Raw genomic sequence first — 130468 nt, forward strand, 5'->3', positions numbered from 1 at the left:
AGAGCAGAGTGGCTGGAAGAGAGGAACAGGAACAGTCTCCTCGAGCAAGCCCTTGTGTCTCAGGGAGCAGGATCGGCTCGCTCCTAACGCACCTGGTGACTTCCAGAGCGGGGGATGGAAATGCAGCCCTGGTCCGAAAGAAACCCTGCCCGGGAAGGCGGGCTGGGATTGTGAGCTGGCTGCGGGAGCTCGCTGTTAAAGGCGATCTTTTGGGTGTTTGGGTGCGCCTTTGTCTCTGTGCGAAGCACCCGGCCGTAGCGCCCTTTGTGCTGCTGTCTCCTGATTTCCTTAAACTTTTCTTAAACGGTCCCTTTTCTTCAACTTTCCTTCAAATTATAGTGAAGCTCGTTTTGGCAGCTGCGCGTGCGCAGATCCTTCCGCGTGTGCAGATGGCCGGGGCGCGCGGATCAGTGCGCATGCGCGGGCGGGGACGCATCACCGATGATCCCTCCGCGGGCAGGACCGCATCACAAATAGTCCCTCCTGGCGGATCACTCCGCATGGGGGCGCATCACCGCTGATCCCTCTGTTCTGAACGGTATTGTGATGTTGGCTTTTTGCATGTTCCATCAGTGTTAGGAATGGATTGTGATGTTGGTTTTTTCATGGTCCTTAATGTGAGAAAAGCTTTGCCTGGGTTCTGTAATGTAACGCTGTAGAATGTCTGCAGTTTGGGTGCTCACTTTGGGAAGGATGGGGGAGGGTCTTCACATTCCTGGAAAATCTTATCAGAAGAAAAGAACCCGAAAGCAGACGGAATGGAGCCAAGGAAAAAGATAAGACTGATAAGATGATACTCAGCAGCTCCAAAGAATTAATGAATGATGCATGATGGTGATGAATAAAAATAAGCGATGTACTTTTAAAGCCGATCTTTTGGCTGTACAGGTGCGCCTTTGGCTCTCTGCCGAAGCAGTGAGGGCACTGGGGCCTTACTGGGAGCACTGGGAGTGCTGGGGCCATATTGGGAGCACTGGGAGGGCACTGAGGCCATACTGGGAGTGCTGGGGCCATACTGGCAGCACTGGGAGGACACTGAGACCATACTGGGATCACTGGGGCCATACTGGGAGGGCACTGGGGCCATACTGGGAGCACTGGGAGGCCGCTGGGGCCATACTGGGAGCACTGGGGCCATACTGGGAACACTGGGAGGGCACTGAGGCCATACTGGGTGCACTGGGGCCTTACTGGGAGTGCTTGGTGGGCACTGAGGCCATACTGGGAGCACTGGGAGGGCACCAGGGCCATACTGGGAGCACTGGGAGGGCCCTGGGGCCATACTGGGAGCTCTGGGAGGGCACTGGGGCCCATACTGGGAGCTCTGGGAGGGCACTGGGGCCCATACTGGGAGCACCGGGAGGGCACTGGGAGCCCTGGGGAGCACCGGAGCCATACTGGGAGCACTGGGAGGGCACTGGAGCCATACTGGGAGCACTGGGAGAGCACTGGGGCCATACTGGGAGCACTGGGGCCTTACTGGGAGGGCACTGGGGCCATACTGGGAGCACTGGGAGGGCACTGGAGCCATACTGGGAGCACTGGGAGAGCACTGGGGCCATACTGGGAGCACTGGGGCCTTACTGGGAGGGCACTGGGGCCATACTGGGAGCACTGGGAGGGCACTGAGGCCATACTGGGTGTGCTGGGAGGGTACCGGGGCCATACTGGGAGCACTGAGGACATACTGGGAACACTGGGAGGGCACTGGAGCCCATACTGGGAGCACTGGGAGGGCACTGGAGCCTTACTGGGAGGACTGGGAGGGCACTGGAGCCTTACTGGGAGCACTGAGGCCATACTGGGAGCACAGGGAGGGCACTGGGGCCATACTGGGAGCACTGGGGCCTTACTGGGAGCACTGGGAGGGCACTGGGGCCATACTAGGAGCACTGGGAGGGCACGGGGGCCATACTGGGAGCACCGTGGGTCCCTCAGTTCAGCTCTTTTAGTGACACGGGGCAGCGGCCACTCCTGCTGCAGTGCCTTTACAATATTTCTTAGACCACTCTCAATATTTTATTCCGCTCACGCTTCCCAGCCTTTCCCGTGCTGCTCTTTTTAACCAGCAGCGCTGCCCCGACGCTCCCGCGGCGCAGCTCTCTTAGTGACACAGGGCAGGGGCCGAGAGCCCTCTAGGTGCGGCTCCTCTATAGCACTTTACCGTTTTCTATTTTATTTCATTGGCACCTCGCGCGTTGCGCCGGGCGGCTCATTCGGGGACATGCGCCGGCTCCCACAGCGCCCCGCCCGCCGCCGCTCCCCGGGGGCCTCCCCGCTGCTCTCGGGAGATCGCACACCGCAGGCGGCCCAAGCCCCGTCTCGCCGACGGCACTCACCACCCGCCGCCCGCCGCCGCGTTCTCCCGCTCCCTACCGGCACGAAGCGGCGCTGCCGATGACGGAGCCGATGCGCGGCTGCCACGCCGCTCTCCCCGCGCCTCAGGGCCGGCGCCTTCGGCCGCACAGGGCGGCGTCCCCGCATCCGGGCCAGCCCGCGGAGCTCCTGCCGCCGCCGCCGCCGCCCCCCGACTGAGGGGCCGCGACGCCGGCGCCCCCTTTTATACTCCGCACCCCCTTTTCCCGCCACTGCCGCGGTGGGCTCCCCCCGCCTCAAAACCGCCCAGAAGCGCCCGAGGCGGGATATCCCCCGCGCCGGAATCCCTCCTGTCCTGGAAAAGGTAAGGTAAAGAAAAAAAAAAATGAGCTCCGAACTTTCCACAAATGTCCCAAAAAATGAAGCAGCTGTGAGGGGCTTCGAGCTGTGCCTGGTCCCTCAGGTAACGGCGCTTTCCATTGGCTGCCGGAGTGGCCAGGGCTCCTATTGGCTGCCGGACGCTGCGACGCTTCCGATTGGCTGCTGCGCGATCCGCAGCCCCCGGGCAGCTGCTGCTGGGGGGCTCGCCAGGCGGGCTGCCGCCGGAGCAGGACACACGGCAACGCCAGCCGGCGTCCAGCGGTGCTCGGTGTCTGTCGGCGTCTGCAGTTCAGACAGACATATTGAATCCAAATTGCCGGCGATTCCCACCACATGCTATTTCTCCTCTGTTTTCCTGGATGGATTTGACAGCGCTTTCTTTCCCCCCCACAGAGTTGGAAAGCAAAATGCTCAGCTGCCCCTTGGCCATCTCCGCTTCCTTCCACAGCTCCAGCCTTGTCCCTCTTTCTCTCCCCTTTACTTTGCACCAGGTTCTCCCTCCTCCTTTCCCAGGCAGGTCGCAGCAGAGACATTTCACCCACCGGCACCACCTGCTTCCTCTCACTCCGTCCCAGTTTGCCCACTTTGAACTACTGTAGCCGCCTGCCCGCGGAGCCGGACCCGCCGCGCGCCTGGGTAATGGTGGCGTGAATTATCGCAGGGATTATTGGGGTGGGCTGGGCCTGGCCAGGTGCCTGGTGGCAGCAAAACCGCTCTGTCCCTCTCCTCCTCACCCTGGGCAGGGAACAGAACACATCAGGAAAGACTTGAGGATCGGGAAAAGGGCCTAGACAGATCACTCACGGGTCACTGGAGCAAGAGACACGACTGGGGGGAATAAATTGAATTTCTTGTCAAACAAATCAGAGCAAGAGAATGAGAGGTAAAGCTGCAGGGGTTCAAGCCTAGGAACGAGGACTTTTTCCTCGGCAGCTCGCAGCTGCACGAGGGGGATAAAGGATCCCCCGGGGCCCCCGAGCAGCGGCTCTGCCCCTCCTCAATGGGGATGTGTCCAGACCCGCCGGTCCATCCCGGGCTTTGTGGGGCAAGAGCGGAGCAGGCGCTGAGCTGCTCCATGGAGCTTCCAGCCCCTGTTTGATCTGTCGGGGCGTGACACAGTCACTGCTGGGCGTCCGTCGGCGCTCGGTGTCTGTCGGAGTTTGCAATCCCGACAGATAAATTGAGTCCAAACCGGCAGCGCCAGCTCATCTTTACTGTTCTTTTTCAATTTCTTAATGAATTAAGGGAAAACTCTCTTTAGTCACCATTTCAAAGCCTTGAATCAAGGGGAAAACGGAGGTTCCCTCTCAATTCAGACCCGTAACTGATGCATAAGGAGGGTCTCCCCTAAATTTAAACCCAAATAAAAAGTGAATCAAGGGGGAGTTTTGCTCAATTTTGCCTCCTAAAATGAGGGGAAATGCAGCTTCCTCTTCAATTTCCCTCAAGAAACACCATTTTGGGGGCTTTTGGACACATTTTTCCTCTATGAAGGTCCCTTCAAATGAGGGTCCCCCCTCGATGGAACTCTTATAATGGCACATAAAGAGGTTCTTCTCAAGGGAAGCCCTTTAAAACCAGGGACGGTGGTGTTTTGCCCTCAATTTTAACCTTAAGATGATGAAAACGGGGCGGTTTCCCTCAATTCAAATCCATCAAACAGCACCATAAAGGCTTTCTTCTTCCATTTAGATACGAAAATAATGGAAAACGGTGATTCCCTGCCAAGTGAGATACAAAATCATGAAAACGTTGTGTGTTCCTTCAATTGAGACCCTCCAAATAGTAGATGAAGTGGGATCCTCCTAAGTTCAACCATTTAAATCCTTTTTCTTCTCGTACTCCCCCCCCCACTTTTTTTTTTGGGGGGGGGGGGGGGGGCGGGGCACTAGGAGCACTTCCTCCTCCTCACTGGTCGCACTTGGGGCTGCTGCACGTTGGAGAGTGGTGGGAAGTTTCCTCCCAGTTCCCTCCCAGTGTTCCCAGTATCTCTTCCAGTGCTCCCACTGGCAGAACACTGGGGGACACTGCATGGTCTGATGATGGGGGGGGTGCATTGTCGAGGATCACAGAGGGGCCCGGGGGGTCCCGGGCGTCCTTGGGGGGGTTCCAGGTTCAGCAGTAGGATTTTTCTGACTATGAGTGAGCTGTGTGGCCTTTGGAGGTGTCCCTTCCTCTCCTGCTCACAACAGAGCAGCTCAGAGGTGATTTGGCTCCTGAGCGTTTCAATTTAGGCCCCCAAAGAGAGGAGGAGCTGCTGCCCACATTACACCTTACAGCTCTGCCAAGGGGCATCTAACCCCATGTGTGCTCAGGAGGTGGGGATGCAAACCCCAAATCCCATCTCCACCTCCCTCTGCAGTCCTTTAAGGGGTTCCTCTAGTCTGGAAAACCAGTCCCATAACTACAGTAAACCCAGAGTCTCCTGAGTGAGAAACCACGTACTTGTAATTCCTCTGCAATAGCCTCATCCCACCTCCAGCAGCCCCTGGGAAGCTGCAGGCAAGAACACCTAACCTGGTAAGCAACTCCATTTCTTGGCAGATTTCCAGGGCAATGCAAAAACATTTCAAAGTATTTTTTCAAAACATCTGCTTATTGTCCTTTAATGCAAAATAGTGATTCCATACCAGTCCTAAGAAGAACAGGCCCAGAGAAGACCTTGCTCTCTACAACTCCCTGACAGGAGGGTGTAGCCAGGTGAGGATTGGCTGCTTCTCCCAGGCAACCAGGAACAGGACAAGAGGAAATGGCCTCAAGCCGCACCAGGGTTGGACATCAAGAGGACTTTCTTCCTGGAAAGGGTGGTCAGGCCTTGGCAGGGGCTGCCCAGGGAGGTTTGGAGTCCCCGTTCCTGGAGGTGTCCGAGGAACACCTGGACATGGCACTCAGTGCTCTGGGCTGGGTGACAAGGTAGGGATTGGGCACACGTTGGACTCGATGACCTTAGAGGGCTTTTCCAACCTCAGTGGTTCTATGATTCTCATTATTCCAAATTCATTTGCAAAAGCTCTCACACCTCTAGTCACACCTTAGCAGGTGTGTAGGCCCAAGCTCATACATTTGAGATATTTACTGCCTCCAGTGGGATCTACACTGCAATTTCAGGGAGAGGCAAGACTTCAGCCCTTACGAGAGAAAACTTTGCAAAAGCATTCCCTGGAGAGACATCCTGAAGGAAGGTGCCTCCCCCTCTTCTGACCATAGAGGGAGCTGAGTCTCCAGTGTTAATTCTAAAACTTTCAAGCTCCAAGTCTGACTCCCAGAAATTTTATTGGCCCCACTTCCCAGCACAATACTCAGACCTCACACGTCGAGGAAAAAAGCAGTGCAGATTAAATAATTAATGCTTCTGGGTACTGTTCTCCCTCTAAACTACACACAATCCCAAAGGAACAAAACCCTTAAAGAAGATTGATTGCTCTTGCTAGCAGGAGAAATCTGACAGGGATATACTTCATCATTCTGCCAAGGCTTTGTCAAACACCTCAGCTCCTGCACTTCAGGGAATAAGAAGTGGCTTATAAGAAGTGACTTTTATGTCAGTGAGCATGTTATTATGGATTAATCTCGCACTGGAAAACAGTCTTCATACTCTACTGCACCACCCAAAGAGTTTGGAGGCTGCTGCCTAGTGAGCTCCTGAGTTGTATCTTCCTTGTCAATCTTATCAGCCCCTTGTTTGATTGTAAAATCGTAAACAAAATGCAGCAAGCGTTGGCCCAACGGCTCAGGACTTGCATATCTCTTCCAAAGAGAGGGAGAAAAAAGAGTGTTTCTCCCAAGTCACAGAGTTTAAAAGTTCATGTTATCTACATAAATTTTTAAAAGAAAAAGAGGAACAGTAAAATATCAGTTACTGTGCCAGTGGTGCTCCACTCTATTTCTGTTCTCTTCTTCCACTTGTAGCATCTCTAAGAATACTTTAAAACCAGCCAACCAACCAAAACAACAACAAAAAGCCAACGTTGAATTGAAGCTGAACAAGAAGCAATGTGGCTGCTGGCTTGTGAGCACTCCACTGCCTGAGTTCCAGTAAGGGAGTTTATCCTCTCCACAGTTTTGAGCCAGATCCCAAAGTACTGAGCATCAGCTTTTAGCTTTTTAAAGAATTTAACTGTAAGAAAAGCTGCTGGGGAGGGCCATGCTCCAGGCACATCCATGGGATTTCACCTGTGCAGCTCCCTAAGCTGAACTTGTGTCTTTTCCTCTACCTTGCTGGGCTTGGCTCATGCATTTCTTGAGGGGAAGGCCCTGCACTGATCAAAGCATGTACTGACCTCAGATAAACAGCTTCTGTCAGTGTGGATCTATCCTAAATGGACCATTTCCCAAAGTAATTCAAGTGCCTGAATTTCACTTACTCAAAACTGCTTTTAAAGAAACCGGGTTTAACACACTCCGTTTCTAAGCAACTACTGGGCAGCGCTCCTTCACTCCCTGTCAGTGTTATTCTCTGACCCTTGGAGAAAGGCTTTAAAGCAACAAAGGGCTTGTTAAGCACCAATAATTTACTCAGTCAAGAATTCAAATCAATAGCAAGGGCAGAGCCTGACTTCAAAACCTATTTTAAACCAGAATTTAAAAGCAGTTGCATTGCCAATTGACAGGATTAGAAAGGTTTCCTTAGCAGTTGTGATTACAAAGTAATGAACTGTGCATGGAGCAGGTGGGGGGCAGGGGGGAAGACAGGAGAAACCTTCATTTGCACTGTGGGTTTTTAACCATCATGGTCACATCTCAAGGACCTGCAGAAACCAGTCTAATCTCAAAAAAGGAAAAGCTTCCTGGATATTTTTCATTTCAGCAAGAGCCTAAGGAAGCCCTCAGCAGCAGGAGATTGGAATAACTGCAATCCCTTGAGCAAAGGGAGCAGGGTGTGCTCCTCAAAGCCAGACCTTCATCCACAGCACCCAGAAGGTAGCAAAACAAGGATACAACAAAGCCTTAAGTGGGGAATGGGTTATCAAGGGTTTTATAAGGAAAGAACGAGGTCTGAAAAACAGGACCTGGAGGGTGAGAGAGGAAAGAAATAGCAAGATAGCTGAGGCCTCTTGGGAAAAAAAAAAAAAAGGGGAAAAGGTCGGGATTAAATTCTAACTCAGCTGGAGCTGATCTTAAATGTAATAAGGGGAAATGGCAGCAAGAGGAGATTTCTTTATAGCAGCAAAGTACTGGGATAAATTCACTATAGAAACTGAGGAATCTTTAGCAGCAGCAGCTCTCTGCAAAGAGGTCAGGCATCCATTCCTCATGGCAAAGCAGGGCACAGGGAATTGGGCCAGATAACCTCCCCAGATTGATCCCAGCCCTAATTTCAAAAAATTGCACAAAAATGTAATTGTGCATTAACACAGCAAAGTCTTCTTTCCAGCTTATCAGGCTTTGAGATGCCTTAGATTGAGATGCAAACCCAGCTCCTACCACTGTGCTGTGCTCGGACTCTCCCCCCATTTCCCCGACCCAATCTCCTGAGCAACCAACAGCTCGCAAGGAGCTGGCACCCCTGGAATTTCACACTCAGCATCTCTTCCAAGCTCAACAGGTGAACAAACAGGTACTCCAACACCTCCTTCCTTTGTACTTCGGGCAGCACAGACCCACTGGAAGAAACTGGACTCCAAGGGCAGATGTAAATATGGGACTCCCGCTTGCCACTGTCTCCACCCGTTCTCCAGCTCAGCCCTGGGCTGGGAAACAAAAGACAACAAACATTTAAAAAACATCCTTGAGGTGTCTTGAGGATGCCCAGGCCTGGAAGAAAGGCCTTCCCATCACCCTCTTGGCCTTTTCCCACTCTGAGGAACTGTGGAAATGCACATCCACACCCAAGCTGGACAGCCTGGGATGTTTTCTGCACACCAAACGCCACAGTCCCGAGCACCAGGAGCCTGAAGATGCCCTGGATTGCAATTCACAGCCTCAGTGAACCCTGCACAGGACAGCCAAGTCGTCTGTGTGCAGAAGAAATAAAAGTTGCTATTTTTAGTAGTTAAAATACTCGTGTGAGTTATTGGCTGCTTACACCCGTGGGCTTCATAGGGCCTCCCATACTTATGGATTTATCAGAAGAAGCAGTTTCAAGTTCCTTCTTTTTCGAGCCCAACTCCAAATGGGAAACTTCTCACGAGTGCTCCTGAGAGAGTCAAGTGGAACTTCAGGAGCTCAGGAAAGCGACTCCCTCCCCTGAGTCCTGTCTCACCTGCCCGAGCACCCGGTGCTTTTATACCACCTCTCTCCCTGCTTTCCACGTTCATTTAAATGTAAGAAACCTGCACGTTCTCGCTCCAGCACCAGCCGCGTCTTCCCTGCGCCCGCACACTGCCGCCCCTGCTCAGGCGCTGCTCCCCTCGGTTGCGCTGCCCCTTGCCACGGGGCCGAGGTGGGACAAACTCCAGGTTTTGTTTCCCAGGAAAGGCTCTGCAGGGAGGTCCCGCCGTGCCGCCCGCAAGCCCCGGCCCCGGCCCCGCAGCTCCTCCCCGGCTCCGCGCCCGCGCCGGGACCGCCTTCACCCCGCGCAGCCCCCGCCGCCCGCTCCCGCCCGGCTCTGCTCCGGGGCCGCCCCCCCTCGGGTCTTTTCCCGGCACACGCTGCGTCGCCGTTCTCCGCTCACTTTCCACCCCGCTGCAGCCACAGCAACAGCCGCCCTCCTCCATTGTCACCACAACCCTCGCCCACCGCTGCCGCAGCCGGGAACCGAACCCGGCGCTTCCAAGCCGCTCCCGGGCAGCGCCCGACGGTACCCACAGAGCAACAGCACCGGGCGGGTAAAGCCAGTGCGCATGCGCAGCGCTGCCCGGCTCCGCCCCGCCCTTCAACACCACATGACGTAACCAGGCACAGCACTGCTCCTGCGCTTCCCTTCCCACAACACCGCGCATGCTCAGCATTGTTTCCATTTCTCCCTTAATGACCACACAACGAAGGGCTTCCCCCGCTGATCAGTGCGCATGCGCAGCCCTCTTAGCGGCAGTACTGCTTTTCGGCCAGCAGGTGGCACCGGCGATGCGCCCAAGTCAGTGCGCATGCGTGCCTTTCTTGGCCGCAGTACCACCTTGAGCCAGCAGGCGGCACCAGCGAGTCACCCAGCAGTGCCCGCGCGCCTCCCTGCGGAGCCAACGCGCTCGGAAGCGCGAGTATTTCCCGCATTCAGGGAGCAAACGCCATACCAGGATAAAGCATAAACAAGTTTCAAGACTTCTTCCAAGTTTCTCTCCAACCATTCGTACATGGAAGTCCATGATTATCCCGGTTCCTGCTGGAAAAATGAAATTATTCCTCGCGTTTGGAGTGGTCCCAGTCCAGTCCGAGCACTTGAGAAATAAATATCTGCTCCCTGCGTGCCAGGAAGAGCTTTTCTAGGTGAAAGAACTGAAAAAGACTTGCATTGTGCATTTTTTCCTGGAAAAGGAAAGATACCTGACTCCTGATTCCTAAGACTCACTGGTGGTAACCAGTCTTTTCTTATAGACAGTGGGATATAAGAATTTAGATTCTGGACTGCCATCTCCAGTGCCTGATTCATGCATACACACATTTCAGCACTCTCTTCTCCATACGCAATTCTGGGTTGCTTTGCAAACTGCCTCTGCCATGTGGTTTTCTCCATGAGAAATTAAGGAATTTCTCCTGTCAGTTTGGGTATTATGTTATCACAAATGAAAGAAAGTAAAGAAGAAATAATCCCGGTAACAGCCTTTGGGACCTGCTGGGCTGAATTTGGAAGGGGACATTCGTTACCTGCAGTGCAAATACATGACCACCTCCAAACCAAAGCAAAGATGTCAAGTGGGGTCTGAAAGCACCAGTTTGAAAAACTTCGTTGTCATTCTTCTTTTCAGTGATTTTGCAATCAACCCCTGAAGCTGACAAACCCCAACTGTCCCCAGTGCTCCATCCAGCCACTCTGGAACAAAACCATATTCCCAGCCAAATCGACAATCGACAGGTGGCAGAGGTCTCCTGTTCAGAAACGCCTGGCCCGATCTGGACCTGCAATGACATATTACACATAGTAGAAGAAACTCCATTTGATTTTTTTTTTTTTTTCTTAATTATTTAAGCAGAACCTGGGGACAAGCGCTATAGAAGTGGCATTCACCTGATTGCTATCACAGTGGAGATGGTGACTCTGTAATTTCTACACGACCTCTCAGCATCCAAGCTCTAGTTCTAGGCTGACAAGGAGAGGAGCCAGATCTCTCCAATGGAAAGGATTTCTCACTGAGTACGAAAATGGCTGAAGGTGGAATCTAGTGAAAAAAGGAATTCAGGTAAGAAAGATCTAAAGAGAAACAGTTCTCACCTTTGTCAGGTCCCATGAAAACCTGTAAATGTTTGCCTGTCTGTGTGTGCATTCACAAGTGAAGGGAAACCCAAACACTAGAGATCATTATCAGGAACAGAAAGAAACCAACGTACCCGTCTTTGTGAAGGCACATAAGATTAGTGCACGAGATACAAAGAAACAAAGTATTTATTGTCAAAAGCTTTTCTACGAATCACTCGGCATCATACAATGGATATGGTGGCTGCAGAGTAGAGGAAGTGGCTCTCTCCCTTCACCCCGTTCTTTATACACGTATTTGCTCACTCTCACAAACCCACTGTTGTAATTTTTAAATGGAGTTCCTCTCTTCAGTGAGTTTGGAAAAGATGTTCACAATACAGGATCTGGCAGAACAGATACATCCTATTAAACAACAGAGCAGTTACAGAAAGGAGACTGCTTTCTTTAGTAAAAAAGAGCCTTCTTTCCCTCCTTATCTCTTTGCATTGCCATAAAAGGGTTCTCCACACAAAACCAGACCAACAATCCCCAAACACCCGATTAGCATTTTGGCAAAATAAGGAGCCCTAAGATATGTACCAATCTTGATTTATAAACTAATATTTTCACTCGGCTTCCACAGGATAAGTTCTAAACAATGTGGTGTAAAAAACTTGCCAGTCAAGAGGATGTCTGCACTACGACTACAAACCCTGCTGTGTCGAACAACCGAATCCCTGCTGGTAACAGTGAAAATGCTTTGACAGTGCATCTCAAAGTTACTGGCAAAACTTTTGGTTCTGTCCTTGCCCCCCACTTCCCAAGCTACGCAGCGACTGAGACCGTCTCTCCCACGTGCTCTCTCTCTGTCCACATGCGCACAGAATGCACAGACTCACATGGGCTGTGCTATTTCCAAGAGTACTTTGCACATTGTCTTGTGCTGTGTCTTACTGGCGCTTCAGTGGCACTCTGCTCCATTTTTTAATTTCCTTTCCTACTGTTGTATTCTTCTCTTTATTCCATAACCGAACATTTGTTTCCCCTTCAATCTCTAAGAAACATTTGATCTGATTCCTGTCTCAGGGCCAACAACCCAGAAGACTAAAAAAACTGTTTCTAACCTGCCATGTCAACGCTTCCGCTCCAAGATACATTTCCCTCCTACTGGTACTCCAAAATTCTTTTGAACCCTTTCCTAGTTGGATGCTATATTTTCTAACAATCTATATTATCATCTATACATTAATTACTTCTATGCACAGAATGTTTTTTTGCAGTATGCATAGATTTGTATCGTACTGTAGCAACTGAAGATGCTGAAACATCTTCTTGTCATCTTTTACACACCCAAAAAGACAACCATCCTGAACTCAAATTTCTCATTCACAGTCTGCCATAATTACCTGCCCGTTCAGTGCCACTTCCCTTAATTTTCAATGGTCAAGCAACACTTGGTCTAGTTGCTTCCAGTATTTCTCCATTATTTCTCTTCAAAAAAAATTTCTCTTTGTTTTGCAAACAAGAAAGCTCTTAGCTGCACTTGTGGAACAGAGGACAGTATTTTTCTCTGTCTTCACTAAAAGGCCCGAACAGCTCCTGAACAGCTCCAGGAAAAAGGCATCAAAATCTCAAACTCCAGTTTAACCAAAGATACCTGACTCCTGACTCCTGATTCCTAAGACTCACTGGTGGTAACCAGTCTTTTCTTATAGACAGTGGGATATAAGAATTTAGATTCTGGACTGCCATCTCCAGTGCCTGATTCATGCACACACACATTTCAGTGCAACACTGCTGCTTAACAGAGCTTCAGCTTTCAGTGATGCAGTTGTGAACACTGGCACCAACACCACATTAGTTTTGTTAATTTGCTCTGAAAGAGACTTGGAACCAGATCCATCCAATTAATTCTACAGAGGCTCTAAAACCAGGCTGGACTCCAGTATGTTGCCAGCTGTGGCAAATGACTGATATTTCTTGCAAATATTTGCCACTTCAGCGGGAAGGCTCTCAAACCCCAGAATTCCCTGGCAGACATTCTGCAGGCATGTATCTCAGTCCAGTGGCCTTCTCATATCCTTGCATATCTTCCTCTGCATTTCTTATTCCTACAGACTGAACAAAGCCCCTGAATGTAGCTGCTCTGTTTGCTGCATACAGACAAGAGTTTCATACATCGAGCAGCATGCACACAACGGACACAGCAGCATAACAAATATGGAAGCACAGTAGCAGATGACCCCCACCGTTTTCTCTTCATAATGCTTGCTTGTAGCCCAATTAGTGGAGTCCTAAATTAAGTAACATTTCAAGTCAATCACTGTGGCAGCCTCACAGCCCCTCAGTATAACCAGTTTAAGACTGCAGGATTTCACATTTTACTGTGAAAAGAGGTTTTAACACAAAAGGGGAAAATTCCAAATCAAGCCATTCCCAGTAAAAGGCCTCAGGCAATGACATACTGCCATACTTTTTCTCACACCAACAGGTTTTGTGTGAGAGTACTGCCATCACGTAAATGCAATCAAAAGCATATTTTCCAAGACATCTCTGAACACAACGGATGGAGTAAAAGCTATGGCACTATTAATGTGAAAACAAAGATATTAAACAAAGGTGTAAAGAGAAGACTATCTCTTCTGTGACTGAACAGAAGAAACTTTTAAGTTAAACTAAGAGAGAAATTGGCAAAGACAGCAGAAAACACAGTACTAGAGAAAAAAATGCATTTATTCAGAAGAGCTGCCTTCCTTCCATACCACATGTGAATTTGATTCTTTTTCCAAGGAAGTGAAAGAAAGGAGGTGAAAAGGAGTAACCTGGAAGAGCATTTTTAGTGCCATATGAAACAGACAAGAGTTATACTTTGGCAGCTGCTTTTTGGACTAGAAGTCATGTTGGGCCTTTAATTACAACTCATCTGTGCACTACAAAAAATGTGGAGGGGAAGGATTTAAGGAAGATGTCCCTGCTTCCAAGTAATTGTTCTATAAATTCCCATAGTCTGAATCTGTCGTACTTTTACAAAGAAGATGATTTCCAAGGGATATGTTCTCTGTGCTATTTAAGGCTGATAGTGCTTTATAACTCAAGAGCATCCAAAATAACCAGCACGTACCATGTATGGGAGAGCTAAATAATTAATAGTAAGAGGCAGTTCACCTATGATCAAAATGTGAGACCAATCCAGGGCCTCTGCTAACATCTTGAAGTAAAGAAAAAACTACCGTGTTACATGAAGTTAAGCTTCTTGAATTCTGCACCAAGAGTTAGGAAGTTCTTTTCAGTGATGAACCCTACAGGCACACAGAGAAACATTTAAGTGATCTGGTATTTTACATACATACTTATTGTTAATATCTGCTGTGTTAAAGGCAGGCATCAGCAAAGCACCATTACATTATTTCCATTTTCTTAGAATGCCTCATTTGTTGCTAATACCACTGATATTAGGGATGCATAAGAAGCTCTTATCCCAGGGATGAGTCTCTTTCTCTCAGTCTTTCTCTCAGTCTTTCTTCCAGACGGGCTCTGCATTCCGGGATGAAAATCCTCCTAGTTAGTTCTTTCAGATGGGGAGATAGCTTCTTGCATTGGTCCGGCTGGAATAAAAACTCTATTCAGGAATATAAAGCATTCCACAGCTATAAGAAAGACAATCCTGTCTAATTCCAGATAAGTTACTGTTTGAGACTCTTAGGTACCATAGGATAAGAACTGCATTTATTTCTCTAAATCTGTGGTCTCCTAGAACACCTATCTCGACCTCCCCCATCAGTGCCACCCATGATTCTAAGCATAGCCCATTAGGATTTGCTGTGTAATGTCTAACTTTCCACTAAAATTTAATGACGTGCGTTGATGAGTGAACCTTTAGTCTTCTTTCACACTGACACTTGTATGGTGCTGTCTCTGGCTTGGAATGGTTTGAGACACCCATCTTGGGCAAGATTTTCAAGGGTCACTCTAAAGCTGGTGTTCTAACTGGTGTGTTGACGGTATGTTCTCATCCAGTCAGGAAGCAGGTCCATGTGTAACAGTGAGCTAAGTAACACTGAAAAGTCCACTGGTTTGGTGGTCATGATGCCAATGGAATCTTGTGAGCAGTACTTATGTGTTACGCACTCCCAAAGATTGTTCCAATTCCTGTCGGCGCTGCTGGATCTGAAAGAAAAAGACACACTGTACAGTTTAGCAGATTAAATTGCTCAGTGGCAGGAGATGCATTTTTAAGTCAGCAGTGTGGATATTTCTTTCATACCTTGCAGTAGAAATATCTGCTCACAGCTTCTTGAGACCATGGCTCGTGATAAAATTCGGCTCTGCGTTCTTCCTCCGGGTTTCCAACCACATCAGTCATCACCTGTGACAAAAATAAACCCATTTTTCACCATAGCTCTTCTACCACACAGAGAAACTTGCAGAGTTACCCAGAGTGAAAATTTATCTACATTACACATAAAAATGGTCAGAACTGTTCTCAAAGCCCAAAGCAAATGGACAATGTGTGCTTTCTGCCAAAACAGGATCACAGAATGATCAAATGGTTTGTGTTGGCAGGGACCTTTAAGCTCATCTCGTTCCACCCCCTGCTAAGGGCAGGGACACCTTCCACTAGATCAGGTGCTCCAAGCCCTGTCCAATCTGCCTCCAGGGATAGAGCAGCAAGGGGGTTGGAACCATTCTATAAAAAAATAGAATTCTGATGACTATGTCTCCAGCATCACAGAATCAAAGGTAAATACTGGTATATTTTGCAAAGCAGTGTTGTGGAATCACACCTTTGATGCTAGCAGGGCAGAACGTTATAGAAAAGGCTCTTCTGGGACTAGTTGGGAAAACTCTGAACAACTATTCCATGTATATAGCTAGAGAAGCTCCGCGACAGCTTTGTTTTAAGTTCCTCAAGTCAAAGTCTGCTTTATGTAAACATTCTTTCAGATGCCTGTCCCCTTTGAATACAATGTAAATTATAATAACCATAACCTTAACAGTAGATTTTTGGAAGACTATTCACTTAACAATAGGCATTTACATAAGAAAGACACAATGATTTTATTAAAATAATTTAATGGATTCGTTAATACAACTGATTTTGAGGCATCTCAGTTAAAGACAGAAAATGTGAAACTTTATGAGGAACAAATGATTAATTTTTGCTGGCAAACAACTGAACTTCTTTGCATTCCATTTCTTGCATATCTCAAAGATAAGCTCAAGGACAGCTGATAGATTAAATTATGAACCAACAAAACACACAAATTGTGTTCTCGTACTATAGGATGCTCCTGCTGAGTTTTACACAGCTTTCAATTTACAGAATACATCAACAAAGCCCTGCATTTTGAGCTTACTGTCTGGCCACAAGCTGACCTACCACTCCCATGAAGCACCGCTGTTCTACTGGAACCAGAATACGACCTAAACTGTCTTTCCTGCGTACTGTCTACTCAGGGATTGCTGTAGTCCACTCATTGTCTGTCTTCCACCAATTATCCATCCTAGATGTTTGGCTATACACTCTGTGTACATTTAGATAAAATTCTTCCATTCTGGTTCCACTATTCATTCTTTTTCAAACCTTAGCTCACCTTAAGATCCCTACTTTGGGACCGGAGAAGGTCTTGGATGTATCCTTTAGGATCCTTGGAGAAACTCAGCATAAAATCACGTTGTATTTTTAGCTGATTTATGGACTCAATTGTCTCATGAATCTGACAGAAAAAAACCAAAGCAGATATTCTTTAATTTCTCCCATGCTCCAGTGACCATCAGGTCAGCTGTTACTATCTTTGCATTCCTGGTCATGTACAAAGGTGACAATTCTACACCACAGACTTGTGCAGGCTCCTAGGGGTTTTTCAATTCAAAAAGCAGCAACTTAACTGCAATCCTGCCACTACATTTTGGTTTCACTTGCACTTCTGCAATACAAGTATGTACAGGATTCTCCTTCACTTCCTGCACTGAACTCCTGCATGGCATGCAGAGCTAAGCCATGTCACTGTACAATGTAATAATTTCCTGTGCAGAATCATTCTGCCTGCCAAGACTGGGATCTTTGAGGACAGGTGCTACATAAGTATGCAGTTAAACAGTGCCCAGTGAAAGAAATCAATTATTCCCGTTTACCATTACCATCATCATATCTTCAATATCCTACTGTAATCCTTAAAAACTCTAGCACTTTCCTGATTAAGTCCATGTCAAATGAACAGCCACGACTTCTAGACTTTTTCTTAAGAGAAAGCCTGTAAAATTCACTTTTGGCTGCAAAAAGAAGAGCATGAACAATGAGAAATCATGGGTAGGTTTATAGAAAATGAATCGTATCTTCAGAAATATTACGGAAGAAATGAGTATTAACTAGTGGGGAAAAATGAAGACTGAAGAGAAGTCAAGGTCCCATAACGGATAATATCATCAAGTATGATCAGGAGGAGAACAGTTCATGAATCATTTACACATAGACAAACACAAAAGCAAACTTCTGCTATCCTGTTCCTCTAACATTCTAGTTTGAAATAGTAAACCTATCTTGTTTTGTTTCATGTATTCATCTCTCTTGCCAAAACAGCTAAGGTCACCAAGCACGTGGGAGAAAATAATCCTCCTCTGATCTGGCTATGCCATCAAGGCCACTAGTGTAAGTACTATGTGGTATGTTAAGAGAGCTGCTGTCCATTTTAAATCATTCCTTTTTTGGGAAAATACTGTAGTTGTGTGGAGTGAACTCCATTGGCATGCGCTGAATTCCCAGGAGGGGACTCCATGGCAGCACAGCAATGCAATGCACAGAGGGTAACAGGAGCAGCCCGTGCTCATTCACGCAGCAGTGACTTCAGTAACTTCACTGATCACAGCTTGCACTGTGCTGTAGCAAATATTCAAAAAAGAGGTGACACAGACACGGTTGAAAAGGTGAGTGGAACTGGAAACAGAATAACCCTACACATGCTGCTTGCAAGCTTGGCTGGCTGGGAACCGACTGACTGAGCAGCTGCCCTGCTGAAAAGGACCTTCCTCAAGAGCCATGACAGAAAAGATGCTGCAACAGTTACCAGAATCCATTGCATTGCTGGTGCCCAGATCCCCTTCAAAATTGCATGAAGACCAGAGTTTAACATATTTGTTTCTATCAGAAGTAAACAAAGAGAACCTGGGCCTTGATCTGAGGAGGCAGTTTCATTTATCCCTTACCGATCCAAACCAGCCATTGACACATGCCAGAACTGGCTAACAGCCCATAGGACACAAACCCCTAAAACAGCCTGCAAAGCCCACCACTGCCTTAAGACAGGTATTATTATTTGAAGTGCACACAATCCTCTTCCACTAACACTTAAAACTGCCAAACTGCTCCAAGTGATTTTTCCGCCATGCATGTTCCATATTTCCACCTAACGCAGAGAGCCATTCTGCAGTTATGAATACAAAACCCACACCTGAGTATGAGATTCTCCTAGCTTTGGCTTTGCAATTTAGCAAAATATCATGACCTCTCAATGAAAAGTTACAGTCGTACAGTTCAGGTGGTTCTCAAGTGTCAGGGGACTTGGTACGCTACCTGTGAAACTCTATCACCTCAACAACCGTGTCAGGCCCTGGATCAAATCCTAAGTGGGAATGCCATTCAGCCCTATGTATTCCCACTGCATTTGGCTGATTCATCCCTTGAAAGTGCAAGTCCCCGTCTCACAACATTACTGTCTTTGACACATAACACCAAATCCACATGAAGCTACACAATGAGCACACTACTCTTGGGCTAATACCTTGTTATCCAATGCTGTAATCTCCTGTTGGTTAGCTGTTGAGAGAAGAAAACTACTCATCTGGCCCTTTAATGGGTCTTCAACTTCTACATCTATGTCATAACAAGCCGTCTTCTTCTGATCGTTGGGGTCAACACTATGGAGAGTATAACACAAGATCATGAGAACGGCCATAAATGAATCAGAATAAATATCCATCCAGCCCAGAATACACTCTTCAATAAAGCCTGTTGCAGATGCTGTGAGAAAAGTTTAAGAACAGGGTATCTTTATACATTTGCATATTCTCTCATCTTTTATCGGTTGGATTTCACAGACTTTTGAGCTGGAGCTTTTGCCCGGACCATCAAATTTAATTTCTGACATCCTCCTGAAACCTGTTACGCTAAATACCAGTATCATCCTTTGGCTTGTCCTGACCTAAATTTACATTTAATTTGCCAACAGTTAGACTTAACATTTACTTTATTGTTAGACCAAGTTTCTTAACTAGAAAACAGTCTTCAGTGCAGTAGCTGGTAAATCAGACTTGTCACTGTCACTTGCAATATAAAAATGCTGGCTTCTCAACACTACCTGTGAAATGTGTGGGTTGTGTGCATCTGCAATAGGTAGTAAAAAAATTTGCTCAGGATCAAATTGAGCTTGACAGAGCTGGGGGAGCGGAAGAACTTCCAAGGATGGATTTGCATTAGGAGTGTTGTAAGCAGGTGGAGGGAGGTGATCCTTCTCTATTCTCAAGACTGGTGAGGACACACCTGGAGTACCGTGTTCAGTGCTGGGCTTCCCAGTGCAAGACATATATGGAACTACTGGAGAGAATTTTGCAAAGGTCCATGAAGATGATTAAGGCATTGGAGCACCTCACAGCTGAGGAAAGGCTGAGAGGTCTGGGACTATTCAGCCTAGAAAACAGAAGGCTGGTGGGGAGGGAACTTATCAAAACTTGAAGGGAGGGTTTAAGGAAGATAGAGCCAGGATCTTTTCAGTGGTACTCAGTGACAGGATAAGAGGCAGTTGGTGCAAACTGAAACACAGGAGGCTCCATCTGAACACCAGGAAACACGTTTTTATTCTAAGGGTGACCAAGCAATAGCACAAGTTGCAGTAAGACCCTCAAAGCCCATCTGCCTTTCGCCCAGCCCAGAGTCTCCCATGTTGGAGACGCTCAAAAGCCATCTGGACATGGCTGTGGCCAGCCTGCTACAGGTGGCTCTGCTTGAGCAGGGAAGAGCATTTGACCAGATGATCTCCAGAGGTCCCTTCCAACCTCAAACATTCTGAGAATCTGTGATGCTGTGGCCACCTGCAAGAAGATCAGCAGCAGAAGGAATGCTAAGGAAAACCCAGGTCTGGGTCTGGTTCTGCTGCTCTTGTCAAAAGCCACAGAGAAAGCTCCATGTTGTCTTTGGCTCCACTGCTCCTGGTTAAGGCCTGTCCTCAGGCCTCCCAGGGTCCTGAGCCCAAGTCAGTCAGGGCAGCAGGGCTGTTCAGAGGGACCCTGACAGGCCGCAGAAACAGGACGGTACTTCAGCATGGTAGAGCCCAGCATGGGAGAAGTTCTGCTCCTGGGACAGAATGATGCCGTGCAGGGGCACAGGTGGGCATCGGCAGGGTAGAAGACAGGTTGGCAGGAGAGGACTTGGGGGTCCTGCTGGACAGACAACAAGTGCAGAAGGAGTCTGTGAGGTAAGGCAGCCATAGCAAAGGTCAGCTGCAAAAGGGGCCGTATTAGCACAGGTGTTGCCATCAAGCCTGGGAAAGAGGCTCTTCCTTGCTATGCCACGCTGGTGAAACTGGATCTGGACTGGTGGGCACAGGACCACAAAGATGTGACACTCTGGAGCGAGGCCCGCAGAGGCTCAGTAGGATGGTGGGGGCTGGAGCACAGACCTGCCGAGAGAAGCTGCAAGAGCTTCTCCAGCCTGGAGGAGAAAAGGGAAAAGGGGATCGCCTGGGTGAGTGCGACTGCCATATGGACTGGTGAAGCACAGACAGGGCCAGCCTCCCCTTGGAGGTGCCTGAGATTAGGGTGAGAGGCAACAGAAATTCACTGCAGCATGGCCAATTCACTCCCTATAAGGAATTGGTTTGTTTAAAAATCATGATGGTAAGTCAAAAAGGGGGAATCCAGAGACAACCTGTTCGTACTAGAAGAATATTGGAGAGCTATGCCTTGCAGTCTGCTTGTGTCCTTTAACAGTGTGGAAGATGTCTCGCTTCTCTGCGGAAACGGAAATCCCACAGAGGTTTTTCTTTTTACCTCTGATTTCAGGTGTGCCAGCTGCAATTAGAAGTGCAACTCAAGAAAATCTTCAGTTCTAGCTTGAGCTCAGGTAAGAAGATTTCTACCAGTTTCTACTTCTACCAGTTTTAAATTTGATGCATTCAGTATCATGGGGATCAGAAACCATTACAAAATGCAATATTTTTAATTGCATTCTGTATGTTTGAGTCTACCTAGTATTTAAAACATTTGTCAAGATCAGAGACTTTTTATTCATCTGTACTTTATATCCACTTCAACCCCATTGTATATTTTCTTCCTTTTTCTTCAAAAAGGAAGGTTGTTGTTGCCCAGAGAGTGATTCTACAATACTGTTAAAATTTCTAGAATAAGTTTAGAATACTTCACATTTTTGTCTCTGTGCATAGCCTCTAAAACTAGAATGAATAATTGTGATCTACTTGATCTTCCTGTAAAAGGCAGGCCTGAGGATTTATCTCAATTAAGAGCACATATATTTACAGTCACTAGTGATGAAAAATTTCCTGTAGTAGTGTGCTGGTTTTGGCTGAGATAGAGTAGTAGCTGGTATGGGTCTGTGTTGTGAATTTGTGCTGGAAACAGTTGGTCACACAGAGATGTTTTTGTTATTGCTTATCGCTGCTTACAGCGTGTCAAGACCTTTTCAGCTCCTTGCACCACCCACCAGTGAGGAGGCTGGAGGTGCACAAGGAGCTGGAAGGTGACACAGCTGTGACAGCTGACCCCAACTGACCAAACAGATATTCCAAACCATGTGGAGCCATACTGAGCAGTAAACTGGGCAGGTGTTCACTGCTCAAGGTCTCGCTGAGCATCAATCAGCTGGTGGTGAGCAATAGTTTTCATCTGTATCACTTGTATTGCATTTTGTTCATCACAATCATCATCATCATCATTTGTTATACTATCTTTATCTCAACTCATGAATTCTCTCCCTTTTACCTTTTCAACCTTCCCCCCTGCCCTGCTCAAGAGAGAACAAGCGGATGGGGAGTCTGAGCTGAAGACTGGATTAAACCAGGACAGGCAGTTGGCATATTGTTTCAATGGCTGGCTACATTCACTCTGAAAAACTGAATGCAGGGGGACAGGGCAGAGCATTTGTGAGACCCTATTTTAAGCTTGGTTGAACCAGGCCCCTAAGTATCCTGGATAGACTTTGAACCTGATTTGACTTTGGATGGGGGAGCTCTCAATGACCACCAGCAACCCCTTCTACTGTAAATTATCCTGTGACCTTATGAGTCTAAAAATTACTTACTTTGTTTAAGTTCAGTGATAGACTTCCAGATTTATTTTAGTTTAGCCTGACACTGTAAAGACTTCACTGCAAAAGTACTGCCTATTCTCAGGAAATTAGTTCTTCTTTTTTCCACACCGTTATATCAGTGCCATTTAAGGTTGTCAGGTGCTGTGTAGTGCATAGAGTGTATCAGAGAATGCTACTAGATACAAAGTCCTGGTCTTTAGCTGGTACCTGACAAAAAACACTTCCTCCAGAACCTTTTTGCCATCTCTCTGCCCCTGGAAACATCATCATCAGTTCCTTGTCATTTTTCTCTAAGCAATGACTGTCTATCTCCGAGGACCTCAGCTTTTTTGTGGTCCATCAGACAGGTCACTGAGTTGCATCCAATGACAGTACGTACGCAGCTCTCAATCTGCACGGCCGCCAAGCTGCCTTGTCATTACTCTGTTTGATATATTCAAATTAATCAAAAAGCAAATTTTATTTTCACAGCCTATGTAGTATTTAAACTTCTTATCACATATGTTACAAATTTAAAATAAAGAGCCCAATTTCAAGCAAATTCAGAAACATTTGCTGTCAATATTCTCCAGGAGATCAAATCACTGTGCTTAAGTAACAATAACATTTAAACACCCAGAATCAGAGTTTTGACCCAGACCACAAAGAAACTTGGAAAAGATTGAAACATCTGAACAGCAAAGTTGCAATCCCCAGAAATCTCTTTATCCCCCTCCTCCATGTACACAGTTGTCACTTAAATACGGCACATGCTGGAAGAGCCCTAGAGAGCTGAAAGTCGTATTTCATCTGCTATGCCACAAAGACATCTGTTTTGACAAGGATATGAGAGCTCAGTATCTTGGTCACAATGACCTCTTCTGAATCCAGGCATTCTTTGTTGGAAATCTCTGGAGATCTCTTGACTCCTTGGCATTTTCAGGATAAGACTAACAGTCAAAGAGCTGATCCAATCCCAACAAAGCATGCATGGACTGGCCCTGCATTTGAAATCCTAATGTTGTACATTTTACATAATGTATCAGTGATTAGAATGATTGCCCATGGTACAATATCTCATTTCAATTTCTTTTTTATCTCTTTTTGTGGGTTCAAACTGTCACTGCTCTCTCCTCAGGGAAAAGGCCTGGCCAACTCTCTCAATCATATTCTAGTAAATATAAAAGCTGTTTTTCAGACTCCTAGAAAACTGGTTCCATGCTAGTGTAAATAATTCAGAATTATACAAACTAGAATGATACATAGAATGAACACACAACAAAGTCCCAGGTATTCACCTGGAAATTGTAAAAACTGGATTATGGTCCCTACAGCTAGCTGCAGCTGTTTCTGTACTTCACCTAGTGAGTGTTTTGCACATGGCAGTGCTGAGCTGACCAGCCAGCTTACCTGATGATGTGGTTTATCACTATCGGGTCTGGTGGCAGCAGTAGGTTAGTGAGCCTCTGAGGAATTTCAGAAAACTTTAGCCGTGGACAGTCAAAGATCTGGAACACAATAAACAACAAATGCTGTTTGTCCAAAGCCTATCTTGCAGTATCTGCAGCTCACAAGGAACTGAGGCAATTAAGGAAGGTGATTTTGAAAACTGAAATTCAGGTTTGCACAGATTAAATTTTTGGTCACTTCTGTCCCTGTAAATTGCTGTGGTACTTTCATCTGGGCTTGCAGACATATCCATCAAGTCATGACAATTTCAGATGTCTCACTTCTGGTTTAGATGCTGCAGGGCATGTGAAGATTGTGCTCTTTAATGAGACACGAAGATCAGCTGTATCAATGATGGGAGAGAAGCAAATACTCCCTGTCTTACTGAAGGTTTACAAAAGCACATTGTAAAGAGAATTGTATTTTTTTACCAGAGAAAACATAAAAACAGTTTGCCTTTTTGTTTCTTGTGATATTTTGTGCTAAAGAAAAATACAAGAAAACATTTCTGGATTTTAAAACCGCTTGCAATTTGTGGGGTTTTTAGGATTAAGGAAAAATAAAGCCAAGGGGATATTATTTATTTTTAACCAAAGCCTGAACAGCCTCTTGGAAGGGAACCACCCCTTTCCCAACAATGGTTCATGGTTACCCCTTCTCTTTACTATGGTCCAGAAGCTAAACAGAATCATAGACTCATAGAATATCCTAGCTTGGAAGGGACCCACAAGGGTCATTGAATTCAGCTCCTGCCTCTGCATAGGACAACCCTGAAAATCACACAATGAATTTCTACTGAATTCAGAAAAAAAGAATTTTTTTCTTCTGGAAAGCATTAAAAGATGTAGAGTTTGGAAATTTTCTGTAATTGTAGTGCATTGCCATGAATCTAGAAACACTCTTTATACCTGGAGTTTTCGGAAATATAATTACAGCCTTTGTTTCCTACTGTGATTTTTAATGCTCTGAACTGGCAAACAGACTTTTCTCTAAAGATACTCCATTTAAACTGACCTTAAAAAAAACCCAAACAAACCCGAACTTTCTATATATATTGACATTTGCCTTCAAATGTGCCCTTATGTGGAGGAAGTTTTTGTAAAAATGTTCAGGCCTATGCCAATGAAAATGCCTCTTAGGGAAACTACTTTCACCTGATAGAAGAGATACGCTACTCATAGTATGTATCTGTAAACAGAAACAAGCTTTGCAGCTCCAGAGACAAAGGATGCAGGCAGGCTTGAAAAGAAAGGACTATCAGGTTGTAGAATAGACATACAAAGTCAGATGCTCTGGTTCCTCAGATAGGGTATCTTTTGAAATTCACAGTTTTCTCAAGTGAGTGAATTTGGCAGCAGAAATACCCAGGAGCCAGCTCTGGGTATTTGCAAGGTTCTATTGCTTTTGAAATACCTTTGAAACTTTTTTCTTGTTTTTGCTTGTAACACAGTGGATTTCAAATCTCCCTGCTGATGTAAACTGTTTTTAAACAGAAAAGGATCTGTCTTCATCAATTCTAAAATCTGTCGGATTTATAGGACTTGCCTGTATCCAGGAATTCAGCCAGCTAGTCTCTGAAGAACAAGGAAGTAACAAAACCTAATGAGTCTGCAGCTTCCTCCTTACTTGAGTTCTGAATTCTGACACTTGATAGAGATGACTGTGGAATTCCCACCCAAAATCTCTCCACACCAAGCTCCATCTAATCTGCTGTCACCACTGGCTCAACACTCATGTCAAACTCCTAACATGGATGCAAGCCCAAGCGACAAGAGCTTTAAGAAGGGAAAAGGGATCAAGAACACACATTAGCGAGAGGAGGATGGGAGGCTGGAAACTAAGGGTAGGTGGAATTTTCCTAGAGCTTCTCATATTCCTGCCTAACTGGAATTAGTGGTCTACACTTGTAACCCCTGGCTCTGAAAGCCTCTCTGGCTACAGTGATGCTGGTGGGTCAGGCAACTCATTCAGTGATAATTTTCTCGTGTGTACTGTCTTGCGCCCTTAGATATAACCACAGTGCAGCAGTGCAGGATGCAGAAAAGCTGACATACCAAATGAGAAGACCAGTATCTCAAGGGGAATGCCAGAGACACTGGTGCCTATGTACTGCTCCCCTAAGTGATATGTACACTTCTGGCTAGGACAACGCTTTTTTCCCCCAGGAGTTATGAGGCTAAAACTATATAATCTACAGAAATATTATCAGACTGGAAGGCATTACTAACCCCATTCCTTTGCCCTCCATCTCTCAACCTTAAGAGTATTAGAGTAAAAACCAAAAAACCTCATCATTAAATATTTCGTTTATTGTAAGTGGATTCAGATTCCTAAGTAGTAGCGTCAGTTTTGAAAGTAAGATCAGCTGATTAGGACAGTTTTGACAGAGACCTAAGGAAAACAGAAATACTCAAAACAATCCCATTTATGATTTAAATCTGTGCAAGCACTGCATTCTTATGAAACTATTCCAGGTTAGCCAGCTCTTGCGGGGTGTGAGGTTCAGTCTTCTAGAAAAGCAATCAGCTACTTCCCAACTCTCTCACTTGACTCATCTTCTGAGGATGAGAAGACAATTATCAGGTATCATAGCATTCCTGCAGAGTTCTAAGACAAAGGAGACCTAAGACCGAATAAATCTCTAATGAGGTGCATGAGGAAAAGATGGCTTCAACAAGTTCTTATTCTAGCAAAGTTCTTAAACTGAAAATGAAAATACATAAAATTGAGAAGGCCCTCCTGCTTACTGAAAGACATGTACATCCGTACAGGGTCATACAAAGGCTCTGCTGCAAATCTACCATAGTATCCTGCTCTTGGTAGTGGCCAAAAGTGGATACTAAAGGAAAAATATAAGAACAGGAGAAACATATACTGGTTTTTCCCCAAAAACACTCTCCCAACCTCCAAATTTGCATTTAAAACAGCCCAAGATTTTTCATCCTTTGGTTTGTCACTTTTGGAATCTATATACACTTGTAGCATTTGCAAGGTTGTATTGCAAAGAGTTCTGAAATTTAAATATGCTTGAGTCCTTTTGTTTGTTTTCAATTTGCTACCTGCTAGTTTTAGTTGATGGACTGTAACTATTGACCAAAATATAAAAAATTACTCCTTTTTCACCTTTTCATTCTGCTCATGATTTTTCAAATATTTTTCACCTCCCCTTTCCCATTTCATCTTTGGGCTGGCAGAAACAAAACTCAGTCTAAACTGGCTACAGATAAATAAAGAATGGAAATCAAATAATCTAATCAAGAGAACAGCATTGCCATTTTGTCAAAAATTCTTATGTGGTTTTAATATGGAATTTTCACTATATGTGAAAGAGACTGTATGCTGTAATTCTCAAAAAACCAAAACCCAAACAAACGAGTGACTATATAATCCTGATCACTTTGGTTCTATATTCCTAAAAATACCCATGAATCTCACAGTTGTTTTGCTGCATTTGGTATTTTCAAATGTGCAAAGTTGTCTTTAAGTTTACTTCAAGCATTGGCTACTTTGAACTGTTGTAGGGCAAATTAGTAACAGAAAATAAAAACTTGAAAACTAGGACACAAGTTTCATTGCAACATTTACTTTCATTGCTCACTAAAATATTACTCATTGTAATTGCCAGTACTTTCCTTACACAGAAGTATGTCACAAACCCTACTTTCAATTACTTTCAAAATAAGTCATGTGAGCCTGAAGCCAGAGAAAAAAAAAGCCAAGTAAGACAGTGATAGCTCAGTTAACACTACCTTTCAAAAAAAAACCCCCATAATCATATTTACAGAAAGGGTGGAAGTGCTTTTAAGTGGCCTTCTCAGTTAATTCTAGAGGTCATTGTGAAAGACAAAAAGTCTCAACATGCTACTTTCAAAATACCATGCAGATCATTTCATTATCTGAAGAAGATTTAAGAAAAAACAGCTTTTCCAATTATATCTTTCATGTCTTCTTCCTTCATGAACAGGGAAAGAGAAGGGAAGAAAACATATTTCATGTTTCTTAGTATAAAATGATACAATGGAGGAAAAAACCCCATCAAATCAATACAGAAGTCCTTCCTGGAAAGGCCACAGCTTTTGTGGGAGTGCTGAACCACCAGATGTAGGGGGTTTTGACAACACTGGCACATGGGGAGGCTGTTAATGATATTAATTGTAGTGGCTGCTGAAAGCCATTCAATACTGAGGATACTGCAAATCATTAAGGGACGATAAAAATCAGTCATTTTCATTTATCCCAAATTTGTGGCTGGATGTTACAGTTTGCTTCTAAAGAGCTACTGTGTCTAAAAAAGAGTTACCTGCTGGAAGTACTTGTCACAGTTAATGTATTCCTTATCGTGGGAGTCTTGCAGCTTGTTTGTTTTGATGTACTGCCAGAGAGCCTGGATGATGGCTGAGCGTGTCTGAGTGTGGATCCCCAGCAGACGGGCCAACCGTGGGTCCAATTTAAACTGGGGAGGCTGGAACAGAAAGCGAAGGAGGTGGCAATAAAGAGGAAAGCAGATACACAAGTATGAAGTTTCAGTTTTAATTCTCGGGGGACTCTGCTCCTCAGGAGAAGCATCCCATTCAGTGGCAGAGATTGCAAAAATACAAATTTCTGGTTTTGTGTCCCACCACAAAATACAACTCTGGAAATCTGGTACTCTGGAAGAGGGACATTGTACCCGTGCTATGCACATGGACTACTTGTAGCGCATACTTCAAATAATAAAAACTTGCACAAAGACTCAGGAAGAATTTTCCTTTACAACACTGATGCAAATGTTTACTTTTGGGAATGGGAGAAGAAAAAGAACAGCCCTTCCTCTGAACTACTGGAAATGAACCACAGAGAGCGAGAAGGAAGGCAGGATGATGCTTCCACAGTTGCTAGTAACTGCTGTCTCATATCCACACACTGTCTTGGAACTCTATTTTTTCAGGCATGTTCCCACCATTCTGGTGCACACCAAAACATTTACCCGGCCACAACCAGTCAATGTATTTTATTTCTTTTCCTGATCTCAGTGATACAATTCAACTTCCCTGTTTACCATCTCTAGTAATATAAATTCCTTGGATAATTTGGAATTTGATGCTTCTTCAAGTGTGTACTCATACTCGGGTTTAGCATTCACCAGTCTGATGGGTGGCAGGTCACCCAAAGCTAGCTTTATAACAAATCAAGACTTAAGGATAAAAGAACATCTATTCTAAAGCATAAATCTATAATAACGGTGAGCATAACAAACATCATTATATTGTCTTAACAGTAAAAATTCTCGCTGCCTATATCAGTATTTCAGTTAGCCCATATGCTCCACAAAATCAATAAAATTTTCCCTCTGTTAACATAAAATGGAGTGTCTATATCCTGAATAGATGCTATTTGCCTGGAGGGGAAAGAAGGTGGCAGAGAACAAGTTCTTAAAAGTTATACCATCAAAACGCATCTGAGCCTGAACTGTCATTGAAAAGGGGGATCTCATCTACTCACAGCAGTGCATTCTTAACAGTTTCCTTAAGACAGCAACATTTCTTCCAGAGATGGTTTCAGTCAGATTAGTGAGCTCCACAACTGCAGCGTCCATCGTTTGTGCCAAGGTAAGGCTGCCACAGCTACACAGTTCAGGTACCATTAGCAAAAGCTACTCCTTTGAATTTTTTTTAAAGAACCACATGCTTATTTTTTCTTCAGGTGCACAATAAAAATACTAATTATCATAATACCAAGACCAATATTTTGCTAGACTATATTAGAAACTCACTTGTTTTGTCCCCATTAGATTTTAAATAATCTGTCAGTTTGGTATCATTCTAACTTCAATGGACCACGTGACACTGCAAGTTCAAGTACATTGGGTTTTGATGTATGTGACAAGATGAATTTGCTCCATTGCACTAGGTCCCAGAGGCTGTATTTTCCACGCCGACAGCAGTGCACTGACCTGGTAGTCCAACATGAGAAGTAACGTGCATCGCACACTGACATCCCCAGGTCTCTTCACCTGGAAGCCGTCCGTTTCCTGGGTCGTGGGAGTTCTGTGCCACTAACAAAGAGAAAAGCAAAATTGTTGGTCTTTTTTCCACTGATGTCCATGGAGGTGCATCTCACACAGTACACCATGTTAGAATCAGACAAGTACAAGCTTTCTGAAGATCTGGCAATTTAAAAAAGAAACCTGACAACAACAAAACCAAACCACAACACCCCTCCGCCCCGCCAGTCATTTCAATTCGGCTTTAGTGCAGAACCCGCTCTGCTATTAGCACACTTTATTTGTTAGGAAAAACGTGTACAATTTTTTCATCCTTTCATACATTCTGTTCTAAGATGTGCACTACATCACTAATCCATCTACATTTTTAGAGTAGATTCCTTTACCAAACATTCTTATGAAGAACGGAATTTTGAAAACTTTGAAAATACCTTAAATGAAATAATGAATGCAAGGTCCCTTAAACAAGGGAGGCAACAGGCACCAGGTGTTTATGTGTGCCAGTAACTGGTTTGTATGCAAAGGGGGCACAACCTTCTCACCTCCACAAGATGATTGTCAGGTCCATAAAGATCTTTGTCCAGTTCAATAACCAAACTCTTAAAAAAAGATGAAAACTTCCGTTTCTGTTTGCTGAGCTGTACAAGCAGAAGAACCAGACATGTATGAGGCTGCATTTATTAGTTTGTGTCCTAGACTTTCTTCTCAGTCTCTCTGTCTTGAACATTAAATCCCATATAAGTCACAAGTGTGATCAATCTAATTGAGTTCTCCCTCTGACAAACACAGGGCAAGATGCAAAAATCTCAACAGTAGTGGAACACTGCACACTTTAGGTAAGACTTCGTTGACTCTTAAGTGTTATTGAAAAGGACTGGCTTGTAAGGTGAAGATGGCATGCATGAGAAAGGTCCAGAGAATGGCCATGAAAATTATCTCAGGACTGGAGCACCTCTCCTGTGAGGACAGGCTAAGAGAGCTGGGGTTGTTTAGCCCAGAGAAAAGCAGGTTCCAGGGAGTATGTAAAGGGGGCTTGTAAAAAAGATCGAGGGAGACTTTTTGCCAAGACCTGTAGTGACAGGGCGAGGGGCAATGGTTTTAATGAAAGACTGTAGGCTTGGACTGGTCATAAGAAAGACATTTTTCACTCAGAAGGTGGTAAAGCCCTGGCACAGATTGCCCACAGAAGCTGTGGCTGCCCTATCCCTGAAAGTGCTCCAGGTCAGGTTGGACAGGGCTTTGAGCAACCCGGGCTAGTGGAAGGCATCCCTGCCCATGGCAGTGGGATGGAATGAGATGGTCTTGAAGGTCCCTTCAAACCCAAACCATTCTACGATCCTAAGGCCTCTGTATACCTTTCTTTTTAACAGCCTGGGGTTTTTTGATGAATGCTAATTTCTTGGTCTGATTTATCAGATTACATTAAATTTTGCAGACTGGTCATGCACGAAGCAAAACTATCTCCTTTTACATTTTGCCTTTTCACTTAATTATCAGTATTAGTTGTTTACTACATAGCTCATACTGTCTACATTAAAAACTGGAAGGTCTGTGATTACCTAATCTGACTCTCCACAGAATACAGGCCACAGGATTCCAATTTATTTCTTTGTATTTCATGCAGATAATATTTTATTTTAAAATGCCGGTAATTGAAAAGCTATGTTGCTCCAATAAAGAATCTTTCTTTATTGAAATATATGCTCTAATTTCTAAACTGAATTTGTCTAACTGCAATTCCCAGATGTTGCACTTTGTCACCACTTCATCTTCCAGGAGGACTCTGATTCATGTACAGTTACCTCCAGACAGACTGAAAGCATTGCCCTCTCCATGCATGCATGTTCTCCATCTGTTTAGCCTATAAACACTTATTTGTGAAGTCTATTCAAAGACATGATTTATTAGGAAAGTCCAGCCTTCCCCAAGGACAGCTAAATCCATCACTGAGGTTTCCGAGGACTTCATAATGATAAAATGTTTCTTCCATCCTTGCTCTAACCATTCCTACATCGTGTTGTACTCCCTAAGTACAATGTTAAGTACTGCCTTCTCCTTGTTATCCCGCTCTTCACAAGATGCAATGCTTGCTGTAGGCCTGAATTATCACACCTGTGGTAACCTGAACCCTGCCACCTCTTTGAAGGGATTCATCTCAGCCCTCTTATCTCCACTTCCTCCTACCTGTCCTGTCCTTACATCTGCCTCATTTTCTGCTGCACTCTCCAACATTCCCACTAGGGCCTTATCCCTCACTTGGGTTGGGCATGGTGCCTTCCCAGCAGCAACAAGCCAACACTACCATTCAGACATGTCTTGTCTCAGCTGATGTCCCCAGTAAAACCTACCACCCCAAAGGACAATCTTTAGAGTCCTGCCAGCCCCAGTGAAACAGAGATAAGTCATACATCATCCAGGAGCTTCCCCTCCACGCGCAGCTCCCACGAAGCAATGCTGCCGTCGGAGTCATCAGCGTCTGATTTTGCAGGATTAAATGTGTTGGAGATGTAAAGTCTCAGTTTCCGCTTTTGCTGTTATACACATAGACAAGGGAAAAGTACATATCCAGTTTAAGTTCAAGATCTGAGGAAGCCACAGGAAAGGTGATAATTACACATTTGGTGGAGAATCTCCATGTTTTGTACAGTTGCACCAGTTATATTAGAATTTAAGATTCTGTTACATGTAAGAAAATACACTGAAGAGCTGAATCTGAAAATTCCTTTCAAAAACTCTTGGCTATACGAACATACTAAAATTCACTGTAAATGGAGGAAGACAGGAGGTTGCTAAGCCTGAGAAGTGATACATCCTGTAGGTCTGGATTAGATATTTGAGAAATCACTGTGAGAAAAGCACAATATGATGTCCTTTCTGGCTTCAACCTAGCTAGATTGCTAAAACTCAGCTGCAACTCTATTGCAACATAAATGTCTTTCACAGTTGCATCAGTTCAAATTTGTAAATGGCAATCACAAATCAGCTCATGCAGCAAACTACCTGTCAGGCACATCTCTGCTCATCTGCATTCTACCATCATGCAGCATCTGGTAATAATCCTCCTGCAGACACACCTGAACACACCGACACACGCCGGCTGCCTTACCCTCCTGTTCACCCCACCTGCCTTCACCCTCAGCAAACATGTTGCAGTTCCACCTTGCTGGGAGACCGGAGTGAAGGAGGCACCCTGCCTCATTCCTAACACCGAGGTAGGTGCTCAAGTCTGTCAGAGATACAATCATGCCTACACATTATCATTTTTACAGAACACCTGAAGTTTCCCAGTCAGTGTAATGGCTTCTGGCCGTGTCATTTCTCAGCGCCCCTCCTGCCATGCACCATGTGGAAAACACAGCCATTAAGTCTGATGCATGGATTCCAGAAAAGATTATTACCAAAAATTACTTTGGGACTCTAATCTCCAATACCTATGTATAACACAACGTCCAAAAGGCTACAGTTATCAAGTTAATTTAGACAAAACAACAGAAGAAAGGAGCAATCTTGTAAAGCTTTCACACACACATAGGAGAGAAGGAAGTTACATACAGCAGGTTGTAGAGCATAATCTGGCACAGAGGAATGGGGAAGGCAGAGATGTATGGCTGAAGAGGAACAGAAAAATTACTACATTTTGCCAAATCTGGAGAAGACAGTGACGGAGAGGTTTGATAGAAATTGAGTGTCAACAGTATGTTCTGGCAGGGAACAGGATTTTCCAAAGTGCCATCAGTACAGAAAATGACAGGTTTACACAGGTAAGAACAGGGAGATAGGCAGAAAAACATTCCTGCGAATCAATGTTTTCTCCATCCTTTTCCACGGCATTTCTGTTGCCAAAGTGCTCTTTCATAATATAATTATTTTAATGACCCTAAGTCTCTATTTCATGCAGCAGACTTGTGAAGGACTTCACATTTTTAAATTCACAACTCTTCAAATTACTCTGCACATTTTATGCACCATTCCCAAATTTTATACCCATCTGGATTACTTGCAGAACTGTATCCACATACACAAGCAGGCTTTTACTTAAGAGTTCCTCAAAGATACTCTCCTGATAGTTCACATTTATATCACTGATTCCATTTCCTCCTCTTTCAGTTTCCAAAGACATTATCATCGTTCTCCCATTTACCCTGGAAACTCCTTCTCTCCTCATGTCTCCCCATATCCAGCTAGGAACCGTGTCTGTTTCCTCAGAAGTCATTTCATCACTAAGATCATTTTCTGCAGCAACATCCTTATTCAAATCTGAGTGTTTTAGATGTCTCCCTTTCTCTCTAGCTGTCTTGTCCAGTCCACCTAAAACCAAGTTAACAACAATACCCAACTGAACCGTGAACTATCGAGCTCCTCTCCTCCACACTTTCACTCCTTCCCTTTGATAGCCCCTTAGCACTCATCTTTCAAGTCATGCACAAGCCAGGTACAGCTTACGTTTCAGAGCTGGTTTCCTGCTGGCTTCCCTGTATTTTCCCTGCTTTGCCAGAGTCTGAGTCTGCAAATGATTTGGTTGTTTCTCCTGCATCTCTCTCTTCAATTTAGAGTGCTTGGTCTTACACAACAAATTCTCTTTCTCAAATTTAATTATTTCCTGACTGTAACACCTATATACAAGCTGACTTCCACATCAGAAAGGAACTTAGAATAATTGTGAATAAAAATACTAAGTAATGGCTATCTCAAAAATTATAATTTCTCCTACTTTTTATGTATCTTGCTTTTACATCAGAAGCTATTTAGCCTTTGACTCCAACATGATACAGACACTACTGACAACCTGTCTGTACTGTGGCATGCTGTGCCTCCAGCCTCTGCTGGGCAGAGACATTCTATCCGACAACAAAATGTCCAACCTGCACCCTGGGGGCTGTCTTCAGATATTGGCCCAAGGTACTGCAAATTTGCAACACTATTAAGGCAATGATAATCTCTTAAATACAACCACAGAAAGATCATTGCTTCTTACTCCTCAAGAAACCAGTCAGGTAGGGCAATTGTACAGCTGCAAGAATACTTCAACACCAAATGGGCTTTAAGTCTAATAAAAATCTTTATTAAAACACAGAATAAGGGAACATAAAGAAGGAAAACTGACATTTGCTGGGTAAAATAAAATTTAAAAAAAAAAATTCTGTAAACCAAATTTTCTCTGCTCACACCTCCTTGAAAATGCTTCATTTCTTCAGGTTTGCTCTTATTCCAGCAACTCCGTGACATTCAGAGTGCAGGCATGACTTGCAGAGTCAGCCAGACCTGCCAGAGATGTTCTGGAGAGCAGTATAAGAAACTGTGAAAGAGGCATCTGTCCATGAACACTGCTTGAACAGCCCAACATGCCCTGCACAACACTGTACTGACCCAGAAACATTCAAACCTCAACTACCTTTCTGAAGCTGCTGCCATCATGTCCACATCTTGTTTGTTTCCTGCCGCGCCTCCATTTTTTATCATGTTTCCCTGCTGCTGCTCCATTTTTCCTTCTTTTTCTGCCCTTTCCAGAATTACTACCACCTCTTCCTTATACATCTAGTGTTGCCAGCACCACTGGCTCCTCGTAAGAGCTACCTGGGAATGGTTCTGGTCTCAGAATGGTTTTGGGAGCCTGATTGTCTCCTCTTCCAGGTCCAGGAACTAGACAATGTCCCTTGAACTTACCCTGCATACCCTTATCACCAATAGTGGTAATGCATACTTTGTGCAGTGGAATTTAAAGAAAATAAATTTAGAAATCCCTAGCAAAATTTCAGAACCATGGCTCTACAGCCAGAACAGTTACTTTGGACCCTCAAGCTCCTTCTCTCCTACCATAACTATTCTCCTGGCAGCTGATTTAAACTACCATTGAACCTGTGAAGCAAGACCCTTGGCAGAGACCCAAGACTATAGTCTGAATCCTACCTTAAGGGATCCATCCAGTGAGTAACAACTCCAGCATGCACAGCTATACTGCTATCATAAGGATGTCCAGTCTTGGAAGATGCCAGTTCAGAGATGAGACACAGTCAAAATTCAGCTCAAGGAAGAAAGACACCAACATGGTGCTGGGTGGGGTTTTAGAGTCACTATACGGACCATAAAGTCTCTTCAGCTGCTGACACACACCCAAAACCACTGCATTCGGTTCACTCTCAGTACCCCTGTGTTCCACAATAATGTCAAGTCCATATCCAGAAGGCTCTCAGAATGACATATTCTTCCATCTCCAGTTACGCAACTCAATCTCATCCAGGCAGGAAATGATAAAAGTTATGTGCAACTTGATTGCTTTGCAGCTTAAATAAAGCAGTGGCAAGAAGCCACTGCCTTTCAACAAATTCTGCAAATTTCTTAGCCATGCACTTTATCACACAGACCTAAAATCTGTTCTCCTCTCTGTATGGTGGATTCTCAGAGAACAGAAAAGCAAGCAACCAAAGAATTCTCAGTAGTTGGGAGTAAAAACTAAAGAGAAGACTTACATCTCTAGGGCAAAGAGAAAGCATCACACTTCATCTCTTCAGACACACCAGAACTTTACCACCCACAAAGGCAAAGCTAAGCAGGGGGAAATTCATAGAGACCTGATCAACACTGTAAATCAAATAATCTCTTGTCCAAAAATCAGCAAACGCTTGATCTCCTTGCTCTCTAAGAGTAAGATACAGATCTTTGACTCTGCTTCAGCAAAAGGAACTTTAAATAGCAATCATATTAAAATGAAAAGCCTTCCCCTAAACACACTGTGTTTCACTTACAATTTCTCCTTGAGAAATCGAAAAGGAAAAAAAATAATCGTATATAACAAATGAGTGGTCATGTCAGCAATGAACTCCTGCAAAGGTCTCAGCACAACTGCTGGGAGAGCTCACATGAAATCAAACAGGTCTGAATGGGAGGCTGACAGGAACGGTGGAGCAGCACAGCTACAGCTTGCTCTCTCTCCAAGTTCTCCAACGTCATCTTCACACAAATCAATACAGCTTTAAGTTCAAATAAATGAGTGAAATGCTGGAAATCTGCCAAATCCTTCAGAAAGCTTCCCCTGGTTTACAGTGTTACTTTGGTTTTTTTCAGTTTCCGTTAGCATTGAATCCCTAACAAGTCAAATCAGGAAGCGAGTATCTGATGATCCCATGATCTGTGTGCTATCCCCCAGACAAATCTCCATCAACTGCTGAAGTTTCCTTCAATGAACTCTCAGGCTGGACACAAAACCTCCAGGATGCTTCCAGGGAAGTTGTGTCTGGGATTTCAAACAAATGAACAAAGTTATTAGCGGATAGTCTATTCCCAATTGACACAAGAAAATCTGGCTGCCCATCTTATAAGCAGTATTGTGTTAAGAGCTCTCTAAGTATATCTTAAGGGTGAATTTCTATGAACCTCAACATAGCATAAAAACCTCAAGCAGAAAGCACAGAAAAGATTAAAATCCGTGGTTTTGCCTTTGCATATAGAGTAACTTTTTAGGAAGCATAATGAACAGTGGTAGCATGGAGACTAAAAATCAGGAGACAGAAAAAACAGTGATCACTGTCTCATCATTATAAAAGTCCCAAGTTAAATAGAGAGTGTCCATATCAGAGCTGGAATATAGAGGCATCTCACTCAGAGCAGCAGCAAGATATGTCAAAATTTGCAGAAGAAACAAAATTAGTTAGGTAACTCCTGAAAAAAAATGGACAAGAATGTAAAAATGGTCAACCCAAAGCAGAAAAATCAGTGACTTAGCAGACTATAGAAATATCATGAATAATAAAAGGAACAAGACAATATTTACTGAGTGCAAAATTGCAGTGCATGAAAAACACTTGTAGACAGTTCTATAAAAGCTTAAACAACAACAACAAAACTCAAAAAAAGGTGAAACGAGTGCTGCAGAGGAATAAAATGCAAATTAGTATGGGCAACAGTCTACAAAATCAGCTGCAGCAGCTTCTTTGGTAGTTGTATATGGTACTTTCTCAGGAGAGAATGAGGAGTTGTATAGTGACAGGCAGTAAGAAGAAGCCAAGCGCATTGAAAAATTATTTTTCTACAGTGATTGGGAGGAATGAATTTTTTACCTGAGAAAAGAGAACACTAAAGAACTTGAAAGACAAATTTAAAACATTGACTGATTAAAGAAGGAGATTAGGTGTTCACATTTTCCTTATCTCATAAAGCAAAAAAGCAGAACACATAAAATTACACCACAAGACAAGTGTTTCAGAAAAAAACCCAAATTGCTTTCTGGCAACAACCCAGTATCAATTCCTAAGTCATCTTAAAATCTGAAAGTGGGGAAAAGATCCCAATTCACAAAACTAGGGAGAGAGACACTATGATGGTATTCTGATGCTACTACTTGTTTTTAACCTAAAAATGGAGAACCTGGAAGCAGATAATTTAGTTCGGAAACTGCAACTCTGCACGTCTGGCAAACAGAATGTCCCACACTAGTTCACTTCAAAAGAGTGACAGTCCCTGGATGACCGTTTCTGGTTTGGGTGAGACCAAAGTACTGTCTGTGGTGCCAGGACCTGGAGTAGGAGCCTTTGCTTGTGACATGGGTCTCATCCCTCTTTCTGTCAGGAGACCCTGCTTCAAGCTTTGGGATGAAAATCATTTCAGTTTTAAATTATGTTTATGCCCACAGCTGTCTATCTCAGGCTTACACAGTGGAGAGAAATAGGCAATTTTTAGGGCATTATTTGTCTATACTCTTTTAAACATCCGCTTCTGTATGAGAAGACTTGTGCCCTGAACACCATTGCCTATACCAACTTAATCCCACAACTATGAAGGGAGCCGAGAGCAACTAGCTCACATATAAATAAATAAAATGGATATGTCTATACTTAGCCAAATAAATCCCACTCCCAACGTTCACCATGGACTTAGAGCTGCATAGATTTTTCAGTAATTCATTCTTCTTTAATGACATCTACTGGTCTGGAGTTGAGTGTTTGGTTTCTGTTTCTTTCAGGCCATGGAGCTTGCTGTGTCTATCAAACAGCCCTGTCTGCCTGACTACCTCCTAAAAGTTCTTTCTGGAATTCTGACCACGTGGGTCTTCCATGAAGTCAGTACAAGGACTCTTGCTAATGCTGCTCTGCAGACAAGGAATTCTGAGACTCTCATGACAGATGCAATCCAAGAATGCAGGACTGGCTGAAGAAGAGTAGAGAACACAGCAGTGCCCAACCAGCAGAAAACTACCAAGGCAGGATCTAAACTGGAAAAGCTGGCAGCTGAAGGGGGCTGCTGACAGTGGTCAAAGGACCTGACAGGTGGGGAAGGCAACTTCCCCCTTCAACAGCTGCACAACCCCCAGGCCTCCTCACTTCTTGAGCCATCCCACAGCTGTCACCGGGTTCAACAGCACAACTGTTCTCAGGAGATCCAAGTACGATCAACAAGACAAACATATTCTATGCACTATCCTCAGGAAAAAAATGCTTAAACCACTTCCCCCTAAAATTTCCCTAGAATGGTTAGTCTTCAGACACAAAAAAAACCCCAGCCTGAGCAACACTAGACCATAAATCTGTGGTTCCCTACGACTGCTTCTACAGCTGAATCACTGTGACTAACACCGTAACTGCAATTACAGCTGATAATTCTGAGAAATCCTGCATATTCCCTACATAATTTCACATACCTCAGACAAATTCATATTTCTCCCAGCATTACAGTCCCAGTTTGAGAATCACTGTTTTAAGGCAAATATTTCAAAATTACAAGAGCTTCGATGAGAGATGGAAATGCAGAGATAACTTCTATTGCTGTTACCAATTCTGCAACTATAATAAAATGAAAATACTTAACACATTAAGAAAAACCCAAGTTTATCTAGATTTAGCTCTATTTTGACAGGTCTGCTAGGACTACCTATATATGAATTTGAAAAACATCTGTTTGATCATTCTCTAGATGCTGAGTAACTGATACTTAAAATATGTTTGCTGAGCCTTAGATGGAAACAGAATTTTCTGTCTACAGTTTCCGTAGAGTGTTGTGCCTCCTACACTCTTCCCTATCCCAGACACTGAATATCTCCATTGCACAGCTTACAGCTGGGACCTTGTGTACCTGTTAAGTCCCTCATTGAAGAGTTTGCCACAGAATAAACAATTTCCTGCTGATTTATGAATTCCAGTCAGAGTCTTCAATCATTTTTAAACATGGCCAGATTCCTACCTAGTTTATAAGAATGGTGTTCTACCCATATCAAGAAGGTAAGACAAATTATTTCTTCTGAGAGTCCAATCTACTATGTACGACACTTTTTAACAATGAACTTGTGATTTAGACCATCCACAATTCAGTTTCCTATCAATCTAGGTATGTTAATGGAACGTAATAGTTTTTTGTGGGTTTTTTTTTTACTGTTGTTGTTGGAGGGTTTTTTTTGCTTCACATATATCAACTGGAAAAACATCAAGAGGTAAAAGCCTTCCACATTTTGTCAGATACCTGTACAGTGACAAACACATTGGAATATTGATCTTTGTTGGGCTGACTCCCATCACTGTAGTACAGACAAGAATGACAGCTTTACTTCACAGCAGACATACAGCTACAAAACCCTTCATTCTATGGGAGTTACTAGATGAATGAATATGAGCTACCCCATACAGTCACAAGAAATTAAATGAGACATGAAAAGAAATTCTTCACAATGAGAGTGGACAAAAACTATAACAGACTGCCTGATGAGGCTGTGAAACCTCCATCCTTACAGATTTTCAAAACTCAACAAGGCCTTGACAACCCTGTTTTTAGCAGAAGGTTGAACTGGGTAACTTCAGTTTCCTCCTATCTAAACTCTTCCATGATTCAAATTAGTAGACTCAGAAAACTTAGAAAAAGACCATTTCAGTGGGATATTAGGAAGAGTGAAGTGCTGGATTTGATCTAATAGAAAGAAACTGCAGAAAACGTCATCAACTCTCTTCTTACACAAATAATAATCATTTCTGTAAGTAGCTCTTGCCATTGTATGTTCTGTTATTCCAGAAGTTCCACTTTTGACCAAATTTGAATTGGAAATGTAATACATACCTTCAGCACACTCCTCTAATCTCTTATTTTCTCATTTTTTATCATTTTAATACAAAGTTCCCAAACCAGTGTTTATTTATCCCTAGGGTATTATTCCCCTTATTAGAGACTTTCAGAAGCTAGAGCAGGTAATAGCCAGAATTTTCTCTTTTCTCTACCACTTTTCTATGCACGCTGATTCCCAGCTGTTTGCTCTTAGGAGCTTTGTCCGACCCATTCCAAAGCATTTCTGTTAATGGGACTTTTACTGGAAAGGTATTTCCACCATTTACTACAAGAATTATTTTCCTCCCCTGACACAATCTACAAATTTTTCACAACATACCTTCATTGGCCTCTTCAGTGCTTCCTGAATATCCACGCGCTTCCGCATAATGGTCTGGTCTAGCTTGCGTTCAAAGGCCAAGAGATCCATGTAGGCCTGGGACTCAGGAACCAGCTCCCGGATCTGAGAAGGAAGCAAGGAATGTCCAAGCACTGGAAGCGTGAATCTGCCATGTTCCAGAACAGCAATACTGACACACTCCCAGCCCCTGGAGAGACGTGCCCAGAGTTCTCCCTCTGACAGCAGTTCCCAGACAGCGAGGCAGGGCTCAGTGGCATGGGACAAGCATAGACTGAAAAGCGAGAGCATGGAACGGAAGCTAATGGATTCTGGAAGATCCTGTCTGAATCCATAAGGCCTGAATCATGGCTGTTTTCTTCAAGAGAGGTTTAGCTACCGGCAGCCAGGGAGCCGCTACTCTCAGCAATCCGAAGTACAGTGAATTTGTCCAGTTCAAAACTAAAGAGTGCTGCATCTCTCTAGACTAAAAGAGTGTTCACGTTGATGTTTCAAAACCAAGCGTTACCCATTGTAAGTAAAAACTGTCATGTAGGATGCCAGCCTTTGCCAGCGTATCTTCCTGGCTGAGGTGAAATTGACCTTCACGTCAAAGTTTCAACACAACCAGGTATCAGGTGTCAACTTATTATCCTGCCAACTTTTATTGGTACTTTAATACATAGTTAACTACGTGAGTCCTATTGACAACCCCCCTTTTTATTTTCTGTTTTACAAGGAAGTTAGCAGAGGTGGGGATATGAAGTAGGTTGGAACAAAGACGTAAAGAACTGAGCTTAGAAATGGGTAAGTATACCCTTAAATGAAAATGTTGGTTCTTAATTTGGAATACCTCATGCAAGCAAACCATAAAAAAAGGTACTGTAAGTAATTAAAACAGATCTACCAGACAACCTTGTCTATTTCTACAATATTCACTGTAGCTTTCACCTATGTAACTAAAATACTTAACTGTTATAATATTTCCGTAGGAATTAAAAGTGAGTTGGTATTCCTGTTTTGCTTTAGAATCAAAATTAGTTACAGTTAAAATTACAGTTTATATCTGGTGTAAGACACAAACATACACGTGAGAGACACCAGGCATACACTTGTTCCCTGTGATCTGCAAGGACATGAGAACTATTGCACGAGGTCATGCCAAGAGCTGGCTCTCCTAGTACTCTGACAAGGTTTGAAAGTTGCTGCCTTTTAATACCCACAATAGCCCAAGGCAGAGCCTTCCAGAGCCTCACCAGGCAATGCGGGAGGAAGTACCTCCTTTTGCTCATTTGGAACCAGCCACCAGTGAGCTTCATTTGATGTCACTTCCCTGCACTGCTGGAGCAGTGGTGGGCAGGCATTCCCTAGGCACCTTTCCCACATGTTTTACAGGTTTTTTTCATCCCTTTCTTAATAATTTTCTTTTCCAGCCTGAAGACAAACAATTTCTCCCTGCCGTATTTAGACTGATTAAGATTATCAAATAAATGTCTCTTTCAACCTACTCTGTTTGTTTTGAGATGGTAGAGTAACTGCTCTACTTACAGCAAGATTGATACTTTGGAAAAGCAGAAACCACAGAGCAAAAAATTCTGTTTGGCTTTAGCTGAACCATTATATTTTTAACTGCTTATATGCTTTCTCAAAGTGTTAGTATCACCAGAATAATAAAAGAAACATGAGCACGAACAGCAAGCATTACCCTGGAAACATCAGGGAATTGACAGACAGCTTGCAGAGTAAGGGCAGCGAGGCAGTGAGTGCAAATCTTTGGACCCAACAAAACACCCCAAAGGTTTCTTCCTGTTCTGCACAGATAAAAAGATTCCTCAGTTCCTTGCTTGGAAATCAATCATGGTGTGCTGCAGTCAATTAAAAATTCTGGACCGAAAAAGTCGCTTCAGACCTTTGATGCCAAGTTCCACCAGAGTCAGTTTGTGAACCCCCAAGGCACATGGTGAAGCAGGGAGAGGCCTACAGAGTCTTTAAGATACAGCCTATACAACACAGATGATACAACCTTTCCAGCTGGTTCAATGGGTACTAGACCCAGGATCTAACAAAATTTCTAGTAAGTTTGTAGAAACAGCAGAAACCTTCAATAAATTTTCTATTCCACACCTTTACATCTTTTACCACATGAAAGCGAAAGGGCAATTCCTATTCCATTCCTATAACCAAGCTGGATGTTAAACATTATAAGATGTTAAAAAGCACAAACACTTTAAAATCAGCCAAAGACAAAACTGCATCTAATTCCTTGAACTGCAAATGGCCACAGGTTGGGAGAGCATTTGAGAGAAGAATTGTACTGGCTGTGTTTGTATTCTTCTCTAGGGATGTGTTATGGTCCCAGCAAAGATGGGATTTTGTGCTAGATCAAAGGCTCACTCAGGCCAGGTCTGGCAGCTCTTACAGTCTTTTGCTTTCACACCCTACTAATGGAATAATCTTTGGGAGGCATGATAGTGTTTATGTGATACCGATCTGCACAGCCTGCCTAATTCCTTCTTCTTGCATGGTTTGCCCTAACTGAAAAGTTCATAGCTCCATGCAAGTCTACACTCTTCTACAAAAGTTCTAACTACAAATGTGAAAAGAGTATTTCAATACTTAAATTCTCCATTCTGGCCTTTATCTAGTAGAAGAAACTCCAGAAAGCACCGAGCAGTAACAGAAGCAGCATCTCGTCAGCCAAGGTTTTGAAGCTTATATAGTAACACTTTATCTTAGAATTACTTGGATAACTGGAAGAGATTACTATTAACATTAGTAAGACACTGTCTTTCTAGAGGCTGGAGTTGTTTCTCTTTTTATTGTGAAAACTCAAATGTTTCAAACTTTTAAAAGTTAGTAAAAAGCAATTATTACTAAATTCTGCATTTTTATCCTTGATTTCCACTGTTTTTTTAATCAATGGTGACAAAAAAATGGCCAACTTGCAAGTGGGGGCAGTGAGGACAGTGTGGAAGGAATGGCCTGATGGGAGTCTCTCACAAGTTCCTTGTAGAAGCAGCAGAGTGTGGGGGCCCCACCACACCTGCCTGTAAACAGACGTGCAAGGATCGTGAGACAGAATCAGAAACCAAGGAACAGCTGCAACACTACAAATTTTGGGATACGAACAACATCCTTGGATAGCTTTTATGGCTGTCACAGTATGACAGCTTGGAAGGCAACGACAGCAGTCAGCAGGCTGGGGAAAGCAACGAGGAAGCCTTCTGCAAGAAGATCAGCAGTAGAAGGAATGCTAAGGAAAACCCAGGTCTGGGTCTGGTTCTGCTGCTCTTGTCAAAAGCCACAGAGAAAGCTCCATGTTGTCTTTGGCTCCACTGCTCCTGGTTAAGGCCTGTCCTCAGGCCTCCCAGGGTCCTGAGCCCAAGTCAGTCAGGGCAGCAGGGCTGTTCAGAGGGACCCTGACAGGCCGCAGAAACAGGACGGTACTTCAGCATGGTAGAGCCCAGCATGGGAGAAGTTCTGCTCCTGGGACAGAATGATGCCGTGCAGGGGCACAGGTGGGCATCGGCAGGGTAGAAGACAGGTTGGCAGGAGAGGACTTGGGGGCCCTGCTGGACAGACAACAAGTGCAGAAGGAGTCTGTGAGGTAAGGCAGCCATAGCAAAGGTCAGCTGCAAAAGGGGCCGTATTAGCACAGGTGTTGCCATCAAGCCTGGGAAAGAGGCTCTTCCTTGCTATGCCACGCTGGTGAAACTGGATCTGGACTGGTGGGCACAGGACCACAAAGATGTGACACTCTGGAGCGAGGCCCGCAGAGGCTCAGTAGGATGGTGGGGGCTGGAGCACAGACCTGCCGAGAGAAGCTGCAAGAGCTTCTCCAGCCTGGAGGAGAAAAGGGAAAAGGGGATCGCCTGGGTGAGTGCGACTGCCATATGGACTGGTGAAGCACAGACAGGGCCAGCCTCCCCTTGGAGGTGCCTGAGATTAGGGTGAGAGGCAACAGAAATTCACTGCAGCATGGCCAATTCACTCCCTATAAGGAATTGGTTTGTAAAAAAACCTCTGACAAAACAAACAAAACACAGGATGGTATTAAAACATTGGAACAGGCTGCCAAAAAATACTCTGGGGTGCCCATCCTTGGCTGGACATATTCAGTACCCATCTGGACAAGGTCCTGAGCAAGTTGATGTAATTTGAACCTGTTTTGTACAACAGCTGGCCTGCACAACTCTCAGAGGTCCTACTATTGTGCACCTCCAAGGTCCCAGAAAAAAACCAATAAATAAAATTGGACCTATTTCTGGCAGGAACAATTGGAGTTGCCTTCTTCACTGGAGGACAACAGAGCAGTTTCAGCCATCTTGATTTTAAAAAAAAAATCACTAATAAATGGAGATTTGGCAGCTTCTTCAGAATTAGGCTACCCTAGAATTCCCTTCTTTGAGAGAGGTAACAAAATCCAAGACCCCTTACTCCCCCCATGTTTGACAAGCTCAATTTGATCCTGAGCTTTTTTTTTTACTACCTATGGCAGATGCACACAACCCACACATTTCACAGGTATTGTTGAGAACCAGAACTTTTAAATTTTAAGTGGCAGTGACTGAAGTCTGACTTGGCAGCTACCAGACAAGTTTCCCCAAGAAGAAACTTTAGACTATAGCTTATTGACAAAAGTGTCTCTACCACTGAGGCTTCTACGGTGGTCAGAGAAAGACTGCTAAGGGCTGACACTCCTTATAAATTGTAACTGTGCCACCCCGCGACCCCTGAGAGAGAGTGGTTTGAGGAGGATTTCTGACTGACTACCACAGGGCCAGTAATATAGTCCAGTAAAATGGCAAAAGCAATCCATATTCTTGGTCCTCCTTTCTTAAGAGCTGGCAAGCCATTGCTGTTGCTAGGTCCCCTCAGAGCCTTCCTTCAGGATGAACAAGGCCAGTTGCCTCAGTCTTTCCTCATGTGCTGATCCAGTCATTCAATCAACCTGACAATCATGCACTGACCTCAGTCCAGTTGCCAATGTTTTTCTTGAATTCAGGATCCCAAAACTGGACACAGTGCTCTAGCAGTGAGCTAACAAGTACTGAGCAAAGAAGGGTAATCAAGTCCCTCAATCTCTTGGCTGTGCTCCTGGCCACAGAGCTGTGGACACTGTTAGTCATTTTTGCTGACAAGGCATACCTCCTGCTCACGCTCAGCTCACCATCCAACAGTGCCTCCAGGGCCTTTCCAGCAGTGCTGCTTCCCAGCCAGGCAGTCCTCCTCTTTCCCAAGGAAGAACATTTGACTTAGCTGCAATTCATAAAGTTCTTGTTGGTTCATTCCTCCAGCCTGTCCACAGGCATATCGACTGGTTTCCCCACCCAGTGATTGGTGTCATCTGTACATTTATAAGCAAGCATTGCACTGCCTCCTCCAGTGGCAAAGATGCTGGACTGAACAGCTGCCAGGACACATCCCTGCAGTACTCTGATGTCAGTGTCTTCATGGCCAAGTGCAACCATTAGCCACCTTCTTAGCCTCATCACCTAAGCAGATGGCTGTCAGCCCATTTAGACCAAAATGTCCCAACCTGGATACAAGACTATTAGGGATGACAGAGTGGCCTTGAAAGGACATTGGCCAGTTCCCTCAGCTCCCTCAGATGCAGCCTGTTGGGTATCATGGAGTTGTATGGGTCAACTTTCCTCAACTAATCCCTGGCCCACTCCCTGTCCACTGTCGGCTGTTCCTCTTGGATGCGTTCACTGATCACAGGGCATGAGAGGCATTGTTAGTGCAGACTGAACAAAGAAGGCTTTGAGTGCTTCAGACTTACTGTCTCTGTCATCACTGGATCACCCAGTCTACTCGCCACGGGGCACACATTTTCCTTGGTCAGCCTTTATTACTAGCGCAATAGCAGAAGCTTTTCTTGTCCTTGATGTCCCTTGAAGATCTCAAGTACAGCTGAGCTTTGACTTTGCCGATACCATTCCCTGTATGCCCAGGCAACATTTCTAAACTCCTCCTCTGTAGCCTGTCCCTGCTTCACTTCTTGTACATTGCCTTTTGATGTTGGGACCACCTCTGTGAGTTCCCTATTCTGGGCTCCTCATAAATTTGCTCGTTTTCATGCCTTTAAAACAGGCTGCTCTTAAAGGTCCTTAAAGACCTCCCAGTTTCCCTGAGCCTTCAGACTGGCTTCTCAAGGAATCACACCTACTAGTTCCCTGAATAAGCCAAACCCTGCTTGTCTAAAGTCCAAGGTTTGTACTTGACTACTCTCCTTCCTTATTCCCTGCAAGAGCTGGAATTTCTTTATTTCATGGTTGCTATATCCAAGGCTACCACTGATTATCACACCCTTAACATCTTCTTTCTTACAAGTGAATGGCAGATCCAGGTGTTCCTCACCTCTGGTTGACTCAGATGGAGAAAGAGGTGGACAACAGCCATGCAGTGACCAAACCAGAGCAGGACAGCTATTATGGCATGGGATCTGTGCAGAGAATTCCACATGGTGGTCAGTGAAGAGCAGCAGCAAAAATTGACTAAATATTTGCGTAAAAGAAAATGAAGTAGAGAGGCTGAAAAGGAGAGGACAGGTATACAAAAACCTGTCAGCACAGCTAGACAAAAGGTCCTCAGGAATTTGGGGCTGAGTGAGAAGAACAGCAGCCTATACTAAGAGACAAGTATGCCACCGAAGGAGGGGCAGTTTGCTGTTTCCAAGTTGCACTCCACTCAGCAAGTTAAACAAGGAAAAGCAGAAACGGGCACAGCTATGGAGCCAGAATGGTTTTCAGCTGAGACTCTTGCATCAGAATGGGTAGGCAAGGAAGCCAAAGAAACAGAATGGTGGATCACACTCACAGTTCCTGGGAAAAAATGTAATGACTCAACACTAAGAGAAAATAAGACTGACCAGAAGTAATGAGGAGGCAAGGCCTGGAGAAAGAAGTGCAATCTGAGGTGCAGTCACGTGTCCCTACAAACAGTTTGTGGTCTGAGGTCAAAATCGAGGCACAACTGCTAAACTTGGGTCACAAAGGCAATATCAGCTCCAGAGATTTAGGTCCCTGGCTATGAATGAAGATGCCTCTGCAGTTCTCCAAAACTGAATGAGGGTTTCGGTGACAACCAGGTGTGAACAAGGGAAAGATCCAGAAGTGAGGAAAATGGGGCAGGAAAGAACCTGCTGGACAGAACTGGAGTTAATGTTAAATACACTATAGAAAATATTAAGCCTTGCTATGTTACTCAGTATGTCAACTGAGCTTAACCAAGTCCTTGTGTTCATTAAAACTGCATTTTAGACAAAAGATATGCAGTCAATACAAGCAACTTGCATTTAAGTAAAGCATTTGACATACAGTCATAAAGGGAACCACTCCTTAAGACTGAAAAATGGGGATCGGAACAAGACCTGGCATAGCAAATAAGTATTAAGCAAGAAGTACCTCATGGACCATTCATTAATAGTTCTTGTACAAAAAGGAGAAGTATGCTAAGAAAACTTAGTAATGACAAATTTGGGTGTCACTGTAATTGCAAGGCAGAGGATAGTACAGAAAATGTGAGGAAGCTCAGAACTGTATAATGGAGATAGGATGAAATATAGCATTACAAAGCACAGGATCATGCCTCAGAGTCTAAATCCTGCTCTAATATGGGAATTCATCAGTTGCATATGACAGAAAGCAGAAATACTTGTATTAGCCAATCACAGAATGACCAGAGGCTGTATCAATGTGGAAAGGCCATGAATAAAAAACAGCACAGCCATACCAATTTGCAGTGCTCTTTCCAGTAAAGATAAAAAATGCAGGAGTGGCATTCAAGCACTGGTGATACTGGTAATCTCTCCTACTACGTATAGTTCTGGTTTATTGAGAGGTAGATTTAAGAAGGTTTGAAAGAGGTTAATTTAACCTGGAATAGATAAAACAAGTGACTAAGAGGATTTCAAGAGGGGAGCCTCTCTTACTTGGGAAGCTAAAAGCATTTCCCTTGCTGAGCCTAGCAAAACAAAAAAACCCAAGCTGCCAGATCAAAAGTATGTCTCAAGTAACTAGTCTTGAGGTGGCAGTTGTGTCATGGCTTCCACAACAGAGGGAACCAGACTGGAAGTGCCAGGATGTCCTATGCAGTTCCCTAATCCAATCTTCCTATGTGCAACAGTTTGCCTGGAGTGGCTCAGTGATCCTACCCAACAGCACTATGCTCCAGGACTATGGCACAGGCTTGACCAGAGAGCCTGGAAATCCAACAAGAGGTTACCCGTGCCAACTGCCTGAGTCATTACTATAGTGAGCAATACTGAGAACCCACTCCTACATAAGACCATTTTCAAGAGTAAAATGTATTTAATAGCCTCCTCTCTCCCCTTCAAAGTTCTCAGAAAACATAAGCAGGAGTCTGCAAAAAGTCTGTGGGTAACAGATGCTGACTGACTGGAAAACACTCCAGAGGTAGTTCCAGAAAGCTGGAAGTTTTACCCTGTGTTTCACATGCATTCCACAGCCACCAGTGCAAACCCTCCACTTGACAGGACAATGATGTGCACAGCATTTCTTCATCCCACAGATGGTGTAAGGGATTTCTGACACACTACTGCAGCCTGACAGAGTATCTTAACCCAGACAGAGGTCACATCATAGATACCAGCAGTGCGGCTGCACTAATAAAAACCCCACTGCAGAAAAGACCTCTAGCAATTGCTTTATTACTCCATCAGTTAAAGCTGTTGGCTGTCACCAACAAAGATACTGAAAAGCAAGAATATTTGATGACAGCATGGTTCTGAAAGCATCTGTAGAGATTTTTGACACACCTATAGAAGGCTCTACCTATTAAAGGATTATCATGGACTTGGTAAACAGAGTCAGTGGTCTTCTGCTGGCAAAAAAGTTTGATTACCTCTGAGACTTTTAATTTTATAAAGGCAACAGGCAAAATAAAAACCCAAAATAAAAACACTCCCACAACCAACAAAACGAAAACAACCAAACAAACCTAAAAGCACCTCGAAATGAACATACATTTGCAGCAACAGCCTTGCTATATGGGACGTATCATTGTCTGTGAAAACAGTTTGTGTGGGACAGACAAAACTGACAGTACAAGAAACTTAGCCTTCATTATAAAAACGTACAGACCACCAGTAGAGCAAGAATGAGGCTTCAACACAACAACCAGGAGCCTGCAAGTAGTTCAAAGGTCTGGGTTTAATGGTAGCTTAGTCTTTCAAGCAACATGAGATCTAATGGCTTACATATGAGAGGCTCTGCTTTCAGAAGGTGGCAGGAATGACAAGAGAAGGCATAGTATGACATCAGGAGTACCAAAGTGGGCTCACCTCTTTGGATGGCTGGTAGTAGGCACCTGTGAAATGTCACAGAACAGACTTTGGAGCCTGCCAGCAAATTTGGGCTCACACTAGCAATGGAGCTTGAAAACTTGAAAAGGATATGGAGGAAAAGGACACACCTGTCCAAGGGATTCTGAGCCTAGAAAAAGCACCAGTCAAAGCAACTGAGACTAAGATGTGACAAGGGTGTGTGTTTTGAAGCCTTTTGAGACCAAGCAGGTTCTTGGGGACTGTACTGAAGAGGGTAAAGGAAAGGAAAAGTCTGGGAATAATGAGAGAGGAGAACAGAGAGAAATCCCAATGTTTAGAAAGGAAGTAGATGATGGAAGCATTGAGGATCAAACATAGGCAAATGCCAAAAGCTAGACATATCCCCAGGGATAAGAGAATTAGTAACTCTCCAGACAATACAGACCCCTTGGACTCTGTTGTTTACATGGGTTCACTTCAGTCCTACGGTGATACAACCACAAAAATCACAACCTGGAAGCTCTACTGGGCCAGAGACCTGAGTCTGAGCCCACCCCCTCAGGTACAGCCACACTCTGGACCAGGTTTTGGCCAGCCTCAAAAATGGATCAAAAGCATTCTGGAGACCCGAGGGCCCCAGTGCCGAGCTGTCGCTTGGCAGCCCAGCACCACGGTCCCTCCAGCAAGCGGCAGTGCTGGCTCGGCTAACCCAGGCACGAGGCCGCACAGGCCGGGCTGCTCCACGTTCCCAGCCCCCAAGCCCAGCCCCAGCCTGGCTCTCCAGACTTTCACCCACTGTCTACTTACTTTTTAATTAGATTTTTAAACAAAAAGTGAAAGAATTTTCTAAAATTCCTCTAATTACACTAAGATGCTGAACTGATTGTGAAGGGAATAGGAAATGAAAGCGACTCACCCTCTGAGGGAGAATTTTGTCAGCCATCTTCCTCCTCTTGGCACTGTACATTTTTTAAAGAAAAAAACACGTTACCATGGTGACAGATCTAGGAGTAACGAGGCCACCTGCTAAATTATCCTGACATCTCCACATGCTGGTGCACAGCTGTGCATGCATCAGCAAAAGGGTCTCACCCATGCCCAGGACCTCGTACCCCTTCTCTCAGCAGCCTGGGGAGGCAGTTAGGTAAGAACAAATCAGGGCTGTCTGTTATGCATCCTGGAAAGAAGTCTGTAAGTTCTTTGATCACAGCATCTTCTGTGGTGCAGGGTGGCAATGTATGCAAGTGCATGTGCACACGCTGCTTCCAGGTACAGACAAGCGTGCAGGAGGACAGTCTCACGTGTGGCATGCACAGACACACCTATGTGTGTGCACATCTGAGTGGCTGAGCACTCAAATGGCATGTGAACTCGCTCAAACAGACAACACGCATTTATTCAATCATGCCCAAAATTAAGTGCTGAAGAACACACACATATATGTGTGTATTTCATATGATGTATGAAAACACACACATATGTACACCCTTCATTCCTTATATATATACATACACACTTGTTTTATTGTAACATATTTGCATGAGCGGTGTTCTGCTGGCAAAAAAGTTTGATTACCTCTGAGACCTTTTAATCTTATAAAGGCAACAGGCAAAATAAAAACCAAAAATAAAAACACTCCCACAACCAACAAAACCAAAACAACAAAACAAAACTAAAATTGCATGAGTGATGGACAAAGGTAAAAGGCCTTACATTTCCACTTTTCATTTTTATGAACACACACATGGGAAGATGTATGTGTGCCTGCAGAGTGTACACATACTGTGTCCATACCCATACATAGGCACATTTCTATATCTATGCTTTTAAAAACACACTTTTACTCGTGGACATAAACACAAATGCGTATGTGCCTGAGAAACTGTACTGCCAGGAAGACTGTCAAATACACTGTCTTTTGAATTCTTCAGATTCTAAGAACTGTTTGTGCCCACCAAACCTGTCACCCAGCTTTCTCTAACAGGGCCAAGATGGAATTCAGGTCCTATTCTTCATCTCTTTAATTTGTGAGGCCTTTATCTTAAGCAGGAGATGAATCACTCCATCTGTGACAGACAAATGGGAGAAAGTAAACCACCTGCTGCTATTCTGCCATGTCACAAGGACACCCTCCCCCTTACTGTCTTCATACTGCAAGTCTGTCACCAGCAGTGTCCACATAAAAGCTGTTTCCATGCTCATTGGTGTGGCATACCCTCTTCCTATGTTTGTTAATAGTAAGCCAGGATTGAAATATCAGATTCTTAGACTCTTTCCCATCCCCACATAAGCCAAGGCTGAGACACTTTGTGCCTGGAGATACATTCAGTTACACCCAACTTAATAGGTGAACAATGTTCCTTTTAAAAAGTGTAGGAATAATGGGAATGGAATGTTACGTGATATGAAACTCCAATACCTTCCACAGCTTACAAATCAAATCTGCACTGAAACACTTCACAGAATCTGGAAGTAAAGGCTGAGCAAGCACCAGCCTCCCAAAGGGAGTGGGATATGCACGTACCGGCAACAACCCCACAGGCTTGCAAATAAAAAGCAAGAAACAAACAAAGCAACATCCCCAAACAATTTGGGTCTCAACCAGTTCTTCAATAGCCTATTACAGAAATGAGATTTTTGTCTCCACCAAACCTGCCAAGAAAGGACAAGTGCAACCTTCTTGGCCTGCGCTAGAAAACATGGAACGCATTTAACCCCAGAACTGGACCCAAGGTGACAGAAAAAACAGAATGAGAAATGACAGGGAGGTGGAAATGAAAAAAGGGAAAACGTTCAACACATTTTCTGAAGGGAAGGCACGGCAGAAGAAACAGAGAAGCTCTCTGTGTACCCAGGAAGCACTGCTGTGAACTGGGCTCAAGGCAGCTGAGATCACTGCTGGGTCCCAAATCAGAAACACTGAAGTTAAGAAAAGGGATGGGGAACTTTCTTCTGTGAGTTAGGCCATCAGCTTTTAGAAAATACTGTCCTTTAATGCTCCCTGGAAACTAGTTAGTGACTAAAGTTTACCTTAATTATCCAGCAGGGGCAATTTTTCAGGTTATATCCACCCTAGTACCTGAAGGTTGGGCATTATTTTGTGCAGTTTCCTGGAGAATCTCCCGGGAGGTGCTATAGAATGTACATTTTGGTTGGTGCCAGGCAAGGCCTCCAAGACGCACATGCACTGCTTGTGCTCACATGCTGCACTCACACACATTCCTTCTGTGTTCAACCTTTTTCAATTGTTGTGTATTAATACTCTCAAGATCAGTGTCCTTTCCAGATGCATCCCAGATACAAGCATTCCCAAGTCTGACTTGCTGATCCAAGGTATATAACCTGGTCAGAGCAGGGCTCCTGAAGAACTGAGCTTAGAGAGTCATGTTTTACCTACAACTGGATTCCATGACACCACCAGAACACTGTCTGAAGCTGTATACACATCTATAATGATTTTGCAAAAGGTAGCCCATGCAGATCCGCTATGTGTGTGGGGATCACACTCAACACTCAAGATTGATGAGGTCTAATACGTTGCAAAAAGAAATTAGCTAACTTATTTAAGAGAGAATGCATTCAGCAATGTACAAGGTGGGCATATCTAAAAAAGAAAGTTCCTCATAGAAATCCCTCTAATTTTATGGAATTACTTCCAGTGCATATTTGTTTACTTCATATGCAAAAACACTTGGGACAACTGCAAGTTTTATGACCACTCTTCTGAGTGATCATAGTACAAGTATTCACATGACAATGTGAAAAGTTTTTTCCACTTGTGCCATTTACAAACTATTTTGTTAGCCAGTCAGAAATCAGAGCAACTATACAGAACAGGCAACAAATAATACAATAATCTTACTATATTAGAAGAGAACTGTTCATTAACTCTAAAGGCTAAACATACTCAACAGATTTATGGCCTGACAAACCTGTGAAATAAAAGCAGAGTAACTGCAAAACCAGACATTATTAAAGGTCGGTTTGTTCAAAACCATTCACAAACAAAAAAAAAGAGTAAAATTTACCAATGTTTTTCCTGCTTAAAAACTGACAATACATACATCTTCTATTCTGTCCCATTTGATCTTAGAGGTCTTACCCACTGCTAAACAGGTATCATCTCTGCTTCCTCAAATTGTCCTCCTGTATTTTCCTTCCAGAACACTCACCTCCTAGCTCGGTTCTGAGTGGCTTGCTGCTGCTGCTGCACCTGCTGCTGCACCTGCTGCTGTTGGACCTGCTGTGGTGCAGTGCGTTTTCTTGTTGTTTCCATCACAGTCTGGGGCATCCCAGGTCGCACGGAGGGGCTTCCGACGTATGGGGGGCCTGGAGGACCCATGGGACCCCCCTGATGGGGCATTCGAGCTCCTGATGGCATCCCAGGGCGCTGGAGGAAAAGCAAAACAGAAAGAAAAGCCAGTTTGGTTCCTGTTTCTGCAGCTGCCAAGACATTTGTACATCATGCGACACTGGCCCCAACAGATTCCCCGTTCTGACCATCCTGATAAGCACTAAGCAGCAACATAAAGCACGTAAGCTCTGTGACTGGTGTGTCTTGGATGTCATGAGGCATTCAGGGATAAAGGAGACAGGAAACAGGGAGGCAAAATACTAGGTTTGGGAAAACACTCAGTGGTCAGTGGCATATCCAGACCGGGTTACAGCTGGAAGCTCTACCTTCAGCCTGAAAAGAACACCCCATGGCAGCGACACATAGTCCAAACTGGTGCAGCTCACATGCTGCTCAGAGCTGCGAGCACACTCCCACTGCAAACGCTGCACTGCCGAGCAGGCAGCTCTGATCAGCTGGGAGACAGAAACCAGCACAGGCAAAACATCAGGATAAACACTTTGCATTAAGAGCCTTCTACTTCACCTACACCAGAGAGCAGTGTCGGTTCATAATGTAGCATGAATCCTTTAAGAAAAAGGTCATGTCTCCGATCAAGCCTTTAAACTAAAAAAAAGAATGAAATGGATGTGGGAGTTTGTCAGCAGCCCTGTAGGCATTCTAAAGCCCTGGCATTTATGTTGACTTCTGCATGCTCTTGAGAGACTCTCTGGGTCAAGCTTAATGCTGCACAAGACACACAGTAAACCCAATTCTGAATTCTAAAAGTTTATAGTCATCAAGGAAAACAACCAGTAAAATAATTACTGCCTGCAAAATGCAATTCAAAACAGAGAGACGAGCTTAGGCTCATATTGAGAATTATCAATATGTATATGTCCACATATACGCAAAAATACAGACACACACATTCTCTAGGCGTTTGAACCAGGATGAGAAAAAGAATAACCATACAACCAAAGTCCTTGGAAAGTCAAGTCCCTCTACAAAGTATTTTAAGGAAACCAAGAGTCAGTGGCATCCATTATGGATAAACAATTGGTTAAAGGATAGAAATGAGGCAAAAGTAATTGGTTCTGAAAATAAAAGGAAGGCACATGTAAAATTCTGCTGGGACTTCTCATTTTCAGCATATTTAAAACAACCTGGGGGGAAAAAAAGAAACAAAAAAAGCCAGGAAAAAAGCAAGGAAGTGAAAAAGTTTGTTGGTAATCTTAAGTTATTCACGCTTGCAAGGACGAGGGCCAGTTTCAAGAACTGCAGAAGGACTTTATGAGACAGAATGAACACTTAAAAGGAAGATGCAAATGTACTTCAATACATATTGAAGTGAATTACAAAAGGGAAAAAACAATCCGAGAATCACAGACAATGCAATGGGCTCTAAGCTTATTGCTGTCCAGCAGAACCAAGGTCTTGTTTAAACAGACACTTCCAGAAAAAAAATCGGTTCACTGGTTACTAGAGGTCAAGAATGTCATTAAAGAAAAGAAGTATGAGTGGAGGGAACATAGGATATCAGTGTGCCACTGGCCACGGTGTGTCCACAAGTGAGGGTCTGTGAGCAGCTCTGGCTCCTGCAGCTCAGTCATGGCAGAGCAGAGCTGAAACAAGGACAACGAATGGCACAGAAATTCTTAACATATGGAACTGCATCCATGGAAGTAAAAGTAAATATATTGTGACTTTTCATCTGAAACGAGGTGATCCAAGGTGATCTAAAGGGGCATCTGCCAGAGCTCTGCAAAATCAGGCATCGCCTGGGGAGGGCAGCTGGGTATTGACTGTTCACTGCCCCTGCTAGAGTAGTGAACCCTGGCCATCAGCAGAGGGGTCAGGCTCACAGACCACTGAAGGGGTGAGTTTGTCCCACCGTGGGTATCAGCCCGTGGAACCCTCTTCCAAAGGGGTGCTAACAACATCGAAGACATACTTGGCTCAATAGCTGCAGACTGAGAAAGTACTTGGGAGAAATACACTACTGGACCCCAAAATGAGATGCACACACCCCTGAGGGTATGCAAACCAGTTCACTGGGGGTGGAAAGAAAATAGTTTGTGCACAGTCAACATATATAATTCTTTTTAAAAGCTTACTTCATCTTTATCTCATAATTTCTATGATTTCTAAATATGTAATTATGCATTATAATAAATCATAATTCTAAATATAATTTGGACCTGCATCTCCAAATAAACCACACAAATCCACTGTAGCTCCCAAAGCCCCAGCTCAGTGCCCTCCCTGATCATCACAAGTCTTAGGTATTTCTCACACTTGTATCTATAAAGGAAACTGGAGAAAGGAGAGGAATGGATGACCAGCAAAGAACCAATATAACTGGTATGGACAGAGAGGCAAGGCAGGAGGTACGAGAGCGACCAGCGCAGGAATCCACGCAGGTGAATTCAGCAAGTGCCAACGTAAGAAAGCAATGGCAGGTATGGCCGTGGAGAGAGCAGCAGGCAGCAGACAGACCAAACTGCAACTTTGTGCAAAGCTCCAAATGACTTCTGCCATGAACCTAGAGCCCCAAGAACAGCTGGAAGGGAACAGTGCTCTCTGTTCCCATGTATGCGCTCCCACCCTCTGACCCAGGCAGAGTCAGCAGAAAGAAATGGCCCAGAAAATGCTTCTCTCTTGAGCCTGCATTTAAGATTTGTCATCTGTCAAGCCATGCATTGTGGCCTCCTTCCAGCAAAAGGCAGACCACTGGGCCAGCTGCTGCCTGTCAGTCAGCCGGGGACATCTGACAGTCACTCAGAAGAGCCCGGATCCTGAGCACAGCCATCTCACAGAGACTGACTGGCCACATGGATAAAACTGAAGGCCCTTTTTGGTGCTCCTCTAAAGGACACCCCAGGGCTTGAAGAACAAGGTCAGCAAGCTAAAGCTACTTGGCCTTACATCTTCGAACTTCCTTCAGCTTCCTTTGTTAAGCACTAAAATAGAGAAACATAGAGAAAGGACAAACATGAGAAATGAGAGGCAGCTCTAGCAAAAGCACATTCAATCTCATTCCCTGACCACCTCATTCCTTCGCCTCTGTTCTCATGTTTCTATCTCCAATATCACTCATAGATAAAATAATACTCACTATGCAACTGTGCAACTGCCTTCCTGCTGCAAGCCCACCAGACTCCCAAGATTCAGAAATACTTCATCTATGTGAACTTTTATAAAAGAAGAATATACAAGCACTACCTCACCTCATCTAAAAGCAGGTTTTGCTCTCAAACGCATGTGCGAGACAAGACAGTGATGGAAAATACATCGAATTTTTCACAATAGCGACATTAAAAAAAAAAGTCTTCATACTAAAGAGTATTCCAGTACCATTATGGCTTTTGAAAGAGATCTTGAAGGTGCATCTGTCTATGGACTAGGTCTCTCCCTCTCTTCCTCAGCAGGATGGAATCTGTCTTAAACAAGAAGCATCCATGGGAAATGCTGCAGTGCAAAACAGCACTGATACATCCTCCTTCTTGGGAAGTCATCTGCCTGAGACCCCCATCCCTGACTCATCTCTGTAACCACAGTCCTATCTCCTTTTTACCTCCATTGATTCCATTTACATGTATTAATCTGCACAAACACCCCACTGGACAGAGGGCAAAACCACTGTGGGCCACAGGAAATGAGGAAGACCACAGCCTGTCCCCAGTTGAAGGGACTGCTCTCACAGCTCTGAGAAGGTGAAGCAGAGAGCAGAGCAGAGGTGCCTGCAGAGCAGCAAGGCAAAGACAGCACAGTGCACAAAGGCACACGACCAATATTACATGCATGTGTACTGGACCCCAAGAGTTCTGCCAATTGCCTGTATACATGTGCACAGCTACAGCTGTTCAAACCTGAGCACATGGTCAGTGCAGCAGGATACCACCTCCCTGACACCTGCTGCCATATCCCTTCACTGCCTTCCACTGACCAGTTTCTGAAGCCATGTTTGGCTTGTCTACTTTCTTCCTTGCCTGAACTTCCTGTCACATCAGAGCTCTGCCTCTGTCCTCTTTGTCATCCTTAAGAGAACTTCTGCCTGACAGCAGTAACAAGACAACATTAGAGCAGTGCTCTTCTACATTCTTCCACTGCAGAGTCTTTTCTCAGGGGATGTACATCACAGCAGTCAAAACACAGAAGCAGAAAAAAGGTTTCCTGTCTGGACATACCAGTAAGAGGAAAATAACCTGGAGAACTGACAGGTGAAAGTAAAAGAAAGTGTCAAGAAAAGTCAAGCAAAAAATACCCACAAGAGGCCTCAGAAAGAGACTGAACAGAGAGCCAGGAGTTGCTGCATTGCAGTTGAGTGCTGAGCTGCATTTACAGCAATCCCCTGTCCTGACAGACTCCATCCACCTCAGCATCACACAGAAGGCTCTTACGGCTTGTGGGGAACAGCCACCAGCTTCTTGTTAACAGAGACACTGACAGATTTTGAGAATAACCACCACCACCAAGTATACAAACAGCATATTTCTTAACAAAAAAGGAGCCTACAAGAAAGACGGAGAGAGACTATTTACAAGTCTATTACAGACATTTGTTTACAGAGATTTACAAGGGCCTGGAGTGACAGAACAAGAGGGAAGGGCTTCACACTGACAGACACCCCACTGGACAGAGGGCAAAACCACTGTGGGCCACAGGAAATGAGGAAGACCACAGCCTGTCCCCAGTTGAAGGGACTGCTCTCACAGCTCTGAGAAGGTGAAGCAGAGAGCAGAGCAGAGGTGCCTGCAGAGCAGCAAGGCAAAGACAGCACAGTGCACAGTAGGTTTAGATCAGAAGAAAATTCTTTACTTATGAGGGTGGTTAGGCCTGGGTTGTGGCTGCCCCATCCCTGGAAGTGTTCAAAGCTAGGCTGGATGGAGCTTGGAGCAATCTGGTCTAGTGGAAGGTGTCCCTGCCCATGGCAGAACATGAACTTTAAGGTCCCTTCCAATCCAAACCATTCTATGATTTCTATAGAGCATAAACATAAGCAATAGAAGATACCTGATGCTGTCTGGAGGTAAGAATGAGTAACTAGAAGTACCTGGAACCCTTAAGAAATTTAGACTAGACTGATACTGTCTGATGGCAACAAGTTTCTGACTGCACACAGGGTTTCCCAACTGGATGTGTTGTTTCAAAATGGACTCTTAGAAGTACAACAAATAAAACTGGTACAAGGCTTCTCTCCTCCTTACAGTTATAGATGTTACTTCATGAGTTCCCCTTTTTAATGTGTATGAATCTTTTGGAGGCTTAGTAAGCTGAAACATCAGTATTGCAATTCTTGCTTCTTGCCATATTCACCGTCCTCCATTTCCCAAAAGCTCTCAGTCTGTAAATCCAAGTGTTCCAGGTACCATGCACTTTAATATCATGTTTACAACAATCCAAAAGTCTTTAATTTAGAAACCATCCCATTTACAGAACTGTGAATTGTAACACGAGATGAAATTCAGTTCTATTTCATGTGTGTCTGTTCACAGCTCAGAAAAATCTGCCACCAAGCTCAAGTGGAGCACTTGGATGCAACAACAACAAAAAAAAAAACCCCAAAATGTCTTTGTAATCTAAACAAACAAACCTTACAGACCAGCTTTGAGTTCCACCACCTTTAACAGATCTGATCATACCACTGCTGTGATCTAATGTATGAAAGGGATTTTGTATGAACAACTACCAGAATGCGCCTCTTGGCTTTTTGGAAAGGATGGCTTTGGGAGGGAGAGGAACAGCAGAGCTCTGCAGCACCATGACTAGCTTGGAGAGAGAAGAGGCTGGTCAAGAGCTCGTTGTCTCTTCCCTTACAATAATCAAACAACAGCTGGCAGGATCAGATAATTCCTTATGCAAGATAAGCTGAAAAAACTCCTGACACAAAACACTGAATGCTGGAAGTTTAGAAAGGTTCTGGAAGACATCATTAGACTAACCTCCATATAGATGCAGTCCAAAATCCATATAGATGCACTACACAGAGGGCAGCTTTGGGTCAGAAAGCTCTCAAGCTCCAAATCAGAGAGAATTCATACAAACCATTGCCAAGGTTTTTGCCTTGTTCCTGTACTTCCATGCTGCCTTCCACTGCCACATTCTACGTGGGATACTGAACTAAATGATCCAGTCTGACCATTTTCATATTCCTACAGTATTTTTGGTTTTTTTAGAAAGAGAAGAGCAGTTCAAGCACCTCACAGATCCATTTTATCCATACACCTACATTCCTCAGCAAATACAAGTTTTCTTAACCAGCAACTCAAATTTGTTTAACAAGCCCATATTGCACAAAATCACACTGATCTCTATTAAAGCCTTGGCTAGCATTAATATGATTTTATTTTATTAATTATGTATGAACTTTTTTCTATTTGACAGCCTGAAATCAGTCCATGGCTAGAAAAGGACAAAGCTTCAGTCTCTACCAGCAGCTTGCTCACATAGTTGAATGCTGTACAAGGTTTTCACTCTAACAGTCCTATGCAACTACCTCCCCAAACAAATTCCTTGCCATAAGATCCCTTGATTTCTTCCAGGCTGCCCTACTCACCCCAAACACCTCGTTTACCACAACAGGGAATATGCACACAGCAAACCAGTGCCTCCATCCCAGGCCCCATTTGCTGAGGATGCCCTCGCAGAGAGAACCACGCGTGGAGCCCTGAGGTAGGAAGTGGAACAAACTGTCCAAAACCAACAGTTCACGAGGCTCTTTTCTAGCCATTCTAGTGTTAGCAGGCTTATGCTCTGACAAGACAGTATCTATACCCATGACAAAATAAAAATTAGTAGGAAATTTTTCATTAGGAAAGCTCTACTTTTTTCAAACCTGGCCATACCCTCTTCACCTCACTATTTCTAGTAGTGATCTCTACAACCCTGTGACTGGTTGGGAGAAACAGTCACTTCTATTCACTTAAAACAGATCACCATTCAATTTTTGCAAAAATATCTTTAGTTCCTCCCATTCTAATAAAACCCCCGTAATTTTTATACTGTACTGAAATATGAGACCTTGAGGTCATGCAGTTCTTTCTCATCTCAAAGAAGCATCACCAGTAACTCCATCATCTTTGACAGCTGTTTACTTCTTTAACCAGTACCTAAGAGCCTCCAATGACATTGATTTTACAACTTACATAATCAGTCTCTATCCTTACATATTATAAATAAAACCAAAAATACCCCTATTCCCTTATTGATGAAGCCTTCAGACGTCTCCCACTCCTACTGCCCTCCGAGTTCCCAGTCATTTGGCTTGTTAGTCATACAGATTACCAAAATCAGAAAAACATTCTGGTAAGTATATGCCATGGATTTGCAATTGCTTCTGCGTTATTCCCTGCCCCACTTCCCAATCAGGCTAACAGTTCACTTGATGTCTTATTAGCTAGACACTAGGCAGCTCACAGGACATCCTAGCCTTTCTCCTGAATGGTGACATTTCATTTAAACCCAGCAATGTATCAGCAGATGAAAAACTTGTGTATGAAATTAATTACTCATCCCTTTTTCCAAATCACTGATAAATCTGTAATAGAGCCTCCATACCCACGAGACCTGTTCATCTGTTTTAACACTGACAAGTTACCTATCATATATATAAAATATTTGTTTACATGCTGGCATGCTCTGACACTCTTCTTTCACTGTTGTAAATGCCATTTAATGTAAGACAGTTTATGTATTTACCATAAAATCCTATGACCAGATTTCAGAGGTAGACAGGCACACAAAAAAAGGACTAAGGATAAGCAAAGGAGTCACATCAGTGATACACGGGTTTGTATGAATTAGCAATCTTGGAGTGTAACTAATATTAAATTGTAGAGATTAGCAGAACTATGAAGTAACACCTATAGCAGAAAATAAATATGGATAAGGACTTATATTGCCCCAGAGAGCTTCCTAAGCATAGCAAAGAGGACAAAGACCAAGATCACTACGGGAAAAAGAAGGTGATTTGAACTGACAGCCAAGTACACTGTAAATACAGCTATGACTCCAGAGTTAAGACAGGCACATAGACCTTTATACGGGTATCTGGTGGATAAAAGGCAAAAAGATTGGCTTTGGAAGGAAGATAAAGTGGGAACAGCAAAAGGACACAGAAGCAGATTAAAAAGGTCAGAACAACGGGACAAGAAAATGAACCTCTCAGCAGGTTCTTGCATGCAGATGACACAGCCAAGGTCGCCAGCACAAGGCACCAAGCGAAGGTTCCTGCCATCGAGTCACAAGAGGACAGATGTCTGGACAAGTGTTTTGACAAGACCTGCACCATGGACCTTCTCAAGACTAAACAGGCTGTTTGAGTAAGAAAAAGAAAAACCAGAAAGAAACAAAGGAAAAAGCAGGGGAGGTAGACAAAGGCAGGATCCATTTAAGGGATCCAGCCAGCAATGAGGCCTGTGGTAGGGACTAGAGGATAGAGGAAACCAAGGAAACGAATGACCTGCAGCAAGACGAGTAACTTATTCAACAAAATATAAGGCAACAGCTGGACACCTAGACAGATGTCATAAAGACTACCTGAAATGTACTACTGGACAGCAGAAAATGCATTGATAAAAAGATAATCAACATAAATGTGGTGATTAAAGCCATACTTGTCCATAAAAATGCTAGAAAAAGAGAGGAACAACAACAACAACAACAACAAAAGGACAAAGTACAGGATGAAGCCTTTGGGGGGAAAAAAAATTCCTCCCACAAAAACGATGTGCAAGACATTGATGAAACAGAACAGGAGTAAAAGCACAGTAAAAATAAATAACTGAAAGAAATTTAACCTTTTTTAAAGCCCAACTGCTAACCAGAGGTGTAACAAACTATCAAGGTCTCAAGTAGGAAGAGAATGAAGCATCCCACTTGAGAGTTTTAACCTTTAAGAGATTTCACCTTTCAGGGGGATCCTATCTGCCTTGGACAAACGAGGAAGAAGACATTGTCTAAGCTGGCAATATGGAAAAGCACAAAAGCAGGATCAGGTGCACAAGAGCAAAGGGCAAAGTGACCTTAGGAAAGGAACATATGTTTCCAGAAAGATCAAGTGAATCTAAGAGCTAACTGCCCTTAGGAAATACCGCAGAATTATCCTGTTCATTTAAGTGCCAACAAAGCAAAAAAAAAAAAAAATTCTCACAACATTCTACCTCTGTTTGCTTCTCCCAATTTTTAGGGGTGAAAAGAAAATAATTTTCAATAACCAAATTAAATAATGTTATCATAGATAGAATGAAAAAAAATTTAGCCATTTGAAGAAGAGATTGGTTCCTGAAATTAAAGCAGGATCTGACTCCAAGAAATTCCACTAAAGTTTGCTATGCAACTTGATTTTTCAAGGAATTAATTCAGATGTTGACACACTTTGGGTAGTAATAGAACACAGGAACCAGCACAAGGTAAACTCAAGGTAATGGCTGGCATGGCATGCTCTCTTACTTGGTAGGATACAGGGCCTGGAGAGATAAAATGAAGTTGTAAGTTTTTTTCATTTTTTTTAAGTAACGGAAGAGTGACAACCCCAACCCATGTTTCGATCAAAATGAACCTGAGACAAGGAAGAAACTAAAGGAAAGAACAAACCAGGCAGCAAAGCAGAACTAAGGGAGATGATAATGAAGGAAAGGAGAGGGTGATACAAGAAGTGTTCAGGCACCAAAACAACAGCCAAGAAGCGTCAGCCTCGCCAACAAGAAGCAGGAAGATGACAAACACATAGAGATATTCCAGGCTAATGCATGTATTCAAGTAAGATGCTACTGGCAACAAAACTCCCAGGGCAGAAAAGGCAGACTTTCCTGGCATCCAAATAAGTAATGGAAATGAGTTCTGCTATATTCATTCCAGTATAAATTAAAAATTTCCCAGGCTTAAGAGCCCTGCATGCTGCTTTCACATGAAGGCCAGCTAGACGTGGAATAAGCAAATTCACATAACTATTTTTGCCTTTCTTCTTGATACTAAAGGAAGAGCACTGGTGTGCAAATGCCAAGCGAAACTTTAGATAAGGCAAAATCATCCCATCTGCCACCCTCCCAACTTGCTTCTGGTTCTGCTCAGACACAGCCATCACAATCCAGACCACCTTGACAAATCCACACGTCCACAACAAAACCACTGCTACCACCTGCACACCCGCTCTCTGCGACCCCTGAACAGCCGCCAATCTCACCCAGCCTGCTCCTGTACACTGGCACCACATCACCTCTTCACAGCTCTCACCAACACAGAATGCCACCTCAAAGTCCCTAGCCATGCCAGTCCCACCACATCCAGGATCTAAAGGACACGCAAGAGACTTCACATCTGGAGTGAGCCTGAACCATGGAAACAGCTCAGTAGTCTGGCACAAGCCCCACAGGTTTCTATGATCTCTGTACAAGAGCCCCTAGCTGATGTCTTCAAAAAGGTGTCACAGGAGGTGTCAGAATCCTCAAGAAAGAAGCACTTGGGACTATCAGCATCCAAACAATATTGCATTCCTTGGGGCTCTTTAACAGCCTTATTTCTGTTAAATGTGTATCAATGCTAGAAATCCAAATGTTATAAATGGTGACTGCTCTCAGACACTAGAGTCATGTAAAGAACGTTTCCAATGGCAGCAAAACAGGGTGAGCATTTCCCCTTAAATGGAGATCGAAGACCTGATTCTTAAACAAAAGCTGGAACATTTTTAAAGACCTGAAGGATTGCTTTAATTAAGCATGGCACCCTGAAATTCTCTCGTGGGTGAGTTTCCATTGACTGTTACAGATCTGCACAGCTAATCTCTTCAAGCCCCTGAAAGTCACCTGTTAAGTAGCCAGAGGATACATACGAGCCAAGACTGGAGACAAGAACCAGAGGCAGCACCCCAAGGCTTCATCAGGCTCTCATCAGAACTGTTTTTCAAAACACAAGTTTGATTACAGAACAAAGTGTCCTACAAGCCCATTTGGGTTAGATCCAGCGCAGATTCTGCACCATGATCAGGCTGAAAAGCATGCTATTCACCATTCATGGAGAATCACAGCAAAAAGCACAGCACACATCCCCCCAGACACAAGCCTGTATTATCAATGAATCAGTGCATAGGCTGGGGGCTCCACAGACCCCGGTGTTCCCCTGGTGAGGCAGCTACCAGCGCCCCAGGAGCACACTGCAGGAGCCGATCCAGCCCAGCACAGAACCTCCAGTTTCCACTCATCCCTCTATTCAGAGCCAGCCAGCTCACTAACTTTCCCGACTCACCACCCCATGGACCAGAAACTCAAAAAGTTTGCTTTTCGTAGCTTTGCGAGCCCCTCCTGTAACTTCATCTGTAGCCATCAGGGTCTGCTCAGCCTCTCTCACTCTCTCTCTTCCTCTTTCTTTCCCTTTTCTGCCTTTTTCTCCAACTCTCCCCTCTGAGTCCTGCTGGGCTCTCACACTTCTAATAGCGCGGAGTGGGGAGGGGGCCCCTTCAGGGCCTTCCTGACGGCCCACTCGAGCTCAGCCTCAGCTGCTGCATTCCTCCACTGATAAGCCAGAAATAGTTTGTGCTGCCGGGCTCTGTCTGTTTACTCTGCAGGGACAGAAAATCCAGCTTTTTAAACCTCTCTGTCCAAACAGCAGAGATAAGCAGGAGGCAAATTGAAAAACACGTCTCCGTTTTCCGTGGTGGTGCTGCAGCCTCTCCTTCTCTGCGTCAGGGATAGGCAATTCTGGGGCAAGGGGAAGGGGGAGGGGGCAACTTAAGCAGTGACACAGAGCTCAGCACCTCACAGAGATGTTTTCCCATTAGAAAATGCAGCAGGCGAGCAGTGGTTTTCCCTTGCTCCCACTGCTCCTCCCGCACTGCATTTCCAGGCCCTTTCCCCAGGGACCTGGCAGGCAGCACACAGAAACATTCGCTGGCAGCATTTCCAGCATGAGAGACGAGAACTAACCCCTCTGGACAAGACAGAGAAGCAGCGGGAGGCCAGAGCTGGGAACAGGGAGGGACAACATGTGGAAGCGAGGGGAAAGAAAGAGTGTGAGATCAGCGGAGGAAGGGGGTGGGGGGCAGCATGGCGGCACAGCTTCCACAGCTTGTTTCCAATACTCCCACTGCCTCTCCCCAGTGACCACTCCAGGGATGCTGGTACCACTGTGATGGATCCACCAGAGACCCCAGGTGACTGACAGATGCAGACAAATTATTAACACCACAGCTGCTGCAAGACATCAGCAGCTCACTGCTTGTCACATAAAGCCCTGCACGACAGAGTGTGAGATCCCAGGACACTGCTGGGAACCTGAAGCCCACGGGGGAAGGAGAGCAGCAGACCGCCCCCTCCGTGGCCCTGGGGCGAGCGTGGCGCTGGCAGCACGGCGGCCATTCCACAAGCAGAGTGTGGCTCCTCCGTGATGGCCGAGCCCGCAGTGATGGCCTGGGGCACTGATCTGCTTTCCGACAGTTCCATGTGCCCGCGGCTCACAGGCGCCGATGTTCCCTGGTCTCCCTTAACACAGCAATAGGCGAGATGTTGCCAGGTTACAAGAGGGGTTTATTCTACTCCTCTGCTTGAAATTCTTGTCTAGGGGCTGTGAATTTTCTGGCAAGACTGCAAACAAGACAGAATCAGATCAGAAACAAATAAAAAATATTCTACCGTCATCCAACATTAAAAACAAGCACAGAAAAGACACTGCACTGACTAGCAATGAAGGGCAAGCCATGAAGATCACATGGCCTTCTGAACATGGAGATGAAGACAGTGACCTCCACTGATTTTTAGGGTCACCCCAATCTAAGAGCTAGTGTGTGGCAATAGCCCTAGGAATCACAGAAACTTAGGGAGCATGACCATTGTTATCAATTCCCCCTCTCAGCGCCTCAAAAGGAATATGCCAAGCAAATCAACATAGCCATGCCTCGTTCTGTGCTGGAACAATTCCTCAGGTTCTAGCTGAACTAAAGGCACGTATAATCTGGAACCAACTGCTGCGTGTCTGGTGGACATGGCAATGTCAGGTTAACTTGATCGGGAGGGGTTTTTCCAACCTAAACGACTCTAAATTCTACATGCCAGCATGATTGGCAAGGCAGCATCCAGGTGGTACCTGCCATGATTTTAGACCCCGGACTCACACAGAAATGTTGGCTCCCATCATGTGAGCCCCTTCCCTGCTCCCGGCAGACACCGTTCATTCTCCTCACAGTCTGCACTAGCTGTTGGGGCCGCACTGGCCGGCGGTCCCAGCAGTCCCAGCCCGTGCGGCTGTTTCCCCCCCACCTCGCGGGAAGCCGTGCGGGCCCTCACCGCGTGAAACGGCACTGAGGACGGGCCGCAGCGGCTCCTCTAGCAACCGTCGTGACGGGCCCGGCGCACCCCACGGCCCTGCCCGCCCGCTCAGCGCGGGAAGGGGCGGCGGCTCCGGGCTGCGGCGCGGCGCGCGGTCCCCCCTCGCGTCCCCCCGCGCTCCGTCGCCAGCACCATCGGCACCGAATGGCAACGGCGCGCCCGGCACGGGCAGGGCGTGCGCCTGCCACGGTCCCGGCCGCGCCGCGGGCGGGGACCGGCCCGGCCCGATCCGCCTGCCCGGGGCCGGGCCGGGCCCGGCTGGGCTGGGCTGGGCCGGGCCGGGCGAGCAGAACCGCGGCGGGCGGAGCGCGGCCCCGCGGGCCCGGGCGCAGCGCGCGCATGCTCGGCGCGGCCGCGTGAAGGTCAGCGCGGGCCGGCGGGGACGCGCGGGGGGAGCGCTTTAACCCCTCCCGCGCCTCGACCGGCACCGCCCGCGGACGGAGGGCGGGGCGGCTCCCGGGGCTGCGGAGGACAGAGCGGGGTCGGGCTGTTCTCGGGACGGGTGGGAGCGCTTCGTCCCGGCCCTTTGTCCCCCCGCCGGAGCATGCGCTCGGCTGCGGATTTCAGGGTTTTCTTATTTTTCCCCTTAGCTGCAGATACAGCATGGAGCCGCAGCTGCCCCGATCTCCATCGATAGCCACTGATCACCTTCCGGAGCAGGAGGACATCTGCTATGAAGTGCTACTAATTTAAGCTGCAGACCATACAATATATACTGTAATCTACCTGGATGTTCTTAACAGACATCCAAATCAGATTTCCTTGAACATCAGATTCCAGGGCCAGCCACTTGAAAATTAGGGAATGGCACACTAGCTTCAGCTGTCAACTGAGTTTAAAAAAAAAGTTTAAAAATCCTGTAATAATAAAAACTCAGTTCTTAGTTAGTATGATTGTAGTTCTCCAAGCACTTCAGAAAATAAATCAGTAGAAACAGCTCTTACGTTTTGCAAATGGAAAATAAGGTACAAATGGATGGAAATGACTTGCCCAACATCACCTAGCTGAGAATGAAACCCATTTCCTGTGATTCTTCAACCCTTTACAATAGTGTCCAGGAAAACTACTGTGTGAGGCATTTGCACAAAAGGGTGACAGTTACCATGCAAGATTTTCATTTCCCATATTAAGAGAAACAGCATATAATTTTATTTTAAATGGTTTGGTTTTCTATTTTCCCAACTTTTTTTTTTTTTCCCATAAAAGTATAGATTCTTTTAAAAAGTGACCGATTCAACCTAAGTCGTCCCCAACTGCTTCAAGTATCCTAGCAGCTCCCAGCCATCTCTGGCCTGGAAGTTCTCTGTGCCATAGGGCTCTCTGCAAGTCTTGTGTTCCTCCACGGTTTCTTGAAGGCTGAGCACACACTGGAGCCTCATTCATACTCACTTTCAGCTCGCTTCATGTCACATTCCCAGACCATTTCATTTCAGAGAAAGGCTGACCTCCTTCCCTGGTACTTCCTGGGGCTCTGGGAGCCCACCTGGTCTCTGTGTGTGTGGTTTGGTTTAACTTCTGTGCTGTTATTCAGGCTTTTCAGGCTGTTAAACTGATGGTCTGATTAGAAAAGAGATGAACCACGTTGTTGTTTTAGGGAGATACGTTTGCTGCTACTTGCAATTTTTTGATCTGTAGGTAGTTACAGAAGTACGTGAAGGTGCTGATTGCCTTAAGCAGGTGTAGTTTCCCTCATCCAAGTTTCACTAAAGTCAGCATCGTGCTTTTCACTGAAATTTAAAGTATTTGCAGCAGTTTTGGAATTGATGCAGTGTGGCATAGAAGACATGCTGGAACCAGACAATATCCCAAGACTGAGGCTCTGCTTAATCTAAAGAAATGTCCACTTGTTCCTGAGTTCAGAATTATTCAGTAGTCTCATTAACAATATGGATAATGTACTTAGACAACATGCTTATTCAATTTCCTGGCAACATACGGTTTGGAGAGGTTACAAGTTTGCTACAAGAAATTATTAAAATTAAAATCCAGAGGAACTGGAGACGTGTCCTGTTTTTTCCAAACCACAATTCAATCAGAAACAGTGCACAGTTCCACATCAGGATAGATATCAACGACTGTCTAAACAGAAGATTGGGAACAACTGGCTGAAGAGTTTTTTTCAGAAAAAAATATCTGGGGCTATGATAGATCATAAGCTGAATGTGAGTTAACAGTACTACACTGACACAAAATAAAGAGATAAAACCCCCAGAAGATCAGGAACTGCAGGAGTGCTGCCCCACTGCTCTCATCCCCTTGGTGGCAGCATAGGCACTGACAACAATACTCTAGATTAATCTTTTCTCCTCATTTTTGTCTCTCCTCCTTCCCCCCAGCCCCTGAGCTCTCCAGGGCACAAGCTGTTCCAGCTCAACATTTCCTTAAGGTTGCAAAATTAAATTTTGCCAGAATTGCTGAAGAACTCTTCCAAAGCAATTCTGTTGTGGCATGAATTGTCAGTGTCTCATGCAGACCAACCTTTGCAGTCAGGGGCTCTGTGCATCAGAGGAAACGTGGGAGAAATCAGGAAACCAGGATGGTTCAGGAAAGGACAGTAAGTGTAACAAGAACTGTACGGCCCAAACAAGATAAAGAGAAAACAACAGTTGTCAGGTATCCAAAAGGCTGCTGCAAATACAGGGAAGAGCTGCTCCCCATACACAGAATACAGGAAATAATGGATTGAATTTCTCCCAGGAAGATTTATGTTAGCTATTAAGAAGCACAGCAGTGACAGTAGAGATGTTCTGGGATAGTTTGTCCAGCAAGGATGGGAATCCCAATTGCCAAAGGTCTTTCAAGAACACGTTAGACAAGCATCTATCCAGAGTGATGCAGGTGGTGTAGATTCTGACTTGGGGCAGGACAAAGGACCACCTGATTTCCAGAGGTTCTTTTTGCTTTATTTCCCTACAGAAACTGTATGAAATTTTGTAACACAAAGGTTAAGGTGTCTTTTTTTTTCATCCAGAGTAGTTTCCCCTGACAGATTTCACATATCTCATGCAAGGAAATTTAAACCAAACAAAAAGAGTTCCTTAAATTTTTTATTGCAGGAGAAAGTAGACATCTGATTGTTATGACAATGTACAAATGAGGAATCTGCATATGCCAAGTGCTACCAGTCAGTCTTTGGGGCTTCCCAAGGATCATACAGCTTTTATATTGTAGCTTTTTGCTCTCTATTTGACTCCTGTATCTTCAGCCACAATCTTGCATCACTGTCCCACAGGCCCTCCTTTCTCTGTTAGGCCTTTCCACTAATTGTTTCTAAAGTCTATCTGCAACGAAGAAGTATGGGAAGGCATGGGAAGGGAAGGCGCAGGAAGGGAAGGCGCAGGAAGGGAAGGCGCAGGAAGGGAAGGGGAAAAAAATTAAGGCAAAGAAAAGTGCTTGTCTCTGTTTCTGAAGGTTCCAAACATTATTGTGCAGAGGTAGAGAGAGAAACTTGTTCCCTGATTATTTAAAATGTAATCAAAGGCAACAGCAGAGATGCTAAAAGATGGAGAAATATATAAAATATGTATGTAATATTACAGGATACAAAATAATGAGTCATCAGAATTATCGTGTCATCAACCATACTAACATTTTAGCCGATTCTGCACAATTCTGTTTGACCTCATGGTAAGCTGTCTAGTTCTACTGTGCCTTTATCTCCACTTTTCCATCCTCACCAACCCTCTTTATATTGAGTGTGCAGCAACAGCTGTGCACGGCTTCAAACATCTGAGCAAATAACCAGAGCACTGCAAACAGCAGCCACAATCATCACACTCTAGCCAAGGGCCAGAGCAGAGCTGCAAAGTGTGAGAGGTTACTAGTAAGACCTTGGCCCTGGAAGGAGAACAGTTGGGAATGCAGATTTGAATTTTTCAAAATTGAAGGAAATAGAGGAATTATTGGTGGGTAATCATGAGGGAGCAGAGAAAAACACCTATCAACAACTACCCTCAAACCAACTGGCCCCTAGTCCAAAAGGTGTAAGTATCTTCATAATATTTGGTGGTTAGAATGATGGCTTTGGGGTGCATTTGGTAAAGGCATCCTAAAGATTCACCTGCTGTCACTCACTGACAGAACACAGCTGAGGGAACCACTGGGTCAGCAACTGGGAACCACTGGTTCTTCCCAATGAGGGTAGTGGGACACTGGTACACGTTGCCTAGAGAAGCTGTGGCTGCCCCATCCCTAAAAGTATTCAGGCCAGGCTGGACAGGGCTTGGAGCAACTGGGTCTACCGGCTGGACTGGGAAGTCCCTTCCGACTCAAACCATTCTCCAATTCTCTGATTCTATGTATAATCAACAGCAACCATGTCACATATAATAACCCTTTCAGATATAAGTTAATTTCACAGCACTTTAAATCTTGGTATTCCTAGGGGACAGCTGCTAACGCTTACCAACACTGTCCTTGATGGTCCTTTGTGTCTAATGTTTATGCTTTGAAGCATTTCCACATAGCAGTCACATCCACATTCACTTCTCCTTTTGTCAGACTAAACAAGTGAAAACTGTTATTTGCATTCCTAAAACTCTGTGCCTATTTCTTATCATTCCATCTTTTTCCTGTCAGTCCCAGTTAACCTGGCTAGAATAAGGGCAGACAGAACTGTACCTCCAGTGTCCAGGCCACATCCTCGTGTGCCATTATGACTTTTCTCACGAGCAGAAATCCATCAAACCTCGCTAGGCTCACAGCTGCCTTCCACAACATCCTGACAGTGACAGCTCCACATTATCTTGAAGGTGCACTGATGTACTGGGCTGTTTCTCCTTCTTAAGCACTGTCATTAGATCAGCTTCTGGCATACAGTGCCTACTCCTGTGACAAGGCCCCAAGTGCATGGCTGTGCACTGTACTGTCACCAGATACCAGCTGATTTCTGTTTATGTAGTTCACAGTCAAGCAGTTCTTCCCACATAACCTGTTCTCTTCTGCTTCAACGATATCCATTTTGTATCACTAGCAAATTTAATTATTACATTGCCTATTTTTGTGCCATGGGCATTAGTGAAAATATTAAATGACACCAATGCAAAGACAAATCCTGAAGAAACTGCAATGTCTTTTGTCTTCTTTACTGAGCTCCTTACCTACTTTGCAGTTCTGCTACTACCTGTCTTCTGAGTCCCAGCCAAATTTTCAGATCACACTGTATCAAAGGCTTCACTCAAGTCTAGACAAGAAAGACATTGATTCCTTTGTGTAGAAAATTACTTATCTGAGAAAGAGTAGATTAGTAAACTTAGGCTGCTTTTTCACACCATGCTCAGTTATTTTCTCTTTCAAAAATCATTCTTGAGCCTTGCATGGACTTAGGATGAAGCCAGTGCATCTGCCTAGAGTACTCTTGCCCTTCTGTATTGTCAGAAAACCTATAGGATTTCCTGTTTGTTTGTCTGGAAAAACAAATTTAAAGTCCATTCTGATTAATACCAGCAATGTTAAGAATTATGTCCTATTCTCACTGAAAATCATTTGAAAAGTATCTATAGTTTAAGCAAATCAATAGCCAGTAAATATGGACTGAAGGATGTATTAATATGCACAGCTGCCTAAGAATTCAGCACTAGGAGGCTGGAGAAAGGACAGAACCAAAGAAGGAAAACAGAGCAATCTCGGCACGGACTGTCTCATAAATCCAGCTCCCACTTCAACTGGACTGGAAAGGACAACTTACAGGGGAATACAATCACATTGGCCTTAGAACATGATGGAACTGAGAGCAAGTAATAGTGGTGATCATAAAAAAACTGTGTTGCCAGACAAGGCCAAATGTCTTTTAAAATTATTTTATTTGGCAGAATAATTACAACAATTACAGATTACCCCAAAAAAGTCAAAGTTAATCTCAAATGGTACATCATTACAGCAAACAATGGCTTTGGAAAAAAATACAATGGCAGCCAGTGGGAAATGGCAAATATGACTTAGAGGCAATGTAGTAAAACATTATCATATGCCTGAAATTCTTAAAAGGAACATAATTTATATGCAATTTGTATGTAACATTACTGAAAAGTTACAAATGAGTAATAAAAACAGGTGGAAGGAAAGTGACTATTATGGACTCCAAGGTTGGTTGTTACATACAGATTTTTTTAACCTCCTTCAAAGATCTAAAAGAGGGAAGCCAAATATGTGTAGATTAAATCCTCACACAAGAAGATTTTCGAAAAATTCCACAGCCAGTCAGGGGAGAGGATAAAAAACTCAACTTGGCCTAAAACATTAGACAGGAGATTTAAGCAGGAAAAAATCAAGTTGGTGGAGATACATCCTGAGGTGGAAGAACTGTGCTATGTCTGTGCAGCAGGTAGGATGGTTTGCTAATCCTTTCAGCATCAATCCACCCATTACATAAATACATGTATGAAATCACAGGACAGTGAGCACAGCAGCTCGTGGCACAGAGACACGATTACAGCTCTTGGGCTCCAACTGGACAATGGGCCTTCGACTAAGACTCATTCTGAGCAACCAAGTATTGCAGAAATGGAAACTGTCTGGCTTCAGCACAAGACAGTGGTTTGTCTGCTCCTCTCCCTCACCAGAGCACACGCACAGCAGGCTGGCAGCTCCCAGCTCAGAGGCACAACCTGCCTTCGGCAACGGGGTCACCCGGCACACAGCGTGCACAGCACCGCACCGCATGTGATCCCAGGAAAAAGCACGTCTGAATGACAAGGCACACAAGTGGTGGCACAAGTTACTTGTTAAATCATCTTCAAAACGTGCAGAAGAAACACAGGCAGAACAAACTTAAGTTGAATCATTATGGCATTCAGTGCTTTTCAAAACAAACAGAGTTTACATTGGAGAACTCCAAGGAGAGAGGCATGTTTGTGCATGGCCATGCACTGTCAGAGGGAGAAGAGCTGCGTGTTGTACTTTGTGTCAGTCACATTCTCTGCCACATGTCACAATCCTTCCCATTCTTGGGACTCAGTAGTTTCTGGTGCCTGAGAGTATGAGGAAGTACAGCTAAGAACAATGTAGTCTCTGACCTTGACAGTTTACAGATGAAGTTAAGAGATGGAAATAGAAGGAGCGCAGTGGAATAGAGAACACCAGTCATCCTGACAGGCATGCCAGCTGTCTGGCTACACTTGCTCGGAATAGCCACCAAATTCCTACCCTGTGCACCCCATCCTTGGCACCTGTTTTCTGGTCAATTTATACCCAGCCTGAAACTTGAAACCATAGAAACAATGAACTTGTAGGGGATTTTGACTACCTTATTGTCTCTTGGGAAATAACTACGCTTCCTTCTTCAAAGAGATTCCCTAGTGTTCTGATGCTAAAGCCAAGCTGGTATATATACATATGATACAGCAACACCAAATACTAATTATAAATATGATGCCAGATAATAATACATAAATTTCTGCTAAGGTTATAGAGAGAAAGGCTTTCTAAATCGTTAGTTGCAAGTCTGAGATACCATAACAATTAAAACAGTATTTTTAAATCCTTTTAGTTAAGATCTTGGATATTAATCTCCAGTAGGGTATTCACCTAATCTAAACAAGAATAAAACAAACCTAAAAAATTTGTGGAAAGTTTATGTAATGGAAAGTTAATCACTAATACTCCAATAGTAAGAAATACAGGGAGCCAAGAAATATTCCAACACAAAAAAAGCTTGTCATATTTCTGTTCTTCAGAAAATCTTCTTTTGTCTATCACATAACTTAATCCTTTCCTGCTGCATTTGATCTTTAGCAACTCTTCCACTTGGCTGACTTTGTTTTGACAGTTACTCTTCTTTTTCATTTTCTGTTTCTCCATCTCCTTCTATTCGAGTCAATCCTTCCTCTCCCCAGTTCAAGCTCCTGCTGTTGCACATCACAAAACTGCAATTCTGTCTCTTCTGAACTTGGCAAATACTTTTTTTTTCACTCTGATTAAATCCTCTTGGAATGCCACAGGCTAAAATTTGTTCTGAAACTGTCTATATGCAGTATAGATACTGCATATAGATAAAGGCCCAATTCTACATCCCTCTGCATCCCATCAGCCTTATGCATTTGCTGATTTTACCCTGCCCTGCATCCACTTTGCCATGCAGCTCCAGGATGCCTTGTCTCTTCCACAGTGCTGCAAGGCATCAATAATCACAGTTCCTCATGATAAATTATTTAATAAAAAATCAGTTGCAAACCTACATCCCTCTCCTGTTATGGCGTTATTTTAAGGATTAGCATTGATCTTCCCTTATACTTCAACTCCATTTGTCTCTCAAAAGACCAGTGCTGTGAACCCTCTTGCCTGCCTGCAGAAACAATAGGTCTCTGACCTATTTCAAACCAGACAAAACCCTGAAGAACACCCTCAGAAAATTACTGTTCTGTCTGGCAGCTGGTGAAGAATGAACCACATATAACTCCAACAGTTAATATTTCAGTTCCTGATCTTGTTGCAGTCTCCCTGCAGCAAAGCATCTGAGAGAGCAGGAACATGTGAAATGCTTTTTCTGCCATTTGCCTATGGTTGGAGGACAGAAGGCCCTCAGTCACTCTCTTCAAACCGACGAAGCTGTGACATATTCTCCTGATTCCTATTGCAACGGTGCTGTATCTGGTCCCAGACTGACAGCCCACCTCTCCCTCCTCACAGAAAACCTCCGAACATCCATGCTGTTAGTGACGCCCTCTCTGGTCCCTTTTCACCCTGAACATGCACTGAATTCCAAAGTAACCGACAACCCACAGGACAGGAGTGCTGTGATGGCTGGAGACAGACTCTTTAGGAAGGGCAGGCGGGGGGATGAGGAGGAGGAACTGCCCTTCAGCCAAGCGTGTGGCTGGAGCACACAGAGCTCCATCTTGGGAGGGACAGAGAATCAGCTGAGAGCTCATAGACCAGAGTTAGGAACAGAGTTATCAGGCAGACCAACATGTAGCGCTGTGGTAGGTGTCGGCTGCAGACCACCCGCTGACGAAGAAGTAGTGAGACCACAGACAGCAGCAAAAGTCCTCATGTCCACAGTCTCTAGTCCTCATGGAAGATTTCAACCACCCCAGTATCTGCTGAGGGGATAAGAAAGCAGGGCACAAGCAATCCATGAGGCTTCTGGGTCACACTGAAGATAAACTCCTAACACGGGCATCTGAGGAGCAGACAAGGAGAGGTGCTCTCGACGTGGAAGAACTGGTCAGGAATGTGAAGGTCAGAGCAGCCTCAGCTAGACCATGAGATGATATTTCAGGAACATGAGAGGATGGATCAGGGTAGAAAACAGAATCACAGCCCTAGAGTTCAAAACAGCAGTCTTTGGCCTGTTCAGGGATCTTCTTGGAAGATTTCTACGAATTACAGCCTTGAAAAGAAGAGAGTTACAGGAGATCTGGTTGATTTTCAAAGATTACCTCCTCCAAATTCAAGACTGGTACATCCCACAGGCAGGAAATGAATCAAAAGCAGCAGGAGGCCTGCATGCATGAACAAGGAGCTCCTGACTGAGCTGAAGCATTACAAGAGGCAGAAGCAGGGACAGGTGACCCAGAAGGAATACAGAGACAGTGTCCAAGCATGCAGGGATGCAATTAGGATAACAAAAGCCCACCTGGAATTGAATCTTGTGAGGAACATGAAGGGCAGACAGAAAGTTTTTTACAAATATCTCAGCAGTAAAAGACAGACATGGGAGAATGTGGGCTTACTGGGGAGGGGATTTGCTGAGAATGAAGTACTGAATGCCTTCTTTACATCTTTCTTTACTGGCAAGATTGGCTGTCAGGAATTCCAGGCTCCTAAGACCACTAAGATGTCTGAAGCAAGGAAGACTTGCCCCCGGTGAAGGAGGACACGGTCAGGGAACGTTTGAACCAGATGCACATACACAACAGGTGAACGGGTTTTTACTTAGAAAAGGTTGCCCAAAGAGCAAGTTCACTCTACCACTGCAGATACTCAGAAGTTCACTGAACTTGGTACTCAGCAAATTGCTCAAGCTGACCCAGCTCTGAGATGGGAGGTTGGAACACACGATCTCGAGAGGTCCCTTTTAACCTCAGCCATTCTATGATATTATGATTCTACTCAGGAAAGACTTAAGCATGACAAGTAACTCAATCAACTTGCCCAATCAACATGCTGTGAATTCATATGAGGAACCACAGCCTGGAGACTGGAGCAGAAACAAGGCAAGGACAAAACACCTGGAGTGCCTTTACCTGAAAGCACATATGCCAGTCTAGAAGCAGCGATTGAAAGTGCTTTTTGCCTTAGAAGGTATGTATCAGGGGGCAAAACAGTATGATAATGAAGGTAAGTAATGGATTTCTATTTTGCTATCCTTTAATGCAGGACTAGGAAGAAGCTACTAGAATGAAAAGCAGCCTGTTGATGAAAAAAATTAAACACTGCTTAGTAATACCTACACACAATACATAGAAATGCATTCAAAATGCTGCTTCTAAAATAATTTTACCAGTTCATCACTTTGAAATGATCACTGTTCCATCAGTGCTTCTGCATCCCACGCCTCGTATTTAAAAAGGATAAAAACATCAAACCATGCTTAGATCCTACTTCTGGTGCTAAATACGAGTTGGCTCCCTTAGAAGAGTATCACAGTGGGTTTAGAAGAAGTGGTGCCTATTATACATAATTTGCTTACTTTATTAGCAGTTCCTGTGTGGTGGACCTAGTACAGGTAGGCCTGTCAGTGCCTCTGCACAATTCTCCTTTTAGACACCAGGAAAGGGCTGAGATGCAGACTCCTTGCATATACACTGTTTCCTGTTTTTCAGATTTGTCTGTCTGCTCTTTTGAAAGAATCAACATCAAACACTCTCTGATGCCTCTCTGGATAGCAAAAATCCTGCTTTCCTTATGGGGAGCTTCAAAGAAGTCTTTAATGCTGGCAATTAGGGACTGAGGAAGGAACTCCCCAGATGAAACAACACTGCACAATTAATCTGTTTTACACAGGGAGCAGGAACAGTACCACACTATTCCAGTTCACTCCTCCTTGTCAGCTGCAGGATCAGAGCACCTGAATATGCCCACAGCCTCTGCTCCAGGGAGGAGCAATGAAGAGCTGGGAGCCTGCGCTGATGAGCTCTGCACAAGCCCTCCTTGAGCACCCCTCTAGTCCATTGCCATGGCAACAGATAGATGCATTCCTGTTGCCAAGGAGACAGCCACTGCTTTTGGACACTGTGCCCAAAGCATTTCAGCATCTTTAAGATCATAAGGAGTTTTATACAGTCATAATCACCTCCCCCACTTAAGCACATCAATCATTCTCCCATTCCTATTTTCAGAATATGTTTTAAGCGTTTTGCTATAATATGTCAGATTATCCCTAATAACTGGTTTTGATATCAACATTTAAAATGACATTGCCAACCTAAAAACCTCTGTATGCCTGTCTTTTCTCCTGTTGTCCTGTTGCTCTTTCAATTCACTCTCACTGATCTAATGTGCAATAAACTGATTCCTTCCTCTCCATGGGCTTCCTGTGGTCGAGACCTGCACTTCCAGAAGAGCTGGTTGGCAAAAGGCAGTGTCCATCTCTCGTCTGCCTTCACCACTAGTTTTAACCAGAACATGTCTGCAAAATCAGCAGGCTCTATACACTGGAGGCCTCAGGGCAGCAGCGCCGGCCCGCAGCACATGGCAGATTCCTGCTGTGTTCCCGAGCTGCTCTGTCGGTGCGGGAGCAGCTCCGCACAGGCAGGGGTCCGCAGGGACACTGTCCTGGCAGTTCCGTACTGCCCCTCTGCGGCCGCCTTGGCCACTTCACCAGGGAGAGGTCCTGCAGCACGGGACCTTAGTGGAGGTGGGATCTGCACTGCAGCCATGCAGGAGCATCAAGGTTGCTCCCTGGGCTGCAGGATGCAGTCAGTGCCCACTGCACTGCTGGTGCCGCCCAATCCCGTTTCACATTCTCTCTCCTCCCTCGCGCAAGCCTTTTCCTCACCCTTCTGAAAAGACTGCACTGATACTTAAGATTTGCAATTTGGGGAGGGAGTGTCAACTGAAACAGGGGCCTGCTGCTCCATATACCTGATGTGGGAAAGGAGAGACAGCTAGAGACTGGGCTCAAAGGATCAGTGGATAGCATGCCTCATAATAGGGAGCCTGGAGGCTTCTGGCAGCAGAGGGACCCCTTCTCCACCCTTATACCTCAATTTGCAGAGTGAATGCAGTGCAGTGCCCTAAGAGTGAAGGGGAACACAGTCCACTTACTAATCACAGAACAGAATTACAGAATCATTTAGGTTGGAAAAGACTTTCAAGATCATCATATCCAACGTAAGTCCAGCACTGCCAAGTCCACCACTAAGCCGTGTCCCCAAATGTCCTGCCTACGTGTCTTTTAAATCCCTCCAGGAATGGTGACCCTTCTACTTCCTTGAGAAACCTGTGCTGGGGCTTCACAACCCTTTCAGTAAAGAAATATTTCCCAACAACTTGAGGCCATTTCCCCTCCTCCTGTTCCTGTTCCCCGGGAACAGAGCCCGACCATCCCACCACCCCCCCGGCTGTCCCCTCCTGTCAGGGACTTGTGCAGAGCCACAAGGTCCCCCCTGAGCCTCCTTTGCTCCAGGCTCAGCCCCTTTCCCAGCTCCCTCAGCCGCTCCTGGGGCTCCAGCCCCTTCCCCAGCTCCGTTGCCTTCTCTGGATACGCTCCAGCCTTGTCATGAGGGGCCCAGAACTACCCCCAGGACAGGAGGTGGCTTGGCGGTGCCAGCACAGGGACAGGCACTGCCCCGGGGGTTGTGCCCACACCAGTGCTGGTACAAGTCAGGTGCCATTGGCCTCCTGCCCACCTGGGCACATCTGGGCTTATGTTCAGCTGAAAAGAAAAAAACCCAACACCCACAATATTTTGTGCTAGTTTTAAGCCTGTTGCCTCATAATTTCATCACATGCCTCTATCTCCTACAAATCCTAAGTCCATTTGTGCTTTGCCTTTCCTCAGTGGTGGCTGATGATCTCTACCACTTTTACCTTCGTATATCATTTCTCTAAAGAATTCTCACAGGCCTCCTCTGATGGAAATCCCTCCACCTCTCACTATCCTTATCACTTTTTCTAGAATTCCTCTAGTTCTACTAGTCACGGCATCTTAAGGGATACAGAACGCCATCCTCTCTTCAGAACATAGGAGAGCCATGGATTTATACAATATTACAACAGTAACTTCGGCTTTGCTAATTCATTTCCTGTAATATCTAACATCAAATTTTCCATTTTAATCACTACTGCTAAGCTCGTGTTTGCAGAGAAAGATTTCTTTCCTGAGCTGAAAGAAATAATTTTAGCAACAATGCGGCTACATTGGCAGGTTTATTTTCTTTATGCACTTTACATATAAATTCATCAACCTGGAATTTATTCTGCCATATTATCATCCAGTTTTGAAACACTCTTCCCCAATCCTAAGACAGCTTTAGGTTCTACTGCGCCAAATAATGTCACATTATCATCTAATTTTGTTGTTTCGTTATTTAGATCTTTGGAACTCATTCATCCTACACTGAGCACCAATGGGGAACCAAAAAGGCACAGAAACTCAGCATTTATTCGTCCTTCTACAGCCACCACCTTCAGCAACTCCAGGTCCCAGGGATTGCACTAATTCAGCTTAGACCTCTTGAAAGCTATGCCTGTAGTTTCCTAAAGGCTCATCAGTCAGTGGAAGTCTGCTCTTGGGCTTTGTCGCCATTATCCCTTGACTCACAGCCTTGTGTCTCTCTTTTTCTGTAGCACTTTCCCCATTTACTTATTATCCCCTTTGCATGGAGAACCTCCTTGACTGCCTGACCTTAATGAAGAAGAGGTGTGCTCTCGCCTTGCGTGTACCCTTACATTTCCTGGCAAAAATTCACCAGGAAGTGGAAATTCCTGCCCCTGGGGAAAAACAACCCCAGGCATCAGAATGTGCTGGCGGCCACTCAGCCAGAGAGCAGTTTGTCAGACAAAGACCCCAAGTGGAACACGAGGCAACAGCAAGGGTGGGGTACCTGGGCTGCACTGGGCACAGTGACATCCAGGAGGGGATCCTTCCCCTCAGTGCAGCATGATGAGGCCACAGCTGGAGTGCTTTGCCCAGTGCAAGAGAGACATGTACATACTGAGGAGTGCAGAGAAGAGCCATGAAGATGACAAAGGGACTGGAGCATCTCTCCAGTGAGGAAAGGCCAGGAGTGCTGGTACTGCTCAGTCTGGAGAAGAGAAGGCTCAGAGGGGAGCTCATTAATGTATATAAATACCTGATGGGAGCATGCAAAGAGGATGGATCCAGGCTCTTTTCAGTGGTGTCCAGTGACAGGACCTGATGCCAGGGTCACAGACTGAAACACAAGAGGTTCCCTTGGCACATCAACAAATGGTATTTTACAGTGAGGCTGACAGGTTGCCCAGACAGGTTGTGGAGTCTCCCACCTTGGAGATACTGAAAGGCTGTCTGGACACAGTCCTGGGCAACCAGTTCTGCTTGATGACCTCCAGAGGTCCCTTCCAACCTCAACCATTTTATGAGTCACTGCTTTTTCTTACTGTTAACAAGGAGTTTTCTTTATTGACTATTTCCCTTATCAGCTTTTATATTCTTTAGAAACCTTGCTGAGAGCCATTTTCAAAACACTGAAGTGCAATATGCTGACAAACCCACTTTGATTTACACGACCCATCGAAGAATTCTAATCCTAATAAAACAGGGACACAACTGAGAATAGAATAGGAACATAACAGACCCATGGGGCACTGTTTGTCTCTACAGAAGACACGCTGACTCCTTACCTGCAATGGCACACTTACACACCTACTCTTCAAACAAAAAACAGGACTCCACGAATTACAACTTTGTGTGCAATTTATATTGTTAAAGATATTAACAGATGAGGATGGCTGCAACACTTGACAGAAGCATTCACTCAGAAAATAATATCTGAAGGAGTACTGAAGAGCCTGATAGAAGACACTACAGAACACGGTATCAGTCAGTACAGTTTTTTTATCACACTGCAGCCAGTGCTGGTCACATCTCTGAAAGCATACAGCAGAATTATAACCATACAGATATAGAAAGACTAGGTACAAAATAATCCTCTTATGGAGAGGAACTGAAGCAGAGTGCGTGTTTATGTTGCAGAGGAGGGGGGAAATACAATGAATGAAAATTGTCACTGTGATGAAAGGAGCACATTGTCCTGTAACAGAAGAACTTGAGGACCACCAACAAAAATGGAGGACTAAGTTCAAAATGAATGAAATCTTTTTCATGCAAAATAGCCAGCCTGGGACACCAACTGACATAGGACTTGCCAAGAGACACTGAAGATGCAAAAAGCAGTAACTAGATAAGGAGCATCCAGTTTTCTTGGACTTGTAAACCACTTGGCAAAATCTGTATGTGTTAAATGTCCACAAGACACACACCACCATTCACTTCAGAGGATGGTGGAGACTAAAAGTACCAGATAGTCCACAGCAAAGTAGTGACAGCAGATGTTTCTCAGGTGCCCTGTCTCAGGGCACACTGCCTTGGTCCCTAGCTGGTCTGTGCACATCCCAGGGAGATCTAGAGATGCTGTTCTTAGCAGTCCACACTCGTTCACTTCCTTACTAAGATAGGTCTGGACTACCAAGCCCAAAACTAGCACAACAACTACTTACAAACCACATACAGATACTGTTGCACTAGAGACTTTCATTCATACAAGAATGACAAGTATTAAGAGAACAAGCAGAGGGGCTGGCATGGCCTTTAGAGCTTCAAATACTTCCTTTCCCCAAGTCAGCCTTGATCTGCCAAAACCCTTCTTAACAAGTATTTGTCCAAGTTCTTAAACCCTCCACTGATAGAAGGTCTACAAGCAGTATATCGCATTGAAATTTCCAATGGTTAACCAGCTTGTCTTTGTGAAAGGTATAAGGCTCACAGTAAGGACCTATGGAAATCAATTAGTGCTCAGTAAAATATGGGTGTCACATGATCCAAAAGTTTCTTTTAGCCATAAGATCCATTAATGTGTAAACAACCATGATCAGTGCAGATCAACACCTGGCTTCATGGCTGGTGTTGATGCCAGGGCTTCGGCTTCTCCAGTCATGGGATGTTCTTTGATGAATACAGATTACTAAGGAGAGACAGGATTCACCATCAGCCAGTTCCCTGAGGACCCTGGCACGTGTTTAATCAGGTCCTATGGACTTGAGTATGTCCATGTTCCTCAGATGGTCTAGGTCCTGATCTACTCCTACAGTGGGCAGGACTTCATTCCCCCTGTCCCTGCCTTGAGATTCAGAGAGTCCAGTGATTTGGGAAGAGCAATTACAAGTGAAAACTGAGCAGGAAAAAAGTTGTTGAGTACCTCAGCCTTCTCCATTTTGGTCGTCACTAATTCTCCATCTCATTTATTGGGGAATACAGTTTCTTTTGCCTTCCTTGTCTAACCAGCATACCTGTGGAAGGAAGCCCTTATTCTTCACATCCCTTGCTAAACTTAGTTCCAGCTGTGCCTTAGCTTTCCTGATCCCATCCCTACACTCCTAGGCAGTATCCTTATGTTCTTCTCAGGATGTGTGTTCCTGCTTCCACTGCCTCTGCATTTCCCTGCTGTGTTTCAGTTTCAGGAAGGAGGTCCTTACTCAGCCACGCTGGTTTCCCACATTTCTCAGCTGAGTTTTTGAACATTGGAATCAATAGTTCTTGGGCTCTAAGTAAAATGTCTTTCAATAGATGTCAGCTCAATATCCAAATGGAAATCAGGATCCAGTGGTGTCTCTTGGGGCTCCATACTGGGACCAGTACCGGTTAATATCTCTGTTAATGACACAGACAGTGGCACTGAGTGCACCCTTGTGTGTGTGCAGGTGACACCAAGCCAAGGGTGCAGGTGACAAGCTGGAGGGCAGGGATGGCATCCAGAGGGACCCTGAGAGAGTGGGCCCATGGGACCCTCATGAAGTGCAGCAAGGGCAAGTGCAAGGCCCTGCACCTTTGGGGCAATTGTCTCACCTATCCCAGTACAGACTTGGGGATGAGTTGACTGAGAGCAGCTTTGTGGAGAAGGACTTTGGGGGTGCTAATGGATGAAAAATAGAACAGATCCTGGTCACATGCGCTGCCAGCCCAGAAACAATCAGTCCTGGGCTGATCCCGCAGCATGGACAGCATGTGAGGGGGAGGATTATTCCTGTTTGCTCTTGTCAGACCTCACCTTGCTCCACAGTACAAGACAAACATGGATCTGCTGGAGAAAGCCCAGAGGAGGCCATGGAGATGCTCTGAGGGCTGAAGCTCTGGAGATGGGCTGAGAGAGCCAAGGGTGTTCAACCCAGAGAAGAGAAGGCTTCAGGGAGATTTTCTTGAAGCCTTTCAGTATTTAAAGGGGGCTTGTAAGAAAGACAGAGACTTTTTACCAAGGCCTCTAAGACAAAACAAGGGACAACACTTTTAAAGTGCCATTTTAAAGAGGGCGGTTTTAGATTAGAAGGAAGGCATTTTCAGTAAGGAAGGCATTTTTTACAATGAGGGAGGTGAAACACTGGAACATGACTAGGTGATCTGTAAAAGATCCCTTCCAACCAATACATTCTATGCCTCTGTGAACCACAGTGAATGAGCTTTGTACCTTCTCCTGCAACTACGCAGATTGGCCCCTGTCCACACAGAGTGTGATCAGCCTGCCAGCCCATTCAGTTACTATGTGGTTATCCCCATGATCTCAAAGAACAAACAAGAATAAAAACCCTTAAGTAACCTTCCACTATGTCCTCTTTCTACCATGAAACTGGAAAGCATAAAAATCTGCAAGTAACATTTTAAAATCATTCCTCACTGGTCTCACAGCTGCAAACACAGCTCTTGCTTTCCATCTAGACACGACCTCTTAACTCTAAATTCTGCTGTTGCCATGAATCATAGATATTTTATCAGAGGAAAGTGACTGGTTTAAATCTTTAAAAATAATAAATTTATAAATTTTCAATATCATTCTTTGTTGGGCCTTGCAATTTCACCAAGTGAAGTCAAATTTCTTTCACATCATAGACTCATAAAATGTTAAGGGATTGGAATGGACTTAAAGATCATCTAGTCCCATCCCCTCTGCCATGGGCAGGGACACCTCCCACTAGACCAGATCACTCAAGGCCTTATCCAACCCGGCTCTGAGCACTGTCAGGGTCGAGGCACCCACAACCTCCCTAGGCAACCTGTTCCAGTGTCTAACCACCTTCATAGTAAAAAATGTCTTCCTAATATCTAACCTAAATTTCCCCCTCTTTCAATTTGTACCCATTACTCCTTCTCTTATTACTGCAGTCACTAACAAATAATCCCTCTTCAGCTTCCTTGTAGCCCCTTCAGACACTTCCACACAACCTTCTCTTCTCCAGACTGAATAGTCCCAACTTTCTCAGCCTGTCTCCATAGGGGAGGTGCTCATCAAAAGCACATTTACAAATCAAAGGCCACATGCTGAAAAGTTAAGTTTACATGATTTCCCACTTCAATGCAATAGCTGTGCCTGTAAAAATAAAAATATATAACTGGTAAATTGTGTTTTCTTCCCTGCAGTTTAGGATCTCGAAAGGAGTTGAACTACCTTTAAACAAATAATTTTTTTAATTTATTCACAGGCAGAGAGTAAGTGTGCCAAATTTGGGGGTAAAGGGTACGATATTGAATAGAATATTACACTGACATTCTTGGAGTAGGCAAATTCTTCAGTCTAGCTAAGGCCTTCAATTAAGCCATGGTGCTAGTTCTGTTCAGAGAGAAATGCTTCTGTCCCTTGCTTTGGGCGCTGATCACAGACAGACACAGACACCATCTCTGTGCCAGTACAGAAAACAGAGAAGGCTGCAGGACTGTAAAAGGCCAGAAGGGAAAGGATAGGAGGTTTGTCTCTCAAACACTGGAACCTATGAATGCAGAGTTTTTCAAGAAATGGAAGGAAGACCGAAAGACCTTTCCCTAAAATTCATGGGGTCCTTGCGCAGCATGGAGCTTCCAGTGCTCGCAAATACATCCAGGTACAGAAATGACAGTATCTTTGTCACTTCCATGTTTACTCAGTGAATATTGAAAACATTTGACAAGGGCATCTCAGGCTGTCAATTCACAAAAATTAGACACTTGATGACCTCTGAGGAACCTTCCATGAACAAGACCAATTAGCCAGTGTCTGCATTATGAAAGCACTATGGAGAACACAGCGCAGCCTTGTGAGCTAGATGGAAAGGCACGTAAGTTGTAGGTATCTGCTTATTTCCATGCACCCAGGACATTTCTACAAAAATGCAAAACCTGGATAACTCTCCTGGTATAACACCTGAACTCTCAATATTTTACAGTTTCAATTAAGAACCATTCAATTCCTTCAGCTGCATCTTTCCAGAAAAGGTAAGTTCCTGGAATGCTGTTCAATTTAAGGAGAGACCACCAAATTCCAGGTGTTAGCCCAAGCACTCTGCTTGGAAACCACTGTATCAACACTGCACTGGATGAGGAGAGAGCGCCGAGTGATAAAGAGAACTGAAGGTTAGCATTAGCATCTTCATCAAAAAACTGAAGGAGTTTTCATACATAAGCTCTTCCAATTCCAGTGAGAATTGTTACAACCTAGGCTATTTATTTCCAAAGCAAAATAGTATGCATTTCTTCTACCACACAGTTTATACTACCAGTGAGGTGACCTGTGCAGGCTGTGAAAGGTGAGAAGTCACCAATCCAGGTGTGGCAAAAACAAAAGTCCCTTATAGGCACACTGTGTACTGGCTGGGAAAACAGACAGGTGGATATTCACAGTGGAAGCAACAAGTAGAATGTAACTAATGTTAGAAAACGAAGATCTGAGTGGCAGATTTGAGCACCTTATCATGGAGATGACCAATGCCCATCCAGCAACAGCAGATAGTGAAGAAGCCTTCCTAGCTGGAAAGAGCTAATTTAAACCTGCACTGAGAAGCATGGGAACCCCGCAGATCAATAACCACCTGACAAGAACTAATTATATTTACCTGTGGCAAATGGAGTAATGAATTACCACAAAGAATACCTGCTACTACTACTACTCCTCTTAGCAACTGCATCCTCCAATGTCACTTCCTCTGAGCCAGTCCACTCTGCCAGATCAGCATCTTCCTGCCAGCACTAGTGCAAACTCTTACAGAAGTAATTGGCTATTCAAAGGACCCGTTTAGGCCAGCAGCAGCAAGCTGGCATCTTAGGATTTATTTCACAACATAATATTTCCCATATGCCCAAAGGTAAACATTTTCCATCCCCAATACAAAGCACAGACACATCCTTCCTGACTAAAACAGGTCACCTTTCAAAGAGCTAAAACCTACCTGTACCAGACAAGGCAGCTGAACACCTGGAGTCACATCTGTGTAGACCAAGAAGAAGGAAGAAACTTATCCTGTGGATGGAGCAGGGGACCAGATATTATGTCATGATGAATTAGCAGGAGATGCTCTCATTGACCTTAAGCAGGAACAGCTCTAAGACAGCAGGCTGAGGATGCATTTGGATCCAGCTCTGAAAAGAGAAAGTACGTACTGGGTGAGAGGGAAGTAATGTACAATAAAAACAACATTTCCTAGAACTGCACCAACCCATGTGACACTTCATAAGCAGCACAACATGGGGAAAAAAAGAGGGGGAGAAGAGCAAGAAAGGGAAGATGAGACTGACATAGTGGTTTGGGACTTCTCTGGAGACTTTGCACACAGGTGCATGTCCAGGCTGCCAGGACAGCAGTTTTGCCCATGCACTGGCCCATCCATGTGGGCTCTTCAATTTCCCCACAGGACCCAGCTTGTATTTGTGGAATCTAGAAAGGACATGAAGGTCACTGCTTGCCTATAACCTGTCAACATATTGAGCAGGCTCTGATAAGAACCACAGGGTGGGTAGGATTAGAGTGGATCCCTGGAATTTGCCTGTCCCAAGAAGCAAGGGTATCTTCTCAGACAGATGTTCTTCTCAACCTTGGGAAGGCAGGCCAGCTTAGGAACATTGTCCAAGTCAGCTTGCTTTCATCCTTAAAAAAATCAACTCCTTAAAGAACTCAAAATCAACTCCTACCAGAACACTCCAGCATTTTAGCAGGCACTGTTAGCTGCCCCAGTAGAATAGGGAGAGTGCGGCAGACTGGAGTAACTAATGATCCCACAGATTTAGGGCATAGTCAGGCAGCTTCAGTGTCTGCATGCTATGATAGGTCCCAAAGAAGACGAACCAGGCTAAGAAGGAAAAGGGACCTGTTCCTTGGGAAGAGCTGAGCCAGCTGCACCTGCAAGTACAAAGCCCTGCTGCTCCTGACAGCTCTGTACTGTAGCTGATGAAGAAAAGCAGCATTACAGCAGAACAGGTGTGAGCACCAGCACACACAGCACTCTCAAGCATAAGCTCGCACCTAGACATGCAGATAGAAACAACTGTTCAAAGAATGGATAGGCAAGAAAGGGAAGTATGAACATTGCAGTGCCAGCCTGGGCAGTGCCAGGCGGCATGAGTAGAGTGGGTAACTCCACCAGGGACAGGACCAAGGCTCTGGATCTAGTGGGGTCAGAAAAAGGGAAGAAAAAAGGACAGAAAGAAGATCATGGTGAATTCTGCTGAAACAGAGCTGTATTCAAGGAAGGACAGATCCCAGGCAAGCAGAGGCTGAGGCAAACACTGCAGTGGAGGCAGCGCAAATGAGAAGGGAGAGTGCATGAGGTACAGGAAGGAACACTACTGCAGCACTGAGGAAAAGGAGGAGAGCAAAGGCTGAGTGTCCTCACCCTGCCTTAGGGGCAAGGCCAAGCTGCAAGTTCCTCCTCACAGAGAGGTCAGGGCATTCAGCAAGGGAAGACAGGCTGGCTTCACTGGTCGTGTCCCCATGGAAAACAGCAGATCGTTGATTGCTCCTGAGACAGCACCAAGGAAGTGGTTATTTTCAGAAGCTGCAGGACTTCCTCGGATGGGCAGTAGGATGAAGTCAGTCTCTCCAAGAAGGGAAGTGCTGACAGTACCAGGCAAAGACAATGCACATTCTCCCAGATCATGCTGACTGGTGAATGACCTTGTTTGTTCCTCAGTCCCCCATTTTAATTCTACCTCAGTTTTTCCCAGCAGCAGCTCGCACACAGGGATCCTCCACAGGCCACAGTGATGGAGGAAACGGAGAAGAGTTCAGGCCTCAGGGAACAGGAGGGAGGGAAGGAGCAGCAGTCTCCAGCAGCAGACTCCTGGTGCTAAAGTGAGATGGTTTACATGTTCAGGAAGTCAGAAGATCTTCCAGAAGGCCACGCAGAGCATCAGTCTCCCACAGGCACGGATCTGTTAGTCCTGAGAGAGTATCTGGGACCATGTATCTCCCTCTGAAGACAGAACTGAGGGGCATCTTAGAGGCAGCAAGTCAAATACTCTCTCTCAAAAGCTGCCATCTCCTGTGTGAAGGCTGGTTGTTGCTGGAGCACCAGAGACAGCAGTCAGTTAGATGCAGGGCAGCGCTGGGGTGTCTCCAGGAACAGGGTGTTAAGAAGAGGACACTCCTCTCCAGAGAATGCATGGACCATGTCAGGGCAGGATGGGCAATTCCAGACGAGTGATGGTGTCTCCCTCGGTAAAGTCAGTCCCTGCTAAAGGAGACCCTCCCGAGGGGGCCTGCAGCCCACATTCGGGAGAGGTAAATGAGCACTGGGCTCCCCCTTTCTGCCTGCCTCTCCGAGCGAGCCGAGTTCCTGCAAGGCAGCAAAGCCGCCGGGGCTCGGCGGAGGACGCGGGGCCCGCGCTGGGACAGCCGGCGGGGGCCAGGCGGGCGCCGCACCGCGTAAAGCCGAGTCCGGGGGAAAGATCAGAGAGCGCGGCGCGGCAGCCGCCAGGGCGCTCCAGCCGCGGCTCCGCGGGAGAGCGGCGGCGGCGGCTGAGGAGGGAGGCACCGCCGGGCGGTACCGGCGGCGCGGGGTCCGCCCGGACTCCACCAATCTCCCGGGCGGGCGAGCCCGGCGGGCAGCGCCCGGGCGGGAGCAGCAGCGGTGCTGCCCGGGGTGCGTGCCCGGCCCAGGGGTACCGCCGGCGTGGGCGTCTCGCAGATGCCCGGGGCAGGGCCGAGCCGGAGGGCGGCCGGGGCGGGGGGGCCGCGCGGCGCTCACCGTCCCGTCCATGCTCCGCTCCCGCCGGGGCCGTCTGCGCGCGGGGCGCCTGCGCGGCGCTGCGGAGAGCGGCCAGGGACCGTCTGTAAAGTGCGGCTCGCCCGCCGCGCCAGGGCAGAGGGTCCCGCGCCGGGAGCGCCCGGCCCCGGCCGCGCTGCTGCGGCGGGAGGGCGGTGCAGCCGCGGCCCCTGCCCCGCTCCCAGCCCCGCGGGGGCGGCGCGGCGCGGAGCTCCTCCCGGGGACAGGCGGGTGCGGCGCCCACACCCTCCCAACCCCACGGGCCGCTCCGGCGCTGCCGCCTCGACCGAGCTCGAGAGAGGGACGGACTGGCTTTGGGTCCGCCGCCGCCACGGTCCCCAGCCCCGCCGCCCCTGCTTCCGCCGCCACAGCCACCCCCTTCTCTCCCCACCAGCGCCCCGCACCACCGCCAGAGTCCCCTTACTATCGCAGTCCCCCAGCCCCGCCGCCCCCGCCCCGCACTCACCCCCGCACTCACCGCCGCCCCCTGCCGCCCTCGCCGCCGCAGCCCCGCTGCTCCAGCAGCGCTCCCGACCCGCCGCCGCAGCCTCCGCGCGCTCCACAGCGCCGCCCGCCGTCCCCGCTCCGCATCACCCCCCCGGGCCGCCGGGCCCGACGCAGAGCCCCCGCCCAGCCCGGTGCCAACGCGGCCCGCGCTGCCCGTACCTGGCTGGGGACGAGCACCGCCCGCTCGCAGCAGGGTCGGGAGCGCTTCCGACCGGTACCGAGCGGGGCTCGCACCGACGGTGACGGGGCCGGGGTTCACCGGGAGGCAGTGAGAATTCCAGTGGCGATGGGTACGGTACTAACAGGATGAGAGAGCCAACAGGCCAGGGGAGCTCTGAGGCACGTCCAATCCTTCAAATTCAGAACAGGCCCAGAGCTGCGATCCACTGTCCGCACGCTTTTCCTTGTGTTTAAGGAGCTGGTGACTCCCGGGAGGGTGAGGATGAAGGTACTGGGCCTGGCGGGCTAAGGGTCTTTGGTGCAGTGTCAATTCTAACAGGAAAAGGAATTGCTTCTTAAACACCCAGTGGGAGATGTCTATGATGTGCACTTGGACAGAGTAATTAGAAGGAACCTTCAGTGCGACTTGCCAAAGCCCTGCAGTCCACGGGGACAAGGAGGGAAGTTTGGACAGAATGAACACTGACAGTGAATACCTTGGGGTGATGCTCCAAGCAGCTGTGAGGAAGCAGTGGAAGGACTGAGCTCCATCTGCAAAAAGCCAAGAAAACCTGCCAGCTTCATGGGCTCAAAACCAGTGTATGTCTAAAAGATGAAGTAAAATATTGTAAAGATGACGAGGTGGATTTAAGTCTCACTGGGTGTTTTTAAGGAGAGACTATACACATGCTTTTGGCTTTTTCACTGCATTTTTTTGTGTCACGTTTTCAAGCTTTTCCCTACAGTTATTTGTACCACCAAAATACTGTTGCAAATGGAAAATGAGTTTGTGTGGTACCTGTCACCAGAAAATTGCCCCCTTTGAGAATCCATGAGCAATGGTTCAGCATGCATGCTGAGAAGACAAGGTAAGTGCTTAGTACATCCAGGAAAGGGTTTGGAATGGGAATAGGAGAGGGTGACTGCCTTGGCTGAAGTACAGGTCTAGGGAGTGGTGAGCCCTTGGGACAGTGGGGCATGAAAGCATCTGGTGTAGTGGTTCAGGCCACGACTTCCAGCTTGAGACCAAGCTGGCAGCCTGCACCTGCACACGCTCTGCAGTGCTGTATGGAATATTTCACAATGGATGCGTGACAAGGCAATGCTCAAAGCCAAAGAGAAGACAGCAAGCTCTTATGAAAAGAACTCTTTGTGCTGGAATGAAGAATGGAGGAGTCTGCTGAGCAAGAATACATTGCTGTAGCTGGGGGAATGTGCACCTGTTACTGAGAGCATCCTATCCTCTATCTGCTCATCTCATCTGACCAACAGCAACTCCAGAACTTCTGTGGGACAGCTTAGACCATCTGCAAGTGCCTGGGTTGCACTCTCCAGTGTGCTGGGAATTGGCCTTGCAGCACTTTGGGGTGAAGCAGGTTGTGAGCTGTGACTGAGTAGAGGACCTGCCCAGACAGACCTGAACTGCTCCAGGGAGGAGGGGGGAGACCACCCTGGGCAGATCCCCTGAGGGAGATGGGCTACTCGTCCAGGTCGCATGGCAGAGGCACATCATTTATATTCCAGTCTTGGAGAAGACTGATGGACACCATGATCAGACAACGTTTCTGAGTTCACAACATCTGGGTTTGGGGTTTAAGTATACTTGTTAATTTGAGATAGAGTAGCTATCTGTCACAGATGAAAAGGTGGAGAGTCTATTTTCACCTGTTACTTGAAGTTAAAAATGCAGCTGGGACAGAAGCTTCCTGTATTTGTAACATATACTGTACATCCTTCTCTAGGATCAACAGATTATTCCAACAGGGTATGTCAGCCAGTCTAAAACATGCAATGGAGGAAATTACCTTCACAACTAAAGACAAGGAAGAAAAGTATCCATTGCTGTGGACCCCAAAGAAAGTGAAGTATACACAAAAGTAAACATACCTGGTGCATGTTGGGGTAAGCAGAAACACCACATAAGGGTGTGCATTTCTTCAGGGCTACAAGGTCAAACATGGCAATCATGGTAATTTGTCTTCCTGGCCAGTTCATGACCCCACTGTAGTACACAAACTCAGTATCATGATCCTCACATAGTTCATCATTTCTGGCTGAACTAAAGTGCATCCTTGAAAAAGATCTAGTATTTTTTAGCACAAGACACAAAAAGGGTGGCACAGAGTCTAATCATAAGCACACCTGACTCATTTACCCTCTCCCCGACAGTGGCCAACACTGTCTGCCTAGAAAAAATCATAAAAATAGGGTAGACGAGGAATGCTCCCTCTCTGGCAGCTCTCCTAGGTCTTACAGATTTGTAATTCAGAGACCTGCTGTGCCAGAGGTTTTGGCTTTAACAGCCTTTGATGGATTTCTCTTTTGCAAATTTCATCCACCATATAGTGGCAGTCACAAAATTTAAGGCCATGAAGGACTTACTCTACACCCCCTAACATTTGACAAGGACATATTCTGCTCACCTACATTTGACAAGTAATTTCACACTTGCCTCCAATGATCTCTGTTAAACCAATTCAACTGTAGCACACCAGAAGAGTTACTGCTATAATTTCACTAGCTATTCACTTTCAGCACTGAAAGCATGTGCCTGTTTTCCTTTGGAATTAATCTATTGCAGTTTAAAGCTGTTCGTCTTGGTGTAGCTCTTGTGGCTTACCCCTGGATAACTAAAAACTGCTTTAGTATCCAGTGTTTTCACTTAGTACATGTACTCACACACCCTAATCAGATCACTCACAACCTTCTAAGAACTCATAGAATCATAGAAAATTTGGGTTAGGAAGGACTTGTAAAGGTCATCCAGTCCCATCCCGCCATGGCAGGGACATCTCCCACCCATAATAAGGTCAATAAGGTCACTCCAAGTCCCATTCAACCTGGCCTTGGAGGGGTTCAGCCTCAACCATGGATGAGGTTCTTTGGGCAACCTGTGCCAGTGCTTTACCAGCCTCACTTTAAAAATGGTCCCTCTTGCATCTAGTCCTGCATCTACCCTCTTTTAGTTTAAAACCATTAAACCCAGTTTAAAGCCATTACCCCTTGTCTTACAAGAGTTCTGCATCTCACATTGTAAAAATACTTCTTACAATCTTCAGGTAAGTTTTGTGAACCTCAAACATCCTTTGTATTTTCTGTTCCCTAGAAGTCTTAAAAAATAGGCTGTGTGCTATGCCACCAGGGCCCTTCTTGCTGTCTCACATCAACAACATCTGTTTCCCCCAGATCTTCTACCTGTACAGCTCTGTTATATCATGTCTTAAACTGATATTTTACAAGGCTGGGACAGCACCTGGATTTTAATGTCTAAAATAGTGGGTCCAAGAAAAATGAAGCTGCTTGCACTTTAATACAGTCAATTTCTTTACAGATTTACCTTTTTTAACACACAGTCCTCTCTGGAGGAGTGATACACACTGTCTTCCCCAAGCCGGTAAGTTTGCATTTGACTGTTCTAAGACAAAAATCTATGTGAAGAGCCTTGCTCTGCTACACACTTCTCCACCATTATCTTCTCTTCATGACTTTTTTCACATTTTTTAACATAATGTGCCGATTTTATTTGTAGAGATCTTATATTTGCTTCCAAATAATCAATTTCAAGTGTCAAACAACACTGGCTGGAGAACTGTTCCTCAGGTAAAAACCAGAATCCCCAGTTTATGGACTGGGCAGTCTGCTAGCAGTATTTCCTGCCTTTCCTTTCCCACAGAACTGGATTTTTAAAAATAGAAGAATCAGCTTCCAGCTTCCCTCAGCTTTCTCCCAAGACGCTTTCAAGAATTTTAAGTTCTGTGTAGTGCTGCATCATCATCTGACATGCCCTGACACAGGCAAGGACTTTCCAACAACAAGTTGGCAACAACATTTCTGGCTTTTGGGTTACATCCATCAAATCTCACTATCCTATTTCCCATGATTCTCTTCCTTCCCTAATGAGGACTCAGTAATGATTCTTGCTTGCCCTATGTCATTTCAAACCCTTTTCTTTAGCAGCTTGTTTTACATCCAGACATCCCCACCTGTTGTACCCCCTACAGCTCTCAGTCACAGCAATTCCTGACAGCCAATTCCTGCATCTCTCCCAGGTTAATGCTCGGCTTGGTGGCATGACACCCACTATGTCCCGGTGCAGTAGATCTGCTGCTTGCTTAGTTTCTTACAGGACCCAGTGTCTACTGCCAGTGCTTCCAGATGTGTTATGTAGAACAGTGATCCAAGGAATTCTCCTTGGGTATTACACCGTCCTGAAACCTGCAATTACAAGCGCTGCATCCTCTCTGACTCCCTGCACCAGAATCTCTTCTGCACTCAAGATGAGCACGCCATCCCCAAGGCAAGCATCGGGGTTTTCACTCTGTCCATCTCTGCCATGGCACATGATCGCACCTGGCAGTCACTACATCCCAAGGAGATGTTAACCTGAGCACACACAGGCCTGTGCTGCTCACAGGGTAACAGTCAGGCCTCGGTTTGCTGCACAAATCCCTTGCCCACCAGACAGTCTCAGCCAGCTCCTCATACAGAGATGCCTGTGGGCAGCTCTCGGTCATGTGCAGCCGTTCTGCCACTCACGTGGCCTGGCCTTTGTTCGTCATTCCTGCTGTCAGACAGAAAGGATGTTTGCATGAGAATTTCTTGCCTCACTAGTAGACAGAGTTGTTTTCTTGCACTCTTATAATGGCTCTAATGGCAAAAAAGGGAGAACCAGCACTGCAGGTGGGCTCTGCAGGGCATGCTGGGTGGAGAGCAGAGGCCCACTTAGAGTTCCCCACATCTCAGGAATATGAGATGATGTACACTATTCTATCGTGTTAGCTCTAACACATCATATCTTAAATAGCACCCTACAGAGTCTGAATCTCTTTCCTACTTGGATCATAATGGATCAGGACCTCCCCATGCAGAACAACCATCATAATAAAAAAAGGTTTCCCAGGTAGCTGCCCTTGTCCTCATTCTGCGAACATGTGCTCAGCAACAAACACATCCCCATAAGGCACTGCAGAGATCTGTCTTCTTCCCATGTAAATGAGGCATGCCTTACTTGTTAAATAAGCAAATCTGACATTTCTATCCAATTTGAACTGATGTTCCTGATTCTGAATACTTCTTTTAAGCTTTTCTGATTTTTCAGCATCTCTTTTGATGCCAACACCAGACCTTCACCTTGCTCACCTCATGAGATGAGTGTAGCAAATATAAGCTCTCTCCTTCAGCAGTGACCCTGCAGCGATGAACAGAGTCAATCACACTTGCCAACTTATCACATAAACTCACAAGTTCACTTTAGGATTTTGGGCTTTGATTTCTGGGATGTTGGCTAGAAAGATGATGCTGGAAAGCTGAAAAAGGATTAGTGGGGTCCTAATGGATACCAAGCCAGCAGCATTCCCGCAGAGCAAAAGTGGTCAACAGCATCCTGGGCTGAGGCAGTAGGACTGTGACCAGCAGGTCAAGGACAATGACCTGTCTCCTTAGCACACGTGAGACATGCCAGGAGTGCTGTGTGCAGTCTGGGCCTCCCAGTAAGACAGACATGGACATACTGGAGTTAGTCCAGCAAAGGGATGTGGAAATGTTAAGTAATGGGAGTGTTTGTCCTGACAGTGAGGCTGCAAAAGCTGGGACTGTTCCATCTGGAGAACAGGCTCAGGGCAGTCTCATCCGTGTGTGTGTCAGTAACAGGAGAGTGTAAGGAAGACGCAAACAGCTGCTGCTCAGTGGTGTCCAGTGATGCTAAGAGAAGCAATGGGCACAAATCGAAATGCAAGAAATTTCATTTAAACAGGAGAAAGAAGTTTTCAACTGTAAAAGTTACTATCCACCAGATCATACTGCTGGGAGGGACTATGGAGTCTCCAGCCCCCAGATACTTAAGCTGGAACCATTCTGCAGCTCTGAAAGAGCCAAAACCAGCAAAGTGAAAGTGGTTGAATAGCTTTGTCCAGCTAAACCAGAACCAGTCAAGGTAACTTTGTCCAAGTACACAGCTCATACTCACTCTCTGCCTGCACTGCTCAGCAGAATGACATAGCTTTAAGTAAGGTCAACTCTACAGCTTGTTTACCTCCCTCATCCAGAGACTGCAAAGTTTACAAGTGACCACATTACTCTGCCTGGAAAGAACATTAAATTTATTTAAAAAAAAACCCAAAACCAAACCAAACCCCCTCCACTGAAACAGCCTCACTCCATAGCCCAAGTGCCTCAGAGTGGGTCTGGGAAAGTCTTCCTCCTCCCTTGACCTCACATACCCTTCACCCATGGCAAGGCTGGGAAGGGGATGGAAAGTGCCAAGTGTTAAGGTGCTGAGAAGCTCTTGCTGTTTCTCATCTCTCAAGTGCTGTTGGCCTGTTCCTGCTCAAAGAGGGCCATGGCTAAATGTGAGCGGGACGCGAGTCCTTCCAAGTTACTGAGCACACAGCGGTGGTACAGCTCCTCACTGAGCCGGGGATTGCAGCTTCTCAGTGTGTATTTCTGCACTAGCCCTGGCTCCACAGCCCTGAACAAGTGCAGGCCAGAATAGTGGAGGAAGACATCAAATACCTCCATGCTCTCCAGCACCTCATCTCGGTCCAGGATATCAGCTGCAAGCTTGGTACGTGCTGTCATATAGTCAGAATTATAAAAGCAGGCCTCAGCAAAGGAATGTCTGTCAAAATGCCCATCTCTCAGGAAGTCAGTGTTGGAGGATGCTGTCTGCTCACCACGGTACACCAGTGCGGGGTTGAACTCCTGGAAATGCACAGGGAAAAAGACCTGCCAATTGCTGATGGTATTCATGCGGCAGCGGTTCAGAAACTCCATGTTGATTTCTGTCCAGACGCTGGCCAAGAAGAACAGTGTATCCACGGGATGCTTCTTTGAGACTATATCCATGAGCTTCACTTGCGATGGCACCTCTGTTTTAACACTAATCCATGGGATTTTAACTTCTGCATAGCGTTTCTCTAGCTCTCCTACCATGGCTTTGACTCCAGCAAAAACATCCACCTGACCAACTCTCTGGGCATCGTAGGGATGGTAGATAAAAAGCAAAGTCAGCAGGGCATTATCATGTGTGTCCAGTGTGTTCATAGCAAACATATCCAGGAAGTTTGCTACAAAATCCAGGTCTTGCACTGTCAAGGGAAGCACCAGTTGCACCCGTGTGGCCTCTGTCACATATGGCATGGGAATAATTTCCACCTTACTTAAGGGTCGCACCAGGCTCACTCGCTTGGCCAGAACATGACTGTGACCCTTCTGGGTGGCAGCCTCCAGGAGCAGGTCCAGCGTGTATTCCATGCCCCGCGTAGGGTCGAAGCGCCGGTAGCCGTTCAGCAGCTGCCGCTTGCTGAAGCGGAGCAGGGGCTGATAGCGACGGTTCAGCTGCTCGACCGCAGACTCAATGATTTCGCTGACATCTGCCTTACTGGCTCCAGAGAGCTCACACTTTGGGGAGCCATCAGGACAGGAGAAGAGGTGCTGTTCCGTGAAGTAGTCCCAGCTGATCACCTCAAAACGGGACTTTGGAAGGAATGGGGCATTAATGCCCACAGGCCAGGTCACACCTGCCTCACCTGCAGGGGTCAGGGCTGTCAGGTTCCTGATCTGCATCTGTGCAAACAGAGAGCACAAACTGATCCCCACATGTTCTCAAAGAGGTTCAGATCAGCTCCTCCCCAGGCCCACCTCACCACCTACAACTGTACATGGGTAGTGTCACACCAGCAGTTTTGGGTAATGTGGTGTCAGAAGTGCTGCTTCTGAGACAAGGGACTGTAGCCTGTGTCTGACTAACAGTTGCTCACAAACAGAAGCAATCATCTTCCTCCAGTGTGCTGAAAATGAAGGCAATCTGTTTGGTCAAGGAGTTTTTGCAGATATCCCTCACCACATACCTGGAGGTCCTGGATCTCCTGATAGACTCTGTCCAGCTGGATCCTGCTGAACTGCTTGTGCAGCCGGTACATCAGGGTCACGTCAGAAACGGGGTGCACTGCAAGAGCTGCTTGAAACTCCTCTTCTTCCTCCTTCTCCAATTCAGTATTCTTGGCCAGTTCATAAGTGTGATAATGCTGGCCCTGAAGCAGACAAAAGCCAGAAAGACTGGCATGGAACTCAAGTTCGCAGAGCAACTTTTCCTCACCCCAGACACACACCTGTCCCTCTTTCCATACTGACTGTAGTACCCAAAAAAAAAAAAAAAAAAAGGGGTAAGTTGTCCCTCCCACCCTGCACTGCATTCCCACTTGTTTCTCGGTACCAACATACCCTTTTTATCCTGCCTTCAAAAACATGTGAATCAGCCCTGCTAGTAGGTTGAAAATTAAATCCTATGTGTGCTCTCTCTCCCTCAACATCCCAGCTGTGATTCTGGGCCCTCCGCAATGCTGCCATAGCACACAGCCCTTCCTTCCTCTGCAACTCACAAAAAAGCCACTTGGCTATGCGGCAGAGAACAAGTAAGATTTTGGGCTCTGTCAGGCTCAGCTAACACAAGACCCGAGCAGGGAGGTAATACCTGGAGCTGGGAAACACAAGTGATGCCAAGGAAATCAATGATGCAACGACCCAGCCACTCATCTGGGCGCACACTGAGGATCTCATTGCGACAGCTGTCCAGGTGTGGATGGAGCTTAAGCAACAGGCTACGGGACAGCAGGTAGCCAAAGCCCCCATGGCAGTAACGGGCCTGCTCATCTCCCCCGATGAACTCCTCTGCTCGCCCCAGGTACACATCTTGGTTAATACTCAGGTGTGTCACCAGAGCCTTGACCTGTTCAGCTTGGGCATAGGTGTCATCCTGCATGATGTAGAACCAGTCATAGTCAGAACCAAAATGTTGATGGATATAGTTCATGGTCTCATACATGAGCCAAATGGGCCTCTCATCGCCGTGGGCCACCAGCACCATGCCATGGGGCACCTTGGCACTGCGCAGCCCGGTGAAGTACAGCAGGCGAGGGAAGTGGTGGGCCACTGTCTTGTTCACTGCCACTGCCAATGTGTTCAGTGTGGCCTTGGAGGTCAGGACAGCCACAAATAGTCTCTCATGGAATCCCAATTCTGTCTGGATGTAGCGAGTTCTGTAAAGGAAGTACATACCTACATGACAAACAGCTGGAGGAGAAAAAAAAATCAAAGAATTATGGTAACTTGGGATAAGTCTTTAACTGCTGGAATCTACCCAGGGTGAAAAAGTCAAGCTTAGTCATAGAGCTTTAAGAGAAGACTCACTAGTGAAAAACCCATTTTGTAAAAACACTTGCTTCCTTCAAGGCAGCTACAATCTCACGTTATCTGTGTGAGCTAGAAAACTGTACCAGTGCAATTAAAATCAAAATACCACAGAGCTAACCACCTGGAACTTAGTACATGGTGCAGCTTAGCAGGTATGTGCAATAAAAACACAGGACTGACTGTTGAGGAGTCTCTAATGCTAGTGGCTGGGGTGCACCAGCTGCACATGGCACCCTGGGTGCTGGGAGATCACTGAATCCCCCGGCCATGAGCCAGCAATGGGTGGTGGTCTTTGGCCTCACAAACAGCACAGAGCCCTGCAGGACCCAGTGAACAATGAGAAGACTCCAGACCAAAAACCACCAGAGAGTACACAGAGCCTGTGAGGGTACAAATGTCCAGGGGTCCCTTTGTTCAGGGTCCCTCTACACAGGTACCATCCTGAGCTGTTATGATGCTGCTGCACCACAAGTGAAATACTTAAAGAAACCAAAGGGACTGCTACAGGAAACCTGGGGCCAAGGAAACTTGTCTGACAGTATGAGTGTGGTGTGTGGAAGGAGCTGAGCAAGGCACCTGTTGGGTCACCAGAGCTGTAGCTGCAAAGGAGCCTCGGTCCCAGCAGTGACAGCCTAGGGCAGTGCCAGTGCAATGCCCAGTGGCTCCTGGATGGTCAGGCAGGAAAATTTCCTTAACACATATACTACTATTAATTGATCAAAATTTTCCTACTGAGCAGACCAGTTAAAAAAAGTTTTGAAGAATAATTTAACATGTTCTATTAAATGTGAGTAACAAAAGAATCACAGAATCCCCCAATGTTTTGAGGCAGAAGGGACCTTTAATATCTAGTTCCAACAACAGAGAGAGACATCTTCCACTATCCCAGGTTGCTCCAAGCCCCATCCATCCCGGCCTTGGACACTGGCAGCGATGGGGCAGCCACAGCTTCTGTGGGTAACCTGTGCTAGTGCCTTGCCATCCCCACAGGAAAGAATTTCTTCCTGATATCTAATTTAGACCTACTCCCTTTCAGTTTGAAGTCATTCCCCCTTGTCCCGTCACTCCACATCCTTGTTAAACGGTCTCTCTCCATCTTTCTTGGCTGGTCCCTTTCTGGTACTGTAAGGCTGCAACTAGATCACTGTGAGGCTTCTTTTCTCCAGACTGAACAACTCAAGTTCTCTCAGCCTTTCCTCCATCCCTCTAATCATCTTGGTGGCCTCCTCTGGACTCGCTCCAACAAGCTGATGTCATTGCTAGATGCAGCATTGCAGGTGGGGTCTCACCTGAGCAGGGCAGAATCACCCTCCCCATATTGAGAAGAAATATTCTCACTCCTCTTGGACAATTTTGCTGCCTTTTTTCCCCTCATGTTAATTTCCTGAACACATCTCTTGTACCCCTTAAGGTAACAATCTCGGCCGTTGCCTTGGTGCACCACGCTCTTACTACAAAAGTTATTTCAAACAGCAAATTCCACCTTGAACCTGTTCACTCACACAAAAATTTAGAACTTCACACGAGAATATTTTGCTTGGAGGAAATCCAGGCCAGAAAAACCGCAACTTACCTGAGCACTTTTTTGTAAGGCTTGTTGGGGTCTCTGTAATACGGCACAATCCGGGGCCTGAAGTCCTCGTGGCCCGGGCCGGGCCTCCCCTCCCCTGCCTCGGGCGGAGCCCCACGGGCGGGCGGCGCGGGCGGCCCCGGTGCCAGACAGCGTTCCTCAGCCGCGCTGTGGCTCCAGGAGGCGCGCAGGAGGCTCAGGCTGCAGCCCAGGGACAGCCCGAGCAGGAGAGGCAGCGCGGGCCGCAGCGCGCTCAGGAACGCGCCCAGGCGCATCGCGGCAGCTACGGCCAGGCCGAGCTCACAGGGCGGCCGCAGGACATGGCGGGCGCGGGGCGCTCGGGCGGCAGCGGCCCTACGGGACGGCGGCCCCGGGACTCTGTTACCCGCAGGCCGGTGACAGGACAGAGGGTGGGCCGGGGTTCCGGGCCGGGGCCGTGGGGAGTGGCGGCGGCTTCAGCCCGGCCGCTCTCCGCCGCTGCCACCTCACCTGTCGCATCGCCCCGCGCGCTTCCGCTTCCGCTCTACTCTCGATGGTGCCTGGCGGCCGCTCTGGCCAGCAACACCGGCGCCTCTATGGTACGTGCGGGGGTGGGGCCGAGCGGGCGCGCAGCATGCCGGGAGGCGCGGCGGGCTGTGCGGACGGCGCTCCCCGGGGCCGCGCGCCGCCCGGCGCAGGTGACGGCGAGCGCTGCCATTGGCCGGGGCGCCGCGGGGGCGGGGCGCGCGCACGCGGTCGCGGCGGGGCTGTTGCGACAGAAGGAAAGCGCGAGCGGCCGGTGCGGGCGGGCCTGGGGAGCCCAGAGCGGGGAGCCGGGGGCAGGGCCGGGGCGGGCGGCGCGGCGCGGGCAGCCCAGCGAGCGGGAGAGCACCCTCGGGAGGAGCCGGCGGCGCCGTGTGCTCCGGGCCGGGGTGGACGGCCCGCGGGGCCGCCGGGGCGGGGGAACAGAGGCGGGGCGACCCGGGCCGGGCCGGGTCAGCGTGGCCTAACGGCGCCTGTCGCCCCCTCTGGCGTAGCTCCCACCCGCGCCATGCCCTCCGACCTGGCCAAGAAGAAGGCGGCCAAGAAGAAGGAGGCGGCCAAGGCCCGGCAGCGGCCGCGCCGGGTCCCGGACGAGAACGGTGATGCCGGGACGGAGCCGCAGGAAGTCCGGCCACCGGAGGCCAACGGGACGGTGCTGCCAGGTGAGAGGGTGGCCAGTCCGGTGTCTGCCCCGCGTGTCCCAGGGCGGGGGGCCTGGCCGGCGTCGTTCCCGGCCGGACTCTGTACGCTCGGCAGTGTCCCGGGGTGGGTGAATTGCGACGTTGATGTTCTGCTGGTGAAACCCCTCGGGCATGGGTTGCGCGGAACCGGGCGGCTCCAGTAGATGCCGTCGGGACCACTCTGCCCTGAGGCAGCAGGACACCCGCAGCCCCGGGGGCTCCGCGTGGGCCATGTGTGTAAAGGATGCCCGTGGCCTTTGCTTGAGGCATGGCAGTGTGAAGATGGAGGGGGCTGATGGTGTCTTCCCCCTCTCAGATAGACACTGCCTCGATCTTCTGGTGCTTGATGCCCAGACCTGTTTGGAGTTTTCTTTCCTGCTGCAGAAACCACTGTAGCGTCTGAATTAATTCTCTTCCTACTGCTATTGCTCTGACTCTCTGCTCACCTGTTTTTCTGAGACATACCTGGTTTGCAGAAACTAAGAGCCTGCCTCTAAAAGAGGTTTTGTGCCTGTTAAAGAGAGAGGCTTTGCCACAGGGAGCTGTTGGGGTAAAGGAAATAAGCAGGTAACGCTTACAGAGAGTTTAATTTTGGGCCTTCCTTTAGCTCACCTGGCAGTCCGCAAGCTTCCTGCAGGCTCAGCCCGCGGTGCGCTGTGCCAAGAGGCGGTCGGTGTGCGGCACGGAGCCGCGGAAGGGCCGCTCCTGCCCGCGGGTGCCGAGCGCGCCTCTCCGCGCGCAGGGTCCGGGCTCCGGCCGGCCCCGGGGCGCTCGGAGCCGCCGCGGGGACCCGGCCCGAGCCGGCCAATCGCCGCGCTCTGCCGGGGCTCATTTGCATGCCGCCTCCCTATTGGTGCGGGCTGGGGCGGGGGCGGGCCGGGGCCCGGCAGGGGCTCGGGGAGCCTCGGGACAGCGCTCTCAGGCACGGGGTGGGGTTGTGCCGTGTTCTGTGCAGGGCCCGGACTTGGACTCGATGATCCTTGTGGGCCCCTTCCGGCTCAGGAGATCATATGATTCTGTGTGGGTCGATACCGACATATTTCTTACTGAGCTATTTACACATGAGGGATAAAACTCCCTTGCCCATTTTTGCTCACCTGTTTCATACCTTGTTGTCACTGCTCTGTGGCACTGCCCGAAGGGGTCCTGTATCAGTGCCAGTGACGTGTTTTGCTCCTTGGCTAAAGCATATTTGCCAGGGTGTTAATAGTGATTTTGCTGAGTGAGTGATTTTGCCAGGAGTGCTGGATGCTGACAGCCAGGATGTCATTCCGTGCTGGCACAATCTGAAATCAGATCTGCCTGCCAAGATCACTAGTGCCGTTGGCTGCTTCAAAGGGCAGCATCTCTCACCGAGGAGTGAAGTTGGCCTGTGACAGAAGGTCAGCATGACAGGAAAGATGGTGGTGGGGCTCTGGTACAGGTGGTCCTGAGAAGCTGTGGCTGCCCCGTTCCTAGAAGTGTCTAAGGCCAGGCTGGACAGGGCCTGGAGCAACCTGGTCTAGTGGAAGGTGTCCCTGACCATGGCAGTGGGTTTGGAATTAGATGGTCTAGAAGATGTAACCCAAACCATTCCAGGATTCTGTGATTCTATTACTTGCTTTTACTGTAGGAGGACGGGAAGAGGGGAACGTGCAGATGGACATAGTAGCTTCTCAGAAAATTAATAGGGACTGTTCCAGTGCTGCTGCTTCTCTATTCTCAGCTTTCCCTTCATTTATTTTCTAGTAAACTAATTTTCTGGTCAAGCCTTTTCTTAAGCTTGCAGGCAATACTTTGTACATTCTATTCCTAGTCTAGTCCTTCCTGCCAGGGGGCTTAGTCCCATCACATTCAGAAAACTGGCTCACTGTTCTGGCTGCTCACTTAGTTCTGATGGTCCTGTTTTATTTAGATGACATTTAGATATTTAGCTGGTGGAAGTTCCTGCTAGACCGTATATATCCGCCTGCTAAGCTGAAAAGCTGAGTTTCATTGCATCTGGGTCTCCTCAACTCTTCTGCAGAAATGGGAGTTGTTTTTATGGTCCTGGGCCTTTTGGTACAGAGGCTTATGGCTTCTCTCATGGTTGTAAATCAGTAACACTTCTGGTCTTCTCACATATAGAGGTGGACGCTCTTACAAAGGAGCTGGAGGACTTTGAGTTAAAGAAAGCTGCTGCCCGAGCCGTGACAGGAGTGCTGGCCTCCCACCCCAACAGCACTGATGTGCATATCATCAACCTCTCACTGACCTTTCATGGTCAGGAGCTGCTGAGTGACACCAAACTGGAGCTGAACTCTGGGAGACGCTATGGCCTGATTGGACTCAATGGGATTGGTAAGCTGCGGGGAAAGTGACATGGCTCCCTGGAGCTCGGTAAAGGTGTCATGCTGCTGAGAAGCTGGGCAGGTACATGTGGGAAGTGCTGGAAACCAGAAAGAGGACTGTTAGATGGACCTGGTTGGGACAGAGCAGTTTCTGATCTCCCGTATCTCCACCCAGGAAGGAGAATTACTAGGATTGTTGATAGAAGCCTGAGATTGCATTCTAGATTTGGACTGTGCTTTTGGTCTTGTTTCTATGGAGCATTGGGTGAGATGTCTGGGATCTGTTAATCTGCCTGATTCCTGTTTGCCTGATTTGCTTAGTAATGCCAGTAAACCCAATGCTGATGGTGTTGGCCAAAGAACTTGTACTGTATGGAGGAGTAGAAAGTGTGTGGTTTGGCCTGACTGGGAAAACAACTGTACAGTCCTTGGAGAAAGTGATGCTACATTGAGAGATGCAGAATATGGGTGTGATTGGAGGGGTGCTAATAAGAGTGACCATCTAGTTTAACTTTCAGGAAAACCCAGGTTGTTTAGGGATGAGTGCATTATTTTCCTCAATGTTACAAGTCTTTGGAATCTGGGATCCTGATACCAGCTGTCAGACCTGGTTAGACAGCAGAAAGTACAACAGAGATAAAGTTTCCCAAATCTGGGCAAGGGCTGAAATGCAGTGGTTTCCAAAAAGCTTCTTCATGTCCTGTCCCTGGGGTGGTGAGCCTTAGCTAGGAGGGCGGCCTGTCAGAGTGAGGCAGTGGCCTCTCCAGTTCTTCTGGCCTCTTGGGAAAAAAATTCTTCAGGATTTTCTGAGGTTGGAAAGCGAAGGAATCACAGTGAGATCTGAGTGTATCTCATCAGTTTCACTGTCATGTTGTATCTCACTGAATCCAGCAATTAATTGTGATTATCTGCACACAGGGAAATCCATGCTTTTGTCGGCTATTGGGAAGCGAGAAGTGCCCATCCCAGAGCATATTGACATCTATCACCTGACCCGAGAGATGCCTCCCAGTGACAAGACCCCTCTGCAGTGTGTGATGGAGGTGGATACAGAGAGGGCCATGCTGGAGCGAGAGGCAGAACGTTTAGCTCATGAAGATGGTAAAGCTTCTCAGAGTCCCAAGGGACATTTTCTCCCGTTTCCTTCCCCACCAAAGAAAATTTGGGTTGGTTCCTTAGTGGAGTTTTCACATGTTGTGGTACCTGTTTCCCTCAGCTGCCTGTACTAATGGGCACGGATGACACTTCTTTGGATGAATTATTCCATGCAGCATCTTAAGAAGTGTCTCAGGCTTGGATATGGAGGGGGCTAAATAGGGGAAAAGCAGAGGGACTGTGAGGTTTCCATGCTATGCAGCAGTGCAGCTGGGAGCCCTTTATAGGCGGAGGTGCTGACCGGCAGGCTCTCTTTCAGCGGAATGTGAGAAACTCTTGGAGTTATATGAACGTCTGGAGGAGCTGGATGCTGATAAGGCAGAAGCACGGGCCTCACGTATCCTTCACGGCTTGGGGTTCACGCCAGCCATGCAGAGGAAGAAGCTGAAGGACTTCAGTGGTGGCTGGAGAATGAGGGTGGCTCTTGCCAGGTGAGTGGAATAGTGCCTCCTGCCTCCTGCGAGAATGCCTGCCTGCTCCTGACTCTGCAGAACCACAGACACAGTTCTAAGAACTCAGAGCAGAGCTGAGAGGCTTTGGGTTACCCTGCACTTACCCTATGCTGTCATCTCCCCTGTCCTTGCAGGGCGCTCTTCATTCGGCCTTTTATGCTGCTGCTCGATGAGCCCACAAACCACCTTGACCTGGATGCCTGCGTGTGGCTGGAGGAAGAGCTGAAAACGTAAGCACAGAGGAGTTTGCTGCTTCTGTGGGTTGTGCTTTTCTGTCAGCATGTGAGCATGAACATCTTGCCAGCATGTAAGCAAGGTCTGCAGGAGTAACTGTATAGTTCTTGTGGGTGCATAACTGTGTTGCAGTATCAGTGACAACTGCTTTCTGCTATGTGACATGCTTGATGCAAGAGTAAAGAATTCAAAACAATCCCCTATCCTCCTGGCACTGAAGAAATGAGAAATGCTGGTTTGTACTCCCAGGTTAAAGGTGCTTCCTTGAAAGCCAGGAGCAGGCCTTGGCAGCCTGTGTACCAGCATTGTGTACCGTACCAGTAGTGTGAGATTTCCAGATCTGGCTCTCAGCTCATCTTCCTGCCCACCATTTCTCTGTTTTCACTGAACTGTAGTATCTGAGTGTGTTGGTTTCATCTTCTGCTAGTGTGTAAGGTGACTGGTTTTCATAGCAAAGGTAGAATGTTAAGGTGTAAGGCAAAAAGCTTAGGAGTAGTTAGGAAACTCAGGTTATCTGGGGTATGCATTAAAAGAACTGTATTGTGAGAAGGGCTTTGCCTTTGCAGAGGTTTTTCCATCAGCTCTGTCAGTTGAACCTTTTGTGTCCTTGCTTTAGAAGTCAGGTGCTTTAGAAAAGAACTTTGAACCTCTTTTGGGGAGGCTTTAACCCCTCATTGTACGGATTTGGAGCGCAGCCAGGTGCAGTGTGCCTAACGGATGGGAGTCTGTACTGAGAGGAAAGTAAGCAACAAAGGATGAAACGTCTTAGAAATGTGATGCCAGTGGAGTCAGCTGCATCAGTGGCACAAGTCACCTGCCACATAGGCAGCCAATTCTGGGCTTTTTGTGATAACAGGCAAAGACTATCTAGTGGTGCAGGGTGTTTTACTACAGTGAAAACTGTTGGCAGGATTTACTCACTGCAGTTGGTTGTAGCTACTTTACTTCCGGTTTCCCCAGAGCATCTCCCTGGCTGTGACGTTTTTGTTCTTAATCTGATTGTAGGCAAGAGAAATCTGGTGCATATAAAGCCTTTGTCACCATCAGGGCCAACGAACAGGTTTTCTTTTCCTAGTTTAGTCTCTAAGAACTTGCATGGTGCCACAGGTTCAAGCGGATCCTTGTGCTGATATCCCACTCCCAGGACTTCCTGAACGGCGTCTGCACCAACATCATCCACATGCACAACCGCAAACTTAAGTACTACACGGTGAGTAGACAGTGCCCCATGTAACCAGCAGAAACAGGAGCTGTTCTCTGGGCACATCTGATGTTCCATGCTCTCTTTCCAGGGAAATTATGATCAGTATGTAAAGACTCGCTTGGAATTAGAAGAAAATCAAATGAAGCGATTCCACTGGGAGCAAGATCAGATTGCCCATATGAAGGTACCTGCTTAGCTGCATGAGCACCCTCCTACCCTTGTAGTGGGCATCCCTGCCCCTCCTCAACCTTATCACTGTGGCTTTTGGCTAACTCTTTTGTTGCAGAATTACATTGCACGATTTGGTCATGGTAGTGCAAAGCTGGCCAGGCAAGCTCAGAGCAAGGAGAAGACCCTTCAAAAAATGATGGCTTCTGGCTTGACAGAGAGAGTTGTGAATGATAAGGTAGGATCAGACATGGAATTGCATCTAGAGATCTGTATTTGAAACACAGACTACAGGAGCAGAAGAGTCTTTAGCAGACAGCAAGAATGGCTAACAGAGCTAGTAGCAAGAATGAGATACCCTTCCTGATGCCAAGGATCCCTGTACTCAGCATGGAGTAATGCTGAACAATGAGAAGAGGAGGAGGAATTTTCTAGGGGAGGGAAGTGGAGTTGTCGTATCAATAAGGCTATTTTGCAGATACAGAAATCAGAAAGAAATGCCTAGGGCTCATAGGAGATGGGAGAGGATGCTCAGTGCAGCTTTTACTTGTGTAAAGAGTACAAACTCACATTTGTTTCAAAGGGAAAGAAATAGGGATTCATTAGCCAGCAGATGAGATTGCAAGCAGCTCATCAGAATAAGTCTGAGTGAGTTGCAGGAGGGGCTTATAAAAAGTCACGATCTGTTGCCTTGGTCTACAGCTGATGTTGGTAGTGAGGCATGGTTACACCAGAATGACTGGGCTTTCTCGTGTTCCGGGGTGTCTCACAGGTGGATATTCTGTGTTAACAGACTTTGTCATTCTACTTTCCACCCTGTGGGAAAATTCCTCCTCCTGTCATCATGGTGCAGAATGTCAGCTTCAGATACACCAAGGATGGGGTGAGTATGGGAGTATGCATACAGAGATCACTTGTATTCCTGCCTTGTTTGGAAGTGGGAGACTTTTGGCTGAGCTTCCTGATGAGGCTGCAGTGTATCACTAATGGAACAAAGTTCTTGGCAGTGCTAATGCTGGGCCTGCTGGGGACAGAGCATTACAGGTGCAGTAGGGCAGTTCTGGAAACTGCTGAAAAGGCATAATATTTCATGGTTTTTGTGGTTTGCAGCCATGGATCTATAATAACCTGGAGTTTGGGATTGACCTGGATACTCGTGTAGCTCTTGTTGGACCCAATGGAGCTGGAAAGTCAACACTGCTGAAACTGCTCACAGGAGAGGTTTGCTCTGTACATTGTCTACCCTGCTCTGGACCTTTACTTTTGGGATAGTCTTCAGCAAAGCTGCACTTATTTGCCAGAGCACCCCAGTCAGGCCTTAGAAATCCTATCGTCTTGTTGCAATATAGGGCTTTTTCTCTCATATTATGTATTCAGACTGCCTCCCCTGTGCCAGAGTAGAGATGGCTGGATTCTGTATTTCTGGCATACTGCAAGAGGAGAGATTTCCCGGTGAAATGATTTTATCTTCCCCTTCCAGCTGCTGCCCACAGATGGGATGATTCGCAAGCACTCGCATGTGAAGATCGGTAGATACCACCAGGTACTCCCTACAGCAGCCCCCAGGGACAGAGAATGCTGAGAAAAAAGCTGTCAGGGATAAAGAATCTTGCCCCTCTAGTTCTGCTTCTGAGGCCTCTGCCACTGCTGCCTTTCTGTGTCTGGAGATGAGGGAAGGAACTGTTCCATGGAATGGTCTCCAGCTCATGTTCTTACCCTGTAAAGAGTCTGGCTGTGGTCCTTCCTGTTCAGTCTCCCACCTGCTATGGTAGAGCTGGTTGCCTTGTTTGTGGTGGTGGAGGACAAGCCTCCTATTCTGAAGCAGCACTCCTGCTCCTGAAATGGAAATTATTCCCTAATAGTTCAGCACAGAGGCTGTCCTGTGGGTGGGATTACTGGCTCTTGTGTTCTGCCGCTCACCTGGTACCAGAGGGGTGTAACAGGGGTAGTGCTTAGGGCCATGAAGTAGTTGGCCTGCACAGCCTGAAGCTGACTTTTCTTCTCTGTCAGCACTTGCAAGAGCAGTTGGACTTAGACCTCTCACCCCTGGAGTACATGCTGAAATGCTACCCAGAGATCAAGGAGAAGGAGGAGATGAGGAAAATCATTGGCAGATATGGTCTGACAGGGAAGCAGCAGGTGAGTATGAGCTCTTGAGGTTTACCTTTTGTTCATTAGGGGAGTAGAGGTTCTGTGTTTTCTGTTGCTCTACTGACACCTGGCAGTGTGGTACAGTATGCAGCATGGTACACCACAGCATCAAAATGCTTTTTCCATCTCTGCCTTTGAAATTGGAGAAAAAAAACAACTCGCGGCTCATGGGAACTTTCTTTGGATCACAGCAATTGGGTTGAATCACAGTGTGGGTTGAAGGGGTGACCCCCTCAGACTCCAGGTGAAAAGAAGACAAGTTCTGGTATAGTGCTAGACCTGAGTGTGTTTTAATTGTAACTTGGACTATTTTGCATCTCTCTTACTTCTGAGATGAATACCAGGCAGAAGTGCTAGAAGGTTCTCGGCTGTTTGTGGGGTCCACTTGGTTGAGACAAGAGAGTGGGCTCACCTATGGTGCTCTAAGTCCAAGAATGACATGCTCTTGTACGTGACACATCCTGTGTGTAACAGTTGTCCACATGGCTGCAGTTCAGCTTTGGTTTTTACATTGTTTTTGCCCATTTGTCACTGCAGAAGTTGAGAGTAGTTTGATTGTTGTGTTGGTGAATACCAGTCAGACAAATTAGCTGTCCTTACACACCTTTGGCATAAGCTGGGCCTTGCTGTGTATAGTCCTTCAGAAGCCCCTGGAATTCCCTTCTTCCCTGGCTGGGAGAAGCTTAGTGTAGGTATAAGGCTGACTGAACATTTGTCCTCTTGTGTCATGGAGCTGCATGGAGGCCAAGGTGGGAGCCAAGTGGTTTGGGTCAGGGTGGCATGCTGTCAGGTCACGGCAGAGCAGCAAGCCATGTGTGTGTTGGGCAGGTGAGCCCCATCAGGAACCTCTCTGATGGGCAGAAGTGCCGCGTGTGCTTTGCCTGGCTGGCCTGGCAGAACCCTCACATGCTCTTCCTGGATGAGCCCACCAACCACCTGGACATAGAAACCATAGATGCACTGGCAGATGCTATCAACGAGTTTGAAGGAGGAATGATGCTTGTCAGCCATGACTTCAGACTCATCCAACAGGTAAGGACAGTTGTGAGTTTTGTCAGAGCACCTTTCTAACATTTTAGTAATTAAAACAGGGTCTTTTCAACTGACTGGCCCTTACTCATCCCAAAAAGATGAGTGAGTGAAGAAAAAAAAAAATCAGTGGACACGATACCTTTACTGTGTGCATATTAAACAATTACTGAGCTAGCCCAGGAAAACATTAGGTACTTAAAATAAAATAAAAACCACCACAAATGTCAAGTGCTGATCTATCAGCTCTAGCTTTGGCTGCGAGTTCAGGTATGATTTTATTTTTCACTGTGATAGATCCAAGTAGTTCCGGTCAAGAACTACTTCTGTTTCAATTCCCAATTTAGCAAGAAAGGCTTTTCATCTTAGTCCATGAACAAAATCAGAAATACAGAGGGGCCTAGGATTTTCAGTTCTAACATCTTGTATAAATTATGTGGAAAACACCAGGGAAGATGTTTCTCTGTACTTTTCTTGGGTAGTTGAAATGTGGAAGTTATCAAACTTTTCCTGCCAGACTTTAGAGAATAGCTTTTAGTTAACTTCTTAATTTTGGTAAGATTATAAAATTCTGTACTGCAAACCTCTCTCCGCCTCCCCCTCTGCCGCCTCTTCCTCCTCGTCTGTTTGCTCTCAGGTCGCACAGGAGATCTGGGTCTGTGAGAAGCAGACAATCACCAAGTGGCAAGGGGACATCCTTGCCTACAAGGAGCATCTCAAGTCGAAGCTGGTGGATGAGGACCCACAGCTCACCAAACGGACCCACAACGTGTGAGCTGAGGAGCCCCAGCCCGTGTTCTCCGTGGGGCTGGCGGTGGCCATGTAACTCGCCTGCCCGCCGGCAGGAGCGGAACTGCTGCTCCCTCTGGCTGTGTTCTAGGATTGCTGCAATACTGCTTCCCCTCGACTTGCCTTGCACCTCTGTGTCTGGACAGAGCTGTTCTCTCCTGATCTGGCTACGTTTGGGCAACTGTTTCCTTATTTAGACAATGTCCCATCTGAGCCAGGCCTTGGAATCTATTGGCTTGGGGTCACAACAGTGGCCGTCGGGGTGTCCAAGTGGCAGTGATACACAAGTGGAGACCCCAGCCCAGCTTCTGCCTCTTGCCTCCCAATTTCTGCTTCAGTTAGATACTTCACTTCAAACTCCTCTGGCCTTGGTTTGTTTTTAACTATTATTTAACAGTGTAATTAACAGATCTGCCCGAGAATCCATCAGTCAATAAAGAGAGAAGAACAATGTTGTCTTGTTTTGTGAGCCATGGTAGCTGGGGTGTGCTGGGGTGAGTCAGCAAGTGCTGAGCTTTGAGTGAGGATCAGCCCTTCCTGCTTAATGTTCAGTTCCTCAGTACAACCAAAGCTGTGGCCAGAACTTGAGACACGTGAAGTGGTGAGTACTGAGCTGTGGAAGCAGTGAGCAGGGTCCTCAGACTCGGGGCGCCTCTGCTCAGACAGAGTGAACACTGGGTTTCCAGTGAGTCACAGAACAAGCCATGGATACTTCTGTTGTAGACGGTGACAGACACAACTTGAAAGTGTTCTGAAGATCAATTTTAGAGAGAGAACATAGATCTGTGCAACAGCAGTGTGTGTTCTCACCAACGCAGTGGCTCAGGTGTGTCTTTTTGCTTCACTTTGAATTGTCTAATAATGAGACTCAATAATGTAGGAATTTTGGACTACAAATTCATTCCTTGTTCCTTGCAGGTTTAACTAAAGACTAATCAAGTGAAGCTGAACTTTTATTTTTGTTCTCAGTAACAGATTTTTGGAAAAGTTGGTGTTCAAACCTCACCCTGAGCCACAGAACCTTGAATAAAACACATTTATAATTTATTATTAAAACAAAGGGTACTGAAGAGAAAGGTAGCAAATCAAACCTAATAACTTTTTTTGATCATGAGTCATCATTTTAATTACTACTGGCACATGAGAGTGGCAACACTGGTCACGGGAAAGGTTCATGTAGCCCAGCAGCCTGTCCAGCAGCACATGTTGCTGGGTGAATGGAAGGACAGGACAAACGAAGGAGTTGTGCTCCCATGCAGTGCATTCTTTGGTGCCAGCTGACTGGCTTTGACTTTGAGTAGAGTATTTCCTTATTTTTATTTCCCAAAGCACCCATCCAAGTTGTGACTGCTGCTGTGTGTCATCCATAGGACAAATGTCATAACGCGAGCTGCTTCCAGTAGATCAAGTGGGACCTTCAGGTTTTTCACTGGTTCTGGCAAAGATCTGAGACAAGAAAAAAAATGCATTCTGGGAAAATAATGCCAATTAGTATAAATGCTTCCAAGTTAGCCTTGCAGAAAGGTGTAGATGGCAGTAAATGTCACTTGGATGAATATCTTACAGTGGAGGATTTGGAAGTTACCGGGTAGAGCAAGGGAGTAAAAACTCACAGGGAAGTGATTACTCAAAAGACTGATGGGTCACAAAAGTTAAACAGTAATAGATTAATGCATGTCTGTTCTACTCTCTAGGTTGTAGGAAGTGTTGATGAGTTGGAAAAGGTTGTGAAGTAGCTCTGAGAATGGTGAGGTCAAAGAGTCCCGACTGAGGCTAGAGCTGTTTGTCATGTGCTTCTTTTCCTAACCAAAGATTTGGCAACAATTCATTTCACTACATTTCAGATCTGGTGGTAATAAATGCAGGATACAGTCCTACACTGAGTTCTTTGGGAATGGTAAATCCTGAGAATGGCCTGGGGACACTGGGATGACGGCCAGCATGATGGGCAGCAGTTGGAGCATTGTAGCTCACGGAGCCAAGATGAGTGCTGTTACTGTCTGCTGCTGCAAAGAGAGAGGAACTTCTGGGGTGCAGACATGTCTCTGATGTATAAACGAGGACCACAGATACATGTTTAAAGCAAAAGCAGCTGTAGCTGCACTAGAGGTCACAGTAGGCCAGGACTTGTAAAATGGAATGTATAAACATGCTTTATCAGCCTTGATTTAACCTCACTTTGTCCCATGGTGATAGTTTTTTGGGCGGCACTGAAGCAGCTGTGGCAGACAAATGTCCTGGAGCACTGATTTCAGAGACAGCCACAAGCTGGGGCAGTGGCACTTCAAGCTGTTTCAGCTGGGAATTTTCTGGTTTTGCAGAAAAAGAAAACTATAGATAAATTACAAGAATTGCCCCTTAGTTGCTAGGATGGTCATTTCTGTAAAAGAAGTGACCCAGCGCCTGCACAGTCACTCTTGCCTGTTACCCAAAAGGAAGGTTGGCTCTAACACAGCCACAGGCAGAAGTGGCAGGTGCAGGCTTGTGGGATTCCCTTGTGTATGTGCTGCAAGTAGATCCATACATCAAAAAACCAAAAACCTAGTGCAAAGCCAGCACTAGGATGAGTCAAGCCCAGCACACAGCACCGTGTACAGCCTCTAGCATATCCAGTCTAGGGAAGCAGATGGTAATTCTCCAAACCTGAGAGTTCAAATCTGATGGTACTGCTCAGTGGATGAGCCTCCATCCTTGGTGTGTAAAGGCTCCTTGTGCCTAGTGCTGAGTGACCAGTCGCTGCTCCTCCCGCCAACGGGCTCCCTTCCAACTAAATGGGTTTTTTTCAGAAAAAACAGCTGTGTGTTTATCACTGTGTAACACTGTATCACAAGCACGGTGGCAGCTGGGGAGGGATATAACAGCCCCCAGCTCCTTCAGCCCAAGAGTCCCTTTGTGCTGTGACCTGAGACCGAGGTAACACGGCTCCTATTACAAGGAGGGTGGTGGAATGTCCCTCTGAGGGGGGAGGCCTGTACTGTCCCTTGACAACACATGGCCCCTTACGAAGCACAAGTGCTGATGTCACCTGGTCCTCCCTCCCAGTATTAGTCACTCCTGTTTCAAGAGGATCCCACCAACACATACCTTCACAAGCCCGTTCTCCTTCACAAATGCACTGACATGATCATTCCAGCCTGTCCTGCCTGATCACTAATGTTTCAGTTTCTGGGAGCAAGACCTCACTGTGGCACTGACCCCCCCTTGTCACTGTGACAGGTATTTGCACTAGGGGAGGGTGATCAGGTGCCTCTCCATGAGGACAGGCTGAGAATAAAACAATTCAGTGAAACACTGTGGGCTGCACAAGCAGTAGCAGAATCACTGACTGACAAGGAGGTCTCCCAAGCTCACTCTTTGGAAGATGTGATTTGCTCAGGATGTGCCAGTACGATGTGTATACCTGAGCAACAGACTCTACTTGGCAACACAAAGACCCCGGTGTGTTCCCCCACCAAACAAGCATACTGGCATCACCCTTCTATGAAATGGCTGTAGTGGTGTCTGCTGAAAGGTTTCCTTTTCTCCCCAAAGCGCAGAAAACTCTGTTTTGTTCATGTCTCTGCTGTGTTGCTGCACGTTTTTCCTGGCTAAGTCTAACTCCTGTGTCACATTTACCCTCATTAGTGTAATCCTGGTTTCTGTCCATACTTGGGGTGTCAGCCCTCCACTGCCCCCCATCCTGGCATTCCAGGCCCTGTTGTGTGCAGCAGGTGGGATCCCAAGAGCAGGCTAGGTAGCAGGGGAAATATGGCTGGTAGGGTGTTTACGATGCCATCATTTCATCTCAGGCCCAATGCTTCCTGCAGTTACTGAGTTTCCCCTGATGGCATTACCTGTTCCATAGCATAGACGTGATCCCATTTGTTTCTGGAGTACCTTGAGTACTCCAATTCACACCCTTGCACCAAAGCAAGATCCCTCCTTTCACCAAACCCCTTTTGGACCTGGGAATGGCTCTTCTCTGGTAATTCTGTCTCCTGTAAATTGGATGCTTCTGCTCTTGCCCCTCTTTGCCCAGGTTACACTCAAACTTCTCAGGTCTGAAAGTTTAGTTGAATCTGTCACTTCCAAGCTCCTCTCAGGCCAGCTGCTTTTCATTTAGTGGAAAGTGGTATCATCAGCCACAGGTGTGTAGTTGTCCTGCTCCTTGGGGGCTGCACCTGAGGCAAGTTAGGTTCTGCTGCCCGTGCTATATAACCAGCCCCACGGCACTTGCTCGTTGGTCTGTTGGAGGCTAAGATGAGCTCAGAACCTTTGAACAAAGAGGGTCATGCTGCTACCTCTGGGGATAAAAGATCTAAGAGGAAGCCTAAGAGAAAGGAAGCTTTTTCAGTATATATCTATAAAGTACTGAAGCAGGTGAGTAAATGTTTCTTTTCTGCTAGAAACTGCTTTGTGCATAAAGTAATTTCTGCCCCTTGCATGTTAACACTATAAAGATTAAGGGAGAAAAATCTGGGTTTCTAGAGAGATGGAGAAAGAAAAAAAAGTGTAAGTGGGTACAGGAGAGCCCCAGCTGAAGCTTAGAAGTTGAGGAGGTGGATTCTAGAGGTAGTAGAGGTAGATCTAGAGCAGAAAGTGTTTCCTAGAGAAAATGAGCTCTGGTGCACATCTCTGCCTGAAGAAGTAATTGCATGGAAGTCAGTATGGCAGAAACAGCTGCTTCTGGCCCTGTGAGTAGGTGTCTGGTGATTTTTTGATGGGGAGATGAGAGTGTTTTTGGAAGTGACCATGAGTTTTCTAGGTTACAGTTGTCAGCATGAGTCTGTAGACAGGACTTGGAGACTGGAGTATTTCCACCCCTCACAGCCATGTTTTCCATGGGGATTGTGAGGAGGCTTCTGCCAGTGTAATCCCAAAGCTTGTGTGGCATTATGGGAGCCTATACTGAGTTTAAAGTGGCCCATGACTTGGAAACCCTTAGGGTGGCAACTGCAGGTGTTTTTGAGGTTAGAGTGCCCTGTCTGGAAGGGGGCTCCCACTCCTTCCAGGGTGACGGGTGTGTGAGATGGTGTTTGGTTACCATCTTGTAGGTGCACCCAGACCTTGCCATCTCCTCCAAGGCCATGAGCATCATGAACTCCTTTGTCAACGACATGCTTGAGCAACTGGCCTCGGAGGCCTCACACCTGGCCCAGTACAGCCACCGTGCCACCCTCACCAGCCGTGAGGTGCAGGCGGCCGTCAGGCTCCTGGTGCCCGGCGAGCTGGCCAAGCACGCAGTCTCTGAGGGCACCAAGGCTGTCACCAAGTACACCAGCGGCAAGTGACCAACTGGACCCCAGTGAAACCAGCCTGAGCCTTGCTGCTTCTCTTACAGGAGTTGGTATTTGGTCTTATTCAACTGAAAAAGCAAAAAGTCTGCCTCTAAATAAAGAAATGCATAGAAGCCCAGATCATGTGTTTAATCTTTGCATCACAAACTGTGAGGCAGTTTAAACTATGGCCATGGGGATTGTTTGGTAGGGCTGGAAGAATAGCTGCTGTTTGAAAGCCACCACATACAACTAGGAGCAGGGACCACAGGGTGTGCCTGGGGAAAGCTGGGTCATTATGGGAAGCGTAGTGGTTCTCTGAAGTTCTCCAAACTCCTTACTACAGCTTTCAGACTGCTAAAAACTTCTGTTGTCTCTGACTTTCCTGCTGTCCTTCAACTGCTTCCTAATTTTGTTGGGTCTTTCTGCCCAAGTTATCAGTTTATGCTGGTCAGAGTAAATGCTAAATCTCTCTGGGTCAGTAGGATGAAGTTAGCAGTGGGTAAAGGGTTTTTCTAACATTTGTAAGCTATTTTCAAAGCTGCTGTTCTTTGTTTGGTTTTCTTTGTTTTTCTGGTGGGCTGTGGGAATGAGTGTGAGTTTTTCCTTGTTAGCTGTTTTTGTGGCTTGTTCTTGCTGTTGTTTGGTTTGGGTTTTGTTGTTTTTGTTTAGTTTTTTCTTCTGGTGAAAACTTTCTCCTTTTCTGGGAGAGGCAGAACCAAAGCAAAATGAGCTTCACTGACAAGAAAAACAAGCTGTTTTCTTTCTAGACACGTGGCCATCATCTCTGCTTGCTTTCAGTGGTTTTAAAGAGAACTTTATCTTGCAGGGTTCTCAACTGGGCTAGGACTGAGTGTCCTGTGTTCTGCCTTGGACCATCGTGTTAATGACTGGCCCTCGCTGCCTTTCCTTGTGTCCCCAGGTGCTTGCTACAGGAGGGATCCAGGGCTCTGAAGGGAGCATGAGCACATTCTGTCTGTCCACATGGACCCTGGGCAACCCACAGGGCTTAGTCTTGTGTCCAGAGACACGACCCTGTGATGGATGGCTTGGCTGCCCTGTAAGCACAGCACCTTCTTGGTATGTGTTGGGCTGTCCTGGGTTCCTGCACAGAGGTGCTGCCTCAGGGTCTGTGGTGGAGTGAAGAAAAGATGTGGCTCATGTTCTGGGTTGAGATGTGGTGGAGATCATAGAATAGTTTCAGTTGGAAGGGACCTTAAAGCCCATCCAGTTCCACTTCCCTGCCATGGGCAGGGATAACTTTCACTAGACCAGGTTGCTCCAAGCCTTGTCCGACCTGGCCTTGAATGCTTGGGACATCCATAACTTCTCTGGACAACCTGCTCCAATGCCTTTTGCCAGCTTCATGTTGGGACTGGATGCCTGGTTCTAATGTCTTATCTTCACAGTATCAAGGTAGGAGTACCAGGAGGAACCAGAGCTGTGTTAAGGTCCAAGGTGACAGTAAGTGGGGCAGTCCTGGATTTCACAAGCTTGTGGGGTGCTGCTAAGTCTCATGAGCTATGGAGCTGTGACAGATGCTGATCTCTGATGGGGGTCAGCCTGGCTTGGTAGAGTATGGGCCAGACAAAGCATATGTGATGCTTCTAGGGAGAATACAGGAGACAGCAGCACTGAGCATCTTGCCTTCAGCTCCATCCCTGCTGCTATAGAGTGGGGCTGGCTGAGGGAGGGAAGGGGCTGTACTGGGTGTCCTGTTTCCTTTTGGCTGTAGGACAGCATTGAAGAGCAATCTCTTCATTGTGTCTGGCCTGCAAGCCAGAACTGGACTTGAGCAGAGGTGTGGGTTGCAATTCTTTTCCTCTCTCTAACCTGTGTGGTGGCTGTGCTGTGGGAAGAGGCTGTGTGGCTGGTGCTAGAGGCAGAGTGGCTGTGGGGATGCTCAGCTGCATGCATGGATTGAAGGCAGGAGAGTCCAGCCAAGGAGTGGGATGCTGAGCAGGCTCCATTTGCATCAAGCAGGTGAGCAGCTCATCTCCTTGCTGAATCTGTTCTATTGCTCACTAGGCTGTGTCTGCACTTGTGTTCTGATCTGCTTAAGGTGAAGAGAGGCAAGTTTTGCCTTGATCCACAATTGTGGAAAGGAGTTAGGTTCTAAACATACCTGAAAGTGAGATTAAAACATAAATGAGATTAGATGTTGGGATACAAAGCGATAATTCAACTTTTTTTTTTCATAAAGGAAATAGAAAAGAAGGAAAATGCCAAGAATAATTATGAAAAGCACAGGAAAGGGGCTACCACCAGCACGGGTCCAGAGCTGGCTTGTAGAGTGCAATGGGGGAGATCTGTGTTGGGTGCGATGGGGCTTTCCCGGGTGAAGTCCCTCTGAGAGCTGACAAGCAAGCCAGAGAGGCAGCAGAGCCATGGCAGCCAGGCCAGCAGGGTGGGGCATGAAACGCCTCGAAGTAGCAGCCAGGACAGTGAAGGACAGCAAAAGCAAAGACTTCGACACTTTGTAGATTTTGCAGCCCCTGTGGCAAGTTAGGCACTTGCTTATAGAGGGCGTTGAAAGCGGCAATATCACATGCACCTCTTAGCAACAGCAGATCTGCGGAGAACTTCATCTTTGCTCGCTTAATTTTCATTGGCTGCTTGTTGGTATCTGGCGAAGTTTGCCTGATGTATCAGAAGTTTATTACTTCGTTCCCTGATCTATCAAATACAAGCTCTTTTAATGACCTTCCAAGAGGGTGTCTCATTTTCTAAAATAAAGCAGTCTCTGGTTTTTGTTGGATGCAGTTCAAAACTTTAACTTTCAAACATTTGTTTGAGGAGGCAATGGAGAAACATTCCTTGCTTTTTACTCGTTCACTACAGCTTACTCCCCTTTCCAGCAGCTCTCCCAGCTGTGGGATGTGCAGCCATGCTCTCTGAGGGATGGGGAATGCTGAGGAGCAGCCTGGAGTTGCAGTTCTCCTCCTGCCCTGGAGATGGGTCTCTCTGACTACCGGATCTCAGATCCATTTCTGCTGCATGGGCAGGAGCCCCGCGCTACCCAGCTCGGAGCAGGCTGCCTGGGGGCCTGGAACTTTCTTCTCCGGTACCCTGGCTCTCTTGGCAGATACGTGGCTGGCTGCGTGGGTAAGGTGCTGATTTATGGTGAAGCGAGTGGCTGTCTCCTGGAGATGTCCGATAGAGCATCGAGCACCGGGTGAGCCCCAGAGGAGTGAGGATTCAGTGGGGTAGGTGCTTGATTCTCCAGTATTCCACTTCTGCATCCTGCTTCATGTCACACCCCCTTTTTCACCCTCATCCCCAACAAAGACTTGAAGAATGGAGTTGGAGATTGGCCTCACATTCTTCTTACTAGATCCTTGCACTTCCTGAGAGCTGTGACAGGTAGTGCAGATGCACTAAGGCTGAAGGAGGGAGGCTGCTCTTGGAATGAGGGAGTTCTTCACTGAACCTGCCCACATTTCCCATGTGGGGGTGAGTTAATCTCTTGCTGTGCAGGGATTCTGCTGCTTGTTTCCCCAAAGTAAGTTCCCATGGAGCTGCCCTGGGATGCTCGCACGGGATGTCATAGGTGGTTGTCTTTTCCTGGGGTTCACCCTGTATTTAGTTGATTAGCTTTGGTGAGCACCACGCCTCAGCTCAGCTGCTTTCAGGCTGGGCTTGTGGCTCCATGCCCTTGTTGTAGTGGATCCAGTGAGATCTAGGGGAAGTTGCTTTTAGGTTCTGCCACCCGGTGGGGATTCACTGGCCACTGTGAGAACAACTCAGAAGTACTCAGGTTACACTAAAAGCAAAACTTGGAGCCTGTGCAGGCTCTCTTCCAACGTGTCTTGGGGCTGCCTTGCTCCATGTGAGTCTGTCCAGGTCTGCCTGTGTCTTTGCAAGTCTCACAGCAAGTTTTTAGTACTGCAGCACTGTCATGTTACGTGTCCCTGGCCCCACAGCTATGTTCTTACTAAGCTATGCATGTCTGTGGGCTAGAAGCAACTAATTATTTTTTTGTCCATTATTCAACCTCTCAAAAATAGCACTGTAGTGCTGAATGAGCATTCATGAAAATATCATCAATGCCTGCGTTCTGCTTTCCTTTCTGTAAGAGAGCAATGGCTTAAGAGCATGTACTCTTTCTCTCAAGGTGGAGGATCATGAGGCAGAGCATCCATGTTGTCTGAGTGGAGCAGGTTTGAGCGCAGGGAGGTTTTTGGGCAGTGGAGGCTGGCAGCAGCGTGCAGACCTGTGTGTATTCTTCTTCCAGTGTTGTGGCCCTTGGCAGCCGTGTTGCCAGGTGGCTGCTCCGGTGCATCATTAGACACTGTTCCAAACAGCAGAGGCAGGAACGGTTCAGCACTCGGAGGAAAATGAGCTGGTGATGGATAGCCCTGGTGATGCCAAAGCTGTTAAAATATGAGCTTCTGATGTGCAGCTGGAGTTCCAGCAATGGACTCTTCTCCTCTCTGTGCTCAACTGCTAGTGTGTGGGGATGGTGCTGGTCTGTGTCACCTCCCTTCTCTGTTTAGTCTGAGGTAGGCTGTTGTCTCTGAGCACTGGTAGCTTGTGGTGGCCTTAGAATCCCTGCCTGGAGGAAAGAAGAGGGCTGATGATCAAAGGTCAGGCAGGCACTCCCCCATCACCAGATACACTGTTGTCTGAAGCTCTGTCATCCCTAATGCTGCCACTGCTGTAATAGGACCAAGTGTCCACTGCATCCTTGCAGCTGTCTCCGTGTTCTCCCCAGCAAGGGTTGCTACAAACAGTTTGTTTCCTTGGGTTCTTGCTCTTTTCATGCTCTGTGTGCTCTGGATTCTTGGATGTAGCCAACAATAATGCTGCGTTCTTCATCTCCCCTGGTTAGGATTGTGCTTGGGGGTGTGGGAGGTATTCAGACTAAGTGAAAAAGTAAATCTTAGGTTGTAACCGTAACTTCCAGAGCCATATACAGGGGGTCAGGAGGCATCCTTGTTCTCATGTCCTCTCCCTGTGTAGCCCAGTATTACTTGCTGCCAAACTGGGGAGAGACAGAAAGACATGCTGTCTGGTGAGGTGCTCCCTGACATGGAGCCCTGGGGCTGACTTGCAGTGCCCCTGGTGCCTGGGGACCGCTCTGGGGCTGGAGGTCTCTGGGATGGGGACAAAAGATGTGTTCTCATATAAGCAATGTCCGTCGGCCTGGGCTCAAGGCAGGTACCAGTGGTGTCCTGTTTGGCCTCCAAGGAAGAGGAGGAGGATGCTTCCATGTGGCCCCATGCAGGGTGTGGGGCTGGAGAAGAGGATGACATGGGCAGAGTGGCCCCATGAGGAATGGCTGCTGCAGGCCACACGCCGTTTTCCCATTAGTGAGTGTTTAGTTCAGCGTTTTAAATAATTGTGTCCTCGGAATGATATTTAAAATCCATTTGGGAGGCAATGAGGCGGGAAAGTGCCTGTGCCATTGTGATGACGCTGCGCAGGCCGTGCCACACATGCATATTACAAACTCGTTACAGGCTCGTTTCCACGCATGCTGCTCCCTCCCCACACAACCTCGTTCTGAGGCTCGGAATGCATTCCCCCACCATGGCTGCAGTGCTTGGCCCTATGGAGACGTTTATTTGACAAAACAGACATGGTGTCCTCTGGGGCGAGAGATAAGGCACAGCCAGGTCATGGCAGTTGGTTACAGTCTGAGAGAACAGAGGTGCGTGGGGCGTGCCTGGTGATGGGACTGTTTTTCAGGTGTCCTGGCCTTCACCTGTGCTCACTTTCTGACCAGCCCTTGGACTTGTGTCACTGCAGGTTCCAGACCCTGAAGCCCCAAGGTTTTTCAGCTGCTGGGCTCTGGACACTGTTGGAGGAGTTGTGTCAGCTATCCTAGGCTGGCTCTGAAGCTGAGGAAAAGCCTGAGCTCTTGGATGTCCATGGGAGATGCATGAGCCAGAGGGACCAGGTGTGAGGGAGCCAATGAAGCAGCAGCAGTGTCAGCAGTGGTTCTGTGACAGCTGGTTAGTGGCTGGTTGGGAGAGCAGCCTTGCTGCTCTTTCTGTTCCTCTCTGGCTGCTGTGTGGGCACCCTCTGCTGTCCTCTCAAGCCATGCAAGACTGAAATCCTGTGTGGGAGGACAAGGCTCCTAGTACCACTTTATCCTTGTCCTGTTGGCCTTGGTGGCATGAGCAGTATTTAGTCTTTACCCTCTTCTTCCTGATCATGTTCAGGCCCTCCTAGCCAGGGTCCCAGCTGTGGTTTTTCTCTGTGCTACCTTGTGACTGAACGTTAGTGGGGTGAGGGTGAAAGCCCCAGGTGTACTTAAGGACATGTTGGGTTCTGTTGCTTCTGTCTCTTTGCTCAGTGACCTGGCTGGCTGCTTTTCTGGATAGGAAATGGATAGCGATGACATCTTTTTCTCTGCCTGCAGCTGAGGGCCCTCAGTGTCCTCAATGTCCCTGTGGACTTTCCTACTTGGCAACTGTGGGTACTGGGCTTGGAGGTGCTGAAGGTGGCTGATTGTGTATTGTGGGTTTGGGGTCTTTTTTTTTTTTTTTTTTTTTTTTTTTTTTTTTTTTAGGGTGGGTTTTTGTTTGTAACTTTGGGTTGGTTGGCTTGCCTAAAGCAGTTTGAGGGATTTTTTTTTTTTTTTTTTTTTTCTGTTAGCCATGGGCATGGGAGAAAATGTCCAAGGGAGCTGGTGCAGTCATGAACATGGAGCCCCAGGTCTGTGAAATGCTGTGTGAAGACATTGCCTGCCCTTGGCCAGCATGCAGTGGGTCATGGGGTGAGGCACACCTGCAGTCAGGGCATTCCTCCCAGGGGCCTTTCCTGGTCTTGGGTGCATGAATAGTGCTGAGCATGAGGGGTTAGTTTGGGATTCTATTCCCATGATAGCATTGGTTTCAGTGGTAGGAACAGCAGAAGTTTTAAAGACAGGTTGGAGAGGAACTAGGAGTTCTTAGTTTCTCCTTTTCCTCATGTCTTAGAGAATCCAGACTTCCTGTACTCAAAGTTCCCCAAGTCAGGGCTGTTGCACTGAGCCCCTCACCAGGCTGGAGGAGACTCTGTGAAGCTTGAATGTGGATTCCATGGAGGAGCTGGAGGTACAGGCACTGCATCCTTCAGGAAAGCAATGTGCTCCCAGTCCAGCACCAGTGGGATGATGCAGGTGCTCACTGGCACAGAACAGCTGTGCTGTGGCAATGGGAATGTTTGGCATGATCCCAATCTGGTTCGTGGGACCCTCTTCAGCTTCAAGGTTCTTACATAATTGTTTTCTCTGCTCTGGAAACAGCTGTCAAAAGGAACACAAGCAGAGTCTGGCTCCCTGTTTGACCAGCATCTCCAGCCACACCACAAAGAACTTGATCAAAATTTGGGACCAGTGTGACAGGATAATCTGTGTTGTACAAGCTGCTTTTCTCAGGGCTACCTCTCTGCCCTTCTGTATCCTGCCCAGCCCTGTGGGCAGCCAACCTTGCTGCCCCAGGGAGGGGGCTGATTCCCAGAGCAGTGTGTGGTACTTGTGAGGGTCTTTTGGTCCCTGTGGAGTTGCCTGTGGGGAACTGGAAGTGCCCTTTCCTTAGTCTCTTATGACTTCAGACACCGAGTCTGATCCAGGCCTTTCCCAAGCTCCCCCTCACCCACCTACCTCTCTGCCATGGTTGACCCCACCTTGCTCTGCCTCTTTCTCAGTGGGAGCGCCCTGTGGAGCAGGAGCTCTCTGCAGAGCAAACAAGCACAAGGAGAGGGTTTCCAGGCTGCCTGCCACTCCTCTCCTTTGCCTAGTCTGTGCTGGTGATTGCACCTAGCAGCTGAAAATAAGCTCTTGGAAGAAGGGGATGTGGTGATGAGGAGCTGCCAAGCCAGGCTATTTATACTGGGTGATTCAGGCCTGTGCCCGAGTCCAGCCAGATGCAGGGGAGCTGGAACCCAGGAGCAACCTGCAAAGGACAAACCCTTGAACGAGAGGCTCTTTGCTGTGATAGCTTGTTCACTGTGCAGCTCAGATTTCTCAGGTTAGTTACCTGTGATGGACTGCACCTTCCCTCCCCGCTCTGCCACGCGTTTGCTGCAGCCAGATCCACGGAAGTATTCTCACAATGTGAGGTCCCAAGACCACCAAGGTGAGCACAGCCAGAGCACAGAGAGCTGGGGGTACCAGCACAGCCGCCTGGAGCCACTGGAGTGCCGAGATCTGCTGGTCCAGAATGCACTCTTCACTGGAGACCTGGACATGGTGCAGAAGTACTTCACCAAGAATGCAGCCATCAATCTCATCATTGAGACCAGGGGCGATGTGCTGCGCTGGACTAGCACTAAACGTGGTGGGTATGCAGGACTGGGACGTGGGGGGGATAGTATGTGCCCAGGATGGGGCCCAAAGATAGGGCTCAGGCACCCGAGAAAAATGTTGAAAGGAATGTCCGGTGGTGGAAGAAGGACTTGGGAAGAGCAGCTTTTGTGTGAGGAAGGAGGTTTCCAAGGCTGTAGAACAAATAGTAGCAGGCTTGTTGAAAGTGGCATGAGGCAGGTCTACTGGAAAATAATGAGAATAGACCCCTTGGAAGAGTTGCTGGAGAAACACATTCTCAGGACTGTCCTGTTAGAGATTGCTGGGGTGGATGTGAAATATGTGGGAGGTGGGGAGAGTGCATGGGTGAAAAGGCATCAGAATGCTGTTCTGTTCCATGGGATGGATTTGACAAGGGGGGCAGAAATCCAGTCTACCAGAAAGATGGTGGAAGTAAACTTTCCTGAGTGACAGGAGGTAGGAGCTGATCATCCTTGGTGTTTCCTTCCATCTGTACATCTCACTGTACCTTGTCCAGGCACATCCTGGGGCTACCACACATGCTTCCACACTCTCTGGTCCCTTTTACTTACCTTCTTGTCAATGTCACCTGTGAGCTTCTCAGTAAACACTGCAGCTGGTGTGTTCAAGGGAGAGGTGTGCTGAGCAGCCTGGATGTGCCCTTGTTCTTGCTGCTGTCAGTTAGTGATGTGGTGCAGGCAGACTCCCAGGATTTAAGAGTGTCAGGTGTGGAAGGGTTTTAACTGTACCACCCTCCTCTACAGAAGGCTGGTGGCAAAAGCCACCCATACCAGAATGGAAGAGCTGTTGATGAGACTGCTTTCCCAGAGGAGCAGGCTGATTGTCCCGGTGCTTAGTCAGATGACAGTGTTTTGTGGGGATCTACTCCAGCAAGAGACAAATAGGGTGTGTGGGCTTGCAGATGCATGTGCTGCTACTTGTGAGTGGTGAAGATTATTTACTGAATTGCAAGCTTTGTACAACCCGGGTTTTGAACTGTTACAGTCTACTTAGGAATGAAATCACTAAAAGTATTGCCCTTTGTGTAACTGAGACCATTTGTCAGTAAAATATGAACTGGGTGTTGTAACTCCTGTCTTATGCTAGGCTGGCAGACACTGGAACAGCCAGTCTCTCTGCTTGTAAAGGTTTGTGCCCCAGAGAAAATGGAACAGAAAATGTAAAACAACCTCATGCAGAAATTTCTCTTATCAACAAAGTTTCAAGACATGAAAACCCCAACTGAACAAGATCATTCATCAAGTACAGAGCAAAAATGTGCTGCCAAATTTATCAGATAAGGATACAGAACAAAAACCAAAACAAACCTTCATGCTACACGAGGCTTGCCTCTGTATCTCACTGACTGTGCAGGGACAGGTTCTTAGAACTGACTCAGTGACCTTAACAGTAGGTTCTAGTGACCTTGTCTTTCCCAAATCACTCCTCTTGGTATTTTAAGGTGCCCAGAAGAAGTGTAAACTGTCTGGTGTCACTGACACTTACTCACACAGCTTTCTGCCTCCCTGGTGTGTGACTGGGAACCTCAAGCTCTCATGGGACACCTGCTTATATCCTTGGGGAAATAGAGGGTCCCATCAGGTGAGAACATCTGCCAGGGGCTTCCCTTTCTTTACCCTTTTGCAGGCTTTTGCTTTGTCATTTTAGTTAGATAAGGTGAAGTCTGCACAGACAGAGCAAACCAGGTACTGTCAGCATAGAACTTGCTCATTTATTTTCATTACTGAGAAGAGTAGAGTTCCCTGTCTTACACTCTGCTCTGGTCCCCTGGTAATTGTTGCTTGGTGGTCTGTTGGGGTCACTTGACTGGTGTTTAGCTGCAGGATCTGAGTAGTTCCGTGACACAAAATTACACTGAACACTACTAGCCTTCCACACAGTTTGACATGTTCTCTGGATCATGTGGCGTGAACAATATGTACACAGTGCTAATGCCACGTGAGCAACACATGCTCTTCTGTGACCAAGGTGGGTGGGTTGGCTGTATGCAGCCAAGTGGTGCCAGAGGAAAACACCATCTCAGGTGACAGGACTGCAGTGAGCAACTCTGGGTCAGGGGAGTGTCTGAGGACTGAAAGAAAACACTAAAGCTATGGAGGGGCTCTGTGCAAGGCTGGATATCAAGAAAAAGGAAGCAGGGAGGGTCTAAAGGACAATTACCTCTAGTTTTTCCCATCCTTGTGCCTATTTCTACCACTCCTTAGGCTTTGATTAAAAAGAGATGTCCTGTAGCTTGTTTAAAAACCTCCCTAGTGCTAATGGCTCAGGTGCAACTGGTAAGTGGGTGTGCAGTGCTGGAGATGTGGGGAGCCAAGAGGTGAGCAAAGGCATGGGAGATGTGTGTGGAGCTGCTGGGGCCATACTGTTGTGGTCTGGACAGCACTGGGCAACAAAATGCTGAGTAGGCATGAAACAATTTCCCATTCTGTTGTTTTAGTGATGTCCCACCCCTGTTTCTACCCTTCAAGCTCCCCTGCCCGAGGATTTTCCCTTCACAGCGGGGCACTGCAGAGGTACTGCTGCCTGAGCAGGGAGCCTTTATTGGCCTCTTGGCCCCAGCATTTGATCACAAGGTTTCCCAGAATAGAACAGCTGAGACATGAGCCATGCCCAGCCTGGGCCAAAGAGAGGGGTGTGATGTGTTCCCCCTCCCTGTGGAACACCCTGGGCTGGCAGGCAGAGTCTCAGCCCAAACACAGGCTGCTGGTGGGGCTGTGCCTCAGAGCCTGGCTGGGGTGCACAGCAGGTCCTGTCCTGGTCTCTGAGAAGGGTCTGGTTGTTTGTTATGGGCAGCATCACAGGTGGAAGAGATGAGAGTCAGGAGCCCATCCGCACACAGCAGGCAGTTGGCCCTGCCCAGGTGTTCTGGCAGGCCCTGCTGGCTGGGGATCGGGAGACTGTAGCCGAGATCCTCACAGATCCTCAGAACAACCTGAGCCCCAGTGCTGTGTTTGACACCAGTGACCTGGAAGAATGGAAGAACTACCGCTTCAACCCCCGCCGGCTGAGTATGTGGGAGCAGTGGGGCTTGGCTGTGGTGTGTGCTGTGGGGCATAGCTGTTGCTGGGGTTGGGTGTTATGGGTGCTCCTTGGGTTACAGAAGAGTGGGAATGGGAGCAAGAGCATGGGGATGTGGTCAGGTTTTCCTGTGATCCTTGTGGAAGAGGGCTCATGTTTCTGAGAGCACAGGGTGCATCCAGGAAACCTGGCCCCTCTCACAGGTATTGTCTTAGGTGCTTGAGAACTGCTCTCTGTGCAGCCTGCACTGGGCTGCCAGGTCCCACTGCAAGTTGTGCCAGATTGTCACAACATGAGCTAGGTCTTTGAGATGGTTTAGCTTGAACCTGGCCCTGGAAAACACAGATGACCACATACTGCTTCTGCAAGAAGGAGCTGAGAGGATGTAGTGTGGAACATGCCATGCAGTCTGGGATGTCTTCCAGCTCAGTCTGGGTAGGCAGCAAGAAGCACAGTTTAAGGAGCTTTTTTCCTGTAGCATCTGCAGGCTGTTAGCCAGCAGACTGCACCAGCTCAGCGATGGTTTGTGCTGGGTCAGCATCTTTGAGAGCTGGCACATTTCAGTCCCTTGCTCTCTCCTAGGCCCTAGATGTCCATCTCTGCTGTAGCTTGTTGTCTGCACCCTGCTCAGGGCTTGTTTGCCCTGTGTGTATGGCAGCTGGCTCTGACGCT

General features: G+C 46.5%; 5 protein-coding genes across 12 annotated transcripts in view; 3 read left to right on the top strand and 2 right to left on the bottom strand.

Moving 5' to 3' along the window:
• Positions 1 to 13681: 13681 nt before the first annotated feature.
• Positions 13682 to 89855, bottom strand: SMARCD3 (SWI/SNF related BAF chromatin remodeling complex subunit D3). Of its 5 annotated transcripts, XM_082289044.1 has the most exons (14): positions 89760 to 89855; positions 88320 to 88509; positions 54512 to 54729; positions 51256 to 51298; positions 41054 to 41176; positions 32103 to 32225; positions 30237 to 30332; positions 29644 to 29745; positions 28012 to 28173; positions 23673 to 23770; positions 18745 to 18880; positions 16561 to 16683; positions 15231 to 15332; positions 13682 to 15133 (listed from the first exon to the last, which is right to left on the bottom strand). In XM_082289044.1, exons 3-14 carry the CDS (start codon positions 54718 to 54720, stop codon positions 15080 to 15082), a joined length of 1371 nt encoding a protein of 456 aa, XP_082145170.1. In that variant the 5' UTR covers positions 54721 to 54729; positions 88320 to 88509; positions 89760 to 89855; the 3' UTR covers positions 13682 to 15079. The 5 variants fall into 5 exon arrangements, with proteins under 5 accessions (XP_082145170.1, XP_082145169.1, XP_082145168.1 ...); XM_082289043.1 differs by lacking the exons at positions 88320 to 88509; positions 89760 to 89855 and adding an exon at positions 67950 to 68158; XM_082289042.1 differs by lacking the exons at positions 88320 to 88509; positions 89760 to 89855 and adding an exon at positions 65917 to 66083.
• An 8024-nt stretch (positions 89856 to 97879) lies between these two features.
• Positions 97880 to 103055, bottom strand: CHPF2 (chondroitin polymerizing factor 2). 2 transcript variants are annotated; one of them, XM_082292976.1, is made up of 4 exons: positions 102559 to 103055; positions 100267 to 100831; positions 99644 to 99826; positions 97880 to 99359 (listed from the first exon to the last, which is right to left on the bottom strand). In XM_082292976.1, the coding sequence occupies exons 1-4, from the start codon at positions 102828 to 102830 to the stop codon at positions 98097 to 98099; spliced, it is 2283 nt and encodes a 760-aa protein (XP_082149102.1). In that variant the 5' UTR covers positions 102831 to 103055; the 3' UTR covers positions 97880 to 98096. The 2 variants fall into 2 exon arrangements, with proteins under 2 accessions (XP_082149102.1, XP_082149103.1); XM_082292977.1 differs by having other exon boundaries at positions 100267 to 100865; positions 102559 to 102663.
• A 142-nt stretch (positions 103056 to 103197) lies between these two features.
• LOC309572349 (ATP-binding cassette sub-family F member 2) lies at positions 103198 to 113699 on the top strand. 2 transcript variants are annotated; one of them, XM_082280561.1, is made up of 15 exons: positions 103198 to 103333; positions 103572 to 103739; positions 105864 to 106076; positions 106985 to 107167; positions 107481 to 107652; positions 107808 to 107903; positions 109015 to 109117; positions 109200 to 109295; positions 109398 to 109517; positions 110073 to 110162; positions 110390 to 110500; positions 110760 to 110822; positions 111290 to 111418; positions 112259 to 112462; positions 113097 to 113699. In XM_082280561.1, the coding sequence occupies exons 2-15, from the start codon at positions 103586 to 103588 to the stop codon at positions 113232 to 113234; spliced, it is 1872 nt and encodes a 623-aa protein (XP_082136687.1). In that variant the 5' UTR covers positions 103198 to 103333; positions 103572 to 103585; the 3' UTR covers positions 113235 to 113699. The 2 variants fall into 2 exon arrangements, with proteins under 2 accessions (XP_082136687.1, XP_082136686.1); XM_082280560.1 differs by lacking the exon at positions 103198 to 103333 and having other exon boundaries at positions 103366 to 103739.
• Positions 113700 to 117487: 3788 nt separating this feature from the next.
• On the top strand, positions 117488 to 118518 carry H2BK1 (H2B.K variant histone 1; the record flags this gene model as incomplete). Its single annotated transcript, XM_082285688.1, has 2 exons — positions 117488 to 117607; positions 118282 to 118518. The coding sequence occupies 2 exons, from the start codon at positions 117488 to 117490 to the stop codon at positions 118516 to 118518; spliced, it is 357 nt and encodes a 118-aa protein (XP_082141814.1).
• A 7839-nt stretch (positions 118519 to 126357) lies between these two features.
• ASB10 (ankyrin repeat and SOCS box containing 10) overlaps positions 126358 to 130468 on the top strand; it is an 8150-nt gene continuing 4039 nt past the window's right edge. The window contains exon 1 of one of the 2 annotated variants that reach the window (XM_082285387.1): positions 126358 to 126770. In XM_082285387.1, coding sequence (XP_082141513.1) covers positions 126476 to 126770 — 295 coding nt within the window. In that variant the 5' untranslated portion in view covers positions 126358 to 126475. Of the gene's footprint in view, positions 126771 to 129460; positions 129787 to 130468 lie in introns of those variants that run through there. The other variant, XM_082285388.1, reaches the window with a different exon arrangement.

This window comes from Coloeus monedula, assembly GCF_965178545.1.
Source record: "Coloeus monedula genome assembly, chromosome: 1".
In the NCBI taxonomy this organism is placed as follows: domain Eukaryota; kingdom Metazoa; phylum Chordata; class Aves; order Passeriformes; family Corvidae; genus Coloeus; species Coloeus monedula.

Bases quoted from the DNA above. Each gene is read 5' to 3' on its own strand.
- SMARCD3 (XM_082289042.1), bottom strand. From the start codon at position 65,994: ATGGCTACAGATGAAGTTACAGGAGGGGCTCGCAAAGCTACGAAAAGC. The intron at 29,746-30,236 runs GTGAGAAGGTTG...TCTCTTTGTTAG, and splicing joins CTGACAATCATCTTGTGGAG to TGGCACAGAACTCCCACGAC. The intron at 15,333-16,560 runs GTGAGCTAAGGT...TTTTTGTCACAG, and splicing joins CCCAAAGTAGGGATCTTAAG to GTGATGACTGATGTGGTTGG.
- CHPF2 (XM_082292976.1), bottom strand. From the start codon at position 102,830: ATGCGCCTGGGCGCGTTCCTGAGCGCGCTGCGGCCCGCGCTGCCTCTC. The intron at 99,827-100,266 runs GTATTACCTCCC...TGTCTGCTTCAG, and splicing joins CTTGTGTTTCCCAGCTCCAG to GGCCAGCATTATCACACTTA. The intron at 99,360-99,643 runs GTATGTGGTGAG...CTGTTTGCACAG, and splicing joins AGGAGATCCAGGACCTCCAG to ATGCAGATCAGGAACCTGAC.
- LOC309572349 (XM_082280561.1), top strand. From the start codon at position 103,586: ATGCCCTCCGACCTGGCCAAGAAGAAGGCGGCCAAGAAGAAGGAGGCG. The intron at 103,740-105,863 runs GTGAGAGGGTGG...TCTCACATATAG, and splicing joins CAACGGGACGGTGCTGCCAG to AGGTGGACGCTCTTACAAAG. The intron at 111,419-112,258 runs GTGAGTATGAGC...TGTGTTGGGCAG, and splicing joins GTCTGACAGGGAAGCAGCAG to GTGAGCCCCATCAGGAACCT.